Raw genomic sequence first — 126142 nt, forward strand, 5'->3', positions numbered from 1 at the left:
GCAAAAACACACAGGACAAATGCAAAAGCAAACAGCACAGCAGACAAATGTGCAGTAAAAAAGGTAACAATACACAGACAAATGCTCGGTACAAAAAGAAACAATACAAAGACAAATGTCAGATACACATGGTAACAATACACAGACAAATGTCAGATACACAAGGTAACAATACACAGACAAATGTCAGATACACAAGGTAACAATACACAGACAAATGCTCGGTACAAAAAGAAACAATACAAAGACAAATGTCAGATACACAAGGTAACAATACACAGACAAATGTCAGATACACAAGGTAACAATACACAGACAAATGTTAGATACACAAGGTAACAATACAAAGACAAATGTCAGATACACAAGGTAACAATACACAGAAAAATGTCAGATACACATGGTAACAATACACAGAAAAATGTCAGATACACAAGGTAACAATACACAGAAAAATGTCAGATACACAAGGTAACAATACACAGACAAATGCTCGGTACAAAAAGAAACAATACAAAGACAAATGTCAGATACAAAAAGAAACAGTAGTTGCTATCTATCTTCATTTCTACAACAATGTGTATCACATTAAATATTTTTACATTGATAACAGTATAGTGGAAAACACTACAGAAACAAAACATGTTAACAACAACAACAACACACTAACATCCTTTATAACAAATCAGAGAGCTAGCTTGTATAACATTGAAGCTAGTTTTCATTGTATCAAAGGAAACAAATATATTATGTTCATACTAAATTGTTTTTGTTTTATAAATGCTAGCTCATTGTTCTGCCTTACATCAGTTTTTATAACTTTTGGTAAGTGTTGACTCCTCTAGTTTAACATCACAAAGAAATCTGTTATCATCTGGAGGATATTTGGCAATACAGAAACTAGCCAGTGGTACAAGTTCTTATATGTCACCACAGAATAAGCCCTATTCAATGCGTATTACATACATATAAGCTAATCTAATATTCCAAACATATCATATACACCCTTTATTTTACAAATAAGCAATGTGAATGGATTCGTGTTACACAACATAAGCACTTGGGAGGTAGACGTTTCTGTTAGATCTAATATACAGAAATATAGAGCACTTCTTTAAACAAATATAAACAAAACAACATCACATTAAACATGTGAACTTTGTAAATGTTTACACAACATTTGCACATTAATATATTTTTCCTTTAACTAACTTCAGAAAATGAAATGCTGGTTAACATATTCATCTTTTCACATCAATATTTGCAAAATACACTGCAGATACCAAAATATTTAAATGAAAACAATACTGGGATAAACTATGTGTACAATCTGGTGTCAATCAACACCCTGTGTCTAGAATAAATACATCATAAATTTGTCCATGGTTAATACCTCTGTATATGTACATCATTCCGTAATAAAGCAACATTTCATCAAAGCTACAGTTTGCATCTATAGAGAGTACGGATAATCACTTTAGTATTCACCTCCACCAGAACTTCTTGAATACAACTGTAATCATTTCCTATAATTAAGCAGAAAAATGAAACCAGGTTTTGAAACACATATACTGTGGTTAAAGCTTCCATGTCACCAGAATGAGTTATCTGTTTATACAGAAGAGGGATGTCAAAATCCACCACAAACATAATTGAAATGAAGTTATCTACAAAAAACAACACCAAAACAAATCCATTTATCATCTTGTAGGAATGGATCTAGGTTAACATAAACACACACATGTATTGTCCTGTGCTGTTGTGTTTCTAATACTAGAGACCCATGGGGTCTTGCCTTGATGTCTTAGTTTTCACTTCAAAACACTTTAATTCACAATTATAATGTTATATTTTCCCTAAAAGATGAGGAATTTTAAAACTTCAAGCTAAATTTTGACAAATACTTTCATGCAAGCAGAATTTTTTTCAAAACTTTTACCTCTATTTCCCATAATGAGACCTGCCCTTCTGCAGACCTTTGATTTACATAAAATTGAGTCCCCTGTTGGGACAAAAGCCTAATTCTGCAGGGAGTTGTGACCAATAACTTATACAAATGTTTTTTCAGACTTGATCAATATCAATACAAAACTGAGTGACTTCACCCAAGGAAGCTTCATACCACATTTGGACAAAATGCTGTCATTCCTCAAGAAGAGGACTTTTAAAGAATTTGCTATAAATCTCATTTTTGGCTCCATCCCTCAGGTTCCATGGAGATTAGCCCTCCATTTGCACAACATTTTAATCTACTTTTTACCTGAAAGCTTCAAGCAAAATATGAGTGATATCTGGTGCATGGATCTTGAGTAAAACTCATTTAAAGCAAAGTTTTAAAGCTAAATTTCACAATTTTGGCACTTCCCCTCAGCCTCCTTGGGGGGTCAGATCCAACCATTTGTATAACTCTGAAAACCACCACCTAGATATGCTTCCAATCTAATATGTGTGATTAAAACCTATACCAAGCCTTTGATAAACTCTAGATAGTGTATACTTGCTAGTGATCACCAGATTTATTGCTATGATGAAGCTATTGTTAAAATATTCTGTGACTGTTTTGCTTTCTGTAAATCTTACAATGTGTGGAGTTCAAGCAGTATACCAAGCAGTTTGAAAATAAATGATAATTTTCCAATATATATTCATCGAATTGATGGCCAAGTTGTGTCCTCTTTTTAAATAACAAAAATAAACAAATGTACAAACTAGAAATTAACAGAATATGGAAACTCTCAGAAAGTAAAAGAAGATGTCTACAACATCATTATGGCAATGGCAAGTAGGACTTAACAGACAAAAATGTATACCTTCTAGACGAATTAAACATGAAAACAAAAAAAAAGTTAATATATACAACTCAAAGAATAAATCACAGATAGCAACAGGTATCTCAGGTATAACAGAAAACAGTCTTCATCAGCGGTAAGCAAACTTAACAATAATGTCCCAGGAAAAATGAATGACCATCAGGTATCTACAGGACAATACACAGGGTAACATTGAATCTCCTGGTATCTACAGGACAATACACAGGTAACATTGAATCCCCTGGTATCTACAGGACAATACACAGGGTAACATTGAATCCCCTGGTATCTACAGGACAATACACAGGGTAATTTGGATCCTTTGGTATCTACAGGACAATACACAGGGTAACATTGAATCCCTTGGTATCTACTGGACAATACACAGGGTAACATTGAATCCCCTGGTATCTACAGGACAATACACAGGGTAGCATTGAATCCCCTGGTATCTACAGGACAATCCACAGGGTAACATTGAATCCCCTGGTATGTACAGGACAATACACAGGGTAACATTGAATCCCCTGGTATCTACAGGACATTACACAGGGTAACATTGAATCCCTTGGTATGTACAGGACAATACACAGGGTAACATTGAATCCCCTGGTGTCTACAGGACAATACACAGGGTAACATTGAATCCCCTGGTATCTACAGGACAATACACAGGGTAACATTGAATCCCCTGGTATCTACAGGACAATACACAGGGTATCATTGAATTCTCTTGTATGTACAGGACAATACACAGGGTAACATTGAATCCCCTTGTATCTACAGGACAATACACTAGGTAATATTGGATCCTTTGGTATCTACAGGACAATACACAGGGTAACATTGAATCCCCTAGTATCTACAGGACAATACACAGGGTAATATTGGATCCTTTTGTATCTACAGGACAATACACAGGGTAACATTGAATCCCTTGGTATGTACAGGACAATATACAAAACCACATTGAATTTATATTTACCAGGTGACTGCTACCCTATACCTGTATCTAGTTATTGATACAAAGTTACCAGTTCCCTACACCAGTACCTAGGTACATATTCTTGTGCTTAGTTACCCTTAAAATATCATTACATAAAATATTGTTGACATTTACTTGTAAACCTGCAGTATATAGCTTACATAGCACTGTTTACTCTCCTCAATAAATATATACCTTAATATCTGAAATACATTATCGATGCACTATAAATATTTTACCGAGATACCTCATCACCAAATTTAAAAAGACTTGATTAACTGGAACAAAAATTCAATATGTTTTCTATACCACCAAATTGTAGTACATTGTCTTGATACAAATATACCTGTGATAATTCTTGTGTTTAACACAAAGAGACAAAAATTATGGTATCATACCCAATAAACAAGAGGCTTAATAGGCCTGAATCACTCACCTGTTCTGAAGCTTACATTGAAAACTGTCAGTTTGTTTAATGAATTTCTTTAAAATTGAAAGCATATTTCTCAAGCATGCATCTACACTTAAATACCATGACCCAGAACTTATTGCTTGTTGAAAAGAAGAAATTTGAAGACCTAAACACATTTAAGCCCGAACCTTAATGGGTCAAGGTCATTCATTTTCACAAACTTTGTAGCCCTTCATCCTAGCATGCAACATGGTCAATATCAGAACACCAGGTCTTTCAGTTATTGCGGAGTTACAAGATTTTTAAAATTTTTGATCAGTTTGGTCTTGAAAGATGGTTAAGGTTAGTTATTGGTAACCTTTCATCACAATATGCTACAGGCCCAATATCATTACCCAAGGCCTTTAAGTTATGGGAAGTTGTTTGAAGGGAAAAGGTTGATGTGAAACAGAAGGGCAGACAGCAAAAACTACTGAAGACAGACTCTATCACATGGTATAAGCTCACTTTAGTCGAAAAACAAAACAACGTGAAAAGTGTTTGATGCACCATTAAACCTTGAAGATGAAAATCTTATTTAAAATGATCACAAAAAGAGCTCCCAAAAAGTTCCCAGAAAGTTACCCGCACTGGTATCCATTTAGTTAGTTTTGATATAGTATGTTCCTACATTTATATAAAGTCCTTGTGTATATAATCAGTATAAGAATAAGAGTGTCACAGCAGCCATTTTCTGTCTGTTATCTCCTTTGTAAGACTTCCTTTACTTGGTAAAAAAAAAACAGTTTTTTTCAACTACCTAAATTATAAATATTTGTTGAAGATATAAGGCTTTATGTTCAAATATTGAGAATATTATTTAATTGTTTACTTCAGGGTTTTGTTTTTTTTTTGTTTTTGATTTTTTTTCAAGTTCATATTTGGAGGGAAAAGTTTACCATGTATGACTGTATAATTCTTTTGTGATACACTCATTCTATACCATTAAAAATTGGAATTCTTAAAAAATGATGATGATGATGTAAAATATTCAATTCAAATTAATGTTTGTCTTTTTATCAATTTGAATTTGTTTGAAATCATCTGTGTAGAAATTAGTACCAAGATCGTTAATTATTAACAAGTTGTTAGAAAAATGAACTATAAAAACCATGTAGCTATGTAAGGAATGTGACAAGATAATCTGCACCGCACAATAACTACTGACAACCAGTTATAACACTTAAACAATAACTAGTTGTCTGTAAGCAAATTAAAACAACAATGATGCACCAGAAGATTAACACAGTTAAATTATTGTATAAAGTTCTACCATAATCTGTTAAAACATTGATGTATCAAGAACATCATATCTCAACTGTGGAGGAAGAAAAGTGGACATATAAACAGTAAATTCCTTATTTGGAAGCAAAGTCAAATGGAAGCATTCATTTAAATGCATATAAACTGAGGGCTTTTTATCAAGGATTTCCTATATAAACGAGGGGCATAATGCACCTAGGTTTTCCTTTTAACATTGTGACCAGGGGCATGCATCAAGGATTTACTGTAAGTAAACTGTGGGGCATTACATATAAGTTTTAATGTATATAACCAGGGGCATTATGTCAAGATCTCACTGTATATAAACCAGGGGTATTATATCAAGGTTTTACTGTATATATATAACCAGGGGCATGTCAAGATCTCACTGTATATTAACCAGGGGCATTTGATCAATGTTTTACTGTACATAAATCAAGGTTTGACTGTAAACATAAACCAAGTATATTATTTCACCAACATTTTTACACATTTCAGAACAAATTCATACATATTATGTATCAATGCAAAACCATGTAAACACAAAATCATGAAACATTTTTCACATTGATGTGGTAACATATTTCAGAATAGGTATTTCATTTAAAGATGTACACAGCAACAACTACAGGTATCAGCATCCTTGTTAAAGCAAACCATTCCTAGTAATTCAGAGAGGATTACAGAAAAATTATATTGGAAATTCAGGATGAAAGGCAATGTAACACAAGAAATGAATTTGTGATGAATAGGGATCAAGGTCTCATTATATAATGTGAACAATATCCCTCATACATTGTACAAAAACCAGAGGGGTATTGATCAACCCTCATAAATTGTACAAAAACCAGAGGGGTATTGATCAACCCTCATAAATTGTACAAAAACCAGAGGGGTATTGATCAACCCTCATACATTGTACAAAAACCAGAGGGGTATTGATCAACCCTCATACATTGTACAAAAACCAGAGGGGTATTAATCAAGGTCTAAATATATAATATGAACAATAACCCTCATACATTGTACAAAAACCAGAGGGGTATTGATCAAGGTCTCAATATATGCTCACAATAGGATAGCGTCATCATTTCTATACTATATATATATATATATGTATAGTGAAACCACATTGATAAGGTCATCATTTTCGACACACATTTCACGGGACATTGATGATGACATGATGAATAGGTTTCACAACAACTTACAATTTGATACTGTATTTTTAAGCATCTGAGAAAAATAATCAAACATTGGTCTGTTCCATGGACAAAGATGTCACAACAAACCTAATGCTGATGGCAGCCAGTTTCTTGTACTCGGGTTGAGACATCCATATCCATGGAACAGACCCCTGTAAGATTCTATCAACCGATAAAAATCCCTTTGGAAAATCATTCACAATATCACAAAATGAAATGATTCTGAAGCTGCTCCAATCACCTTGCTAAAGCATGACAGTACATACAAGACATTTTTAACATGTTATCATAAATATTACAGACATATTAAATGTATTTACTTCTGATCAAGAATATTGTGATGAGGGTTAGGTTGCCAAATGCGTTGAGATCTGTCCTGTATAACTGTGACTAAAGCATGAATCCTCTGTGAACATATTACATGATGTGAAATAATCAGTCTGATTATTTGAATGTACAAAACAGGTTTATCAGTCCCGTCATATAAATCTATACCAATACAGACTACAATTTGTACTTTTGTCTTGGTCCTTGTAGAATTTTTAGTAAAGACATGACAAATGTATAATTTATATGAAATGAAAAAGTATATCATTGTACACATAATAAATAGAAATGGGTAATTTTTTTTGTGAAAATTAGCACATTGTATATTATATAAGTTATATTTAGTATATATCTATATAAATATCACCGATTTAAAACTTTAACACGAAGAGAACCCATGAAAATACAGGTAAACGTCTGGTATGAAAAATACATGATCAAGGCACATATACATTATCATACGATAGATAAAACTGGTTTCTCTACCAACAGGGTGAGGAGGCGATGTTAATGATACAGCTGCAATAACGAATTGTCTTTGTGTAAGACACCACATGTAGAAAGTGTGTGGGGATGTATATATACATCCAGTGCCTAGAAACTTCCAGTCTTTCAATCGTCCCAATACCTAGCATTTATAGTCATTGGAACCAAGAACTCCTAGTCTTTCTATTGCCAGAGATACCAAGTACTGTACCAGTCACTGCCTTGAAAGTTTCATCATTCTGGTACATTCATTTCTGCCGCCAGGCCACAATACATTGTTTACAAGTTCTCTTTCACAAAATGTTAAGATAATCTTTTGGACTTTTAACTTGCAAACATCTGGGCTGTGGTTCCAACTTTTTCTTTCAAATTTAGATGGAGGTGACATGTGCCCATAAATATTGTTTGTAGCAAGTTAAACCTGTCGCACACAATGGTGTAATGAATATCACTGGACCACACATGCTTGTGACATATCGCCATGTCTCCCTGCTGCTTTAGCAAAACATATTGCCTGCATCCACTCATTCTGAATGTTTTCATTATCAGCATGAATATAAAATGTTCGCTTGATATCTTTGGATTTTATTCGGAATGCATAGTTCTTCTTGTCTATATTGGTCTCCGAGATTTCTGAATTGGTCAATGGTATTCTTTTAGATGTTTGCTGAAAAGAAAAGAAAATGCTACATTATAATGCTGGTTTCTCTGCATCGTAAGAAGAGAGCGAATAAGAAAAAACAGATTTGAATGTTTCACAAGAGGGCATATGTAATATGTGTTGCTTTTCTGGGTTTACTGGTTACCTGGTCATATAATTTTTTTTTCTTTATTTGCAGTATGTCTATAGGTATAACACAATTTTGTAGAAGCATATGTAACAGAGGTCATTATTTCAATGTCTCTGCTAGGAATCGAACCCAGGACCCTGCCTTACTAGTCTTGAAACTCAACTGATTAAGTTAGAGAGTTCTCAAACAGAAGTGTCCAAGGGTTACAGTGATATTTATAAGACAATGCTAAGTATTATTCCCGATTCTCTACAAGGGCGTCATTGTAAAGGGGGTCATTATTTATTTTAATGCCTCCGCTAGGATTCAATTCCGGGACCTATGGCTTACTAATCTGATGTTTAATCCATCACGCTAAAGACAAGTTCTCTCTAGCAGAGCAATATATTGCAGCTGGTATTTTACCATAGTTACACATATTTCAGTTGTTGACATAATTGTTGTTGCTTGTTTTATCTAATTTACCAAACAATTGCATGATTATCAAAGAGATAAAATTATTGTTGACATGGTCATGTTTACGGTAGTGATGGGTGTTTTCTTTTAAAAGATATCTTTTATACTTAACATGGATCAATGATGTGTTTGTAATCATGAGTGTCCATCAACTGTAGCATGTTTGAAGGGCAAACTTTCAAACGACAATGTTTAACATGTCAAACAGGTAGACTAACTGAATATGTTCATGTACTTATCAAAGTGTGTGATATCCATACCAATAAAAATGATATTTTTAAATGAAGAAATTAATATCACGTTTACCAAAACATATGTTCCTAACCTACATATAGTTACACTTTAGCAGAAACATAGGTCTCAACTCAACAAGTAGTCCTAGATCAGCAGATGTTATTGCGAAACAAGCTGTCAAATCTAACCTCGGGTGTGTCCCCATAGGCAAGTTCGGTGTTCTTTAGCAAAAACCACTGTTTCTTCCATTTCTTCGACATCTTCGATCTTTTCATCAGCCATCCCTTCATTTCTATGTGCGTTACGCTGTCGTCGTTGTGACTACTGGTGGTATTTAGGCTGTTCGTCCGACTATCAGAGGACTCCGAGGAAGCCATTTCTACCGTCGTCAAATTTTGTTGTGCCGTAAACCGATCTAGGTGTTTGTCGCAACAATGCTTGATAAATTACATTTTACTGAAGTTTTACTCTACAACCATAATATTGACAAGACAATTATATATAATATGAATAAGTCATTGTATTTAACAATATGAGATAAAAGAAGAACAATTTGTACGACATCTATTATAGATCATGTCACGTGATTGACTAAGTGAGGCGATTTGGGAAAATAAAGTTGCGTTGACTTGTCAGAGTGACTGTGCGTGATATAGGTAGCACCTGCTGTCCACGTAATCTGTGGGACGGACAGTTACACATATAATCAACCTGCTCACAGACGAAACACGCCTCAGTGATGCTGACAAGTTGAATTCTACCAATATCAACCAAGTTGAATTATATTTCCGAGACAGCAGGTTCGTTTACCCCGGAAGCTAACAGGAGAATATTTTGATGTCATCTAGACGTGGTGACATCGCCTAGTCGGAGGGATCGAACACATGGCAAGATGGAAGACGGGAGGAAAAGTTTGACTTTCCAAATGCAAATAGGTCTTACTCGAGACCAAATAAATGTGGATGGGGAATTGACTTTAGCGAGCTTGAAAGACATCGCTTGTTCGTTTGTGGATAGAAAGGTGAGATGTGTATTGTATATTGTGATCTGTGTTAGTATGTTGGGGACAACGGAAGTGTATCATCTTGGGCTACCAAATCGTGAGACACACCCTCCACCTAAACAATGCCTCACGGTTCAAGTGTTGACTTAATCATTACACCCTTGCTATTTTTGAACTTCATTCAATGAGATCGTGAATTTATACTGTAATGCATCGTTGAATGATGATCCAAGTGAATACATTGTACCAGGTTTACATATTAAACAGAATGGCTTTCCAGTGTTGAGACATGTACCCTTTGAAACGTTAGGTTTACTCTATATATATATGACTGAATAATAAGATTACACACTTTACCTCTTAGTCCAGACTTGATAAACAGTAAACTACAGTTTGTATAGAAGTAGGTAAATTACCTAACCTACCTTTATCCAAACATTACTATTGATGTGTATGATGACCACGTTGAACGGCTATGATGGTATCATGCTTACATTCCTATCTCTTCTTTTCCTAAACGATAGGAAATAGCTAAAATATTTTTTATATAACATTAATTGGTAATATTTATTGTCGCCTTGGAAGAAATACCAAAATATTCACTGAAGGGACAGGATAGAGGTATGTGTTCCGCGCAATTTAAACACTCAGGGAAGTTCAATGAAACTATTGAAAGTCCATTGGAAAGATTTAAGAAAGAAAAGCTTCACCTTTAGAGTTGATGGCTAAATGGAACAGTCTGCCAGAACACGTAGAGGACCTGGTCGTGCAGGCAAAGGCAGCATCTGTAAACAGAAATCAACTTATCATATAATAACACAGAAATCAGTCATGAAATCACACACACATTTTATAAGAATTTCTTGAAATGGAATCATCACCAGGTACATTTACCTATGTTACAATTACACATAATGAATGAATGTCAATACTCCTATGAGTAAAATGGATGTTCTACTCAAGGCCCTGTGATGAGTTATTTAATCAGTTTTGAATTTCCAAATTTCTGGTATATTCATAATTATTCCAGGGTTTCCTGATATTTGATATCTTCTGATTGAAATTTAAGTACAGTCAAATTTTTATGATTTGGATTTCTTGATGTAGTAAAGTTTTTGTCTGGTCACAAATTTTATTCCTGTATATTAACAAAGTCTCACTTTTTAGTTTTAAGCATATAAGCATGAGAAACACAGTGATTTATCTGTCAGTCATACATGCTCCGATTGATCCAGAGCATAGGAAAACACTCTTGTAACATCTACGACCAAAGATGTATGATGTTAGTGCTATTGTTTCTGGACAGAATACATTATGATATTAATTTGCTTTCTTTTGAATTCATTAGTGCCTATGCCATTGATGTATCAGTCTTTAACTAATTACTGTAACATGTGAAGACCATGCACTTTCATGCTGCATGTCGTTTCATTTAAAAGCAACATGTACAAAGCATATACTGTGTGAAATGAAAGCTAAATGTCTTGTTGATTTCTATGTAAAGTAATATCTTTTTAAATGAATGAAAATGTTTTGTTTAAAGATATGAAATCATCTTTTCATTCAAACTTGTGTTTTGGTATTTGTCGTGGTTGTTAAGGTAGAAATATTGTGTCATCAACCATTACAGCTATGAATATGAAAATGTCGATTTAACCCACCATGCATGAATGAAAGTCTCCATGTATCAAAAGTTTTTGGTAGTCCCTTGAACTTTGAAACAGTGATATAAACCAAGAAAATCAAGAATATGGGCCTGAAAACTTAAACTTATCAGTGAAAGAAGATCAGGAGATTTCAAACTGTTAACCGAACAAGTGAAATTGTTTTTATATTTCTGATGGTAAGTTACTTCAGTAGAACCTTATCAACCAAGTTTTGTAGGCATACTGTTGTGCTATATGTTAATAATACGTGCATGTCTGTGTTAGACTATTTATATGCAGGTAAATGTCTGTGCATTTCCTACAAAGTATTTCAAAATAGGAATATATTTAAATCTGATTTATTTTACACATTGCTCTACTCATTAATTTTACATATAAATGCAGATGTATAGAGATGCACTTATTATCACCATTTAACATATATCTATTCATTCTTAAAGCACTAGAGGCAATTCTGGAATTTTTATTGAACAAAATTGATTGCTTATTCCATACAAAAACATACAGAAACAGGTGTAAGCTTTCTGTAATGACGTGGCAATAAATAAAAAGCTCGAAATAAACTACTTACAAATTACAAGATTAACATTTGCTTCTGAGACTTGTTAGTTACTTTCAGATTCAGAAGGTGTGTTTTCCCTGTTCCAACCCTTAAATTCCTTAAAATCTAATATGTTGGGACCTCCAGATATCAGGCCAAGTGGTTTGGGGTACTTTTCCATAAAAATCAACTGAGGTTCTTGGAGGCATTCTGTTTTTCTCCAAGGATTATTTTTTTCTGCACAATGCCATATAATTGTTTATTCTAATATTCTAAATCTGCATATTTCGTCACATTGATTGAAAATGTAGGGTTACAGAAAAGGTTACAGAAATGAGTAAAATCACAGTTTTACTATAGCACAAGAAAGTCGAATCAAAAACCAAAAAAACTACGTTAGTACCATCACTTGTTTTACAATAGCTCGACATATGCAAAAAAAATACAAAACAAAATGAAAACAAATCTGCTTTAATGTATAACGTCAGTATTAAGTTTTATAAAAGTGAACATAGCAGTATAAGGATTGAAGAGATAATCATTAGATTGATTTATTATCACCATTGCTTAAAAAGTTCTTTTCTGGTTCAAATTAAATTGGTATTGTTTGAATGCCATTATTGTAATCTGTTTATTTAGTCATGTTAATATCTAGATCATCACATAGCACTTTACTTTGTTGAGTTTTTAAGAAGCATTTATCTGAGTGACCTTATCTGCAGTAATTACATACAGCATACTGAAAGTTTACAATCATGATGTCCAGCTCGATATGATTATTGATGTATTAATCAGTTTATACAGAAAGTAAATGGCAATCCACTGACAAAAGTAGAGCTGTTCTCATATACTGACATCATGATATATTGTGATCGCAGAAGCAAAAGATATATATCATGAAAAGTTATTAAGATTGGCAATATTGCCACCAGCAAAAAATAAAACAATAATATATCTTGGTAAAAAAAATATTAAAGAAAAATTAAGCCACAGGGGCTGTATCAAAATACCATTAAATCAATTTATCACTAAAAACTGTCCTTTCATTTTATTAGATACTTAAATGTCTAAACACTAAGGCATAGTACAGTATTTCTAAAAATGGATTGAGAAATACTCTCAGCAACATGGTCATTAAAATGCTTGTTTAATGTTCAATAGCTGCAAAGCATCTTTATAGCCACACTTTAAAAATGAGGTTATGCTTCCACCAGTAAGATAAAAAGTTTTTGGTTACAGGAACATGTCTTCTAATATTATGTTTGACATTGTAATAGCCAGGGGGACAATTTATTTTATCACAAAATATATATTGCATATATTCTGGTAAAGAAATAACATTGTGATAACTTTTAGGTCATGTTGTGTGTCAGATTTTTTCATTGATAACGAAAAACAAATGGAACAAAGTTTTGTGTTCAGATTTTATTGGCAAAAATTAGGTTATTATTGCAACAATATCTGTACGTTTTGATGATATCCCGGTGGAGATTTTTATCACGATAACAGCTCTAGAAAAAAATCACGTTAATTTTAATCTCGTGTATAGAAATCATAGCACAACACTTTCTCATAAAAATCTCAATACCACTGCCAAGAGTGATCCAAGGGTTTCTTCAATTTATTCATATAACAAATTGACACACAAATCCGCAGATGTTCTGTATATGCATCTTTTGCTGAAACCCATGAGAGTACAATAGATACTCATTATCACTTTTCCTGATTTCGCGGTATTCCCAGACATATATATATAAAATCCAGATTATAAGAATTATCTCCCTTTAACACATCAATGTTCCTGAGGAGACAACCTTTGTTCTAATTAACTGGCTTTCAGCTAGAAAGAGAGAACAATAATTGATAACCCTTTGGTCCGGAAGTTTCCAATGAGCTGAAAATCTTGGAGAATTCAAAATTCCTTAATATCATTTTGAGATGGCAGTCTTGAAATCTTTTTCCGATTTCAGTTAACATTAGAAGTAGAAATTAGGTAGAAAGTGCAATTCATTCATGACGTGTGAATGTATTACATTTTGCAATTTTTCCAGACATTTTTAAAACGTCTTTCTTGTACTCTGGTCCTGAATTTGAAAACACTGATACTTTCTTTGATCTAATTACTGGGAAAACAAATTAATTATTTGCCTATGAACTTCACCAAAAGATATTTGAAAGTAACAATTGGGGAAAAGTTGATAAAAGAGCTTATTGTTATTGGAATTATTGGTGTATACTCAGAAAGATGATTACTATTCCTCCATTGTAACACAATATATCATACTTCATTTATCTTATTTGTGTAGTGTAGTTTTCGTTAACAAGGTCATTTATCCCTGGCCACAATCCCATAAGTAAAAATTACATGTAGCTCTCTGGGCAAATCTGACATAATAAGATATCCATGGAGGACAGTACTGGTATACCATCCCTGCTGATATCATCATATTTTCTTAGTATAGGGGACCAACATGTACATGTAGCTTGCTACAGGACCACATGTAATGGCCAAAATAAATACAGGAAAATGCACTATGTGTGTCAAAACTGTGAATATTTGGTTATAATTATACTGTGTCCTATATTAACCTCAGAATCTATATGTACATAATTATATGTGTCTATATAGTAATGTGGAGCTAGATGTTACCGTGTGCATGATGACAATTCCAACAGTGAGGTTGTATTGTTGTGGTATGGAATGTACAGTGAATGATCTTCATGTATTGTCCATTTTTTTTTTATATAAATATGAAATATGAGTCTGTCTGGCCACTGGTGTTGGGATTAGAATTTCCCAAACATTGTAAATGTCAGACATGACTGAGTGGGAGTAAGTTTGAGTCATATTAGGAAATGTTTGTGAGGAGGACGAGGGGGTGGCTAATGGAAATCATAGGTTTATAAATATGCATTTTTTTTTCAAAGGCAAAACATACAGAATAATTGACCTTTGTCATGGCATTTGGAAAATTATTTTGTGTATACGTATCACTGTACAATTTTTACCACATTTTCATGTTATACTGCTATCTGGCGCTTTTGCTATTAAATTCACAACAATTTATGCATGTCTGCTCTTAATCTTTTTATATAAAGTCAGTATTTTTCTTAATTATAGCAACATAGCATTAAGATACATATATTCCATAAACAGGTAATCACATTGTTTAATTTTACCAAATTCAGGGTTTTCCATAAGAGCCGGTCGCCGTCCAATTTGACCGGCTACTTTGATCATTTAGCCGCCTACACCAATCTAGTTCCGTAATAATGTTCCGTACATGACTACACGTACACGGCAGGACAGCCTCCTATTTTCAATACACATCCTACTATTGACAAAATTATGGAAAACCCTGAAATTAAAAGACAATTTAATCTACATGGCTTTCCTAATCAGCCAAGCCAAATTCACACATTTCCTATATCTGTTAATAGAACTGGGGACTATTAAAATGTAACTCACCTGATAAGAGTTGTATTGTTTCATGTTTAATACAGATGTTATTGGTACGTTAATTACAACATCAGGCCACCTAATGATCAGGACTGACATAATATTATCAAGTATTTTGTTACATGTTTAATTTGTATAAATTCATAATATCAAATATCACATTCTTCCCTACAAATTGACATCAAGAAGTGTCTTTATAAGCATACGTCTACTGATTTTTATATGTAGTTATAGAAGGTACAGTAGGATACAAATGTACTTGTATTTATGTTATATATGTATACTGTCTACAGAAACATCCATAAATATATCCATTTGTTTTCCTCTGAGTCCTCTGGCATGGGGTCAATGGGTTGTGTAAATCACCACACTCTATATATTTATACAACCTGGTCATCCTATGTAAGATAAATTAATTAGGGTTAATGTTAAAGTCTGTAGGAAGTATATGTAGTCCTTCAGGCTAACCTGATATCAAATATATAGGAGGGAAAAGGAGAAAACAATGTGCTATAATGTTGAAATAAAATTGCTACTTGAAAGGTAGTTATAAGACTTTTAAATTGAATTCTCCAAAAATTGTCTCCTGACTTTGATTTAAATGAATTGCATTAGAAATGTATATGATCTATCATAAGGACATAGTGGGTACCTCAGCATTGGTATCAATTGCCTGTTGTATATACTGACAGTTGTACCTCAACATCAGTATCCACAACCTGCTGTATAAACTTTTAGTTGTACCTCAGCATCAGTATCTATGACCTGCTGTATATACTGACAGCTGTACCTCAACATCAGTATCCATGACCTGTTGTATATACTGACAGTTGTACCTCAACATCAGTATCCATGACCTGCTGTTTATACTGACAGCTGTACCTCAACATCAGTATCTATGACCTGCTGTATATACTGACAGCTGTACCTCAACATCAGTATCCATGACCTGTTGTATATACTGACAGTTGTATCTCAACATCAGTAAACATGACCTGCTGTTTATACTGACAGCTGTACCTCAACATCAGTATCCATAAACTGCTGTTTATACTGACAGCTGTACCTCAACATCAGTATCCATGACCTATTGTATATACTGACAGTTGTACCTCAACATCAGTAAACATGACCTGCTGTTTATACTGACAGCTGTACCTCAACATCAGTATGCATGACCTATTGTATATACTGACAGCTGTACCTCAACATCAGTAAACATGACCTGTTGTCAATATACTGACAGTTGTATCTCAACATCAGTATACATGACCTGCTGTTTATACTGGCAGCTGTACCTCAGCATCGGTAAACATGACTTGTAAATATACTGAAAGCTGTACCTCAACATCAGTATCCATGACCTGTTGTAAATATACTAACAGTTGTATTATTCTACTTCTAAACACTGTAAGATATATACATGCATATGATCTATTAACATGGAATCTTGTATACCTCTTTCGTACTTCTCTCTCACACAAACCGAAATCTCAAACAACTTTTTTATCACAGAACAAATACATTCAAATATCTAAATATTTTGGCTCTGTTGTTGGCTGTGTCTGTAGGAAAAGCCACTTGAGATATAACTTCAGATTCTTGTATATCTATGGATCATCTCGCTACAACAGTATGAGAACTAGTTAACTGTTACCATAAACTAACCTAGATCAGGGACTGAAAGTCCCCTATGCTGGAACCAGAGGTTCCAAAGGGACTGGAGATTCCAGAGCCTAAGTGGAAATCGGTGGTCCAAGAGTCTATGTGGGGACTCGAGGTCCCAGAGCCTTAGTGGAAATTGGTGGTCCAAGAGTCTATGTGGGGACTCGAGGTCCCAGAGCCTAAGTGGAAATCGGTGGTCCAAGAGTCTATGTGGGGACTCGAGGTCCCAGAGCCTAAGTGGAAATCGGTGGTCCAAGAGTCTATGTGGGGACTCGAGGTCCCAGAGCCTAAGTGGAAATCGGTGGTCCAAGAGTCTATGTGGGGACTCGAGGTCCCAGAGCGTAAGTGGAAATCGGTTGTCCAAGAGTCTATGTGGGGACTCAAGGTCCCAGAGCGTAAGTGGAAATCGGTTGTCCAAGAGTCTATGTGGGGACTTGAGGTCCCAGAGCGTAAGTGGAAATCGGTGGTCCAAGAGTCTATGTGGGGATTCGAGGTCCCAGAGCGTAAGTGTGGACCAGAGGTCATAGAATTTATGTGGGGACCAAGAACCTATGTGGGGACCATCTGCAAATCTGTCCATCCATTCATCTATTGTCAGATGACCGTTAAGGGCCATGGTCCTCTTGTTATCTTAATATCAGTATCCAAGACCTAATGTATATACTGCCAGTTGTACCTCAGCCTTAGTTTTCACAATCTGCTGTATATATGTACTGATAGTTCTACCTAAGTAAAAATGTTTATATCAGCTGTGTATATACTCATGTCTTATTTTGACTGGTTTGGGATTGGGTATTTTGGTCTTATTTCAGGAGAAAATGTGTGAAGTGGGAAGGATGTTTTCAGGTGTGAATTTCAAATTTTTTGGAATTTCGTTAAAATATGAAATAATTTCAATTCAAATTCATGAAACCATTATTAGCTATAAAAATCCCCCCAAATGCTCTGATGCTGTCATTTGTATCTCAGCATTGATTTGTACGGCCTGCCAGTTAGGTAACATATCAGTGCTGAAACTAAGACAAAGTCTAGAAATATTGCGTCATAACTGAAATCTTATATTCCACATGGAAATACACTTTCACATTTGTGGCAATGTCATTGATTGTTAATGGTCATTTTTCTCTCTTTAAACCTATCAGAATGTGTGTCTTATTGCATATTACTTGTAATTCCCTCATGTGGAGTGTTACCTCATTACTTTCATGAAGGCTTACACAATATCTGTACCACTAAGACCCCAATTAATGTAAACTAGAAAAGTTTTACTTTTTTAAACAGCAAGATTCAAATTATAAAAGTTAATCATGCAAATTTTATATACTTATGCCAGTAAATCAATAAACCTACATATGTAAACAGAACTAATTATAACTGGCCACTTCCAGTATTTCTTTCTAGACTTTGTCACAATATCAAAATATGTATTGTACTTAAGGAATTATATTGCTTTACTGTGCAATTACATCTATAAATACTTTCATGCAAATCCTTAAGCTTATTTGCATATTAAACTGGATGCATAACTTTGTGGAATTTTTTTACATGTTGACATCTGACTTTGAGTAACCTTTGTCTTAGTTCCATTTTTAGCTCACCTAGCCCTAGGGCAAATCGAGCTAATTATGGCATATACTGCAGCATCTGTTGACTGTCCCTCTGCCCTTGGGGCCTGACGGATTGGTCTCAAAAGGAAAAATTTTGAAAATTCTTTAAAAAGTTTTTTTTATGTATGAATGTTTTGATTTTGACCAAATTTGGCCAGAAGCATTAGGTTAAGTCCTTCTTCCTCTGTAGCAAAGTCAAGATTTTGTCCCAGCTTGGTCTGAAACATCCCGGTGTGAAGGGGAATCAATTTCATATAAACTATGAGCTTGAGGAGCTCCACACCCTGAGGCAAAAGGTGCAGGGTGCAGTAAAGGAATGGAGATGAAGTAAATACAGCCAACTTCAAAATTCATCTTCTTCTCTAGAAGTGGCAGGTTTCTGTCCTAATTTGGTTTGAAAGATCCTTAGGTGAAGGGGAATTGATTTTAATTAAATGGTTTGACTCAGTCACCTTGAGAAGGAGGGTCAGGGCCCAGTTGAGGAAATAGAACAAAAAAAAAAATTCTGTAGGAATTTGGTGCCAATTTTGTCTGATTGAGCATGGATGGGTGAAGAGAAATCTATTTTGTATGCACAGTGGATCTAGGCCACATGGAATGGGAGGGGTGGGGCCTGATAGGGGTAATACACTTAATTATTGAAAATTAATCTCTTCTTTAAGAATTGCAGGATTCTGACCAAATATGGTCTGAAGCATGCTTTGGTGAAGCAGAACTGTGTATAAATGATTTACCTAACCTCTTGGAGGCAGAGGGTCAGGGCCCAATGGGATAGATAATAGATAAAACACTTGGAATTTCTTTTCCTTAAGTTTGGATGAAACAATTTCAGTCAAACAAAGAAAGGTAGATGATACAGGCCCAATAGGCATATTGTTATCAGTTAAAGCTGTTCTATTTTCAATAGATATTTTTTATTCTTGAAATATTGAGATAGTAATAATTGGTATTGTTTGTAATTACATCATACAGCAGCCCGTTTCCTTTCCTGATAATGTGAGTTTTAAGACTTTGATGTGCTTCACCAACTGTGCACTATATATATTGCCTGGTATACACGTACACAATATCTTACTAGTAACAACTTGTGATTTGCATTACCTGTTAAGTGAAAGTTGCATATAAATTGTATTCTAAGCTGTATTTTGCTGGATTATGAGAAACCGTACAAAATTCAGATGTGAAATTTCTTTGCAATACCTCAATTTTGTAGTTACAGCTGTATTGTGTAGTGATCAGATCAAATCAGAATTTAAATTTTACAGCAGTAAAATTGATGTAGAAAGATCAGGTGTATTGATGTACAACAGGTTCATTGATGTAGAAAGTTCAGGTATATTGATGTAGAACAGGTTCATTGATGTAGAAAGTTCAGGTATATATATACTGAAAAGATAAAGAAATGCAACTTCTTTTATTGTACAATATTTTGTATTGAATCTACATAGCTGTATAAAAAGTAAGAGGAATGATAGTAAATGATATATTAGGACACCTTTTTACCTAATCCTCCATTAAATGTTAAAAATCTGCCTCTGTGACAAAAAACTTACTCACATCCGGTGCACCTAAATTACCAATATACAGTGACTGTACAAATACCTGCGTTCTTTCCCATTCAAACTAACATCAGTTTCTGACTATCACTAAGATGTGTGATTACCAATACATTTGTAATCAATAAACATGCCACAGCTATCCCAACTTGATAGAGGACAGACTCCGGCAATGCTCATTGAAGGTAGCACTTGACAGCAGTTAAATACTCACTTCGGAGTTCACAAATTAACAAGTTGGTTAGTTTTTACGTCTCAATGCAATGGAAAGATGTGAAGACAGACCGAGATCCAGGCGTCCACGTATAATGTGGGGACGTCAAGATCAGTTCATTAGACTTGCCCACCTGCATGACAAGAGATTACTGGCGGCCAAAATGGCACAATATACCTTGGTAATCAAAACTGTCAAGTCTTCCCAAAAACTAAGAAACAGACAGCCTACTATGCCAGTATGTTGGTTTGCCTTTGACACCTCAACAAAGAACAGGTCTTATGCCATGGTTGACAGTATATGTATCCAGACATTTCCCTGAGACGTTGGAGGTTGAGACGTTTGAGGTTCATGCTCTTTAGGGATAAATAACACTTTGTGTTATTTCAATCAGATGGCAATCAACGTGTATACTGCTGTAGAGAAGATTGCCTTGCAGACGCTGGTGCTTTGGAGCACAACTGGTTTGGATGGATCAGTTATGGTTTGGAGGGAAATTTTGCATGATTTTAAGACACCTGTAGTGATCCTCAATGATAATTGAACAACTCTTTCTATTGAGATGAGATCCGAAGTCATCATGTTGTGCCTTTCATTGTTAAGCACCTTTTGGTCTTTCAGCATGGTAACTCTAGGCTAGGAGATGCAGGAGTTTTGTAAGGACTTTCTTGTTATCCAGAACATTATCCCTGTTGACTAGCCTCTACATAGTTCCAATTTTCCCCCTTTCGAACACTTGTGGGACAAATTGGACAGAAGAGCACGGAATCAACCAAACATCCCAAACAACCTCCACCAGTTGGCAAACGCTTACCACAGAATAGAATAACATTCCTCTATGGCCAGTCAATGTCCTTATGAACTCTGTGTCATGCAGAATAAGAAACGCTACTGCTTTTCAGGAAGGGCACTCATGATATTTGGGATCAGTTTGACAATATAACTGCCATTATATCAACTTTGTGTACCCTAATTCATGACGGCCTGACAAAGTCCTTTTTATTTAAAAATCCCAGAAAATTTGAAAATCAATTGTCCAATATTTGAAGTTAACTATCGCATTTCATATTTAGGCAAGTTAATCGTAATTAATATTTCAACACACCGTTAATTTTAAGTTGCATTTCTTTTTCCTCTTAGTATATATAGATGTATGGATGTAGCAAGTGATTATCAGTATCGTACTGACAATTTGCATTAGTAAGGTAGTTTCAGAATTTCAGAATAATGCAATTTGCATGCTATGCACCTACATCTTAGTTTTGGTATCCAGGTACTTGTGTTTAAAGTCAGAAGGCTACACATTGTTTATCACATGGATGTCTTGTTAATCTGTGAGTATAACCATGTCAGACATCTCTATATTCTATTTACATGTTTAGTACGACTTTTTGTGATGTCAGGTTTAGGTAGTGAAATGTTTTATATAGATATTTTCTGTGTAAATCTCTGGGTACTATAGTGTGGTCACTGATGCAGCCCTGTTAGCAATGCATATAAAAATTTTCTTGTAAAGTCAACCCAATGCATTTTTAGCTACTCCATGTATATTTATAGATACAAAATGCTAAAATTATAGATTTAACAATTGAAAAAGAGTAAAAGACATTCCTTAATGGAGAAATATATTGTTTAAAGGAAGAATTGTCTCTTGGAATCAGAGAAGAAAATTTTACATTAAAGGGCACATTTTAAACTTGTCAGTTTTCAACTGACTGGGCATGATATTTCTAGTTACCTATGAAAACTAAATCCTGTCAGCTTTTGGTGATCAGTTTGATATAAATTTTCATGTGGCATATATTGTGTCTGTTTATTTGATACATAGACATATCAAATGTTCAGTTTATGTACGTATATAATGGCATTGCTGTCATGAAATGTTGTTGTAGATCAAATAAACAAAATATATTATCGCTAATGGGATTGTTTATCTACAAATCTACAAATATATAACTTCAAGGAATATTTTATATTTATGTTTTTAAAAATAAAATTATCTATATTGGCTTTGTTTACTCATTCCCTTCCACGACTATTATAATAATGTACAGGATTTGGTTGAATTGTGTTAAATGTGCAAGGAATACTGCCTTGTGATTTTTCATTATATGTAGACTTGTGTGTAGGATGTCCGATTGTCAACAAAGTCATTCATGGTTTGTAATTCTTTGTAATTACAGTATAAAAGCTTTTAGTGTGATATTTCTTGTTATATATATCCTTAAGGCTATGGTTTATTTCTAGTTTCCAGAGCACGGATTTTATGGCCTAGTGGACAAGATTCTTCTATTCCGCCATGATGTCAGTAGTGCCAATGTTCTCCAAATGATCAACTCACCAGCCGACGTTAAGGAAGGATGTTTGGTGGAGGTTGTCTTATCTGGTATGTGTACAGGAAATACACACTTTTACTCAGTAAATATACACTATTACTCAGTAAATATACACTATTACCTAGTAAATAAACATTGTTACCCCAAAGATATATGCTGTTACCCAGTAAATATATATTGTTACCGATAGCAATAACTCAATACATTCACTGTTACTCAGTAAAAATCATACTTAACGTATTTTCATGAGTGGTCGGGCGGATGAAGAGTATAGTCTGAACATCGATTCTGGACCGTTACGTATTTAAGAATGGCCATTTTTTTGAGGCGTTTGATGTGCAATATCGACCTGCATGACCTTGTACCCTGATAATTTTGGTTGCTGTAACATGTTACACTACAAGAAAGAATGAAAAATATTTATTCAAATCAAGGACACAGTACGAGACTTCGGTGCCAAGTTATTTTACAAGTACCTGTCCATCAAGTGTTTGTGACTGAAACAGACAGTTTAGAACTGTCATTTGTAACCATATTCAGGATGGTTTCATTAATCATACCTTTTAATATGAATCGCTATATTATCTTCTGAACTTTCGTAATTGCTTTAGAAGCCATCGCAGAAGTTAACACTAGCCTAGCGCATCCTTGGATCGATAGGTCTTCAGGTCAAATTCTGGAATGACTGCCATGCTTGTTTACGATAAGAATGGCATCGTGTAACTTATAAGAAATCAAATTGGACTATAAGAATTATATTGGCATAAATTCTTGTTACCGCTATTTCTGAGAAAGTATTGGATGGATCTTCCTCAAATTTCATATGCAGTTTCCCCTTTGTCCCTAGTTGTGCATTGTACCTTTTTTGGACTGATTCAAATTCAAGATGGCAGACAGGCAGCCATCTTGGATTTTGGAAGTAAAAGTTTGTTACTGCTATTTCTTGGAAAGTACTGGATGGATCTTTCTCAAATTTCATATGCAGTTTCCCCTTAGTCCCTAGTTGTGCATTGTACCTTTTTTGGACTGATTCGAATTCAAGATGGCCGACAGGTGGCCATCTTGGATTTTGGATGTAAAAGTTTGTTACTGCTATTTCTTGGAAAGTACTGGATGGATCTTTCTCAAATTTCATATGCAGGTTCCCTTTGGTTCCAAGTTGTGCATTATACCTTTTTTGACTGATCCGAAATCAAGATGGCAGACAGGTGGCCATCTTGGATTTTGGATGTAAAAGTTTGTTACTGCTATTTCTTGGAAAGTACTGGATGGATCTTCCTCAAATTTCATATGCAGGTTCCCCTTGGTCCCTAGTTGTGCATTGTACCTTTTTTGGAGGAATTCAAGATGGCTGACAGGCAGCCATCTTGGATTTTGAGAGTAAAATCTTGTTACTGCTATATCTGAGGAAGTCCTGGATGGATCCTTCTAATATTTCATAGATATTGGTTTCCCTTGGTCCCTAGTTGTGCATTGTACCTTTTTTGGACTGATTTGAAATCAAGCTGGCCCACAGGCAGCCATCTTGGATGTCGACAGTAATACAGCACAAGCATATTGTCCATTATCCACCTGTAACTGACTGCTATCTAATAATACTTTGGGATCTTTTTCAAATGATATTTGCTAATAGGTGCTTAATAAAAATATCTTGTGCCATCATTGAGTACATTCAATGAAGACCACTTCATGAACATTTACAACACCTGTAACAAACAAAAAAAAAAAAAACAAATCTTCAAGAACTGAAAACAGATCCTCAAATGGTGGGCGCCAAGATCCCTCTGGGATCTCTTGTTAAGTAAACCATATGAAACGTCAGGCCTTATATCTGTGTGTATACAATCTTTGAAGACTGCCAATCTAAACCAGTTTGATAATCGCTATTTTATGTTTTTCAAATACATCAATAAAATAAAGAGTTATCTTTGTATCATTCATTTGCAAACTTATATTAAATGTTTCACTGATGATCTTGATAAAATGCCTTCCATTGTCTGTTATATCAACGAACTTTGGTCAACATAACGGTTACCACTTCGTAAGAAAGGATGCTGCTTAAATTCCTGTGCATCTTATATGTGGATCAAATAGAAAAAATTGCTAAAAACCAGCCCTGCGGCTTATACTCAGGTGCAGTTAATAGCTCGGATAATATGGTACACATTACAGAATATATCAATTGTTATCCAGTAAACAAGCACTTTTCCCAAACTAAATACACACACAGTGGCCGAGTGATGAAGGCATCAGACCATCTGTATCACTCGCCCTCAACCTCTGAGTTGCGGGTTCGGGGCCTACACAGGGCTGTTGCCTATGTAGAAGTATTTGCAGATGATGGCCTCTGACCAATATCTTTGGCCTCATGTCAGCTGTTTTTCTCTGAGAACTACTCGATTCTTCTACCATGCAAACCTGGCACATCCTTAAATGACCCTGGCTGTCCGTAGGATGTAAAGTAAGTGTTAACTAATACATACACAGCAACTCCATTAATATACATTAACCCTTAGCTTAATACATACACAGTAACCCAGTAAACATACACTCATCCTTAACTAAATACATACACAGTAACCCAGTAAACATACACTCATCCTTAACTAAATACATACACAGTAACCCAGTAAACATACACTCATCCTTAACTAAATACATACACAGTAACCCAGTAAACATACACTCATCCTTAACTAAATACATACACAGTAACCCAGTAAACATACACTCATCCTTAGCTTAATACATACACAATAACCCAGTAAACATACACTCACCCTTAACTAAATACATACACAGTAACCCAGTAAACATACACTCACCCTTAACTAAATACATACACAGTAACCCAGTAAACATACACTCACCCTTAACTAAATACATACACAGTAACCCAGTAAACATACACTCACCCTTAACTAAATACATACACAGTAACCCAGTAAACATACACTCACCCTTAACTAAATACATACACAGTAACCCAGTAAACATACACTCATCCTTAACTAAATACATACACAGTAACCCAGTAAACATACACTCATCCTTAACTAAATACATACACAGTAACCCAGTAAACATACACTCACCCTTAACTAAATACATACACAGTAACCCAGTAAACATACACTCACCCTTAACTAAATACATACACAGTAACCCAGTAAACATACACTCACCCTTAACTAAATACATACACAGTAACCCAGTAAACATACACTCATCCTTAACTAAATACATACACAGTAAACATACTCTTTTTTTTTACTCCTAACTAAATATATACAGTGTTGCCCACTAAACATGTACACACAGAATGTAATGTGTTTAATAATTCAGACAAAGATTAATAACTTATGTTTAATCACAGGTACTTGTTTGTATGTCTGACCTTCAACATTGGTATAGTTTCAAGAATATCCATACATACAGGTTCTATTTTTGGCTGAATTCCACTTTCTTGGGAGATTGGATTTACATTGAAATTGCATTCACTGATTCAGTCCAAGAAGCCTAATTTGTAAAGACTGTGGTAATTTCCCAGGCTGATGTCTTGACTGTAAATACATTTTACTACATCTACACAGATGCATTCCTCAAGGTTAAAGGCCGTACCAGAATGACATTAATAAAGAATCAAAGTCTGTATTTGAATTTCTAGAACAGTAATCAATTGTTTTAACTAAATTTGTAAATTAAATACTGGCAACATTGTAGTTGATAGAAGTGATTAATCAATAAATATTAAAGGAAAATTAATTAACATTCTCTCTGTAATACAGGAACAGCGTTGAACCCAATAACCGTATTACCTGTCACAACATAGATTAGTGACACGTAGTTGGACACAATGGGTTTAATATGTCAGAGTACAACTTCATCAAAAAAAGTTGTTTGTGTCAGACAAATAATTGGTACCAAGTTGTCAGCGGTAGATCACTCGAAACAAGAAGTTAGTGTCAGATCACAACTTGATTTTAAGTTCACAGTGTCAGATCACAACTTTTTAGCATGTGATCAGTGTCACATTACAACTTGTAAACAAGTTGTTAATATCAAATCACAACTTGGTAACAAGTAAATAGAGTGCTATGTAACAAATTGTTGGTGTCAGATCACAGCTTGGTAACAAGATTTTAAGTTCACAGTGTCAGATCACAACTTTTTAGCATGTGATCAGTGTCACATTACAACTTGTAAACAAGTTGTTAATATCAAATCACAACTTGGTAACAAGTTGTTAATATCAAATCACAGCTTGGTAACAAGTAAATAGAGTGCTATGTAACAAATTGTTGGTGTCAGATCACAGCTTGGTAACAAGTTGTTGATGTCAGATCTCAACTTAGTAACAAGTTGTTAGTATCAAATCACAACTTGGTAACAAGTTGCTAATATCAAATCACAGCTTGGTAACAAGTAAATAGAGTGCTATGTAACAAATTGTTGGTGTCAGATCACAGCTTGGTAACAAGTTGTTGATGTCAGTTCTCAACTTGGTAACAAGTAGATAGTGTCAGATCTCAGCTTGGTAACATTTCCTGGTATAATATTAACCGTTAAAGTCATTAACCATTTGATGGTTTGAAGGAAGGGGAGTTCTTATAGTGCCGTCCATTTGTTTTTGTGGTATTGTGGGCGCCGGGATATTCAGGTCTAACAGACATTTTCTATGATAAGACAACAAATAAAGGTGCCAGTAGTGTTTAAACTAATTGGAAGGAAGCTATTAATTAAAATGCCAAACTGGTTGAACTTTGTGCTTTACATGTAGGCTTATTTATGTAAGGGCACCAGGTACACTGTTGTCATTGAGCACACTAGGTATATTACATGCATGATATATTCTTTAGTTTAATTGTGCCTACTCTCTACATACACGTGCTTTGTGTGTATGACACATTGTTAGATTACTATTTTTAGATTATTATTTCTAATTTGTTATTTCGGTTGCATTTTCTCAATTTCTTCAGCTTCTCCTCAGTTTGGAATAATCTGTGTTTCTTTTTTTTAATAGTAAACACATGTAAAAAAAAATTTCATTGGTTCTAATAAAGAGTATACCTTCTTTGTAATACATTGTATCAACAGTATCTATATGTAGGTATCAATATAATGTTCTTATAAACATTGGTAACTGTATCATAAGTTGTTATACTATATATGAAATCTGTGGTAATACTAAAGTCAGGTCTAAATATACAAATATATCTATGTTATGTTATATAAAGGTAATTGACACAGCATATTTATGATAAATATTAAATTGCCAACTGTGCAGTAAATGCACATCACGTCATTTATGATATGACACTTTTGTATAATAAGAGGTAAGTAGAATTAATATACCTTGTCTCGATTAGGTGTAATATGAATAGGCATCAAGATGTTGCTATATAGATATAGGATCAGATCAGAAGGAGGAACTGAATTATTATGTATGTCATACTGATAAGGATTTATGAAATCATTCTTCACAATAATGGACAAAAGTACAGGTAGGTTATTATCTATAATGTTAATTAAGATCCAGTCACTATTAATGTTGATTTTAAGTACAGGTAGGTTATTATCTATAGTATTAATTAAGATCCAGTCACTATTAATGTTGATTTTAAGTACAGGTAGGTTATTATCTATAATATTAATATCCAGTCACTGTTAATGTTGATTTTAAGTAAGGTAGGTTATTATCTATAATATTAATATCCAGTCACTGTTAATGTTGATTTTAAGTACAGGAAGGCTATTATCTATAATATTAATTAAGATCCAGTCACTGTTAATGTTGGTTTTAAGTACAGGAGGTTATTATCTATAATATTAATATCCAGTCACTGTTAATGTTGATTTTAAGTACAGGAAGGCTATTATCTATAATATTAATTAAGATCCAGTCACAGTTAATGTTGATTTTAAGTACAGGTAGGTTATTATCTATAATATTAATATCCAGTCACTGTTAATGTTGATTTTAAGTACAGGAAGGCTATTATCTATAATATTAATTAAGATCCAGTCACTGTTAATGTTGATTTTAAGTACAGGTAGGTTATTATCTATAATATTAATATCCAGTCACTGTTATCATTGATTTTAAGTACAGGTAGGTTATTATCTATAATATTAATATCCAGTCACTGTTATTATTGATTTTAAGTACAGGTAGGTTATTATCTATAATATTAATTAAGATCCAGTCACTGGAGATCATTGGTGAGGAGTACAGTCTTAATGAAGTCTCAACTGGAAATTGTTGTATCACTTCCAGCATATTGTCCAACTTTTGACGCGCAGGCTTTAATGCTGTGAAATTATCACACAACCTTCAAAGTTTTTTGGAGCACATTATTTGTTGAATTTCTGCTGAAGTTTGTTGCCATTTTTCAAGGTCATTTGCTATATAATAACGAATAATCTGCCTATTTTAAGTGTAGTTAAGGCAACGGAGAAGCAACATAGCCCTAGGCCCAACATGATGCCTCCATATTCCAAACCAATTGGACTCTAGAGGCAGAAGGGAAGTCAATGGCTGACATATAACTGCTGTGATAGTGGATGCACGCACAGTGTTAACAAACACCACAGAGTGTGGTACCAGTCTTTATATCATTACTCAAAATTATCAAAACTGATGGTTATCAACCATGATATGTAAGCCACAGAGCCAATTTTTTAACAATTATTTCAATTTGATCCACATATTAGCGGCATCGAAATATAAGCCGCACCCATTCTTATGATGTGGTTAACCATTATGTCGATCAAATTTTGTTGACAGAAGACAATTAATCAAGATTGTCAGTGAAACTTTAACAAAGTTTGAAAATGAATTATACGCAGATCATCCTTTATTTTATTGATGTGTTTGAGAAATGTAAAATAGCAATTAGCGAACTGGTTTGATTTTGGAGCCTTCAAAGATTGTCTATACACAGATATAGGGCCTGACATTACATATGGTTTACTTATATCTTATTTGGTATCTGTACTGTTATATATTAGCCAAGGCTCTTGCATGCTGACAAAATTCTTATAGTTCCATATTATTTCTTATAAGTTACAAGAATTTGACCAGATGACCTATCGATTGATCGCAGGATGCAACAGGCTAGTGTTAACTTGCGCTATAGCTTCTGAAGCAACAACCTAAGTTCAGAAGATGTTCATTTTCCTCTAAATTCAAATTGTTTTAACTTGGGTCATTAACATCTGGTATCCGTCTTGAATTTTACAGTTTAGGACATTTCCATCTTGTTAGTGTCATTAATTTTACATTTTAGTTCATTTACACATGGTATCCATCTTTAAAATGTTACATTTTAGGACATTTACATTTGGTATACCTCTTTCATGTTGCATTTTGATTCTAACTGCAAAACATTGATTAAACAGTGTTGAAATAGTGTGAGCAGAAACACTGTTCTGTTATTGAAAATGTAATTTTTCATTTTGAGTAGAATGGGCTGTGTGCTCAGTAACTGATTATGGATCTCTTGTTTTGTTGTTGTAGCCCAGACCACTATGGAGGACCTACAGATCCGACCTCACCTACTGTTTGTGCACTCTTACAAGTCACCACACTTCTGTGACTTTTGTGGGGAGATGCTCTTTGGACTTGTTAAACAAGGCCTCAAATGTGAAGGTACGATTTGTATTGGTAGAGTACATCAGACTCCTCAGCTGGAACTTAGTAACTGTTTGGAGCCAAAAAGATTTAACTTTTATATAGATAAGGGGAATCGATCATAAGCATATCGTCATAGAAAAATCAATTTATTTAGAAGAAAAAATATATCTTGAGAATGATTGTAATAGTTATGTATGTATTTAGAATAAGTATAATATATTTTGATAGCTACATATACCACATATTTTAAAATACTTTTGAAAAGTTTTTTAAACCAGTTTTCTGATACTATGAGGATTAACTACAGAGCTGAAGGCCAGTAAGATTACTGCAACATAAGAGATCGGTGATATAAGTCACCTGTAAGTTAAAAAATACATCCAGAGCAGGAATCCACATTTCAGAGTACCATGAAGTTGGGTTATTGACTTGTTTGGGTTAAAATATCTTCACAACAGCCATGGTCATAGGAAGATGGTAGGGGTGTCGACAGCTGATAAAGTCAAAGACATATGCTTTTGTAGTATCATCACACTGAAATGTCATTACCTGTACACAACACCCCACCTTGTCACATTATATCTGACTACAGGGACACGTTTAAAGTGCCATCACACTGAAATGTTTACTGTTCAATGGTATACTTACAGGATATTATTAGTTCTGCTAGTGTTTATGTTTTCTTTGTTGTTTTTTTTTTTTGATAATTTTGAAGAGAAAAGCAGTGGATATTTTAAAGTTGTCACATTAGTATGTTGACATCGGGTTTTTTATATTGGATAGGATGTGGCTTGAACTTCCATAAACGTTGTGCCTTCAAGATTCCCAACAATTGCTCATATGATCGCCAGCGACGCCCATCAACTAGCAGCTTGTCATACTCTATGAGAGAAAAAGTTGACATGAACACAATGCCAGATGGAGGAAGTCAGGTAAGATTTAAAGATATATACCATCGCAAACCTAACTCCTGGTGTATACCATAACAAGACTGGTAACTGTGCAAACCTAACTTTTGGTATATACCACTACAAACTGATAATTCTGCAAACCTAATTCCTGGTATCACGATAACAAACCTGGTGAATGTGCAAACCTAACTCCTAGTACATACCATAACAAATCTAGACACCTCATATCTACCACAATAAGGCATAAAGACATATGATACTCATGAATGAATAATATTTTTTGTGGTCATGAATAATATTGTTATCTCAACTAAGAATATGGAGAAAACTGCCTATTAAAACTATTTTACTCACATGGTTTGTTCACAGACTCTAGCTGTACCAAATCAACAGTCACTCCCCCTGGTGGGAGAACCACGCAGCAGTCGCTCTAAGTCACTTGGTGGGCGACCAATCTGGATGGAACGAGAATTGTATGGGCGCATAAAACTCAAAGTGCCTCACACATTTAACGTTCACAACTACACGCGTCCCACCATCTGTCAGTGGTGTCGACGGTTACTAAAGGGACTATTCAGGCAGGGTCTACAGTGTAAAGGTGAGTAATACTGTATATATCTTTTAGTGTTGTCTACAACTACTGATTGTCTACAGCTACTGACAGGACTCTTAGGCAGGGACTGCAGTGTTATATATCTTTCAGTATTGGGGGCAGACACTGATAGGACTCTTCAAGCAAGACCTGCAGTGTAATTATATATCTGTCTGTATTGGCATCAGACACTGATGGGACACTTCAGGGAGGTTCTGCAGTGTAATTATATATCTGTCGATATTGGCATCAGACACTGATGGGACTCTTCAGGGAGGTTCTGTAGTGTTATTATATATCTGTCGATATTGGCATCAGACACTGATGGGACTCTTAAGGAAGGTTCTGCAGTGTTATTATATATCTGTCTGTATTGGCATCAGACACTGATGGGACTCTTCAGGCAGGGACTGCAATGTAATTATATATCTGTCTGTATTGGCATCAGACACTGATGGGACTCTTCAGGGAGGTTCTGCAGTGTAATTATATATCTGTCGATATTGGCATCAGACACTGATGGGACACTTCAGGCAGGGACTGCAATGTAATTATATATCTGTTGATATTGGCATAAGACACTGATGGGACACTTCAGGCAGGGACTGCAATGTAATTATATATCTGTCTGTATTGGCATCAGACACTGATGGGACTCTTCAGGGAGGTTCTGCAGTGTAATTATATATCTGTCTGTATTGGGGGCAGACACTGATGGGACTCTTCAAGCAAGACCTGCAGCGTAATTATATATCTGTCTGTATTGGCATCAGACACTGATGGGACTCTTCAGGGAGGTTCTGCAGTGTAATTATATATTTGTTGATATTGGCATCAGACACTGATGGGACACTTCAGGCAGGGACTGCAATGTAATTATATATCTGTTGATATTGGCATAAGACACTGATGGGACACTTCAGGCAGGGACTGCAATGTAATTATATATCTGTCTGTATTGGCATCAGACACTGATGGGACACTTCAGGCAGGGACTGCAATGTAATTATATATCTGTTGATATTGGCATCAGACACTGATGGGACACTTCAGGCAGGGACTGCAATGTAATTATATATTTGTTGATATTGGCATCAGACACTGATGGGACACTTCAGGCAGGGACTGCAATGTAATTATATATCTGTCAGTATTGGGGGCAGACACTGATGGGACACTTCAAGCAAGACCTGCAGCGTAATTATATATCTGTCTGTATTGGCATCAGACACTGATGGGACACTTCAGGCAGGGACTGCAATGTAATTATATATCTGTTGATATTGGCATCAGACACTGATGGGACACTTCAGGCAGGGACTGCAGTGTAATTATATATCTGTTGATATTGGCATCAGACACTGATGGGACACTTCAGGCAGGGACTGCAATGTAATTATATATCTGTTGATATTGGCATCAGACACTGATGGGACACTTCAGGCAGGGACTGCAGTGTAATTATATATCTGTTGATATTGGCATCAGACACTGATGGGACACTTCAGGCAGGGACTGCAATGTAATTATATATCTGTTGATATTGGCATAAGACACTGATGGGACACTTCAGGCAGGGACTGCAATGTAATTATATATCTGTCTGTATTGGCATCAGACACTGATGGGACACTTCAGGCAGGGACTGCAATGTAATTATATATCTGTTGATATTGGCATCAGACACTGATGGGACACTTCAGGCAGGGACTGCAGTGTAATTATATATCTGTTGATATTGGCATCAGACACTGATGGGACACTTCAGGCAGGGACTGCAATGTAATTATATATCTGTTGATATTGGCATCAGACACTGATGGGACACTTCAGGCAGGGACTGCAGTGTAATTATATATCTGTTGATATTGGCATCAGACACTGATGGGACACTTCAGGCAGGGACTGCAGTGTAATTATATATCTGTTGATATTGGCATCAGACACTGATGGGACACTTCAGGCAGGGACTGCAATGTAATTATATATCTGTTGATATTGGCATCAGACACTGATGGGACACTTCAGGCAGGGACTGCAGTGTAATTATATATCTGTCGATATTGACATCAGTTTAAAGATGAATAATACTCAGCTATATCACAATACATTGTAAAGGTAAGTATAAATATATAGATGTGATTTTACAGTGTAAATCAGCTTGAGGTGAGAATGCAAAAAGCAGTGTAATTCAGAGATTAGAGAAAAAGTGTTAATAAGGAGGAGATCTGAATATAAATTTGAGATGGTGATATAGTGTGAAAGTAAAAGTAAGTTAGATTGAGATGGTGATATAGTGTGAAAGTAAAAGTAAGTTAGATTGAGATGGTGATATAGTGTGAAAGTCAAAGTAAGTTAGATTGAGGTAGTTATACAAAGTGAAGGTCAAAGTAAATTAGTTAGAGATGGTGATACTGAGTAAAGGTCAAGGAAAAAAAGCTGGTGGTACAATATGAAGGTCAAGGTAAATAAACATGAGATAAGTTTGAGGTGGTAATACAGTGTTAAGGTCAATGTCAATAAGTTTTATGATGGTGATACAGTGTTAAGGTCAATGTCAATAAGTTTTGAGACTGTGATACAGTGTTAAGGTCAATGTCAATAAGTTTTGAGATGGTGATACAGTGTTAAGGTCAATGTCAATAAGTTTTGAGATGGTGATACAGTGTTAAGGTCAATGTCAATAAGTTTTGAGATGGTGATACAGTGTTAAGGTCAATGTCAATAAGTTTTGAGATGGTGATACAGTGTTAAGGTCAATGTCAATAAGTTTTGAGATGATACTGCAAAGTAGTGATGATGATGCAATATGAAAGTCAAAGTGAATAAATTTAAGATGATGATGCAGTGTGGAGGTTTTAATAAATTAGTTTTTAAGGTTAAATAAGTATCTTTTTGATGTTGATACGTTATAATACCTTCTGGTGATGAGTATAGTGTATGTAACCACCAGATAAAATGTTAGTTTTTATATAAGTTATTGATATTTTTGCCATGGAATTAATTAATGTTCAGTGTAGTAAGAACTCTTAGTTCTGGGAAATAACAGTTTATGTCGTAATGTAAGCAGCTGAGAGCAACTGTAAACAGGAAGGTCTTTGTAAATAATTTAGGTATCATTAATGACAGAATTATATTTATGTAGTCTGGTTAACCGGGGAGTAAGTGTTTATAAGGGCGTGGGCATCTGTGATCCTGACAGTGTTAAATCTGTACGAGTGATTTGACAATTAAAACCTGATACAGACAGGATTAGGAGGTTAGTGATCACAACAGTCACGGTAATGCTGCAATACCACGATACACAGGTGTGAATCAGGTCAGGTGACCTATAGGTCAATTAGATGTGTAGAGGATATCACTATGTGGCAAGTGAGGCAGCCAATGATCAGATGATGGAGTGCAGGGTCCTGTCTCATCTTACACTTCTGATAAATGAAAGTAATTAATTAGAAAATGTAGGAAAACATTGGGATGTTTGGTCTGCATATCAGCTAAGATGTCTGGTCTGCATATCAGACAAGATGTCTGGTCTGTATGTCAGTTTAGATGTATGGTGTATATGTAAGTTTAGATGTCTGGTCTGTATGTCAGTTAAGATGTCTGGTGTATATGTAAGTTTAGATGTCTGGTCTGTATGTCAGTTTAGATGTCTGGTCTGTATGTCAGTTAAGATGTCTGATCTGTATGTCAGTTAAGATGTCTGGTGTATATGTAAGTTTAGATGTCTGGTCTGTATGTCAGTTTAGATGTCTGGTCTGTATGTCAGTTAAGATGTCTGATCTGTATGTCAGTTAAGATGTCTGGTCTGTATGTCAGTTAAGATGTCAGGTCTGTATGTCAGTTAAGATGTCAGGTCTGTATGTCAGTTAAGATGTCAGGTCTGTATGTCAGTTAGGATGTCTGGTCTGTATGTAAGTTAAGATGTCTGATCTGAATGTCAGTTATGATGTCAGGTCTGTTTGTCAGTTATGATGTCAGGTCTATTTGTCAGTTATGATGTCAGGTCTATTTGTCAGTTATGATGTCAGGTCTGTATGTCAGTTAGGATGTCTGGTCTGTATGTCAGTTAGGATGTATGGTCAGACAAGATGTATGGTCTGTATGTCAGTTAAGATGTCTGGTCTGTATGTTAGTTTAGATGTATGGTCTGTATGTCAGACAAGATGTATGGTCTGTATGTAAGTTAAGATGTCTGATCTGAATATCAGTTATGATGTCAGGTCTGTTTGTCAGTTAAGATGTCTGGTCTGTATGTCAGTTAAGATGTCTGGTCTGTATGTCAGACAAGATGTCTGGTCTGTATGTCAGTTAAGATGTCTGGTCTGTTCAGTATGTCAAGTCTGCAAATCAGGGATATTTAAATAGTCACATGTCTGGTCTGTAGATCATTGATACGTGTAAAAACATGGAGATATCTGGCTTGTAGATCAGGAACATTAAACATTGAGATATTTTGTCTGTATATCAGGGATATGCAAACATTGTGATACCTAGGTCTATAGAACATCAATGATATGTAAACATTGTGATACCTGGTCTATAGAACACCAATGATATGTAAACATTGTGATACCTGGTCTATAGAACATCAATGATATGTAAACATTGTGATATCTGGTCTATAGAACATCAATGATATGTAAACATTGTGATACCTGGTCTATAGAACATCAATGATATGTAAACATTGTGATACCTGGTCTATAGAACATCAATGATATGTAAACATTGTGATACCTGGGTCTATAGAACATCAATGATATGTAAACATTGTGATACCTGGTCTATAGAACATCAATGATATGTAAACATTGTGATACCTGGTCTATAGAACACCAATGATATGTAAACATTGTGATACCTGGTCTATAGAACACCAATGATATGTAAACATTGAGATATCTGGTCTGTATATCAGGGATATGCAAGGATAGAGATGTATGGTCTATAGATTTGACCTTGAGATGTCTGGTCTACAGATTTGACCTTGAGATGTCTGGTCTATAGATTTGACGTTGAGATGTCTGGTCTATAGATTTGACATTGAGATGTATGGTCTATAGATTTGACCTTGAGATGTCTGGTCTATAGATTTGACATTGAGATATCTGGTCTATAGATTTGACATTGAGATGTCTGGTCTATAGATTTGACATTGAGATGTATGGTCCATAGATTTGACATTGAGATGTCTGGTCTATAGATTTGACATTGAGATGTCTGGTCTATAGATTTGACATTGAGATGTCTGGTCTATAGATTTGACATTGAGATGTCTGGTCTGTGTATCAGTAGTATGGAAACTTTGAGATGTCTAATATTTAGTCATGAGATATATTAACATTGAGATGTCTGGTCTGCAGATCATTGATATGTAATATTGAAGTGTCTTGTTTATATTGATATGTAAACAATGAGATATTTGGTCTCTATCAGGGATATGTAAACATGGAAATATCTGGTCTGTATTATTAAGATATATTAACATTGAGATGTCTGGTCTGTAGATCATTGGTATGTTAACATTTTGATATCTAGGCTGTAGATTTGATATACGTAAACATTGAAATTTCTGGTCTATAGTTTGGAATATATGTAAATTTAAACTGTATATTTGAAACAAATTTAACCTAATAATGTCTGGTGTATTATTACAACATCTCTTCCTAAGTTGAAATCAGCCAGTTTTGGCTATTTGACCATTCCAACTGATATAACATCCTGGTTTGGAAACAAGTATAAATGAAAGGTTGATAACAACTAGTTCATCCAGTAGATTTGGAACATGCATGTTGGGAAAGATGTAGGACAGGTGGAAAAAAACTCTGAATTCCTATGATTGTTGTTAAGAGCTCTTGATTACAGAGGAGTTACGTAAAGTTGTAGTACATGGAAGGTCATGGTAGCAGAGGCGAGGAATCAATCAGCAGGCTTGGCACGGTACTTATAGATCTAATAGTAAAGCAATTAGACTTGTTAGTGCCTAACACATTAATGTCGACTACAATAGCTCCACACAGGGAGCACCACATGTGTGAAAACAGATATAAAAGCATTAGATCAGGATTATTCTACATATCTACATGACCCAGGTGTGATTTCATGTAGATTTAAAAGAACCCTGTCATTGTTAATAAGTATTCCATATACTGTCCATATATTTCAGGTTTTCTGTACCATGCTTTAGGAGTTCTGAGATCATTTGACCTATTAAACAAATTAGCCAATGTTTTCCATGATAAAATTTGCAGATTCTATCTGTTACAAAAACTTCTACCTGTACAAAGTTCTGCTGATAAAAATTCTACTTGCATAAATTTTACTTGTACAAAACCTACCTGTGTAAATTCTACCTTACAAATTGTACCTGTCCAGATTTTACATGTACAAAATGTACCTGTCTAGGTTTTACATGTACAAATTGTACCTCTACAGATTCTACATGTACAAATTGTACCAGTTCAAATTCTGCTTGTAAAAATTCTACCTGTACAGATTTCTCATGTACCATTTCTACCTATACAAATTCTACCTGTACAAATTTCACCTGTCCATATTTTACATCTACAAATTGTACCTGTACAGATTTCACATGTACAAATTCTACCTCTACAGATTTCACATGTACAAGTTCTGCTTTTGTAAATTCTACTAATATAGTTTACCTGTATAGATTTGACAAATTCTAACGATACAATTTCTGCCTGTTCAATTTTATTTCAAGCTTTATGCTACAATTATCCTTAGATGGTTCCCTTTTGAAGATAATCTTCTTAAGTTCCCAAGACTATCATATGGAAAAAAGTCAATTTTCAACTTCCTTTTACATTCTGTCAGAGAGGTTTACCTAAAATCATTGCTTGTGTTGATGTTGTAAAGATATGTCTTCTAGTGTTTACACCGTTTGATGTGGTACATGTAGAATTGTTTTGATATTAAAAGCCAAATCCATTGACTATCCACAAGGGCATTGTAGAATATTGATTTTGAATATGCTTTATGTAAGGTGTGAAAGCAGAGTTGACAGGTTAGGATCAGTAATTGATAATGCCACTGATTTCAGGTAGTTCAGTCTGTGATCGATGCTGTCCAGAAATCACCATCACTGTACTCACCTTTAAGATATACCACACCTCACTGTAGTCAGCTCACAGACATACCACACCTCACTGTAGTCAGCTCACAGACATACCACACCTCACTGTAGTCAGCTCACAGACATACCACACCTCACTGTAGTCAGCTCACAGACATACCACACCTCACCATAGTCAGCTCACAGACATACCACACCTCACTGTAGTTCGCTCACAGACATACCACACCTCACTGTAGTCAGCTCACAGACATACCACACCTCACTGTAGTCAGCTCACAGACATACAACACCTCACTGTAGTCAGCTCACAGACTCTCAGAAATACCACACCTCACTGTAGTCAGCTCACAGACATACCACACCTCACTGTAGTCAGCTCACAGACATACCACACCTCACTGTAGTCAGCTCACAGACATACCACACCTCACTGTAGTCAGCTCACAGACATACCACACCTCACTGTAGTCAGCTCACAGACATACCACACCTCACTGTAGTCAGCTCACAGACATACCACACCTCACTGTAGTCAGCTCACAGACATACCACACCTCACTGTAGTCAGCTCACAGACATACCACACCTCACTGTAGTCAGCTCACAGACATACAACACCTCACTGTAGTCAGCTCACAGACATACCACACCTCACTGTAGTCAGCTCACAGACATACCACACCTCACTGTAGTCAGCTCACAGACATACCACACCTCACTGTAGTCAGCTCACAGACAAACCACACCTCACTGTAGTCAGCTCACAGACATACCACACAGACATACCACACCTCACTGTAGTCAGATCCCAGCCTTACCACACCTCACTGTAGTCAGCTCTCATTCTCACCACAACTTAACGCATATATCTAGTCAGCTCACAGACATACCACACCTCACTGTAGTCAGCTCACAGACATACCACACCTCACTGTAGTCAGCTCACAGACATACAACACCTCACTGTAGTCAGCTCACAGACATACCACACCTCACTGTAGTCAGAGACATACCACACCTACTGTAGTCACACAGACATACCACACCTCACTGGAGTCAGCTCACAGACATACCACACCTCACTGTAGTCATATCATAGACAGCTCACAGACATACCACACCTCACTGTAGTCAGCTCACAGACATACCACACCTCACTGTAGTCAGCTCACAGACATACCACACCTCACTGTAGTCAGCTCACAGACATACCACACCTCACTGTAGTCAGCTCACAGACATACCACATCTCACTGTAGTCAGCTCACAGACATACAACACCTCACTGTAGTCAGCTCACAGACATACCACACCTCACTGTAGTCAGCTCACAGACATACCACACCTCACTGTAGTCAGCTCACAGACATACCACACCTCACTGTAGTCAGCTCACAGACATACCACACCTTAATGTATATATATAGTCAGCTCACAGACATACCACACCTCACTGTAGTCAGCTCACAGACATACCACACCTCACTGTAGTCAGCTCACAGACATACCACACCTCACTGTAGTCAGCTCACAGACATACCACACCTCACTGTAGTCAGCTCACAGACATACCACACCTCACTGTAGTCAGCTCACAGACACTGTAGTCAGCTCACAGACATACCACACCTCACTGTAGTCAGCTCACAGACATACCACACCTCACTGTAGTCAGCTCACAGACATACCACACTTAATGTATATATGTAGTCAGCTCACAGACATACCACACCTCACTGTAGTCAGCTCACAGACATACCACACCTCACTGTAGTCAGCTCACAGACATACCACACGTCACCACAGTTAGTTCCCAGATATACCAAATAGACTATCCACAGCACTGTAGCTGTCAATACTGAGCAGCTGTCTTCAAAGATAATGAAATCCTTTTTTTCTTTCAAATCTGTCTTGTCATTGCTTTGTGATAGGGGTTACCAAACCCTGTAGCTTAGAGCCTACAAGGAATCACATCATGACTCAGCTTACACAAGTCTCTTTTTCCTCGTATTACACCTTGTAGGATTCTATACAAAATCAAAAGAAACAAGTGTCAGGAGTACAGTTATAGAAATCTAAAAGCATTATTTAAATCTGTAAAGGATATCATTGCTGGTTAGTCACCTTCATTATTGTGTTTTGATTGTTCCCCAAAGTACATAATGTTTTGAAACTAAACCAGAGCTCTTATCTCTTTTATGATTAAATGACAGGAAATGTTCACAATGGCAATAAAATTGGAATTATTTTTTGTTACCAATTTTGTAAATTTCTATGTTGCGTGCTGGTTTGGGACTGCAGTGTCACCTTTGTCATCACAGGGAGCATGGTCACACAGGACCAAACTGTAAGCTGGTGTATTAACATCAAACTATCATTTAACAACAGGCACTTGTTTTGATTCTTCTACTACAGCATTGCTATGAAGTACTTTTTGTCAAACCACCAGCAGCTCAACTTGCATAGCTATTCAGCACAGTTGTATCAATACCTTGAATGTCAGTGTGTCACAGCTGTGTCAATAATTTGGGTGTCACAGTTGTGTTAGTACTTAGTGTGTCACATCTGTGTCTGTACTCAGGTCATTGTGTCACATTTGTGTCTGTACTCAGGTCAATGTGTCACATCTGTGTCTGTACTCAGATCAATGTGTCACATCTGTGTCTGTACTCAGGTCAGTGTGTCACATCTGTTTCAGTTTATAGTAAGTCGGTGTGTCACATCTGTGTCTGTATTTAAGGTCAATGTGTCACATCTGTGTCTGTACTCAGGTCAATGTGTCACATCTGTGTCTGTACTCAGGTCAATGTGTCACATCTGTGTCTGTAATCAGGTCAATGTGTCACATCTGTGTCTGTAATCAGGTCAATGTGTCACATCTGTGTCTGTACTCAGGTCAATGTGTCACATCTGTTTCAGTTTATAGTAAGTCTGTATGTCACATCTGTGTCTGTATTTAAGGTCAATGTGTCACATCTGTGTCTGTACTCAGGTCAATGTGTCACATCTGTTTCAGTTTATAGTAAGTTGGTGTGTCACATCTGTGTCTGTATTTAAGGTCATTGTGTCACATCTGTGTCTGTACTCAGGTCAATGTGTCACATCTGTTTCAATTTATAGTAAGTCTGTATGTCACATCTGTGTCTGTATTTAAGGTCAAAGTGTCACATCTGTTTCAGTTTATAGTAAATCGGTGTGTCACTTCAGTCTGTATTTAAGGTCAATGTGTCACATCTGTGTCTTTACTCAGGTCAATGTGTCACATCTGTTTCAGTTTATAGTAAGTCTGTGTCACATCTGTGTCTGTATTTAAGGTCATTGTGTCACATCTGTGTCTGTATTTAAGGTCATTGTGTCACATCTGTGTCTGTACTCAGGTCAATGTGTCACATCTGTTTCAGTTTAAAGTAAGTCGGTGTGTCACATCTGTGTCTGTATTTAAGGTCATTGTGTCACATCTGTGTCTGTACTCAGGTCAATGTGTCACATCTGTTTTAGTTTAAAGTAAGTCGGTGTGTCACATCTGTGTCTGTATTTAAGGTCATTGTGTCACATCTGTGTCTGTACTTAGGTCAATGTGTCACATCTGTTTCAGTTTATAGTAAGTCTGTGTCACATCTGTGTCTGTATTTAAGGTCATTGTGTCACATCTGTGTCAATACTTGTATGTCTGTGTGTCATGTTTGTGTCAGTACTTAGTGTGTCACATGTGTGTCTGTACATTGTATGTCAGTGTGTCACCTGTGTGTCTGTACATTGTATGTCAGTGTGTCACGTGTGTCTGTACATTGTATGTCAGTGTGTCACATGTGTGTCCGTACATTGTATGTCAGTGTGTCACATGTGTTTCATTACTTAGAGCATCAGTGTCACATGTGTTTTGTTACTTTGAGCGTCAGTGTGTCACATGTGTGTCCGTACATTGTATGTCAGTGTGTCACATGTGTGTCTGTACATTGTATGTCAGTGTGTCACATGTGTGTCCGTACATTGTATGTCAGTGTGTCACATGTGTGTCATTGCTTAGAGCATCAGTGTGTCACATGTGTTTCGTTACTTTGAGCGTCAGTGTGTCACATGTGTGTCACATCTTACTTTGTCACAACTGTACTGCATTAGTAATTATTGTGTAACAGCTGTATCAATAATTGATATTTGGATCAGTGTCTCACAGCTTCATCAATACTTGTTGTCACAGCTGTGTCCTGTTTCATTACTTGATGTGTCACAGCTGTATTACATTTCGTATTCCATTATGTCACAGCTGTGTTACATTTGGTATTCCATTATGTCACAGCTGTGTTACATTGGGTATTCCATTATGTCACAGCTGTGTTACATTTGGTATTCCATTGTGTCACAGCTGTGTTACATTGGGTATTCCATTATGTCACAGCTGTGTTACATTTGGTATTCCATTGTGTCACAGCTGTGTTACATTTGGTATTCCATTATGTCACAGCTGTGTTACATTTGGTATTCCATTATGTCACAGCTGTGTTACATTTGATATTCCATTATGTCACAGCTGTGTTACATTTGGTATTCCATTATGTCACAGCTGTGTTACATTGGGTATTCCATTATGTCACAGCTGTGTTACATTTGGTATTCCATTATGTCACAGCTGTGTTACATTTGGTATTCCATTATGTCACAGCTGTGTTACATTTGGTATTCCATTGTGTCACAGCTGTTTAAATACTTATTCTGAAATAGCAAAGGTTTCTTTGGCAAAACATCAAAGTATTTTGAGATTGTTTTTTGTAAACTTAGCACTCAGGATTATATGATATCGAATGGAATTTACCTGCTTGTAATTATGATGATATCATGTGATATTTTTGTGTTAGAAACAAAGTTTATAATGTGAAATCAGTTAGGTTGGAGTTGTTTACTCCAGTGCTGAAAATTGTCCAGCCAGTTTAATGTTAGATTGGACTTTCTCATTCCAGTGCTGTAAGATGTCCAGCCAGTTTAATGTTAGGTCAGAGTTTCTCACTCCAGTGCTGTAAGATGTCCAGCCAGTTTAATGTTAGGTCAGAGTTTCTCACTCCAGTGCTGTAAGATGTCCAGCCAGTTTAATGTTAGGTCGGAGTTTCTCACTCCAGTGCTGTAAGATGTCCAGCCAGTTTAATGTTAGGTTGGAGTTGTTTACTCCAGTGCTGTAAGATGTCCAGCCAGTTTAATGTTAGGTCAGAGTTTCTCACTCCAGTGCTGTAAGATGTCCAGCCAGTTTAATGTTAGGTCGGAGTTTCTCACTCCAGTGCTGTAAGATGTCCAGCCAGTTTAATGTTAGGTCAGAGTTTCTCACTCCAGTGCTGTAAGATGTCCAGCCAGTTTAATGTTAGGTCGGAGTTTCTCACTCCAGTGCTGTAAGATGTCCAGCCAGTTTAATGTTAGGTCGGAGTTTCTCACTCCAGTGCTGTAAGATGTCCAGCCAGTTTAATGTTAGGTCAGAGTTTCTCACTCCAGTGCTGTAAGATGTCCAGCCAGTTTAATGTTAGGTCGGAGTTTCTCACTCCAGTGCTGTAAGATGTCCAGCCAGTTTAATGTTAGGTCGGAGTTTCTCACTCCAGTGCTGTAAGATGTCCAGCCAGTTTAATGTTAGGTTGGAGTTGTTTACTCCAGTGCTGTAAGATGTCCAGCCAGTTTAATGTTAGGTCAGAGTTTCTCACTCCAGTGCTGTAAGATGTCCAGCCAGTTTAATGTTAGGTCAGAGTTTCTCACTCCAGGTCAAGGGCGGTAAAATTTCATTTACAGTGTATTACAATTGCTGACTTCATCCAGCATCTAGATTTGTGATTGTGAGCAGAGGTTTTTACTTCTCAGTGGGAACTTGAAATCAATTGTCTCTAAATCCAGAGTGATACTCTGAGGAAAACACACGGTATTGATTACTGGGTCAGTGGCTTAAAGGCCCACAGCTTATTGGAAGTCTTCCTTGTGTTCTCTTTGTTAAGGGTTAGTATCAGAGTGAATATAAGATATATCAGCTCCTTTTAACTCCTGAGAATCCTTCTGGGAAATACTTCCGGTAGATATTGATAATTGAGCAAGTTAGATACCTGTCAGTAATTAAAAAGTATAAAGTGTGATAGTAATTAAGACCCCGCACGAAAGTGTGGATGGCCTATAGTAATCATGATGTCCTTCCGTCTGTCTGTCCTTGCATCTGTCTGTTAGCACTTTTGATTCCGTGTGACATTTTGAGTTTGTTTGTGCCGATCAAACTCAAACAAAGCAGTACTTTCTTATTGAACATGGTTGCATGGGATTGCTTCACAGTTTTGAAGGTCAAAGGTCAAGGTCACTGTTACTATAAATAGAAAACTATAAATAGAAAAATCAGTTTCCCTGTGATAACTCAAGTTTGCTTTGGCAAACTCAAACCACATACAGTACTTCCTTACAAAAATGGGTTGCTTTTCAGGTCCCAGGGTCAATGATCCAGATTACTGCTACTCTTGGTAGAAAATTGGTTTCAGTGATATAACTTTAGTTTCCTTGGGCCAATCAAACTCAAACTTGATGCAATGTTTTCTTACAGAAAGTGCTTGTTAGGGATTACTTTTCAGACTAAGAAGTCAAGGTTAGAGATTATTGTTGCAATAATGGAAAATCCATTTTGTTGAATTTGCTGTAGCCAATCTAAGTTAATGTTGATGCAATGCTTCTTAACCAAAAGAGCTTGTTTGAAATAGATTACCATTCAGGTCCAATGGTTGAAGGTCACTGTTTACTTTCTATAAGGTAGAATAAGTTTTGTGTGATAACTCAAGTTTGCTTTGCCCAATCTAAATCAAACTTCATGGCCGCCATCTTGAAAACATCTTTTAAACTTCTTCTCAAGTTCCAATGGTGCCATTGGTGAGAATATCACGGACAGGTAGCCAATAAAGTGTTGTTATTTTCAACCTTGTCAAAACTTCAACACGGCAGCCAGGGTGGCCATTTTGTAACATGGTTGTGCTATCATGGTTTCCCTGTGCAACACTTCTTTCAAACTTCTTCTCAAGTTTTACCAGTTGGTATGAGTTCCAACTTGTCAAAAATAGGTATCACTTGTTATAGTTACCTACTCCTCACCAAAAGTACCATCTGCATCATGGAAAACACGGTTGGGTTGGTGGGTTGGTGAGAGGGGAGGAATTTCCAGCCACATAGCTTGGCCCTTGCTCACCTTTCAGTGTTCTAGTTAACAGGTGTTAAGTCTGACAGTAATTAACAAGTGTGAAGTCTGAATGTAATTAACAAGTGTTAAGTCTGACAGTAATTAACAAGTGTTAAGTCTGACAGTAATTAACAAGTGTTAAGTCTGACAGTAATTAACAAGTGTGAAGTCTGACAGTAATTAACAAGTGTTAAGTCTGACAGTAATTAACAAGTGTGAAGTCTGACAGTAATTAACAAGTGTGAAGTCTGACAGTAATTAACAAGTGTTAAGTCTGACAGTAATTAACAAGTGTGAAGTCTGACAGTAATTAACAAGTGTTAAGTCTGACAGTAATTAACAAGTGTGAAGTCTGAATGTAATTAACAGGTGTTAAGTCTGACAGTAATTAACAAGTGTTAAGTCTGACAGTAATTAACAAGTGTGAAGTCTGACAGTAATTAACAGGTTAAGTCTGACAGTAATTAACAAGTGTTAAGTCTGACAGTAATTAACAAGTGTTAAGGCTGACAGTAATTAACAGGTTAAGTCTGACAGTAATTAACAAGTGTGAAGTCTGACAGTAATTAACAAGTGTTAAGTCTGACAGTAATTAACAAGTGTTAAGTCTGACAGTAATTAACAAGTGTTAAGTCTGACAGTAATTAACAAGTGTGAAGTCTGACAGTAATTAACAAGTGTTAAGTCTGACAGTAATTAACAAGTGTGAAGTCTGACAGTAATTAACAAGTGTTAAGGCTGACAGTAATTAACAGGTTAAGTCTGACAGTAATTAACAAGTGTTAAGTCTGACAGTAATTTTAACAGGTGCTACAAATTTTAACTAGTTTGAAGTGTAGTTAGGTTTGGAAGCAATTTTTCATGCTATTTTAATGTTGTTTGACATGAAAGAGAATCCCAGATGGAACAAACTTTATCTCAATATATCGTTGTACCTAGCATTCAAAAAGAGAGGTTTATAGACTTCCAGATGTGTTGCAGACGAATCAACAGCCAACTTACACATTAAAAGCAAGGTGTAAAATAGACACAATTAGATTTTCTGGTGTATTTAAAAAGGCATCTAGCATATAGAAAGTGAGCTGTTTAGTGTACAACACTGTACCATGTTCTGTGGAAAATCATAAATTGATTTATTTGGGCTGATAATCATCCACACACTAACAAATTTACTCCACTATACATATTTTGGGACTTATTAAGTTATATGGACTTCTATTCTCATTGGCCTTTGTTTAGTAATGAGGATTTCTACTGTTATTTTGGACTTATTGTGATAGCAACCTATAATATTATTGGGACTTAGAAAGTAATAGGGACTTCTGCTGTTATTTGCACTTATTTAGTAAAAAATATTTCTAATGTTATTGAGGCTTATCCAGTGAAATTGAAACAGAATGAAGACTGAAAGGACGAACAAGAAAAATATTATACTTGTACAAAAAGACAAAATAAATGTACAGTGACTTAAAATCAAGGGTTACTTACATCCTGAAAGTGAAATTACAATTTTTATGAAAAAAGAGAACCATTTTCAGAATAGATTTTCTTGACTTTTGCAGATTGTAAGTTTAACTGTCACAAGAAGTGTGCCCAGTATGTCCCTAAAGATTGCACTGGAGAGATGTTACAGTATGATGGGGGTAAGTTTAAGCATCTGGTGTGTGTTACTGTTACAACAATGAAAGTGATAAGACCTAGAGTCACAAACTTTTTAGGCTACCTAAGTCCGAGTGTCCATCGTGTAATAAGCGTCTTAAGAAGTTTTACCATATTTGACTTCTTTTTCTAAGGGGTTTTGTCGACTTCTGCAGTGGTCAAGTGGTTTAGGCATGTAAACATCTTTATCACTAGCTCTCCACCGCTGGGTCGCAGGTTCAGCTTCTACATGTGGTATTTACCAGGTACTGGCCACAGGTCAGTGGTTTTTCTCGAGGAAATCAGGTTTTGCTTCACCACCCAAATATGGCACATCCTTAAATGACCCTGGCAGTTCATAGGACGTACAGCAATAATGAACTAATGCTTGTGCTCAGTGATATAAATAGATTTATATAGAAAATTGATAATGATGTGTCATGTTTTGTCAGCCCCGGAACCCAGTGAGATGGGAGACACAAATAGCACTATTGATACAGACAACACAGATGCCCTATCATTCTCATATGAGGAAGGATCACCACCAGAGGAGGAAGAGGAATCAGACCCAAAACCTCCGCTCAGGTGAGTTGAACTTAAGTTATCGCTTAGATGAGCAGAACTCAAAGTCAAACTAGCACTCCTATAAGTGGAATGCAATCTACCACTCAGATGAGGAGAACTCAAAGTACCAATCATATGAGTAGAACTCAAACTAACACTCAGGTGAGTATAACTCAGTCTACTGCTCAGATGAGTAGAACTCAAACTCAGTATACTGCTCAATTGAGTATAGAATTAAAATTACTACCCAGTTGAGTAGACCTCAAATTACCAATCATATGAGTAGAACTCAAACTCAGTCTACTGCTCAGATGAGTTTAGAATTCAAAATACTACCCTGTTGAGTAGACCTCAGAGTACCAATCATATGAGTGGAACTCAGACTTATCTTTGGTAGAACTCCAACGATTTCCTAGCTGAGTAGAAACCTTATTATTGCTTGATCTTAATTAAAGCTCAAGTTCCAAATCTTCTTGGTATAGAGTGAGATCAGATGATAAATTAGTCATCCTGCTACCAAGTCCAGACTCAATATATATTTTGTATTTCATATGATTAGTGATTTCTGTACAAAAATCCTCTCGTTTCAGCCCAACTGGTAGTAACATTCCACTTCAGAGAATTGTGCAATCAATTAAACACACAAAAAGGACTGGGTCCAAAATCATCAAGGAAGGATGGATGGTCCATTACTCCGACAGAAACCCCCAGGTACACAGATAATCTTACATGCAGTGTTTGGATGATGACGTCCATATGAAGTATTTAGAAACACAGCTAAGTCATTATGATGATTTTATACCACTTAAAAAATCCTGTGGTAGATCCTTCAGATTTCTGTCCTTCTGTTGAGATACAGGGGATGGTACCTGTATAGAATGTACAAGGACATTGGACTTTAACAGATGTTATCTGTACCTGTTATATAATTAATGCATACAAAGTCAGTATTGTCTGGGTATAGGTCAATACACACTGATATTTTTAGTTAATGTTGGGTGACAGCCGATCATTAAAAAAACCTAAACAAAGCATATCTGATTATACATATGTAGGTAGAACTTCATAAGCTGAAGATATTACTTATTAGCTCTTGAAGAAAAGCAGGTTTATGATTTAGTATACGTTTGCTGCAGATATTGAAATACATGAATATTTTATTAAATATGGGTATTGTCATATCTGGTAATTATGAAGTTTTTTAGTGTAAAATTCACTAAGCAGAGTTGAAATGGATTTTTTTCAATTGCAAATTTTACATATTTTTAGACTTCAAGTTTTGTTTGGTTAAAGTTTACTTGTGTAACAGAACAGGAAGAAAACATATACCAATCAAGCACCCCACCAGGAATCAAATCCATATCGAAACCAACTGAGCCAAAGAAGTATGCTCTGTGGCTGAGTGACAGAGAATTTATTTATTACTGTACAAACCACACTGACTTACTTCTTTTACACTTGCAAGTATTAAAACATGCTAGTTTCAAGAAGTATTGTGTCACTACAGTGAAGTTTTTAGCTAGTTTTTAGTTAGGTACTTAATCACAACATACCCTCAAATAGAGATAAAGTACCCCAGGTATTTACCAGCCACAACATACCCTCAAATAGAGATAAAGTAACCCAGGTATATACCAGCCACAACATACCCTCAAATAGAGATAAAGTAACCCAGGTATTTACCAGCCACAACATACCACATGGCTAGAGATAAAGTAACCCAGGTATATACCATCCACAACATACCACATGGCTAGAGATAAAGTAACCCAGGTATATACCAGCCACAACATACCACATGGCTAGAGATAAAGTAACCCAGGTATATACCAGCCACAACATACCACAAGGCTAGAGATAAAGTAACCCAGGTATATACCAGCCACAACATACCACATGGCTAGAGATAAAGTAACCCAGGTATAAACCAGCCACAACATACCACATGGCTAGAGATAAAGTAACCGAGGTATATACCAGCCACAACATACCACATGGCTAGAGATAAAGTAACCCAGGTATATACCAGCCACAACATACCACATGGCTAGAGATAAAGTAACCCAGGTATATACCAGCCACAACATACCACATGGCTAGAGATAAAGTAACCCAGGTATATACCAGCCACAACATACCACATGGCTAGAGATAAAGTAACCCAGGTATATACCAGCCACAACATACCACATGGCTAGAGATAAAGTAACCCAGGTATATACCAGCCACAACATACCACATGGCTAGAGATAAAGTAACCCAGGTATATACCAGCCACAAAATACCACATGGCTAGAGATAAAGTAACCGAGGTATATACCAGCCACAACATTCCACAAGGCTAGAGATAAAGTAACCCAGGTATATACCAGCCACAACATACCACATGGCTAGAGATAAAGTAACCCAGGTATATACCAGCCACAACATACCACATGGCTAGAGATAAAGTAACCCAGGTATATACCAGCCACAACATACCACATGGCTAGAGATAAAGTAACCCAGGTATATACCAGCCACAACATACCACATGGCTAGAGATAAAGTAACCCAGGTATATACCAGCCACAACATACCACATGGCTAGAGATAAAGTAACCCAGGTATATACCAGCCACAACATACCACATGGCTAGAGATAAAGTAACCCAGGTATATACCAGCCACAACATACCACATGGCTAGAGATAAAGTAACCCAGGTATATACCAGCCACAACATACCACATGGCTAGAGATAAAGTAACCCAGGTATATACCAGCCACAACATACCACATGGCTAGAGATAAAGTAACCCAGGTATATACCAGCCACAACATACCACATGGCTAGAGATAAAGTAACCCAGGTATATACCAGCCACAACATACCACATGGCTAGAGATAAAGTAACCCAGGTATATACCAGCCACAACATACCACATGGCTAGAGATAAAGTAACCCAGGTATATACCAGCCACAACATACCACATGGCTAGAGATAAAGTAACCCAGGTATATACCAGCCACAACATACCACATGGCTAGAGATAAAGTAACCCAGGTATATACCAGCCACAACATACCACATGGCTAGAGATAAAGTAACCCAGGTATATACCAGCCACAACATACCACAAGGCTAGAGATAAAGTAACCCAGGTATATACCAGCCACAACATACCAGCCAGCCACAACATACCACATGGCTAGAGATAAAGTAACCCAGGTATATACCAGCCACAACATACCACATGGCTAGAGATAAAGTAACCCAGGTATATACCAGCCACAACATACCACATGGCTAGAGATAAAGTAACCCAGGTATATACCAGCCACAACATACCACATGGCTAGAGATAAAGTAACCCAGGTATATACCAGCCACAACATACCACATGGCTAGAGATAAAGTAACCCAGGTATATACCAGCCACAACATACCACATGGCTAGAGATAAAGTAACCCAGGTATATACCAGCCACAACATACCACATGGCTAGAGATAAAGTAACCCAGGTATATACCAGCCACAACATACCACATGGCTAGAGATAAAGTAACCCAGGTATATACCAGCCACAACATACCACATGGCTAGAGATAAAGTAACCCAGGTATATACCAGCCACAACATACCACATGGCTAGAGATAAAGTAATATAAAGTAACCCAGGTATATACCAGCCACAACATACCACATGGCTAGATAAAGTAACCCAGGTATATACCAGCCACAACATACCACATGGCTAGAGCATTTAAAGTAAAGTATATACCAGCCACAACATACCACATATATACCAGCCACAACATACCACATGGCTAGAGATAAAGTAACCCAGGTATATACCAGCCACAACATACCACAAGGCTAGAGATAAAGTAACCCAGGTATATACCAGCCACAACATACCACAAGGCTAGAGATAAAGTAACCCAGGTATATACCAGCCACAACATACCACAAGGCTAGAGATAAAGTAACCCAGGTATATACCAGCCACAACATACCACATGGCTAGAGATAAAGTAACCCAGGTATATACCAGCGACAACATACTACTTTGCTAGAGAGAACTTTTCTGGGATCCTCTGACTGTAGAATAGCAAGAGCCAGAGGCTTAATGTTAGGTCCCTGGTAGAGGGAGGCATTAAAATTAATCATGACCTTTGTTAGATTGAGAAATGTTCAAACTATAGTTTTAACGCATTTCAAGTATGAACACCAAACCTTCGATATATTGAGATGAAAACAATCATTGTATGGACTGTACAACAATACCTATTTATTTACAGAGAAAAAGGCATTATTGGAAGTTAGACTCCAAGTCAATCACTCTTTACCAGTCAGAAAATACCAGTAAATACTACAAGGTATGTGTACCCTGAGTCAATCACTCTTTACCAGTCAGAAAATACCAGTAAATACTACAAGGTATGTGTACCCTGAGTCAATCACTCTTTACCAGTCAGAAAATACCAGTAAATACTACAAGGTATGTGTACCCTGAGTCAATCACTCTTTACCAGTCAGAAAATACCAGTAAATACTACAAGGTATGTGTATCCTGAGTCAATCACTCTTTACCAGTCAGAAAATACCAGTAAATACTACAAGGTATGTGTACCCTGAGTCAATCACTCTTTAGCAATCAGGCCGGTATATACCACAAGGTATGTAGACTCTGAGTCAATCACTCTTTACCAGTCAGAAAATACCGGTAAATACTACAAGGTATGTAGACTCTGAGTCAATCATTCTTTACCAGTCAGAAAATACCGGTAAATACTACAAGGTGGGGGTCACTGGGATTGATTGATCTGCAGGGGTTTAGGATATTTGTATCCTCAGGATGACAGGTCTAGTTTTGATTTATCAAATTGAATTTATCTGTGTATAAAAGAACACTTATACAGGTGACTTAGATTTTGTTATTGAAATGTTAGGATGGATACAATCAGTGTTTGATAGAAAAATTTGAGGGGTTCTGTTTTATTTCTGCTCAGATTGATTTGTAGCCAGGTGTTAATTTTTTCTGCTGTCTGATTTTTCCTTTCCTGTTTTGAATCGGATGTATAGTACAAATCACATTCTTACACGATATCCTCACAATTGCTTTGATTCTAGGAAATACAATTAGCTGACATATTATGCATAGAGCAAGCCAAGGTGAAACAACAGGTGGACATGTCCAGGGCACCCAATGTGTTTGAGATTCGTCTTCAGTCTGCCACCTATTTTGTTGGGGAGGATCCCACTTTCAATGGACGGGAGGGTAATATTGTTGTGTCGTCTGAAAGTGGAAGTGGACTGGAGCAGGCCCGTTATTGGGAACACGCCATTCGTCAGGCCCTCATGCCAGTTACTCCAACAACCAGTGTGGTAGGAGGTGAGTTTAATATATCTGTGTTGTATTGTCCCGTGTCATTCCTACAACCACTGTGGTCCCTAGGGGGTGAGTGTGATCTAACAGTTTTGTGTCGTCCCTAAGTCATTCCTACAACCACTGTGGTCCCTAGGGAGTGAGTGTGATCTAACAGTTTTGTGTCATCCCTAAGTCATTCCTACATCCAGTGTGGTCCCTAGGGGGTGAGTGTGATCTAACAGTTTTGTGTCGTCCCTAAGTCATTCCTACAACCACTGTGGTCCCTAGGGGGTGAGGGCGATATAACAGTTTTGTGTCATCCCTAAGTCATTCATACAACCACTGTGGTCCCGAGGGGGTGAGTGTGATCTAACAGTTTTGTGTTGTCCCAAAGTCATTCCTACAACCACTGTGGTCCCTAGGAAGTGAGAGTGATCTAACAGTTTTGTGTCGTCTCTAAGTCATTCCTACATCTAGTGTGGTAGAAGTTGAGTTTGATCTATATAGAGATTGACAGCTTGTGACCAGCCCATTAGTGATGACTCTTCATTTGTAGAATGTCTTCAATATCAATTGTAGTAATTTTCAATAAGGAAAGGTATGACTAAAATTTATTCTCTTATATTACAGAGAAACAAGGTCAGCAGGGTTCAGGAACTGATGAACAACAGGTAAGCATACTGACTGGTGACAAGTAGGCTAACTGACCAACAACAGGTAAACATGACTGGTGACAGGTAGACAAACTGACCAACAACAGGTAAACATGACTGGTGACAGGTAGGCAAACTGACCAACAACAGGTAAACATGACTGGTGACAGGTAGGCAAACTGACCAACAACAGGTAAACATGACTGGTGACAGGTAGGCAAACTGACCATCAACAGGTAGACATGCTGACTGGTGACAGGTAGACAAACTGACCAACAACAGGTAAACATGACTGGTGACAGGTAGACAAACTGACCAACAACAGGTAAACATGACTGGTGACAGGAAGGCAAACTGACCAACAACAGGTAAACGTGATGACTGGTGACAGGTAGGCTAACTGTCAACAACAGGTAAACATGCTGACTGGTGACAGGTAGACAAACTGGCCAACAACAGGTAAACATGCTGACTGGTGACAGGTAGACAAACTGACCAACAACAGGTAGACATGCTGACTGGTGACAGGTAGGCTAACTGTCAACAACAGGTAAACATGCTGACTGGTGACAGGTAGACAAACTGACCAACAACAGGTAAACATGCTGACTGGTGACAGGTAGACAAACTGACAAACAACAGGTAAACATGCTGACTGGTGACAGGTAGACAAACTGACCAACAACAGGTAAACATACTGACTGGTGACAGGTAGGCTAACTGTCAACAACAGGTAAACATGCTGACTGGTGACAGGTAGACAAACTGACAAACAACAGGTAAACATGATGACTGGTGACAGGTAGACAAACTGACCAACAACAGGTCAACATACTGACTGATGACTTTGTTTTCAACTCATGCCTGAGAACACTGTGTTTTGAAGTGTTTTTTTTTTTTGCAAACAAGTGCCTACAACAGCCACAATTTTCTGATTGGTAGAGGAAATAAAGCTAAAAATAAAAACCTTTGACAATTTATTAAAGAAATGTTGAATCTCTGTAATTCATAGTTTGAAGTGGTTTGTCCATTCCATTGCTAACTAAATCATGTGAGCCTGTGTCCAGAATTTGAATGCAGTCATTTGTAGATTTGTGTATTTATTGTGTTGCTGCAAGTTATTTGTAAGAATAATGTATGTAGGAGATATATATTGTGTGCAGTATTTTGTTGTTCAGGATATTAGCCAGCTGTACCAGATCTATCCGGATGATGTACTAGGATCAGGACAGTTTGGTATTGTTTATGGAGGTAGGTTCTGCGTATATAAATTAGCTGCAGAAAGTTTCACCAGAAATAGTACTCCAAGTGTCCCTAAACATTTCAATTGATTTGGCACAGTTCTTGTTCTTAATATCAAATTTAAACCTAAAATTATTCACAATGCCAAATACCCTTCAGGCATTATTTCATTTGCTCATTAGTATCTTTAAGTAAGTATTCTATAGTTCAATCATTTTGAAACCAAAACTGATTACAAAAGCATTTGTTTTCCCAAGAACAAGGTGCTTTGACTCAAATAAGTGTAATGTTGATAGTCATTCATTAGACTGTACAATTTTCTTTACACAGGGAAACATAGGAAAACAAACAGAGAAGTGGCAATCAAAGTGATAGATAAATTAAGATTTCCCACGAAACAGGAGGCTCAACTCAAAAATGAAGTATCAATTTTACAGGTAAGACCCAAGGCAGGCCTCTAATTTGTACAGGTAAGAAACAAGGCAGGCCTCTAATTCCTACAGATAGCAAGACACAAGGCAGGCCTCTAATTCCTACAGGTAGTAAACAAGGCAGGCCTCTAATTCCTACAGGTAGTAAACAAGGCAGGCCTCTAATTCCTACAGATAGCAAGACACAAGGCAGGCCTCTAATTTCTACAGATAGCAAGACACAAGGCAGGCCTCTAATTCCTACAGATAGCAAGACACAAGGCAGGCCCCTAATTTCTACAGATAGCAAGACACAAGGCAGGCCTCTAATTCCTACAGATAGCAAGACACAAGGCAGGCCCCTAATTTCTACAGATAGCAAGACACATGGCAGGCCCCCAATTTCTACAGATAGCAAGACACAAGGCAGGCCTCTAATTTCTACAGATAGCAAGACACATGGCAGGCCCCTAATTTCTACAGATAGCAAGACACATGGCAGGCCCCCAATTTCTACAGATAGCAAGACACAAGGCAGGCCTCTAATTTCTACAGATAGCAAGACACATGGCAGGCCCCTAATTTCTACAGATAGCAAGACACAAGGCAGGCCTCTAATTTCTACAGATAGCAAGACACATGGCAGGCCCCTAATTTCTACAGATAGCAAGACACATGGCAGGCCCCTAATTTCTACAGATAGCAAGACACAAGGCAGGCCTCTAATTCCTACAGATAGCAAGACACAAGGCGGGCCTCTAATTCCTACAGTTAGTAAGAGACTAGACTGGCCTCTAATTTCTACAGATAGCAAGACCCAAGGCAGGCCTCTAATTTCTGCAGATAGCAAGACCCAAGGCAGGCCTCTAATTTCTACAGATAGCAAGACACAAGGCAGGCCTCTAAATTCTACAGATAGCAAGACACAAGGCAGGCCTCTAATTTCTACAGATAGCAAGACACAAGGCGGGCCTCTAATTCCTACAGGTAGTAAACAAGGCGGGCCTCTAATTTCTACAGATAGCAAGACACAAGGCGGGCCTCTAATTCCTACAGGTAGTAAACAAGGCAGGCCTCTAATTCCTACAGGTAGTAAGAGACTAGTCTGGCCTCTAATTCCTACAGGTAGTAAACAAGGCAGGCCTCTAATTCCTGCAGTTAGTAAGAGACTAGGCTGGCCTCTAATTCCTGCAGGTAATAAACAAGACAGGCCTCTAATTTCTACAGAGAGACTAGGCTGGCCTCTAATTCCTACAGGTAGTAAACAAGGCAGGTCTCTAATTACTACAGGTAGTAAACAAGTCTGGTCTCTAATTACTACGGGCAGTAAACAAGTCTGGTCTCTAATTACTACAGGTAGGAAACAAGTCTGGTCTCTAATTACTACAGGTAGTAAACAAGTCTGGTCTCTAATTACTACAGGTAGTAAACAAGTCTGGTCTCTAATAACTACGGGCAGTAAACAAGTCTGGTCTCTAATTACTACAGGTAGGAAACAAGTCTGGTCTCTAATTACTACAGGTAGTAAACAAGTCTGGTCTCTAATTACTACAGGTAGTAAACAAGTCTGGTCTCTAATTACTACAGATCCTGAACAAGGCTGGCCTCTAATTCCTACAGATCCTGAACAAGGCTGGCCTCTAATTCCTACAGATCCTGAACAAGGCTGGCATACATTTTATTTAGGAACTCTTGATAGTAGTCATGATTTTCTGTGAACACTGCTTATGCAATAATTTGGTCTCGGTCTGGGCAAGGATCTATTCACAAATACAACTAAAAAAGATTATCAGAACATATTAGATCAGAGAGTTCAGGTGTTAAATGTCTAATAAAATCTTTAGTAGCTCTTCTGCCCTGTTCATGTCTTGTGATTGATTTAGTCTACAAGTCATTATATTACTTTTTGTATTTTAGAACTTACATCATCCAGGAGTTGTAAACTTAGAGAAGATGTTTGAAACTCCTGAACGGGTAAGTGTGACAGTACATATGTATACATCCATCAGATACACATGTTGTACTTAATCTCTTTAATATGTCTACTATATGACTACCTTGTTATCAGTGTATTAAAATTCATTATACAACTACCCTGTTATCAGTACAATAACACACATGGTATAACTACCCTGTTATCAGTACAATAACACCCATTATATAACTACCCTGTTGTCAGTGTGATAACACCCATTATATAACTACCCAGTTATCAGTGTGATAACACCCATTATACAACTACCCTGTTATCAGTGCAATAACACACATGATATAACTACCCTGTTATCAGTGTAATAAGTTTCACTACCTAAAATGCATTTAACCACACATCTGATAACACCTAGCTGAGTTGTGATTGGATAAAGGTTTTATTATGGTTGTAGTGACATCATATTTTCATGGCATCACATGCATTTTGATGGCACCAAAGAGACAAAGAGTGAGAACATCATTAATCTGGATTTTTATTAATCTGATTAAATGTTGTTTTGACAAATGCTTGTTAAAGTTTTTAAGTTAGGTGTTAAAAACAATCTCACATTTCATAGAAGATTTAGGGTCCTGAATTCAAGAAATCTCTAACACCAAAGTTGACAAAATCAGTATAGATGCTACCTTATCATCAGAAGCTGATACCATTTGTAAACCATATTTATAATGGTGTGAAATCAGTTGTAATAAAACATGACATGGTGTTTTTTTCTCCCCAGATATTTGTTGTGATGGAAAAGCAGAAGGGTGATATGTTAGAAATGATTCTATCTAGTCCAAAAGGTCGACTCAGTGAAAGGGTGACCAAATACCTTATATCTCAGGTAAGTAAACATACACATTAAGGTATGGCCATCTTTTCCACTTGCACGACACTTTTCCTCATTAACATCTGACTCAGTAGTGCTATACAAAAATCCACACTAACATGTGGCACACAATTGTATCTTGACATAATTTTCATTATATCTTCTATTTCAGATTCTGGTTGCTCTTAAGCATCTACACTCTAAACATATAGTACACTGTGATCTGAAGCCTGAGAATGTTCTGTTATCATCAGAGACAGCCTTCCCTCAGGTAAGTAACCACACCTGTCTGTTGTCATGGAAAGCTGCCATATCCCAGGTGATTAACCACACCTGTTTATTGTCGTCTGAGACTGCTCTATCTCAGGTATACAGTATTGTTATATGTTTTAATGCATTCAATTGTTCATTAGCAATTGCATACGTGATATTATTGTATGAAAATATTATAATGAAACATGAACATAGATATAACAGGTTGCAGTAGGCAACATTGTTTGTTTTAGAAGTAAAGGTGATTCCTGATAAAATTGAAATAAATTAGTTCTAACTTTTTACAACTTTAAGTAGTGGTAGGGTTATCAAAAACATTGATTTTGATTGATTTTCAGGTGAAATTATGTGATTTTGGTTTTGCACGTATCATTGGTGAAAAGTCTTTCCGTAGATCTGTGGTAGGCACCCCAGCTTACCTTGGTAAGTATAGTAATATCTACATACCTTTTTAAGACAAGAGTCTATTGCATGAAGGTCAGAATGTAGAATGTATTAGTTCTATGATAATGGTAGGAAAATTGATTGACCTGCTAGAAATCAATTTTAAATAAGTAACTGCTTGATATTTTTTTTTGTTACAAATAGACACTTTCAGTTATATCTTATCCTTGCATACAGTTTTACATCTGTTACAAAATATATGTCACGGTCCAAAGCACTTTTTTTTTTTTTTTTTGAGAACAGCTCCAGAGGTGCTCAAGAGTAAAGGCTACAATCGGTCTCTAGATATGTGGTCAGTAGGAGTGGTCATCTATGTTAGGTAAGGCTGTAATCTAATTCTAAATACAACTGCAACCAGTATCAGAACAGGATTGTTAGAAGGGAGATAACTGTGAGCATTTTCAGAAAATAATTTTAGAAGGGAGATATTAAATTCAAAATATATTGTAAGAAGGGAGATAACTGAGAATTTTATCCAAAAAATGTTTTTTTACAGTTCACAGGACAGTGTCATGTCTTTTATTACAGTATTAGTGGAACATTCCCTTTTAATGAGGATGAGGAAGTCAGTGATCAGATACAGAATGCCTCCTTCATGTATCCTCCTAACCCCTGGAAGGACATATCGCAAGAAGGTAACCTCCTCTAATACATTTAAAACTGTTATGTTCTAGAGATTTTTTATACATTCATACATTTCAAAAATTGATAATGATAAAAAGAATAGCTTCCTTAGTTATGGAAGTCAAATATTAAAACGTATTGTATCCAGTTATTAGACAATTGGTTATATCTTTATGTTGTTTGGTGTTTTAATTGATATACTATAATAGATTAACCAGACAAGAAAATTTCATAATAGTGGACAATATTTCAATTGTTTAAAACTATAGACTGGTTTGGTTTTCACTTTGTTTCATACACAAGCTGTTGCGTTACCTGCTGCCAATGTATTACTAGCATGTCGTTTATTTTTGGGACACTTAATTACAAAAGGGGCAGTAACTCTTGCATGACTACACATTGGAGTATGTTATGTTGTATAGTTCATAATGAAGTGTGTTTAGTACCTTGTTCTCCCACTGAAGTAAATGCTGAAAGTTCAGTATGTTAAAAAAAGTGGCATGACTGCATTTTGCTTGCTTATTCAAAGAGTGTTACTTTCTAGTTACTGTCAGCATCAGTGCCAGCACTGATTGAAGGCTTGAAATGTATGCTGAGGATGTGATTGTGGAACCTAGGATGTTGTAGTGAACTCAATAGTGATTTTTTTTATATTTTATACTCTTATTAATATTATTTACAAATTTTGAACAACTTGTGCCTTCATTTCCTGCCAAAATCCTAATGCTTATATGTAAAGTTTGCTATAAATATTGAAATTCAGTATAAATTGGAAGTCAAATTAATACTGTATTATTATTTGTAAATTCTTTAAATAGGCAAGCTATGCTGTCCTCCATCACCTTTGTTATGTGATGAATCTGTTCCCATCTTGTATGTTAGAAGTTTTCCGCTTAAATATTGTATCGTGATCACTTTTCGGGATAAAATTGTATACCTGAATTATAATCGATGTATAGGAAAAGCATTTAGTTAATAGTAGAAAGAAAACTATCAATATTCAATTTAAAATATTCTTTGAAATAACATATTGTGAGATGTTAGTGTAATGGGTTAATAGAATAAGGAAGTTTTACAAGTTAGTAGATTAAGGACTTTTAACAGGTTATTAGAATAAGAAAGTGTAATAGGTTAGAAGAATAAGGACGTTTTAACACCCTGGTTAGTAGAATAAGGAAGTTTAAAGGTGAACAGAATACAGGTGTGGTAATTTTCTGTTTTCCCTTTACCTGGCAAATTTCCATTTGTTCTGCTCAAACTTTCCCATTGATGGAAATTGAGCGAAATAAAATATGTGACCAAAGTTACTGAATTAGAAAGAAAAAAGTTGTATGCAAAGTGTAGATAGGTTTGATAACAAGCTCCACCCACCCCTTGTGTCATTAGATAGGTTTGATAACAAGCTCCACCCACCCCTTGTGTCAGATGGTCGAATCATTCCTTTACAAGCTCTGCCCACCTGTCTCCAGATTGGCTAGGTGCATCCTCTTTGAGCACAGGCATGTTTTAGTTCTTAAACTAAAATTCAAGACTATCATGGGACTATGAAGTAAAATAGGAAAACATGATAGGGTGTAATTTTGTATACAGCAAATAGAAAATATAGATAGATTAACCTTGATTGTGGTCTATCGTAATTCTGTATTTATCAGATGGTACGATACTTACATAGTGTTTATTTTACTCTCATGTTTATTTTTCAGCTAAAAGTTTTATCAAGCAAATATTTGTTACAAACTTGCAAAAGCGGCCTCCAGTTTACCAGATAATGACCCATCCGTGGCTTGTACAGGTTCAATTGCTGTTATCTTGTGTTTCTGCTGTGTAGTCTCACCGTATGTTGTTATAAATACAAATCATTGTAAACAAAATAATGAGAAATACAAAGTGTAAACAAATTTCTGACACAAGTTGTCTCTGTTACAGAGTGATGTAACCTTATTAGCTCCAAAACTTGTTTTTATAATCAAAACGACCTGCAGAATAAATGATTTGTATTTTTGCAGTTGGTGTTAGTTGTTCAAACTTTCATAGGCTGTTTGGGTTTATTTTTACCCTACATTTTCTAATTGAATATGTCTCACTTTGAAGATAGTTACTTTGAAATCTTTCCAAATCAGAATACTGGTTGTGAAAGTTATTAAATATTCAAAATGTTGGCAGCCTTGTGTGACTTTGAACAACTGTGCCAGTATGTAGGTTTTGATAGTATCATCATGCGATAGTCTCATAACGTCACAAGATGATATTGTATGTAGCTTTCATTCACGCTTCACTAACTTTTCTTTTGCAGCTCTTTACACACAGAAACAACACATAGTTAACACACATTTAAAGGCCAATACCAGATGCCCTTTATACATTGTTGGCTTGTAAAAGATACTTCAGTATTATTAATCATCATTTGTTAGATAGGTATAGATGGGTTTTTTTGTTAGTTTTTTTCCTCTCTCTCTCTTTTTCTCTCTTTAGTCATTAAAAAACGTTTCTTCAATTTGAATGATATATTGCAGAGAAGCATTAAAATGTAACATAAATTGGCCTTGTGTTTATTGGTGAATCATTACTAGCTCTCCATCATGCCATTAGATTGCCTTTGTGTAATAGATGTGATAGGTTGAAAACTAATTGATGTGGTGTGTATGGAGTGCACTCCTGACTTAAACTCAGCCTTGGTTAGCTAGTACTTAACAAAACGCTTTATCTATAAATATATTGTTTCCTCAATCCCTCGTAACAAAATATTATTCAGTATTGAAAAAAAGAAATAAGTATAAGATTCCATGAATTAAAATGTAAGATATTCCTTTTCTATAAGAAAACCAGGCCTTTTTGATAGGAATCCAGGTAAACGAAGAAAGAATTTTAACATGTACCAGACGTCCAGTCATTGGGTAGAATCAAGCTCTTCCTTTGTGGATCTACTGGCTGTGGTTGTAAGCTGGAGACAGTGTGTGACCGTTTTTGACCTTTTGACCTTAGTTGACCTTTAATAATCTTCCTCCTTGTGTTACAGCTATAGACCTCATCACAAACCTCCTCCAGGTCAAAATGAGAAAACGATTCAGTGTGGAAAAATCTCTCGTTCATCTCTGGCTCCAGGTGATCCTATTTTCTTACTATACAACGATGATATCCTGCCTACAAGCCATTTATATTTATTTGATTTTTTTTGTTTTTTTGTTTTTTGTTTTATTTATAAGTAGGTTGCAATGTATGTAAACCAATAATTGTTTTATCATTTTGTGGCAATGATTTGGCCTTATTAGGCATTAGACACATTCAGGATCGTAAACTTGAAGTCATTTATTACACTTACAATAACCTTTTGGTAAATGTCTCTTATTAGTCTCTGCCCATATTTGGTAAATGTTTCTTATCTGTCTTTGCCCATGTTCGTTAAACGATTTGATCAGTCTATGTCTATATTTGGTAAATGTGTTTTATGAATGACAATGCGTAAATAGGTGGTACTGATGACTATTTCTTCAGGTCTGTCACCTCTGAAACTTAACTACATAACTGTAGCTAGAAACTTACACAAACTCTCTGTTGTGAACACTATTGATGAAGTAGAGCACATGAGTCTTTTCTAGGTTCTGATACATACATATTAGGTAGGTAGTACTTGGAGATTCACAAACTCTACAAACACCCAGTACTTTGTTTAGATGTGGATTTCTTTTTAATATTATCAAACCTTTTGCTGGATTTTCACTAAACCTGCCTGTAGTTTCACACATCAATATGACAGCTTCTTTTTATATTTTAACTGTGTGTTTTCTGTTTTCTGGATAATCATTTTATATTTGATCAGAAGAATTTATGGAGATTATTATATCTACTTATTAATTAATAGTATGTGACAGATAACACTAAATGTATAGGTGTATAATGGAACAGTTATATAGAACTAACCATGTGTAATCTAAAGTAAAACCTTGTTATACTGACCAGACAGTAACAGGTTGGCATTGTAATTGTAATAGAGTATGGGGGGGGCGAGGGCAGTGAATATCTTAATATAATCTTATATGTTGTTATTGAGAAAAGAAAACATTGATATACATTAATGTAGAGGTTTCAAACAAGAGGGATCGTATCAAGGTTTAATGGTATGTAAAAAAGAGGCATTATATCAAAGTCTTATTGTATATAAACATGGGACATTATATCAAGGTTTTACTCTACATAAACAAAGGGCTTTATATCTAGGTTTTTAGCCAGCCGTCAGTTAAATAATTCTAAAATTTCATGTATAAGGACCCCTTGGTCCCAATTTGTGCATTATCCAATTTTTGGACTGATCCAAAAAAACAACATGGCCAACATTCTGATATCATTATTTGTTGAAAAATACTAGATAGATCTGTCTCATTATATCGCTTTCCCTTGGTCTGTAGTTAAGCCCATTTGATTTTGGGATGATCAAGACACAAAATAGCTGACAGGCAGCCATCTTGGAATTTTGACAATGAAAGTTTGTTATCGCTATTTCTTGAGAAGTACTTGATTGATCTTTGTAGGTTTCCATGATTTCTGATTGTGCCCATTTGAAACTGATCAAAAATATGCCTGACAGGCAGCCATCTTGGAGTTTGTTATTTCACAGAAAAAAATGGATGGATCTTTCTAGAAATTTCTTATGTTGGTTTTGATTTTGTTGAATGATCACTGAAACAAAATTCTAACTGGTAACCATCTTGGATTTTGACAATGACAGATTGTAAATCCTTGTATCACCTTGTTGATCAGACATTGGTGTGTGCTAAAGATCCCTCAGGAATCTCTGACTTCTGTATACATTGTATAAGTTACGAGCATTATATCATAGTTGATAAATGAGGGATATATCCAGATTTTCCTGTAGGTAAACAGGGGCCATGTTATTTAGAATTTCGCTATACAATGTACATGGACAATAGGTATTATATTCATGACTTTGTTTTTTTGCTGTATGTAAACAAGAAGCTTCAATTATCAATGGCTTTCTGTATAAGAGCACACATCAGCATATTATTATCATGGTTTACTCGTATAGACTTCTGATTTAGGAAATTACAAAGTTTATTAAGTTACTTTCATTTCAAAATTTATATTGTAATATTTCATAGCAATTATAATTGAATTCAAAATTCATGAATATCATTACAACACATTTTGATCGTAGCAACTGATGTGGTGAAGAAACTGAGAGATCTGTTTAAACTATGATACATGGTAGCAAACCATTGAATGAAATCAATATCTGATTCTGTATTTACTCTATATTTAGTCTGTGTACATGGTTTGTGTACATAGTCTGTGTACATGGTCTGTGTACATGGTCTGTGTACATAGTCTGTGTACATGGTTTGTGTACATAGTCTGTGTACATTGTCAGTATACATGATCTGTGTACATGGTCTATGTACATGGTCTGTGTACATAGTCTGTGTACATGGTCTGTGTACATAGTCTGTGTACATGGTTTGTGTACATTGTCAGTATACATAATCTGTGTACATGGTCTGTGTACATGGTTTGTGTACATAGTCAGTGTACATGGTTTGTGTACATGGTCAGTATACATGGTTTGTGTACATTGTCAGTATACATGGTCTGTGTACATGGTTTGTGTACATGGTCAGTATACATGGTTTGTGTACAATACTCTACATTGACTCTGCCTTGATGTATGACACATATATGTTGTATATTTAATACCCCTATTGTTGTAATGCAGGATTACCAGACTTGGTGTGACCTACGCAAGTTGGAGGAAATGGTCGGCCAGCGATACCTCACACATGAGTCTGACGACGACAGATGGGAACAGTACAGAAAGGAGCGCTCCCTAAAATCTTGGAAAGACATTGGGATGAAAGGTGTGAATGAGACGTATAATCTGAGTAAATCTCGCAGTGAACGTGTCAGTACTGGTGGTGCCTCCTGATGTGTCGTCACTTTGATATTGTAATCCCACTCCTTCCAGCCCCCACTGGGCCATGCCCACTCGGTTACTCGTCTGACCACGCCCACTTGGCCAAGCCTATGACCACGACAACCACAGCATTTACTCCATCCAGAAACCTTGTCCTGTTTTCTAAATTCATTTGTGATGCTATTTTTTCTCCTTTGTACGGAATTTGTCTTTCTATTTGCATGCACATGCAATGAAATACCCACCGAAGATTATGTAATCAAAAGTCAATCTGTTACTGTTGTTCTTTCACTATGTAAATGTAATGGCAATTTGAATGTTTCGTCTTCTATACAGATATATGGACAATGACATATTTCCTTTGACTATTATTTTAGGACTTAATAAATCAAAATTTATTTAAGATATTGAAAGTATGGTGAATATTTGTTCACAGAAGTTGACAACAAACTTGTTTACAGAAGTGAACAGCAAGCCCTGTTGACAACAAACTCTGTTATTAAATGTTGACAACAAGCCTCAATAGCCATGATACTGACATTATGACTGCCATGATGTGCAGTCTTGCATGAGCTTCAGACCACTTTCTTTTAGAATGTGGGTCCAAGACACACTGATGGCAGGGGATAATGTGATTTTTCCATGTGTTTTTTTTTCCAACACTGAAAACATTTGCTCCCATAGTGGCATGATAATGAATGCTCTACAGAGCTTATGTTGATTGTTGAACAATGCAAAATAAGGGTTCATTTCCTTTCCAAGCTCTGTTAGTAGATATGGACAACAAGCTCCGTTATAGGATGTTGGTAACAACCAACTCTGTGTACAGAAGTTAGAAGTAAACTCTGTTTGCAGTTGTTAATAACTTTCTTTGTTTACCAAAGTTGGTGTTAAGCTCTGTTTACGGAGTTTGTAGTCAGCTCTGTTTACAGAAGGTTGTAGTAAGTTCTGTGCCCTGAAGGAGTGAACAACTTAAAATTTGGATAAGTTAATAAATATAAAAGAATGTAATTACGTTTTTGAGGTAAAATTTTACTTTTCAATTTCATTGTTATTTGCATGATTGTCTTTTGGCATGCTTTTTGGATAAGAATACCTCAATTGTCTCAGATTTCTAAATGAATATTGTGTTGATGAAATCTTAAGCATGTCTTTCTTATACAAAAAACGTTCTACATTTCTCCTGTCACTTGCAATGCAAAACTGAAACTACAGTGATTGTTGACTCAAGACTATAGTAATGGCAAAGATATGAAGGCCTGGGCCGATCATGCCTGTGTTTACTTAATTCACTGAGCCTCAAAACATTTTTTAACCCAGTTAATGAAACCTTGCAATTGTCCTTTGTTCACAGTTTGTTCCACTTGTCATCTTTACATGTAAAACACTATTGTCCTCAAATTCTTAAAATATGGGTGCTATGTTTAGACTCTTAGGTTTTGCTGCAAGACTCATCCCTGGTTAATAAGGGAGGTAAGACACATCCCTGATCAATAAGGGAAGTTTTGCTGTAAGACACTTCCCTGATAAATAAGGGAGGTTTTGCTGTAAGACACATCCTTGATAAATAAGGAAGGTTTTGCTGCAAGACACATTCCTGATAAACAAGGAAGGTTTTGCTGTAAGACACATCCCTGATCAATAAGGGGGTTTCGCTGTAAAACTCATTCCTGATAAATAAGGGAGGTTTTGCTGTAAGACACTTCCCTGATAAATAAGGGAGGTTTTGCTGTAAGACACTTCCCTGATCATTAAGGGAGGTTTTGCTGATAAAGGGGAGGTTTTGCTGTAAGACACTTTCCTGATAAATAAGGAAAGTTTTGCTTTAAGACACTTCCCTGATAAATAAGGGAGGTTTTGCTGTAAGACACTTCCCTGATCAATAAGGAAGATGTAAGATTTTGCCTTTTTATTAGATTTTAGTTTCTGTAGGAAGCAGGATACTTCAGCAGTAACTTATTCAATAATCTCAGAATAGTGAAAGCCTTTGGCTGTAAGAGTTCCTATCTTCTTCACATAGAATGGCATTTCTGGTAAGCAGAGTTTGCCTTGTCATGGTAATTCTTCTGGTTAGGAGAAATCTCCAGCACTACAGTGTGTGTTAGGGAGTCACAGAGCTCCTGATTATTTATAAAGCAGGACAGGACAATAAAGGCCTTTACTGTATTGGCTAGGCCGTGAAACTTAATCAGTGGCCTACATGCAATTCATATTTTGTACTGTTTTTACCGTATTTTGTCAATCAGTGTTATAAATATATGTTTTGTGGTATATAATTTATTTGTATTTTTAAGGGAAGGGGGACAATTATTTTAAGTATGTGTTTATTAACTCTCAGTACTTTTTATACAGTTTTACAGATTCTCTTACTAAATGTACTATTTGATATCTTTTTAAAATTACCCTCAACTCACAGAGAGTTAGCAAACAAAAAATAGGGCCCAAAATCTCAATTGTTAGTCTCTGTGACCAACATGTCAGATCGTCCCTTTTCTGATGTTAGGATACCCCTGTACACGTTAACGAGGCCTTTAGCATGTTTCATTTACATACAAGTCCATTATTACAGTGTTTGTTCTCCACCAAATCTGTTTCCATGATTTATCTCAGTATTAAATTGTTTTGAAAGCTGACAGATATACTGTTTTATTATAATCTTCTCAGCTTTTAATTAATTATAGTAATAATTGATGTTATTCAAGTATTCTCATAATGTTACAAAGTATAGCCTTCCTGTGTTAGGGAGTTATACAATTTACCAGTCTAGGGAAGTAAAGTGCTACCTATGTTTTCTACAGTAGAAGTTAGGTACAGATCTGATTCATTGCATAATTATGAACAATTAACCGCAAAATCTTGATCCTCATTCCAGAGCATATGTATGACATTAAGAGTCATCATGACAGAGAAAAAGTGCTAGTGTCTTATTATGCTTCTCTGATTAGTACCAAGTATATCTAGGAACAGGAGTTATCTCCCTTCGCAAATTTTAGAACAGATCTGTTGGTACATTTCTCTCCTGTTTCTATGTTGAAGTGCAGTCACTCTTCTGTTCTTACAAAAGTCTATTCAGAGGCAGTGACTTTTCTCTGTTCCTACATTCAAAGGCGGTACTGGGGTAAATCTCTTCTGTTTGCACTACTAGGGACATCAACTCTTCTCCTTTGGAGCAGTATTTGAGAGTGAAAGTTCTCAATAGTCCATTTCCCCATCAGATATTTCTGTGGGATCATATTAATATTAAAAGTACCAGCAGCCAAATTTTTATGTTTTATGTATAATTATCTGTGGTTTTTTAACTTATCTTTGTCACTGTTACTGTTTAATGACAGAGAAAATGAGTTTAAATGATGACAAAAGTGTTATCTTTTGATGTTTGTGTCTTCTAAACTGTATCAGATTATTTACAAGGATCAAGTTTCAACATAAAATGATAATGTTTAGGTCCCCCACAGTAGCCTGAAGGAAAGTTACATTAGTGGAGGATTTGTAATATAAAAAAGAACTATGAAATGTCTCTGATAATGCAATATACAAACAATTTTTATTTAAACTTTTGATATTTTCTCCCAATTTATTTATATAATAGTCTGGTACTCTGGCCTTGTTTTATGATGTAAGTGTATCAGTCAGTCTCTGAAGATGCTATTTTATGATGTTTTGACTGATATCATTGTAATGTCGAAGCTGTCGTCCATGAAAGACAAGTCACTGTTTCAGCATTTACATGTCTGAGGTCAAACACACACCATTTCAAATACCATGTCCATAACATCATCTAACTGGCCCCACCATTTCTAGTTCTGGTTATATATGATATGCAACACTGTGAAACAGATAGTATAGCCAATAGCTGCCTTATATTTATGGTTAGACCAAGATCTCTATGTCATGCATGTTGTACAGAATATTTATATATTAGGCTATCAGGTTCTGCAGAATAACATGCCCTAGCTAGAAGTTGCAGGGCACACCACTTCAGACAGCTTGAGGTTTCATGTCTGAAAAAAATAAAGGGTACATTAGATGGAGGAATGGGTAAAGGGTCTGCAAAATGTAGAAGAGGGTGTTAAAAGGAAGCGGGGAGTGAGCAGAGGGCAGGGCTCTATTTTGCCAGAATACAGAGGCGTTTTTTTAGGAAAGTTTCATAGGTTGAGGATAAGGGTCTGTAATATTATGGGGTTGTGGCCATGGGTCTGTAAACTTCAGGGGTTTTGATTATGGATCTGTAAATTTCTGAGAGATTAGGCTAAGGGTCCGTTAACATTTGTGGTTGAGGCTTGAGTGTTATCAACATTTCTGGGATTATGGCTGTGTCTAATGTCTAATGATGTCCCTAGTGTCTAATGGTTAGGGCAATGAATCTGTAAACTTCGAGGATTAAGGCAATGATATAAAAACTTTTAGGGTTTGGGCTATGAATATGTACATTTTGGGGATTTCGGCTATGAATATGTACATTTTGGGGATTTCAGCTATGAATATGTACATTTTGGGGATTTCGGCTATGAATATGTACATTTTGGGGATTTCAGCTATGAATATGTACATTTTGGGGATTTCGGCTATGAATATGTACATTTTGGGGATTTCGGCTATGAATATATAAATTTTGGGGTCAGGACTTTGGATTTAGCGTTTATGCTATGGATCTGAATATTGAGGTTGGGGACACATTTGATTGTAATGGATGGGTTGCAGAAGAAACCTTTTTACTTCATAGGGCATGGTTAAGGATGTAAACTTCAGAATAGAAGACAATGAAATACTTTAGGAAAACTTTGTGGTTTGTAGTGGGCTTGCTATTCTGTGGACTGATGGCCTGTAATGACTGTAGATTAATATGTGGATCATTTAATATTGTAAGCCATGTTACTGTGTACATACATTGTAAATGTCGGAGGTAGATTCACAACAAACAGCCTGTCCATGTCCAGTTTGTTGTCTACATATTGAGATGGGAGATTAACTATTACAGGTATAATGTGTTTAAATACTTCTCATTATGCAAGGAAACACAAGACATGTATAGTTCTTAAGTCCTGGCAACACTGACTCAATGTGATAGGTCCAAACCACAACACCACACTCAGGAGTCACACTACCTCAGTCAGGTAAAACAATACACAAGTCAGGTAACAAAACACCTCAGGCAGGTAACACAACACCTCACTTGGGTAACACAGCACCTCACTCGGGTAACACAACACCACACTCAGGTAACGCAGTACCTCAGGCAGGTAACACAACACCTTACTCAGGTAACACAGTACCTCACTCCGGTAACACAACACCACACTCAGGTAACACAACACCTCAGGCAGGTAACACAACACCACACTCAGGTAGCACAACACCTCAGGCAGGTAACACAACACCTTACTCAGGTAACACAGCATCTCACTCTGGTAACACAACACCACACTCAGGTAACACAACACCTCAGGCAGGTAACACAACAACTTACTCAGGTAACACAGTTCCTCACTCAGGTAACACAACACCACACTTGAGTAACACAACACCTCAGTCACATAAGACATCACCTAAGGTAACTAAACACCTCAGTGAAGAAATACATCACTTCATTCAAGTAATACATTGCCTCAGGTAACAAAACAGCATTCAGGTAACAATACTTCAATCAGGTAACACATCACCTCAGTCAAATAACAATTCAAGTCAGATAACACAACATCTCCATCAGGTAACACATCACCTCAGTCTGGTAACCCAATATCCCGTCACGTAACGCATCATCTCAATAAGGTAACACAACATCTCACTCGGGTAACACAACACCTCAATCGGGTAACACAACATCTCACTCAGGTTACACAACACCTCACTCGGGTAACACAACACCTCACTCGGGAAACACAACACCTCACTCGGGTTACACAACACCACACTCTGGTAACACAACACCTCACTCGGGTAACACAACACCACACGCTGGTAACACAACACCTCACTCGGGTAACACAACACCTCACTTGGGTTACACAACACCACAGTTTATAAACCTCTTCAGAAAAAGCAATAGAACCTATAACTTGCAGTGTTACCTGTAGTACACACAAGACTGAAGACGGTGTGAAGTCAGTTGAGAAGAATGACCTAGAACTTGGTGATAGGTTCTAAAGACATTATAGAAGTGTCACGTATATGTTGGTATGAATAAAGATGGTTTCAGGCAAATTTATCCTTGTATTCATTTGTTTGTATCCAGCCAGTGTCCTGTTCCTCACTTTTTAGCCCACCATCATCAGATGCTGAGCAATTCAAATCGCTATTCATCTATTGTCAGTCCATCGTCAATCCTTCCTTGAGCAGTTCTTTTTATCCCTGTTTCTGGACAAGCTCTGTCCTTGATTTGGCTACACCATGTTTGGTTTTAGATGCTACTGTCTCTTCAGCATAGCTAGATGACCTTGATCAGCCGCCTTTCTGTCGTTGTGTAAAACTTTTTAAAGCCTATTATAGTGCAGCCGTAACAACTCTAACCAACTCGTACACTAAAACATCAGTGCTTGTATGCTTCACACTAATTTGTCTGATGAAGTAGACTGTGCAGTTATGGGAATGTCACTCTCAAATCTTCTACTGGTTGTGTTATAAGATAAAGGTGACAGTGTAGTCATCGAATCGTCACACTCTAATCATCTACTGGTTGTGTTATAAGATAAAGGTGACCGTGTAGCCATTGAAACGTCACACTCTAATCATCTACTGGTTGTGTTATAAGATAAAGGTGACAGTGTAGTCATCGAATCGTCACACTCTAATCATCTACTGGTTGTGTTATAAGATAAAGATGACCGTGTAGCCATTGAAACGTCACACTCTAATCTACTGGTTGTGTTATAAGATAAAGGTGACCGTGTAGCCATTGAAACGTCACACTCTAATCTTCTACTGGTTGTGTTATAAGATAAAGGTGACCGTGTAGCCATTGAAACGTCACACTCTAATCTTCTACTGGTTGTGTTATAAGATAAAGGTGACCGTGTAGCCATTGAAACGTCACAATCTAATCTTCTACTGGTTGTGTTTTCACGTCACACTCTAATCTTCTACTGGTTGTGTTCTCACGTCACACTCTAATCTTCTACTGGTTGTTATAAGAACTTCTGTTCTATTGACATTACCAACTTGAAGATTATATCAACCAACAATGTCTTCTTGCAGCCCTGAAAATTGCAAAAAAAAAAAAAAAAAAGACAAAACTGAAACAGATCTGTTTATAGAAATTTAGAACTAGACGAGTTTAGTAATGAATTTAACAGCATCACACCACTGTTTCTTCTCTTCAAGACTCGTTAGTGATATTAAGTGCCCAAATTTTGAAACTTGGAGGGGATTTCATAGTTCAAATTCAAAATTCTAGAAGATTAAGTACAAATATGTTCTGAACATCATTATTTGCTGGATTTACCCCCAGTTTTCTTAAAAAGGTTCCCTTTGATCCTTAGTTTAGTCATTTCGTTTATGGAATTGATCAGAAAAACAAAATGGCAGAGAGGCGGCTATCTTGGATTTTTCCTATGAAAGTTTTGTTATTTCTATTTTTGAGAAGTACTGGATGGATCTTTCTCAAATTTCTTATGATAATTCCGCTTGGTCCCCAGTTGTGCTAATTTGATTTTGAGGTGGATCAGAAAAGCAAAAGGGTCTGTAGACGGATGTCATAGACTTTCACAACAGGAGATTATCGCTTTTTGTTCAAAAGTGCTAAACGGTTCTTTCAAATTTCATACAGAAGTTACTAGTATCCTTACTCCCTAGTTTTGCCCGTTCGGTCTTTGAACTTGTCAGTAAAACAAATTGGGCAACCGGTTTGACAGTTTAAAGATTATTGTCACTATTTGTTGAACGAATACCATCAAATGAGTCTTGGGCGTCGGTGGAGTGTGTTCCAATCTGACACATGTAACAATCAGATAAAATCAGATAATCTTCAGATTTATTCAGGAAGATGACTAGATGGAGCCTCACGACATGGTTGGTAAAAATGGCGGCATTCATGTTGATCTCTAAACACGTGCTTTGAGCGTCATTTCAATATAGAGCCGAAAAGGCGGACTAATAATACGGAAATATGAGGAACTGTATATCCGGAATTCACATATCATTATATAATTAAAAGTTAAAACAGATTAAAGAAAGTGAAAGATCCAACGTTGAAGATTAAAATATTGTGTGCGCCTCTGGTTCACATAAACCCGTTTTATTCTCCTTGTTATTGTTTACATATATTTGTGTGCTTTATGTAATATGTTGTTTACCTGTGTAGCTCCCATTACCTCTCTCCATCTTCTGCTAAACTTAAGTCTGGCTTTCGTGTCCTTTACCTTTACAAAATTAAATATCAGGAATTCTTCTTTTCTAAATTAGCATTTCATTTCCTCAAAACAACTGCACTCCGTCCCATCTACTTTTGCCCTACCAGATAAATCAGATTAGCACATGTTAACACACTCTAAAAATCCAAGAAATACCTAAACATCAAAGGAATCAGAATTGAACGTTAAATCTAATCAAACTAGGACGAATTGTGAATTGGAAAATTCACACAGCTACCACTGAAAAGGTAGAGAGAATACGTCCAGATGTTCCGTAAAGGTAAGCGTCTGCTGCTTCATAGACTGCACCCGTCACGTAAATCTTGTTCAATCCACGTAAGTAATGTCACGTTCCAAAATGAGAACAAGGTAAACAAAGGAACCAACGAGCATCTAACACGCACAGCTTCATATCACCATTATCATGATTTTCGTACAAACTCGTAACACAGGATTTCAAACTATGCAAGTTGATGAAAATTATGGAAAGTTTTACAGTCATAATTCTTTTTGCGCTATGAAAATGAACGTGTTTGATACTTGTTAGTTCGGTTGTTGTATACCTTGTTCTCATTTCAGAACATGACATCACTTTCTTGGATTTACATGACAAATGTCGTCGCTGAAGCAGAAGAAGCTTACTCTTCCGGAACCCATGATCTTATTTTCCTTATACGTTTAATATTTTTTAATATTTTCCCTCAGTTTTATTGAATTTGAGTTTTGACAATGATTATACTTACATGATGGTATTTTCTTGTATTTCTTTCAACTGCGACATATAAACACCATAGGTAGGTGAAGCGGTGGTTTCCTTTTAAAGATGAAAAAATCGCAATGGGAAAATTGAAATCGTCATACTTATCATATAATACGGTTTGCAGGAAAGCTGTACCTGTTGATTTCATTGTAGGAAAAAATAAAGGTAAGTAGCTGATACATCAATGTCTGCAGTGTCCTTGTTCCCAATTCTGGTGTACGATGGACATGACAAGGAATAAACTCGTTTGTTAAAGACATCTTCAATTTTTCCGAAAGTGAAATTGAAGGACCTCTCAATTTCTGTGTGCCCTGTTTTGATAAGACCAGTCTCTTATGAGAACAAAAAATCAACCGAGAGAAAGCACATTTTGTTGAAAAATCTTGCCCAAATTTCGACGAATATATTTTCAGTCAGAAATTCGATCATTTTTCCTATTTTGTTCCAGTAGTTATCACGTCATACAGCTGAGACCCACAGAAAGAAAGCTCTCATAACTAGACATTGAAGGTATTCCTTATATTTGAATGATAATGGTAGTGTACAAAGTGGAAAAGCTAAATGCCATATAAATTATCATTATAATTAGCAGATCCTTTATGTATATTTATATGCAATAAAATGTGTTTAAATAAAAAAAATTAGCAGATGTTCAAGATTGTTCATAAGCTCTTTGGAGTTCTAGAAATAATTCCCCTGGGGTACACTGGCATCACAATAAGACTAGCACTAATTTGATAGTACGAATGACAGTAAAAATCCTGAATAAAGGATTGGTTAAAGTATGGGTCGACGATGCGATATCAAAACCTGTTTTTATGAATAGCTACAATACTCTAGCAACTCCAACAATTTATGAAAAGCTGACATTTCAAACAACAGTTCTACACTGGAAGTCCTTTGAAGCTGACACCCAACAACACATTCAATTCAGAATTTGAGTTGTCACCGATTCCATGCTTTTCAGTAACGAGAAAACACTATAACAGCTGGGTTTAAATGACCAAAGACCTACTCTTCCTTCAATATCGTCTACCTGTTGTTTCATTACCAAGTATACCCTACTTAAACATTATTATTATCGAGACAAAATGCTGCTTGTGACGTAGTACTTTGGTATTTCAACGTTTTATTGCTGTCTCTTCCTGTTCAATAATTAATAATGAGCACTACTAAATTATATTAGGCTTATTACGATACTGTATACGGCAGACGGCCCATCAATGAATTTTTAAAAACCTCGACAATGTTTTGATAAATCTTGAATAATCTTATTTCCACAGTGTACACTATCATACCTCATGCCTTACTAATGGAGCGCTCTCATTCTCTTGTCTACAGAAGATTTGTTTTGTTTTATTATAATTATTATTATTATTAAAATTCAGACGGATGATGATATCGTTGTGATCCGTACGTATTTCAAGAAAGCATGTTTTTTCGTCAAACATACTTTTTTCGGACGAAAATAGCAAAATGTCACTTAAATATGTTTTGAAATATCAACAGTCTAAATTCTAGACTGATTTCAAAAAACTTTTCGATTGAATATTTACTTCGTAATTTGATAATCCAACCCATAGAGTAGGCCCAGACTACAACCTTCCTATTTGGTAAATTTATTTCTTTTCCTTTAAAAATCCTGACCCAATCAAAAATGATAAAACCGATTAATTACAGTAAGTTATCTAAAAAGGTAACAGCTGTTAAAACAATGCTTACATTCTGTTATTATTAACAAGGCATATCTTATAGTAACATGACATACCCTATAGTAACATGACATATCTTATAGTAACATGACATGCCTTATAGTAACATGACATACCCTATAGTAACATGACATATCTTATTGTAACAGGACATACCCTATAGTAACATGACATATCTTATAGTAACATGACATGCCTTATAGTAACATGACATACCCTATAGTAACATGACATATCTTATTGTAACATGACATATCTTATAGTAACATTACATATCTTATAGTAACATGACATACCCTATAGTAACATGACATATATTATAGTAACATGACATATCTTATAGTAACAGGACATACCCTATAGTTACCGGGCATATCCTTTAGTAACAGGACATGACCTATAGTAACAGGACATACCCTATAGTAACATGACATATCATATAGTAACATGACATACCCTATAGTAACAGGACATATCTTATAGATACAGGACATATTTTATAGTTACCGGGCATACCATATAGTTACAGGGCATACCTGAAAGTGACATGGCATACTCTATAGTAATAGGAAATACCTTATAGTAACATGACACACCCTATAGTAACAGGGTATACTTGATAGTAACAGAACGTACCCTATATAAACAGGAAATACCTGATAGTAACAGGACATACCTGATAGTAACAGAACATACCTGACAGTAACAGGGCAAACCCTATAATAACAGAACATACCCTATAGTAACAGGGCATACCTTATAGTAACAGAACATGCCTTATAGTAACAGGGCAAACCCTATAGTAACAGGGCATTCCTGATAGTAATAGGGCATACCTTGAGTTACAGAGCATACCCATGAGTGTCCTTTATATAGTGTGATTCTGGCACTCCTGTATACTAGAACTAGTACTTACACATTGGTGTCTACCTGTATCAGGTAAATAGTTAAACAATTAACAGGTCCTACTGTGTAAAAAGTCGTCGTATTTATATGTTTTCTGTTTAAGTGTAATAAATTACTCAACCTGTGGATAATTAAGACACATGACAAAGTAATCAGGGGTTATTAATGTGGCTTGATAATTCAATAACTATTGCTGTTAATCCAACAGATCATTAACCTCAACGTTTGATTATCTAACTTAGATTTCTTTTAAGGATAAACGTAACGCACTGAAGTTTCAGCCTATAATACCAATCCTAGCTTTCTGATTGGTTGAACAATTCCAATTAGTTCACCACGGTACCTATATGCAGTCGTAGGTTTAAACGACACCACGTCCCCAGAACACTGACGTTCGTTGGTGAGACGATAACCGGACACGTGAGGAGTCACGTTGACGGGAAATCCGTAAACCAACCAATAAACAATGCCGTGTCATACATACATACAATCGCTACGAGACACGCATACTAAAAACATAAGGAATGACGGTCATATTGATATTTGTAAAATTTTGTAATTATAAGTTAAAAACAAACGATTCATATGACGTTTTGAAGAAATTTCGCTCCTATACGACATTTTTGACGGCGTAGTTGATGAGTGACGGCGTGATTCGGTTAAAAGCGTCAGCAATTTCAGCGTTTTCTGGTTGCTAAGGTACTTCTCTTGGGTATAGCTCTGGAAGTCTTGGGCAGATTTCAACTAAATTTTGCATGCATTATTAATACAAATCACGCTGCTTTTAAATTCGTGATTTCCGACTTGGTGACCACTTTCCCGGCTATTTAAGACCCAAAAATAGATATGTTAATCGGTTTCTAGATCTTGGAAAAACTGGGTATTTGGGTGAAAATTGCAAAAAAAAAAAAAATCACAGAAACCACTTCTTAAATCATGAAAAGTATCCTCGAAAACTTCTCTATCAAAACTAAGAATCTTAAAAAGTATAATACAAGAAGATGGTAAAACGATTTTCCTTTTTTGGTTGCTATGCAGTTTAAAGCTCGTTAAGTCAAATGAAAACTTACCATTTCACATGATTTTTTTTTCTAAATATCGAAGTACCATCATAACCTTACTTAGTAATGAAAGACAAAAATTATTTCAAATAAGGTTGTCTCGATAATAACACAGAACTCTTTCCTGTTATACATATTCTGACGCCTGTATAGGAAAAAGTAGTGCAGCAACATGTGGAATTTTTGCTTTTAATTTACTTTCTAAAATTAAACCTTTAAAAATCGTCATAAGAAAAAAAAGTTTAATACTGGATTTATTTACTGCTCGGAACAGTCTTAATATTATTTAGTGTAATAAACTAAAATGGGAAGTTCCGACCCAGTTAAAACGATTGTACTCCAGCAAGGACAGCTTGGTACTGTAGCTTAGCCTATCATGAAGGTTTTCGTACACTATTGCCTAAAATACTTAGAAGATCGCGACAAGAGATACATTTTAATATGGTCATAAAACATCCTTGTACCAAGTTTCATATCAGTATTTAAAGATTTGTCTCAGTTACGAAGAAATCGATTTTCCTCGATCGCCGACGATGCAAGTGTGTACTGTTTATTGAGAACGGTGCCATCTTGTTGTTACATGAAGTTGATTTAATGGGGAATGAATTTAAAAATTAATTAGCAAAACGGGTTCATTCTAATATCGTTAGATATCAGGGGCGTTTATACTCCCACGTCACATAATATTATGTATATATCCATATATATCATTTAGGGAGTAATTTATGAACCGCTAACAATAAATAATCTAGGCATGTTGAGGATTGGTAAACAAGCTAAAACTAGTAACATCTTATATTGATTGCAAACTCAAGCATTGCCTATCGAGTGTTTATCACTGTTTATTAATGCATTTGCTTTAGACTTTTTAGTTGTTATCGTTATTCTAAAAATAAATGAAATAGAAAACCGTTATTGGAGTACGTGGTACAATCGGTAACATACGATTTCACCCATGATGTGATGCAACAACTGAAATATAATTCAGGCTAGAAAATAATCCAAAACAACCAGTCAAAAGACAGAAAACATTGCTAGAAATTGATTCTGCTTTGAATTAACTCTAACGAACTGAAATTACATTTTCTCCAGACACTTATAATTGATTTAGGATTGAAGACTAAACTTTTCATAGCTCACCTGTTCGTTTAACGTGTGTTCAGTTGTCACGTACAGGTGACACTAAGTTTCCGTGCTTGTATAATATTTTTTGTAGGAATCTGACATATATGAATATAAATGTCATCAGATTCCTGTGGTAATGGGGGCATAATATACATAACATCTTCTCACTGAATACACAAGGTCAGTACAATCTATAAAATCTATCAACAGTAGCGTCTTGATATTAAGGCTTAGGTCTCGGGTAGAAGTTAGCTATCCAGTTTGTGGAATAAATTGTATATGCCACTGCAAAAACAGAAGAACGGGTGTCATAAAGTTATATATATGCCTTTACATACATCGCATGTAGTGTACAATGAGACAATGTCACAGGGAACAGGAACAATATCACTAACAGTACCTGGACTGGAATTTGTGTCATCACGTGACATGTTGTAATTAAACAAACTCTATATAATCTGTTGTAATGTTTTAATGTTGTTCTAGGTCCAATAACCAATACAGTGCACCATTGCCTAAGACAATATTTTATTTTGGAACTTGATGTTTCAAAAATTATAAGCATTATAATCGAAACTCAAATTCAACAAAACTAATGACAAAATATGAGCAATAATAAGATAATAAGTACAGGTGTTCCGAAAGAGAAAGCGTCGTTCGCTTCTTAGTCAATTCATGTAAGTAAAGTCGCGTTCTTAAATGAATATACGGTAAAACCTAACAACAGAACCAGCAGTAATCAAACGAGCATGAAACATGTCCAACTATTTTTTTATCAACCTGCACCTCTAGAAATCTTGTGTTGTGAGTTTGTGTTTCAGTTGCCGCGATGTCTTAAAGAAAACCATGGTATTGAATAATATGATCTATAACCTTCTTCTAACAGGAGGTATAACCCATAACCTTGCGACAGGGAATATAATGGAAAGCCTTCTTCCGTCAGGGGGTATAACCCGTAACCTTCCTCTGTCAGGGGGTATAATCAGTTGCCTTTCTCTGTCAGAGGGTGTAACCCGTAACTTTCCTCATTCAGGGGGTTTAATAAGTTGCCTTCCTCTGTCAGGGTGTTTGATAAGTTGCCTTCCTCTGTCAGGGGGTTTGATAAGTTGCCTTCCCCTGGCAGAGGGTGAAACCCGTAACCTTCCTCACTTTTAACAACACACAGAATTTGTCTAAAACGAGGTGTTAGCAAGGAAAACAATGAGAGAGAAATTACGAGCGGTCACATAACTTTATGTTTGAATTTGCATTCATCTACTCATAGACTTCCATATTACTAAATTATTTTCAGAATACATTGAAATAGAAAACCAAGATGAACAAAAAATACTTATTCTAATTTATGGTAGATATAGTAATTTGTTACTATGACTACGACATGCCGTCGGTAATTTCTTATTTGCATATGAAGCCGGGATAGCAATTATTAATGATGTCGCTGACCTCGAGGATATGAACGATGGAATGACCCCGAAAGGTCAATGAAACCTGTTCGTCACACGAATCTCCGCCGAAATTCTCAGCCATACCTTACACCAAAAGAGCATACCTAAGTCTGCTCGAGTATTTCCCTATCGTAAAACAAGTTCTGAAGACCCGTTATAGTTCATGACAGCAAACATATATTGCCGCTCACATTTCTTGAATTAAAAAAAAACAACCGAAGGCATTCCTGTATTTTGTAATATGGCATAGAACAAAGGGCAGTGTCCGGATCAGGAACATTGTAAGTTAGTTATTTAACCTTATTAAAGATAATTGGAGATCTTCAAAATCTACCTTCCATTAATTTCACTCCTGGATTACACGGTGTCACAGCTATAATTTGCTATACTGCCAAGAATGCAAGTTAGAAGTGTGTAATTTGCTTAGCAACTAGTTCTTGTATCATAGTGTATATCAGGCTGGAGTAGGCGTAGTTCTTTAATCCTGCAAACAATTGATCTTAATTAAAGCGACGAACTCCGACTCATTCTAAGCATTGCAGCTGCTGTAACAATATCTCCAGCTGAAAATCTTTAAAATGAAAGCAGTTTATAAACAAAGGAATTATTAACACCAATACCCCGACATTTTTTTTTTCAGAGAGTCCGCTCAGGTATTCCGCAGTGTAAACAAATCTGTTATATCGGCGCATATGATTTGTTTTATTTTGACTTAGCCTTACAAGACAGGTGTTTGCTATAATCTGTCTTTTTGATGGAGGAATTTCGGACACGTATTTCCATCAGAAGCCCAACTTTCATTGATAAACAGTTTATGTATTTAGTGTTTGACCTCTGGTTGACTAGACCGTTCACAGTTAGTAATACCAGAGTATGACCAATTGTAAACAGTAATCTGATGGTACATCTATGTGTCTGAAATTCTTATAGTCAAAAACGTCCATGATTGTACTGTCCAACATTACCTACTTCAGGGGAGATCAAACAGGTGCAAACAAGTCATGTGTAAATTTCCCAGCTCAACGTATCTGAAGGGATTTTTTTTGTCTCGCACGTTAGCTTTTTTTGTCTCGCACGTTAGCTATCATTTTTCTTATTTCCTTGTTCTTCATGTATTTCAAAAATGCATACAATTTGCAGACAGAACAAGAACCCAAGAAATTGTTCTCCCCATGAACTATAGTTACCATATTTAATCACTTTGTAATATTTTGGTAAGAAAACAGAGGGTTTTGTTAACCGGAGATACAGTTAGTAATCTTTAGGTTTTACTCGAGTTTGAAAACAAAGAGGTTGTTTAGTCAGAATTATTACGACTACCCTGCACTCTGCGTCCGTCCGTCCGTCCGTCCGTCTAACCTTTATTCTTAGACTGATTTCACTAAATTTCATACCAAAATAGCTCGAACGAGTTCGCGTAACATAATTTTGCGGTTATTTTTTCAATGAGAAAATATGGGCATTGTGTAGAAAAGGCACCGAACCTCTGGATTCTCTATTCAATTCCTTTTCAAATTTGATATGGCGATACTGGAAGCGAAAGGAATTGGCACATATTGTTTTTGGTTCTTTTTTATATGGTCCAGTATATTCAGAATTACACCCTTTTTGTCTCCAAATATTGGCATCATGTACAAATTCAAGAAATCTTCAATTCTTTATTTAATTCCTTACGAATTCCTTTAATTTCTTTTGGCACGACGATACAGCAAGCAATAGTTTTGATGTAAGATATTGGTTCTTAAGGCATTCTTTTATATACCGACTGATAGCATACGACTATAGCTGAGTTCCGAGTCACAACTTTGGTTTTACATTAGACACCCCCGGTAAACCTCTCATATTTTTAGTTATAGACCTATTTTAATAAAATTGCTGCAAAACTTCCATACCAGAATATTTCAAGCTTGTTCGCGATGAGCAATGACCTATACACTATAAATACGAGAATCAGTGATAAACACAATATAAGTTAAACATCTGTGCTTTTTGCAACGAAAAATAATCAACGTCATAACAGTTGATAAAACTTTCGTGCATTTCCAACACGTGTTCTCTATATCGCTACATTTAGGCGGGTTTGACGTATCACGCTCCCGCTTGCGATGCTCTTTTTTGTTTTGTTTTTATTGTTGTTTCATATTGTTGTTGTTGTTTTGTTATACAATATATATATATATATTATCCACACGTGTTTACGACTAAATATAATGGTGTGTGTATGTAATGTTGCATTCAAATAATGAATATATGCTTTATTAACCAAACATTCTTCTTTTACCAGCTGAATATTGATGTCTCTGTGGCCGATCTGAAACCAGGCGGTGATTCAACATTTTGGTGTCAGTTATCTCTGGCATTATTCCTAGCTCTCGACCAGATGACCAGTGGCTAGGACTATATGCCGTGTTCAGATATTTATAAGTACTGGTGGACAGAAGTAAAAACTACAGCAGCGTTGAACGAGTTCTACCAATAGCTATACAGTCTAGATTATACAGCCCGGCGCTGCAAAACATAATACAATAACGCGCTAATCAACCGAGATCATAAACAGCGACACACTCTACACATAGATCACACAATCAGGCGCTACACAGCCCGGGTCTATAACACATGCAGTCAGGCGCTAATCAACCCGGACCATAAACAGCGACACACTCTACACATAGATCACACAATCAGGCGCTACACAACTCGGATCACACATGCAGCAAGGCGCTAATCAACCCGGACCATAAACAGCGAGGCACTCTACACATAGATCACACAATCAGGCGCTACACAGCTCGGATCACACATGCAGCAAGGCGCTAATCAACCCGGACCATAAACAGCGACACACTCTACACATAGATCACACAATCAGGCGCTACACAGCTCGGATCACACATGCAGCAAGGCGCTAATCAACCCGGACCATAAACAGCGAGGCACTCTACACATAGATCACACAATCAGGCGCTACACAGCTCGGATCACACATGCAGCCAGGCGCTAATCAACCCGGACCATAAACAGCGACACACTCTACACATAGATCACACAATCAGGCGCTACACAGCTCGGATCACACATGCAGCCAAGCGCTAATCAACCCGGACCATAAACAGCGACACACTCTACACATAGATCACACAATCAGGCGCTACACAGCCAGGATCACACATGCAGCCAGGCGCTAATCAACCCGGACCATAAACAGCGACACACTCTACACATAGATCACACAATCAGGCGCTACACAGCTCGGATCACACATGCAGCCAGGCGCTAATCAACCCGGACCATAAACAGCGAGGCACTCTACACATAGATCACACAATCAGGCGCTACACAGCTCGGATCACACATGCAGCCAGGCGCTAATCAACCCGGACCATAAACAGCGACACACTCTACACATAGATCACACAATCAGGCGCTACACAGCCTGGATCTATAACACATGCAGCCAGGCGCTAATCAACCCGGACCATAAACAGCGACACACTCTACACATAGATCACACAATCAGGCGCTACACAGCTCGGATCACACATGCAGCAAGGCGCTAATCAACCCGGACCATAAACAGCGAGGCACTCTACACATAGATCACACAATCAGGCGCTACACAGCTCGGATCACACATGCAGCCAGGCGCTAATCAACCCGGACCATAAACAGCGAGGCACTCTACACATAGATCACACAATCAGGCGCTACACAGCTCGGATCACACATGCAGCCAGGCGCTAATCAACCCGGACCATAAACAGCGAGACACTCTACACATAGATCACACAATCAGGCGCTACACAGCCTGGATCACACATGCAGCCAGGCGCTAATCAACCCGGACCATAAACAGCGAGGCACTCTACACATAGATCACACAATCAGGCGCTACACAGCTCGGATCACACATGCAGCAAGGCGCTAATCAACCCGGACCATAAACAGCGAGGCACTCTACACATAGATCACACAATCAGGCGCGACACAGCCTGGATCTATAACACATGTAGCCAGGCGCTAATCGACCCGGACCATAAACAGCGACACACTCTACACATAGATCACACAATCAGGCGCTACACATAGATCACACAATCAGGCGCTCACACATGCAGCCAGGCGCTAATCAACCCGGACCATAAACAGCGAGGCACTCTACACATAGATCACACAATCAGGCGCTACACAGCTCGGATCACACATGCAGCCAGGCGCTAATCAACCCGGACCATAAACAGCGACACACTCTACACATAGATCACACAATCAGGCGCTACACAGCCTGGATCACACATGCAGCCAGGCGCTAATCAACCCGGACCATAAACAGCGAGGCACTCTACACATAGATCACACAATCAGGCGCTACACAGCCTGGATCACACATGCAGCCAGGCGCTAATCAAAATAGTTACAACACACATAGATCACACAACTAGACATCAAAATTATATAAACAGGTAGTTACTACACACATAGATCACACCACTAGACATCAAAATTATATACACAAATAGTTACAACACACATAGATCACACCACTAGACATCAAAATTATATACACATATAGTTAAAACACACATAGATCACACAACTAGACATCAAAATATATAAACAGGTAGATACTACACACATAATTCACACAACTAGACATCAAAATGATATAATCAGGTAGTTACTACACACATAGATCACACCACTAGACATCAAAATTATATACACAGGTAGTTACTACACACATAGATCACACCACTAGACATCAAAATTATATACACAAATAGTTACAACACACATAGATCACACCACTAGACATCAAAATTATATACACAAATAGTTACAACACACATAGATCACACAACTAGACATCAAAATTATATACACAAGTAGTTACTACACACATAGATCACACCACTAGACATCAAAATTATATACACAAATAGTTACAACACACATAGATCACACAACTAGACATCAAAATTATATACACAAATAGTTACAACACACATAGATCACACAACTAGACATCAAAATTATATACACAAATAGTTACAACACACATAGATCACACCACTAGACATCAAAATTATATACACAGGTAGTTACTACACACATAGATCACACCACTAGACATCAAAATTATATACACAAATAGTTACTACACACATAGATCACACCACTAGACATCAAAATTATATACACAAATAGTTACAACACACATAGATCACACCACTAGACATCAAAATTATATACACAAATAGTTACAACACACATAGATCACACAACTAGACATCAAAAACATATAAACAGGTAGTTACTACACACATAGATCACACAACTAGACACATTAACCATTACTTTTTATCATCACCTCTGATGACCAATGTCTTTATTGTACAGTGTGTAAAATCATTGTTTGCAGATAACCATCATGTAAAAATTAATGTTAAAATTGTTTTAATTAATGATCACATTTTCTTCATTTGATGTACATCCTTCATTACATGTATACCTAATGTTATTGATTATTTTAATAAATTGATCCTTAAATTGTGCTGCTATATTTTCAGCAAGTCAAACGATGCTGTTTTCAGTATCGCTGTTTTTCCTTAAGTCGAATTTTCATGTTGTATAGATATACTGTGGTTATTTAAATAAATGTAAGGTAAGATGGACTTTGATATGATTGAGGTGAAATTCTACACCTCGTCTTATACCTTTCACATTCCTGTAGTGTGTCAGTTAATGTTGAATGTCCCACAATTAAACTTTGTACCTCCAGCCTATAGATCCAAGTACCTACAGACTAACATTACGATAGTTACCGTAACACTGAGGGTATCTTACATAGGTCAATGTTTATGCAAACTTATTCTCATAAGAGGGAAGTATCCTACAAACTCTCATATAGTTTTTATATTAGTCTGATGTGACTGATTTAGGGTGTTATCTACTTAGGTAAATAGTTCCTAAAAAAAAAAAAAAAAAAATTCTCATCAATGTATCTAAAAATCATTTCTATGAATGTAAATGGGTTGAATAACAATGCAAAACGGAGAAATATTTTTTTCTGGTTAACAACCCAAAAAATGGATATTGCTTTTTTACAAGAAACACACTGTGAGGATAATAAAGTACAATTTAAGTGGGACAAAGAGTGGAATGGAAAAACCTATTGGGCAAATGGTAATTCATCATCACGGGGAGTTGCTATTTTCATAAGGAAAGGGTTAAATATTAAGACTATGGAAAGCCTTACAGATGTGAATGGAAGATTTATTTGTCTAAAGATTAAAATTGAAACTGAAGTTTTCTGGTTGACAAATGTGTACACACCCAATGAAGAACAGGATAAAATAGACTTTTTCAAAAATATGAGTGAAAAACTTAGTGATGTACCTTTCAGTAATACCAAACATATAGTAGGTGGGGATTTTAATTGCGTACAAAATATAAAATCAGACAGGAAAAATTGCACCTCAATGACTGAGACAGGTCAGGATGAATTGAAAGAGCTGATCAAATCTATAGATGTTGAAGATATTTGGAGACGTAGGAACCCAGGAATTAAATCATACACTTTCAAAAGAGGCAGGAAACAATCCAGAATTGATTATTTTTTAACTAGTAAATCAATAGATTATTTAGTAACATATTCTAATATAGAGTTATGTCCCTTTACTGAGAATGACCATTATGGCTCACCGGTAATAATTTTTAACTTCAGTGAAGTAGAAATAGGAAAAGGATATTGGAAAATGAATTCAGAAATAATTAAATCTGAAATATTCAAAGATTTGTTTAAGAACTTTTGGGAAAAATGGAAAGATAATATAAATGAGTATGAGAGTAAAATTCAATGGTGGGAATTAACTAAAATCAAAGTACAGGAATTAAGTATAATGAGCAGTCATATCATAAATAAACCCAAAAATCATATAAAAAAGTTAGAATCAAAATTAGTAGATATACACAGAAGAAAAGACACAGATAAGGAGTTTGATGAAACAGAATTGTTTAATATCTCAGCAGAAATTCAATCTTATTACAATAGTCTCGCAGAAGCAGCTAGAGTTCGATCAAGAGTGCAATGGTATGAGGAAGGTGAAAGATCTACTAATTACTTTTTTAATTTAGAAAAATCTTGGGCTCAAAATAAACAATGGACTACAGTGAAATGTGAAAACGGTCTCTACAGTTCAGATATAGAAAAAATTCTGGAGGAACAAGTTAAATTTTATCAGAAACTGTTTACTTCAGAGGGATGGAATGAACAGGAAGCAGAGAAGCTTTTAATGAATGTAGATGCAAGATTAACAGAAGCAGAAAAACTAGATTGTGATAAAATTCCTACTGAAGAAGAAATTTTAAAAGTCATTAAAACTCTGAAAAAAAGTAAGGCACCGGGGAGTGATGGGATAATTTCTGAATTCTATCAACTCTTTTGGCATATGATCAAAAAGCAACTGACTGAAGTAATAGTGGAAATTTTTAATTCTAAAGTTTTGTCTTCTTCCCAGTACAGAGGAATAATTAGATTAATGTATAAGCAAGGGGAGAGGGAAGATATATCAAACTGGCGACCGATCACCCTTCTTAACACTGATTATAAAATTATAGCCAAGTTAATAGCAGAAAGAATATTATACATAGCGATCAGAGAGGGTTTATTAAAGGCAGGAATATAGAAGAATCAATACGATTATTAACTGATATTGTCGATTACACAGATATGGAGCAGAAGGGAGGTATTATTATCTTCTTAGATCAACAAAAAGCGTTTGATAGAGTGGAATGGGGTTGGTTAGAAAAATGTCTAGAGAAGTTCAATTTTGGAAAATCAATGAGAGAATATATAAATATGACCTATAAATTTTCAAAAAGTTGTATTCTAACAAATGGACACTTGTCTAAATTCTTCAAAATATCTCGTTCAGTAAAACAAGGGTGCCCTTTAGCACCAATATTATATATTATTCAGGCAGAGGCAATGGCATGTTCAATAAGGAAAGATAATAATATAACTGGAATCGATCTACCAATAGTCAATGATGTAAAGTTACAAACTAAAATTAGCATGTTCGCGGACGACTCTCAACTATTTTTAAGTAAAGAAAATTGCATTAAATATCTTTTCAAAGTACTTGAATACTACGAGAATGCTTCAGGCGCACGTATCAATAAGAAGAAAACAAAAGGTATGTATATTGGTAGTTGGAAGCAACGACCTCCAAACTACATGGAGATATCATGGGTGACAGACAACATTAAAGTTCTAGGAATTTATATGGGGTACAATATAGATAAAAAACGGGTATGGGAAAATAAAATAAAAAAAATAGAAAGCATAATTAAAACATGGAGACCAAGACATTTGACACTAGAAGGAAAAACCCTTATAATTAAGTCACTGTTGTGTTCACAGTTGACATATGAATTAGCACAAAACACAATACCAAATGAATATAAGCGTAGAATAAATATATTAATCTATGAATTTCTGTGGGGAAGTAAAATAAACAAAGTTTCAAAAGAAGCTGTTTATCTAGAAAAGAAAGATGGAGGCTTGAACATGGTAGACCTAGATGTCATTATTGCAATAAACAGAATTAAATTAATATACCGTCTTATTCACTGTGATATCCAATCTTGGAACATAATTGGGAAAAATATGTTGCAAAAATATGATGCAGTATATCATGCAAATTATTTTTCATGCAGATGTAGTAACATTAAGAATTTAGAAATTAGCAAAATCTCAGAAATATATTTAGAAGGGCTGTTCTATTGGCAAAAGTTGCTGAGAACCACTTCTATTTCCACTTCAGATGATGTACTCAACCAGAACTTATTTGGAAACCACAATCTACTATTTAAAAACAGTCCTATATTTTATAAAGGGTGGGCAAGTAGTGGGATTACCAAGGTTCAAGATATTTGGGATACGGAACAGCATGACTTTATTACATCAGGAGAATTACTTAGAAAATTAAGATTAAAGAATAATTGGATATCAGAGTATACAACTATAAGAAAAGCCTTCTCTTTGGAATGGAAAAATATGCTACAAAATAACAATGGAAACAATAGAGCTAAATTCAAAATTACAGAAGATTTATATTTCATTTATGGTAAAAATTTGCTGGCACTAAATAAACTATTTAATAAAGCTATTAAAAATGTATTGTTTCAAACAGCAAATCAGATAAAATCTATTCAGAAATGGGATACAGACTACAATCTAGAGTGGAAAGCAGTTTGGCATTCATTAAACAGCAGTAGACTAGAAAAAAAAGTAAAAGATTTTCAGTGGAGAAGTATACACAGAATTATAACTACTGAACACAAATTGAAAGAAATGAAGAAATCAAATGGTCTTTGTAATTTTTGTAAGGAAGAACAAGAAACACAACAACATCTTTTTAGTGAGTGCAGATTGAGTGAAGAGGTATGGCTACAAATTGAAAGGTTATTGAATGAGTGTCTCTTTAATGTTTCAGTAGATTATCAGTATATTGTTTTTACTGATAAAGAAAGGATTTTTGGTATATCAGAATATCCAGAGAACATCAACAAACTCTGTAACATTGTAATTTTTCATTCTAAGTGGTTAATCTGGAAGGCCAGAAATTCAAAGAAATTTGAAAATGAAATACAAAATCCACTATCTCTAATTGGTAAGATAAGAAATGAGTTGAGAGACAGAATAGATATGATAATAAGGACAAATAGAGAAGATTTCAGATTCTATCAGTTGTTACATGCATTAAAAATACAGTTATAAATGTTTGTCAACTATGTTTTATCCTAGGTGCTGATTCTGTTTCAGAGCAAATTAAATGTGTTTTTACACATGTGCCCTGAAGTAATGATATATGAAAATATATATATATATATATAAATCATATTTCTGTACCAGGTACTGAAATATTATGTGTAATAGGTATTATGATAAAGACAAGTGTTGTGAATGGGAAATACAAATATCTGTAATACATTGTACTGTATGAATTGCTAATGGAAATAAAAATTAGAGAGAAAAAAATGTTTATGCAAACTTATTCAATGTTGGGTTCTATGCATCAGAGTCAATCTAGTCAGATGGTTGGAAGATTTTCTATGTAGAAAGTACAGCATCATTCTTCTTATTAGTGTAGATGTTTAACATTTTAGTGATATTGTCATGTTATTTATATTATCAGTAACTGTGACATGTACAGAAGATTTAGTCACATTGCTACTAATGTCACATTGGTCTTATCTTTAGTACTGTTATCACATGGATCTGTTTAATTGGTGACCCGCAGTTCAGAACAAAATTTTGACAAGATTTGTTTTTTCTACCGACCTTTAAATGTATTATTGTTATTGCTACAATGATTAATGATATAGAATTGTTTACTAAATGTGTGTTTGTGTCGTTGTTGTGATGTTGATAGATATATCAATCCTTAAATGTGTTTTGATATCAATAATGTCTAGTTATTATCATTATGTATGTGTCGTTGAAGTAAAGCTATTTGAGACTCCTAATAATACTTCTGTTCTGTTTATCATAAAAACAGCAGATATACAGACAACACTCTACATTAAATATATCTATAACAACATACACAGCGCCATCTGTCTTTATATGCCTATATGAAACAGATATACAGAAACCTGTCTATCAACAACCTGTCTATATGTAACAGATGTACAGACACCTGTCTATAAAGAACCTGTCTATAGGTAACAGATGTACAGACACCTGTCTATATACAACCTGTCTGTATGTAACAGATGTACAAACACCTGTCTATAGGTAACAGATATACAAACACCTGTTTATATACAACCTGTCTATAGGTAACATATATACAGACACCTGTCTATAAAGAACCTGTCTGTATGTAACAGATGTACATACACCTGTCTATAGGTAACAGATATACAGACACCTGTTTATATACAACCTGTCTATAGGTAACAGATATACAGACACCTGTCTATATACAACCTGTCTGTATGTAACAGATGTACATACACCTGTCTATAGGTAACAGATATACAGACACCTGTCTATATACAACCTGTCTGTATGTAACAGATATACAGACACCTGTCTATATACAACCTGTCTGTATGTAGCAGATGTACATACACCTGTCTATAGGTAACAGATATACAGACACCTGTCTATAAAGAACCTGTCTGTATGCAACAGATGTACATACACCTGTCTATAGGTAACAGATATACAGACACCTGTCTATATACAACCTGTCTGTATATAGGTAACAGATATACAGACACCTGTCTATATACAACCTGTCTGTATGTAACAGATGTACAGACATCTGTCTATAGGTAACAGATATACAGATACCTGTTTATAAAGAACCTGTCTGTATGTAGCAGATGTGCATACACCTGTCTATATACAATCTGTCTGTATGTATACAGACACCTGTCTATATACAACCTGTCTGTCATACACCTATAGGGATAACAGTCTATATACAACCTGTCTGTATGTATGTACATACACCTGTAACAGATATACACCTGTCATACACCTGTCTATAGGTAACAGATGTATGTAACAGATGTACAGACATCTGTCTATAGGTAACAGATATACAGATACCTGTTTATAAAGAACCTGTCTGTATGTAGCAGATGTGCATACACCTGTCTATATACAATCTGTCTGTATGTATCAGATGTACATACACCTGTCTATAGGTAACAGATATACAGACACCTGTCTATATACAACCTGTCTGTATGTAACAGATATACAGACACCTGTCTATATACAACCTGTCTGTATGCAACAGATGTACATACACCTGTCTATAGGTAACAGATATACAGACACCTGTCTATAAAGAACCTGTCTGTATGTATCAGATGTACATACACCTGTCTATAGGTAACAGATATACAGACACCTGTCTATAAAGAACCTGTCTGTATGCAACAGATGTACATACACCTGTCTATAGGTAACAGATATACAGACACCTGTCTATAAAGAACCTGTCTGTATGTAGCAGATGTACAGACACATGTCTATAGGTAACAGATATACAAACAACTGTCTCTATACAACCTGTCTATATGTAACAGATATGTATGTCTGTCTATATTAAACTTGTTTGTATTAAATAGTGGTCCTATGTGTCATTGGTCAGTATTACATTGTGGTCCTATGTAACATTGGTCAGTATTACATAGTGGTCCTATGTGTCATTGGTCAGTATTACATAGTGGTCCTATGTGGCATTGGTCAGTATTACATAGTGGTCCTATGTGTCATTGGTCAGTATTACATAGTGGTCCTATGTGGCATTGGTCAGTATTACATAGTGGTCCTATGTGTCACAGGTCAGTATTACATAGTGGTCCTATGTGTCATTGGTCAGTATTACATAGTGGTCCTATGTAACATTGGTCAGTATCACATAGTGGTCCTATGTGTCATTGGATAGTATTACATAGTGGTCCTATGTGTCATTGGTCAGTATTACATAGTGGTCCTATGTAACATTGGTCAGTATTACATAGTGGTCCTATGTGTCATTGGTCAGTATTACATAGTGGTCCTATGTGTCATTGGATAGTATTACAGAGTGGTCCTATGTGTCATTGGTCAATAATACATAGTGGTCAATGTGGCATTGGTCAGTATTACATAGTAGTCCTATGTGTCATTGGTCAGTATTACATAGTGGTCCTATGTGTCATTGGTCAGTATTACATAGTGGTCCTATGTAACACTACATTTTGCTGTGCACAAGAAAATGTGTCGGAGTATATTTATTTTTATACATGAATATAACTTTCTACTAGTCACTATGCATACAAAATATTTCAAAAGGCTGACAAAGATTTATTTTAATCAAAGATTTTAATGGCAGTACTAATTATTTCAGTTATGAAATCAAAATATTCAGTGATAAGGTACAATTGAGTCAGATATTATGACATGTGTACAATTTTTAAAGTATTCCTTGATCAATTTCAAAGCAGACTATCATTGTTATTCTTAAATATGATTGATCATATACTGTTATTTCCTGTATAAACCTTGCTATATAATTTCATACATCATAACATGCTATTTACCTGGGTTTTTATATATATAAGTGAGAAAACAAAAATTAAAGGCGGCTTGTTTTTTAATTTGTAGATAAAAAAATAATTGAGTTTTTTAGACACATCTAAAAAAATAAATATTCACCAAATTATTCCATCAGTATTAGCAGAGGTGATTGTTTACAGTTTTACATGCCAAGGAAAATCTCCTTGTTCATTTTGACCAGATTGTGATTGGTGCATAATGTATACCCTTTATGTATACTCCTATAACATGAGTGGTATAGGCAATCACAATCTGACAATGCTGGTTGTATCGATTTATTTCTTTATCAGGCTGAACAAGTATCTATTTTAGATATGCAGGCTTTCCCCTGTTGTAGGTAAGACCCAGGAAGTTACAGTCATTAAAACCATGTGTGATATTTTACATAAAATCTACTCTGATTTTTCTTTAAAACAAGGCCGAACCTGCTGTTTCGATGTAGTATTACAATCAAGTAAGATGTGCTTATTTAACATTGGTGTCCTGCAGTTAAAGTTCTCAAGATTGGTGTCTTTTACATAAAAATTGTAGAGAGAATACTGCAGTTAAACTTGGTACCAACTTTTTACCATAAAGTATGTCAGATTTTTAAAATGCAAGTTCCATACATATAAATAACACTTAACACAAAAAAAAATCCTCTGATTAAATTATTATCCATTGATATCAAAGGCATAAACACCAAAGAAGCATAGAATAAATACAAAACAGTCAAACAGAGGTCCTTTAAGACAGTAGATTACAGCTACATTCAAGATCTTATTTTCATTTTCTGTGTTTTCCTTTTAGTTTAAATATCAAATTTCAACTGATTTCTAAATGTGAAAACAAAATCCATTTCTATAAAGAAATTATCAGTTATTCATAATTCCAGAAAATTCAGTTTTCAAAAAATGTTGTCCAATCCTTGCGTTTAATGTTGGTTTAATACATGTACCTTAAGAGGCTCAGGTTCAATATTTACTTATGGAAATTACACCCAGCTTTTAAAGTTAAAATGGAAAGACTATTTACATATATAAAAAAAAAAAATCCTATCATTTTATAGAACAATCATACAATAACTATATTGGTAATAATTACCATACACATGGTTTTTTTATCAAAGGGGAAAAAAAACACTGTTCTATGACTGTTCAAAGGAAGTTTTTCAGTTTCCTAAATCCAATAAAACTACTTGTAGTAAAATCTAACGTGTGCTCCTTTATTGAGTTTGTAAAATGCGAAACAGTTCAACCAATTTTGGAGTTAAGCTGGTCTGCTTTAGCAAATAAATCAAATAAAACAGCTTTAATTGCCAAGTACATTGCATTCCATTGTAAGATTTTCTTCTAGTGCAAGCTTGATAAAACAAGACAAGTGTTTTTCAATGTCAACATTTCACGACTGAACCTGTGATTGACATGGTCTGCAAGAATTACTAAAAAAATAATAATGAAAGATATATAACAGAATGACAGAGTACCATATCACCTCTAAAAAACTGTGTTAAACACTAATACATGCAAAGCTTGAAATCCTGATCACAACTTGTATCTCTCCAACAAAAATGTAACATTTTATAAATAACTTCTTCCTCCTGAAATTAAACAGCCCAAAAACACAATGGGCTATCTTCAACCTCCTGAGTGACAGCAATGCTGACCTTCACTGACTTTGTGAAGCTAACTGTGACATTGGGACCTGTACAAGCAGTAGTAATGGGTGTGATTTATATGTACAGCTGTACATATCTACCAACCAATCAATGAGGGGTGTCCATACCATGACAGGTGCAAAACATCGCCAAGACAACTGAATGGAAATGGCCAATCAAAAATCATGGATTCGAACATGCATCGTTATCCCCTGGATTGGTGCTGTGTATGCTATCTCACAGACATTAGTTATTTACAGACATTGAAGGATGAAAAAGTTCAACTATCATGTCCGACATGCTCCTCAAATCCCTCACTCTCTGTGACAAGAGCACGTTCCAGAATGACCCGACCTTCTTTGTAGCGTTGGTTGTCCTCTGTGGCAAATTCATAAACCCATCCCAGCTTGGCATCACAGTTCTTGCAGGATACGTCACGGACCATGTGTCTTCCGGTTAGCATCACCCGGTCCTGTACCTCACTATAGTTGAGATTCACTACCTTGTTAAACAGAAAGGCTCTTCCAGTAGCACCTGTAGAGGAGAAAAAAATTATAAAAGTTTTGTCCCATATCACCTACAGAGGAGAAAGTATGTTATACAGAAAGGCTCATCTTGTAATGCATGTTGAGGAGCAAGAAACATAACCGGAATACAAAAAATTTGGTCCTGTGTCACATGTATACTTTTTACCTGTAAGTGCTTGCGAACTGCATAGTTTTAAGTTTAGTCCTGTTGTTGTTGACAGGTGTGGCAGTATATACTTTTACCTGTACCTACCTGTAAACTGAGTAGATGTTAGTTTGGCCCTGTTGTTGTTGCCAAGAGTGTTAGTGTTTACTTTTTACCTGTACCTACCTGTAAACTGAGTAGATATTAGTTTGGCCCTGTTGTTGTTGCCAAGAGTGTTAGTGTTTACTTTTTACCTGTACCTACCTGTAAACTGAGTAGATATTAGTTTGGCCCTGTTGTTGTTGCCAAGAGTGTTAGTGTTTACTTTTTACCTGTTCCTACCTGTAAACTGAGTAGATATTAGTTTGGCCCTGTTGTTGTTGCCAAGAGTGTTAGTGTTTACTTTTTACCTGTTCCTACCTGTAAACTGTGTAAATACAAGTTCTGGCCCGTTTTTTTTTTTTTGTTGATAGGTGTGTCAGTGGATGCATTTAACCTATACCTACCTGTAAACCGTGTGGATATCAGTTCGGCCCTGTTGGTAAGGGATGTGTCACAGCTAGCACAAGAAAATAGGCGTGTTCCTCCTATGTGTCTCAGGAAGATACGCCCCATTTTCTCTTTTCTCTGAATAAGGAAAATAAAATCAATGCAATTTTTACAAGAATAAGCTATATTTATACTTAATGATGATATTTGTGTATCAGTAAGAAGCCAATGCTTGGTAACAAGGCCTCTCACAAATCCATCATCACAAACAAATGCTATTCCATCCTCTTGCATTCAGTCCAACCCGTAATTTAAATCAGAATTTGTATTTTTGCCACTTGGCTTATAGCAGTATAAAATACAGCTTGACCAGTGTTTGAATATCTGTATCCACATCCCAAGACCTTTAGAGTGTATATGTATATTGCCATATACCTCCACTAGGAATTCAAACCTGGCTATACATGTATGTACCAATGATCAATCCTCTACTGGCAAGAAATCCCATAAAGCTAGTTGTTAATCATTAGCTAGTAACAAGTCAACTGATAAACGCATCCTCAATGACGATCACTTCTCAAATTAGAGTTTAACTCATTCTATGTTTGTTAAAACAATGAAAGCAAAAGATGTTCTTTAACACAGTTATCATCTTGTCTCTCGGAGAGAAAAATTCTATGTGCTAACATGCTTGTGTTAGAGATCCTGTAAAGCTTATTTCATTTTTGATAAAATACATCTAACGGAAAATCTAATGTTTTATTTACTCTTGTGATCAAGTGATTGAGTTTAACTAAAATTCCTTCTGTTAAGATCATGTCAGCAATACACAATGTCATGAGCACATTAGTGTCATACATTTTCACATCTATATTACATTTCATCACAAGTAAATTATTTAATTTACCATTAAATTTCTTTTTTCCTGTCGAAAAGGTGACAAAAAGAAAACAGTTAATATATGTAATTGAAAATTTTTAATTCAATAGGGAAAATGTCATTTCACTAATATTTTGAGGCCTACAGTCATTTTCAGGCAATTAACAATAGTGAAGCTCTTGTGGTGCCAATGCACCCCCTCAAAGCTCCATACCGGTTACATGTGTAAGACCTCATTTCGTTCACATCTAGGACAATGGTCCCAGGACTAGATCCACACACGAAAAATTCTTTCGGAAGTGAAAGTCATGCAGCATAGGTGTTCTTGACTCATAGCTAACTTTATAGTGTTAAACAAAATCTTATGACAGCATTTTCATTTTCCTGGATTTGTTTGACTTACCATTAATTATTACTAAACATAAAGATGATTTTACACAAATGAAATTGGCATGAATGAAAATTCTTCATTTGTATTCGGCATATAACACAAGCTAATATCATGACAACATATAAACAAGCACACAAATTGTCAATGCCATAATTATATAATTGCATGATTAATTATTCTGTGCAGTGCGCCAAATTTTCTTCATTTATTGAAGCACTAATCAGTTAAGCAAAATTTACAGGTGTTTTATTTTCTTGCTTCTTTCAGCAGAGAATGTCATTGTTGCGTGTAAACTTCGCTCTTTCCAGGACTACCAAACTCATTATATATACACATGCTCATAATCAATAGTTACATGAACAATATGTACATGTAGCTGTGATTTAACAACTGACACTACCAGGGGTAATCTATAAGTTGAAAAGACATTTCACATAATCAATATAAAACAATATAATCAGATGAAGAAAGAGCGCTATCGCCGTCACATGACTCTCACATGTATATCTAATTATAACACGTGCATGTACATGTATGGTCATGATATCTAGTCACAGTTGCCACGCAAGGGTTGTCATATCAAAATATGAACACAACATGTCACGTGAATGTAGCGTGTTACGCTGTAGTATGTACAATTTATGTTGTGGAAATACAAACAAAGGTAAACATACACATGATCTCATACATTAGCATAAGTATGTTATTGTGTATGGTGAGTAATAGGCAGCCTGGGTGAACCACACCAAGTAATGACCTCATCATACAGCATTGCCCACCTCAATGAATCCCTGTCTAATCTGACGACTTCGTCAAGTATTTTTCAATCAACGGTGTAGCAGGAATATCAAAGAATGTGACGAAGTTCGTCCTTTTCATGCAAACTGCTCAGAAATCTAGGATCCAAATCTTTTTCTTCAATGTTCCAGTTTCCTGGGTGTCAGCTGGCAGGAACCAAAACATACCGTGACGTTTATGTCACGTGGGGAAATAAATATTTCTCAGATTTTGCCCTACATTTGGAACGGAAGAAATCAGAGAGTTTCCGAAATTCCGCGGGAAATGAATTCTACTTCCTATTTGTAAAATACATGCGCATTGTGCGATACTCGTGCGACCTTCCGGCCAACCCAACGGTGTGTCAGTGTCAGGAAGGGTGGTGATGCTAGTACATTTAACTTTATACGACAAGACGAACAAATCAAGATGAAGCGGTGGCTTTCAGGAGATGATAAGAGGTGCAAGGAACCAGAAGTTTATGAAACCGTAACTGAGGGTTTAAAGAAATTATATCGACAAAAACTACTACCACTTGAAGAACATTATAAATTCCATGATTTTCACTCCCCACAGCTGGATGACCCCGATTTTGATGCTAAACCGATGGTTCTCCTCATCGGTCAGTATTCCACAGGTAAAACCACTTTCATCAGGTACCTTCTGGAACAAGACTTCCCCGGAATTCGGATCGGCCCCGAACCAACAACAGACCGGTTTATTACTGTTATGCACGGATCCCAAGATGGGATAATTCCAGGAAATGCCCTTGTTGTCGACCCGAAGAAACAATTCCGACCGCTGTCAAAGTTCGGAAATGCATTTCTTAACAGATTTCAATGTTCTTCGTTAAATAACCCAGTAGTGAAGAGCATCACAATCGTTGATTCACCTGGTATACTCTCGGGAGAGAAACATAGAGTAGATAGAGGTTACGACTTCGCTGGTGTACTGGAATGGTTTGCAGAGCGAGTTGACAGGATAATTTTATTGTTCGACGCACACAAACTTGACATTTCTGATGAATTTCGACGTGCTATTGATGCAATTAAAGGGTACGATGATAAGATACGCATTGTTCTGAACAAAGCTGACATGATAGACCATCAACAGCTGATGAGAGTGTATGGAGCACTAATGTGGTCCCTGGGTAAAGTCCTTGGCACCCCAGAAGTTGCACGAGTGTACATTGGTTCATTCTGGGATCAGCCTCTTCATTTTGACATGAATCGTAAATTGTTTGAGTTAGAAGAACTAGACCTTTTCAATGATATCCAAAGCCTGCCAAGATATGCTGCCTTAAGAAAACTGAACGATCTCATCAAGAGAGCCAGATTGGCAAAGGTATATAATCTATTCTATCTAAATGTTAAGTAAATGATTATTTTGGGGGCAAAACTGAAAAAGCATGATCTAAATTTTTAAAATGTATTAGCCTTATGACAGATCGAAACAAAATATAAAGGTAAGGAAGCTTGGTTAACTATATATGTACATGCACATGTCTGCTGATAACCATGCAAGTACAGTATATGAGAGCCTCCAGTCTGCCTCTAGACTTTGCATTTTAATCTTTCCTTGACTACTTCCTCTCTTGCCAAAGTTGCAAAGTCGCAGGTGTCAATTGTGACTTTATATAATCAGATACGGTCATGATCTGCTATGTTTCTTGATTGACAACATTCTTTAATTGGCTTTTTTGGTTGAGTCACACGCATCTTTTGAATTAAGAGACCCAACATTCAATCAGTTGCTTGATTTGGATGGGTATCCAAATGTTTCTGTCACACATTGGCACCTGTGAACAAATCTTAATTAAACTATAAATTAATTTGTATGCTTGGCAAGGGAAATACCCTTACCTTGGTTCTAATAAGTGTTAATACTGTATTTGTCTTATAGAAATATTTTCCCTGTCCCATTTTAAATGTTAACTTTATAATGAAAACTTTGATGATGTGGCCACAGATATAAATCTGTAATTTTACAAGAAAAGAGAATTAATCATTGAAGAGTTTTTATGCCAAGTCCATGAAAACAACAATTCCAAAGTTTTGCTGAATCACAACACTAAGAGATATAGTGGGATTTCAGAATTTAAGTCCCACAAGGAAAAGTACTAGTTCAGGACATAAATGTCTGAGTCCCAAAAATCACTGAATCTCGGACAAAAAGAGAGATCTATTTGGAATTCCTTCTTGTCAGTGAAGAGGAGTCCTCATCTCTGTTCACTGTTCAGGAAACTCCATTTGGACTTGCATGAATTGGTTATAATTCAGAATAGGACATATATAATATTGTCTATTTATATATTATATTGTCAATTTGAATTAATCTTTTGAGTTTTGTGATATAGAACTTAATCATATTCTTAATTCAATGACAGTCATTTTAACACATTTTTAACAAAGATTAAGTTAGAAGTTTTTTCTATCAAGGAGTGGTCTTAAGCTAGGCAACTTAATATTCTGAGTTATCAGAATAATTCCAGAACTCTGCCAGTAACAGTTATTGGATTCATTTCCAGCATTGATTTATTTTCTGTGATTGCCATCGTTTGGCCAATGCTATATACACAAAACTGAGATAAAAAAAATTAAAAAAATTGCAGATATCAAGTAAACAACTTGAGTCATAGACAACATATATAATAGAACTCCACCTAGACAAAAAAATTACAGAAAACATGTATGATATACCCTGAAATGTGTTTTAATTCTAGAAAATAAGCTGCTAAGACATCTTGAGAAATGCCATATGATCATGATATCAAGAAAATCAGCTTCCATTACTTGAAAGACCATATATACAATCTTGTATATTTCAGGCATACGTACTGTCAGGTATAATACACTATGGTGTCAGATACTGTACTGAACCAAGTTCTGACTGGAAAAAACTAGAACAAATTTGTTTATGTAGGGAAGTTAACTTATTATTATTAGGGAAGAGGATAACACTTCTGCACATAATAACAATTAACTAACATTTACAGTTATATAGTATTTATATAATTACTTCCTCATTTTCATGAACTATGATCAGACATTTGATATTTTATTAAATAATGCATAGTCCTCTTTACATCTTGTCATGTACATTTGTATGATAAACAAATTTGTCTTGTATACACTTGTTTAAGTGAGTACCGTGAAAACAACATTTTTACATGTACTTGTGTTTTGCCAAGCTGATAAAAAGCAAATGTCTGCTAAAAGATGCCCTGCCCTGTATCAGATTACTGTGAAAACTTGCACTCATGTGCTACACAAGCTGTTGTAGTACACTTCAGCTGTCTGAGATTCAGAAAGTATACATGTGATGATGTAGACTAAATAAATATTCCTGGAATCTTATATATGTGTCGTGAAGCCCAGGAATTTATATATAACTGATGGTAATGAAAAAGGTTTAGTTTATTAAATATGATTTAATTTTTGTGTATGTAGTGCCTGTGTAAGTTAGCTCCTTTCCTGTTGCTATCCTTATATCCAAACTACCATCTACATCAATGATTTTTGAAACTCAGATATATGTGTCCTGGACTCGTGCTTTTCTTTTGGGATTTGCACAGATTTTGGGAACCAACTATACATTACCGTATTTTTTAGAATTCTGACTCATCAAGAGTTTTGAATTAGTGTTTTGGACTTGCCTAAAAAATCCTAAAAAAATCGGTATACATTGTTTTCCATGTCATTATCTTTACCTTGCAACCTCACTATCAGTTTCCCTCATTTTCAGTCTTTCATCTATACCCATAGGGCCATACTGTAGTATGGAAGAACAGTGATAACACTCCAACATCCAAGGGAGATAATCACCTACATGTATTTTACAATTCATTTACACAAAATACACACCAATAAACAGATCTTGTAGACTTACACTACATACTTTTAATGTAAGAACACTAATGATTATATACAATGAATCTAGATAATTTGTATATTATATCCAAGGTTTCCATTTTTGCGAAAAACACTGTATAAAATTATTTACTATTACAAACTGTAGGTACACGACTTTAGGAATACATATTATATATACACAAAATTTCTAAGGTGTTCATGAAATGTACACATAAACATGATAGGCATGATTAAAGTGTACCTGTACCTAGCCTAGTCTACCTGTACAATGTATGAACACTGTAAACAGCAAAAACCAAAAGAAATACAGAAATATGGAGTATATATGTAAAAGAACAAAATACACAGAAAAAGCATGAGAATGAATACTCACCCGGTTTTTTATGCAATATTTGGCACCAAACCATGCAGAAAATGTTAAAATACTAACCCGTGACAAAACTTATTATCTATGTGTACATGAGTCTCAACCTATCACTCTGATGGACACTAATCTCCACTTTGTCACCACTCTGATGGACACTAATCTCCGCTCTGTCACCACTCTGATGGACCCCAATCTCCACTCTGTCATCACTCTGATGGACACTAATCTCCACTTTGTCACCACTCTGATGGACACTAATCTCCGCTCTGTCACCACTCTGATGGACACTAATCTCCACTTTGTCACCACTCTGATGGACACTAATCTCCACTCTGTCACCACTCTGATGGATGCTAATCTCCACTCTGTCACCACTCTGATGGACCCCAATCTCAACTGTGTCACAACTTTGGTGGACCCCAATCTCCGCTCTGTCACCACTCTGATGGACCCCAATCTCCACTCTGTCACCACTCTGATGGACCCCAATCTCCACTCTGTCACCACTCTGATGGACCCCAATCTCCACTCTGTCACCACTCTGATGGACTCCAATCTCCACTCTGTCATCACTCTGATGGACCCCAATCTCCGCTCTGTCACCACTCTGATGGACCCCAATCTCCGCTCTGTCACCACTCTGATGGACCCCAATCTCCGCCCTGTCACCACTTTGTCACCACTTTGTCACCACTCTGATTAACCCTTGGAACCTTTACATTTAGTTTACAGCAATGACAAACTCAGGAATTTTCAAGTGAAATATATCTGACACATGCCTATTCATGATTTCCCATGTCCACACTGATGTATATTAATCTTGGGCACCTGTTATTATCACTGTTTTTTCTCTATTACTGGGTTTAACACCCTTTATGTAACCCATGTCTTTTTGATGTGGGGTCTCTTTGCAGTACCTAGTGATTACTTCACTGAACAGCATGCTGGAGGCCTTATGTATTCTATATAGGCAAACAGGATAAATTGTTTTGATTAAGGTCACAACTGCAACAAAGCAGTATGGGATGTTGGTTTTCTTTGCAATGCAAATCCCCCTCAGGAAGGAATCGAATCACACACTTTAGATCTTCACTCGAGATTGTACAGTCAGATGCTCTGCATGCAGCCTTATTTGATTTGGCCCCTCCAACTGACAAATCACATTCTCCATGCTTTACCCACACAACAGTGACAAACATCCAAATCTCAACACTATATTCATCTATATTTGTAAATATATGCACCCTTTAGCTTCAGGTTTATTTCATCTACACCAAACATAACATCCTTAAGTAGACACAATGGGTAACCTAATCCTAATTTCAAGCTTTACTGATTGTCACCACTGGTGTTTACTTAGAAAAAGCTGAAAAGCTACTACAGTACACTTACTCTATTCACAAATTTGACTCACACATAGAAAATTTGATACCTAGATTTGTAAGTTGTAAGTGCAATAGCTGACATGTTACGATGGTCCTGTTATGTGTCCTAATGTATCTGTCAACTTGTAAGGCGAGAGGATCATAAGGGTATAATGTGTGTACACCTGTCCACTTACACCTTCATTGGTGTCCAGGTAAAACTCCCACAGCAATCACAGGTGTGTCATTACATATAGTGGTTTACTTGTGTAATGATCATTATCTGCCAAGGGCCAACATTACAATGATTTATGCTTGGGGTGAGGGGTGCGGCGGGGCAGGGTAGAGCAATCATTTGTATCTATAGGAACAAGCCTGTGTTGCTTATCTGTTAGCAATCATACTCAACTTGAAGAAGTTATACGTAAATTAGGACTATTACAGCAACAGCTTTGGTCAGTAATACTGTAATCCTAACATTGTGGGGACCTGTCTGATGTGTCAGTAATACTGTAATCCTAACATTGTGGGGACCTTTCTGATGTGTCAGTAGTACTGTAATCCTAACATTGTGGGGACCTGTCTGATGTGTCAGTAATACTGTAATCCTAACATTGTAGGGACCTTTCTGATGTGTCAGTAGTACTGTAATCCTAACATTGTGGGGACCAGTCTGATGTGTCAGTAATACTGTAATCCTAACATTGTGGGGACCTTTCTGATGTGTCAGTAGTACTGTAATCCTAACATTGTGGGGACCTGTCTGATGTGTCAGTAATACTGTAATCCTAACATTGTGGGGACCTGTCTGATGTGTCAGTGGTACTTTAATCCTAACATTGTGGGGACCTGTCTGATGTGTCAGTAATACTGTAATCCTAACATTGTGGGGACCTGTCTGATGTGTCAGTGGTACTTTAATCCTAACATTGTGGGGACCTGTCTGATGTGTCAGTAATACTGTAATCCTAACATTGTGGGGACCTTTCTGGTGTCTCAGTAGTACTGTAATCCTAACATTGTGGGGACCTTTCTGATGTGTCAGTAGTACTGTAATCCTAACATTGTGGGGACCTTTCTGATGTGTCAGTAGTACTGTAATCCTAACATTGTGGGGACCTGTCTGATGTGTCAGTAGTACTTTAATCCTAACATTGTGGGGACCTGTCTGATGTGTCAGTAGTACTTTAATCCTAACATTGTGGGGACCTGTCTGATGTGTCAGTGGTACTTTAATCCTAACATTGTGGGGACTTTTCTGATGTGTCAGTAGTACTGTAATCCTAACATTGTGGGGACCTTTCTGATGTGTCAGTAGTACTTATCTTCTAAGAGAATAACTTATTTGATTTGCTGTAATGAAGTTCTGAAGAAAATGAGTTTTATCCTAAATCTGAGATTGCTTATGTTGGAGATCTGAAGTTCCGTTTTGATAGAGGTGGGAAGTTGTAACTGCAGTAGCCCATTACCAGACTGTTATATATATGCTTGTTATTTGGTATACTACATGTAACATTTTACACTTGAAGTAGCTAGTTTGTGTAGTGTATTGGATTCCTAAAACATCACATGTAACATTACAGTGGTAACCATGGATACTATATTTGTATAATCTAAAAGTCTAGAGACATTGATTAGTGTTTCAGTGACCTTAAACTACTACCAGATACTGTGTATGATAGTCTGGAGACATTGGTTAATGTTTTCAGTGGGTTCAGAGACTGTTTTACCTAAAACAACTGCCCAGATACTGTGTATGGTAGCCTGGAGACATTGGTTAATGTTTTCAGTGGGTTCAGAGACTGTTTTACCTAAAACAACTGCCCAGATACTGTGTATGGTAGTCTGGAGACATTGGTTAATGTTTTCAGTGGGTTCAGAGACTGTTTTACCTAAAACAACTGCCCAGATACTGTGTATGGTAGTCTGGAGACATTGGTTAATGTTTTCAGTGGGTTCAGAGACTGTTTTACCTAAAACAACTGCCCAGATACTGTATATGGTAGTCTGAAGACATTGGGTAGTGTTTCCAGGGAGCTCTGAGATAGTTTTTCCTAAAACTACTGATCTGATTCTGAGGTAACCATGGTGATACTTATAGTGTTTAGTGTTTGTGGTAGTCTAGATATATTGTACATAAAGAGGAGTTGAGGTTGGTTCGGAGATAGACATTAGTGTTTATACCACTGGTCGAATAACTTTGTCAGCTAACTACATTATTACAGCTCACCTGTTCTAAAGCTAGAATCTTTTTAATTGTGGTGTTGGATTAATGAAAAAATTATGATAATTCAAACCGAATTAACAAACAAATCAATGCTAATTAATTAAGTCTACATTTATATACAAACTGTGTTAGGTATACATCTGAAACAGTATCACTGCTTACTGCCCTACACCGTGTACTGAAACAGTATCTCCACTTACTGCCCTACACCGTGTACTGAAACAGTATCTCCACTTACTGTCCTACACAGTGTACTGAAACAGTATCTCCACTTACTGTCCTACACAGTGTACTGAAACAGTATCACTGCTTACTGTCCTACACCGTGTACTGAAACAGTATCACTGCTTACTACCCTACACAGTGTACTGAAACAGTATCTCCACTTACTGTCCTACACAGTGTACTGAAACAGTATCTCCACTAACTGTCCTACACCGTGTACTGAAACAGTATCACTGCTTACTGTCCTACACCGTGTACTGAAACAGTATCACTGCTTACTGCCCTACACAGTGTACTGAAACAGTATCTCCACTTACTGTCCTACACAGTGTACTGAAACAGTATCTCCACTTACTGTCCTACACAGTGTACTGAAACAGTATCTCCACTTACTGTCCTACACAGTGTACTGAAACAGTATCTCCACTTACTACCCTACACCGTGTACTGAAACAGTATCTCCACTTACTGAAACAGTATCTCCACTTACTGTCCTACACAGTGTACTGAAACAGTATCTCCACTTACTGTCCTACACAGTGTACTGAAACAGTATCTCCACTTACTGTCCTACACAGTGTACTGAAACAGTATCTCCACTTACTGTCCTACACAGTGTACTGAAACAGTATCTCCACTTACTGCCCTACACAGTGTACTGAAACAGTATCTCCACTTACTGTCCTACACCGTGTACTGAAACAGTATCTCCACTTACTGTCCTACACAGTGTACTGAAACAGTATCTCCACTTACTGTCCTACACAGTGTACTGAAACAGTATCTCCACTTACTGTCCTACACAGTGTACTGAAACAGTATCTCCACTTACTGTCCTACACAGTGTACTGAAACAGTATCTCCACTTACTGCCCTACACAGTGTACTGAAACAGTATCTCCACTTACTGTCCTACACCGTGTACTGAAACAGTATCTCCACTTACTGCCCTACACCGTGTACTGAAACAGTATCTCCACTTACTGTCCTACACAGTGTACTGAAACAGTATCTCCACTTACTGTCCTACACAGTGTACTGAAACAGTATCTCCACATACTGTCCTACACCGTGTACTGAAACAGTATCTCTGCTTAATGCCCTACACAGTGTACTGAAACAGTATCTCCACTTACTACCCTACACAGTGTACTGAAACAGTATCTCCACTTACTGTCCTACACAGTGTACTGAAACAGTATCACTGCTTACTGTCCTACACAGTGTACTGAAACAGTATCTCCACTTACTGTCCTACACAGTGTACTGAAACAGTATCTCCACATACTGTCCTACACCGTGTACTGAAACAGTATCACTGCTTACTGCCCTACACAGTGTACTGAAACAGTATCTCCACTTACTACCCTACACAGTGTACTGAAACAGTTACTCAGCTTAATTACTTCCCTACATAGTGTCTCTGAAACATTATCTCTGTCTACTTCCCTACACAATGTACTGAAACTGTATTCCTGGTTACTGCCCTACACAATGTACTGAAACTGTATTCCTGGTTACTGTCCTACACAGTAAATTTATGAAACAGTATATTGTCTTAATTACTGCTCTACACAGTGTACTGAACAATACTTCAGCTTAATTATAGCCCTACACATTTTGACTGAAACAACCTGATTGCTGTATAAAATGCTATTGGGTCCTAAATTTATCAAGACAATTCTACAACTTACTGCACTCATATTCTTGTCCATTCTTTGAATGGTGGACTGTTATCAGAACATTGCCATTTGCACTCATTGTTAAATAAAGGCAACAGATGTTTTGAGAAGCTCGCAAAATACAGTTTTCAAGTCTATTTGTGTTTAAGATAAACAGCTTCTGATATGTATCTGTACTGAACTGATATCTCATTCTGATCATGCCTAAATGTAAATATTTGATATTGATTATTCATTTTTTAAATTTGTCATCTAAAACGGGGTATTTAACATTCATTGAAATTCAGGAAATAACTTGGTATATGCAGCAGTTATTTTTCTAGACAACTATACTGGACTTTTGATTGCTATTTGTATATACATATGTACAAGTGATTGATTGCCTATCGACTTGTCTATGTAATTACATAAGCATATACATAAACGTACATGTATAAGTCATGATATCATCCAAGATTCTCGTTTTCATTGAAGACAGTATTCATTAATGTTTTTTATGTATTTGACAGGTACACGCTTATATCATCAGTCACCTGAAGAAGGAGATGCCCTCCATGTTTGGGAAGGACACCAAAAAGAAGGACTTGATTAAGGGTTTAGGAGAGACCTACGCAGCGCTACAGAGGGAGCACCAAATCTCGCCTGGAGACTTCCCCAGTCTGACAAGGATGCAGGAGCAGCTTCAACATCATGATTTTACCAAGTTCCATGTCATTAAACCAAAACTTCTCGAAGTAGTCGATCAGATGCTCGCCCAAGACATTGCTCGTCTCATGCAAATGATTCCCATGGAGGAGGCAGCCAGTGCCCAGCAAGGTCCTGGGGTACAGGGTGGAGCCTTCGAGACCATGAGCGAGAGCGTGTTTGGATATGGACGGGGAGAGGGTATTGACGAGGGTCGCGGTGATCATGAATGGGTTGTCAACCAGGAGAAATACAAATATGATGAAGTGTTTGAAAAGCTCAATCCTGTAGATGGTAAGATCAGTGGTGCTTCTGCCAAATCAGAGTTGGTGAAATCCAAGCTGCCAAATTCAGTGTTGGGGAAGATCTGGAAGTTGTCAGACATTGACAAGGATGGGATGTTAGATATGGATGAATGGGCTTTAGCTAATCACTTAGTAAAGGTAAAATTAGATGGAAGTGATTTACCTGCAACACTTCCGAAACATTTGATTCCACCATCCAAAATGAATCTTGTGTGAAATGATGCCAACTAGAAAATAGAAACTATTCAGAAATTGTTACGAGGATAGATAAACATGAAGTTTCTAGATGTCATGGTATAATTACCTCATTGGATGGAAAGAACGTGGGAAAAAATAATTCACAGAAGAACGACAAAGAAAAGAAAAATAAGGTCAAAGGAGGTAACATGTATTTATGGAAACTCAGATGTGGTCGTTTGGTACCATGTGTAATGTGTGGCTACTGTATGTTGTGTAGTCCAAACATGTTATAAATTGTACACATCTTTTCTTCCAAAGCTGATTCCCTAAGTTAAGATCATTTTGACTGCATTACTATGCATCCATATATACTTGTTTCTGTTCAGAACCATCTATAAAAAGTCAGATATATAAGTATGTTTTGTAAAACCTTAATATTAAGTCTTCAAAATGTTTTTATTGTGGAGCAAGTTTGTTTACAGTATTGTACATACAAATGTATGTGTGCATTTCAGAGTCAACATTATTTTTCTTTGCAAAATTTATTTTTAATGAAGAATTTGTAACAATTAGGAATGTGATAATTATTTTGTAAGGACATACAGATCAATTTTGTGTCTGTATTCCACACCAGCTTTAGGAAAATAGCACATGTGCACTGACTTCAAAGTTTAGTACAAAGAAATATTTTCATTGAGATTATACATTTTTGATATATGTATGGAGATTGCAGGAGGATGTCAACTTCCATACATTACCTATATCATCTCAGTGTCCCAGTTGGTAATTATAATCACCTCAATGTACTATCCCAGTGTTGCTGTTGGTAATAATAATCACCATACTGTACTATCCCAGTGTTGCTGTTGGTATTTATAATCACCTCACTGTACTATCCCAGTGTCCCTGTTGGTAATTATAATCACCATACTGTACTATCCCAGTGTCCCTGTTGGTAATTATAATCACCATACTGTACTATCCCAGTGTCCCTGTTGGTAATTACAATCACCTAACTCTATCATCCCAATAGCTGTTTATTATAAATGCATGGTGATTAATCTGTTCCCAATTTTGTGTCCCTCTCATTAGCATAGCCTCATTGTTAAAACAGCACGGAAATCAAGTTTACTTTGTTAAATTAATAATCATACTTGTAGGCAACAAAAGTGAACCCTAAAGGTGTTACGTGTGAACAAAAAAGATTGATTCACTCAGTTAAAAAGTTGTGACACCAAAAGGGAAAGTCCCAAAAGTGCTTTGTGTGAACTGTGGATAGAGTAACCTGTCATTCAGAACCTCTCTCCCCAGTTACAGGAACAACACAATTCACAACTGCCTTTTAGTTCCTATTTTTTTTCACCTATGAAAAGGGTTGTAATATGCTTATCAGATAATACTAGACTCACTTCACATGGCTTTGCCATCATTCATATTTAAGTACCAGGACATCCAACAACATTATTTCTAGTACAACCAAACATTTGTGGACTGATATGTATGTAGTAAGAACAGTATAAAAAGGATGGTAGAGATGATGTCTGTGAGTAGACTTGTAAGGGATGGAGGTACCAACAGAAGTAAGCTTTTGAGACCATAGAGGTACAGGAGTAGGCTGGTGATATGATAAAGGTACTAACAGGAGTAGGCTGGTGAGATGATAAAGGTACTAACAGGGGTAGGCTGGTGAGATGATAAAGGTACTAACAGGAGTAGGCTGGTGATATGATAAAGGTACTAACAGGAGTAGGCTGGTGAAATGATAAAGGTACTAACAGGAGTAGACTTGTGAGATGATAAAGGTACTAACAGGAGTAGGCTGGTGAGATGATAAAGGTACTAACAGGAGTAGGCTGGTGAGATGATAAAGGTACTAACAGGAGTAGGCTGGTGAGATGATAAAGGTACTAACAGGAGTAGACTTGTTAGCTGATAAAGGTAATAACAGGAGTAGACTTGTGAGATGATAAAGGTACTAACAGGAGTAGGCTGGTGAGATGATAAAGGTACTAACAGGAGTAGGCTGGTGAGATGATAAAGGTACTAACAGTAGATTGTGAGATGATGGAGTAAGTATACTTGTGATTTTATTCCTGACTTTAGTATGAGATTTTTACACAGTAATGACATTATATTACAAATGTTACAATGATGTACAGTTTTAATAGTTGAGTATTGTTTGTGGTAATGTTTGCTCGGATGTAGATATATTGGCTCAGAATTGTCCAACCATCATATGACATTGTAATGAGATTTCACCTTGGAGTTCATGATCATAGCATTGTATTCATTATATCATTGGAAGTCTCCACAAGTGTCATTGCTTGTATAGAACATAGCAGGCAGAGATTTGTAGTATTGCTGGGACGTTAGATTCAAAACAAGGTGTTCCACTGGTGATTGTGGTCATCAGTGGTCAATGATTGTGGTCATCAGTGGTCAATGATTGTGTTTATCAGTGGTCAGTGATTGTGGTCATCAGTGGTCAATGATTGTGGTCATCAGTGGTCAGTGATTGTGGTTATCAGTGGTCAGTGATTGTGGTCATCAGTGGTCAGTGATTGTGGTTATCAGTGGTCATCAGTGGTCAGTGATTGTGGTCATCAGTGGTCATTGATGTTTGGAGCCTCATAGAGACGTTAGAACCTGTGGTTGTGGTGGTCAGTGAGGGTTGGAGCCTCACTTGGAAATTGTCTCGGCTGTGACTGAGGTCGTCAGAAACTGGGCAATTTAATCAGTAGTAGTTATTTACAATCAGGCGCAGTGTGACGTCACTGTCTGTGACTGTAACTAGATTAGTTCTGTATGATGGCTTTGGATGTTGTTTTTACTGTTAAATGTTAATATACAGATAGATATCTAATCGCTGATTATGATAGGCTATCTACAGATATAATACTGAACCCATGCTCTACAGTAGATAAAAAGGCAAAAACAATTCAATTGTAAATAAGAAGTAGTAATCCTGTGTTATTGAACCATTTATTGTGTAGATGATAAACCTGTTATATTTTGATGATTTTGACAATAATCCATTCTGTAATAACTGATGTGTGTTCCTGTATTGTAAGTGTAAATGTACTTAATTCTACAGTGTAAAACTATTCTAAAGGAGAGGCCATATTTATATCTCTAGACAGTAATTGTCACACTTAGTCTGATAAAATCTCCTGTATATTGATATATGTATGTAGCATGTATGTATTATATAAAGTTATTCAATGATTTATTAAAAGTAATAAAACAACGTAATACAATTAAGTTTTTATCACTTACACAAAGTTTTTTTTAGATAGGAAAGGGTTCTTTTATCATTCAATTTGGGACATTTGGTATGTAGAGAGTTCAACAAATTAAAGAAACATAATTGTTTATGCTCTGTGGCTTTTAAGGATATGTGCTACCATCAATAATTTTTGTTCTGTGAAGAGTTCCATTTGAAAATGTGTATTTTTATAGATGTCTATTTTTGTTCACTGTACAGTGAGTTTGACTTGATAGTGCTAGAAATCCTCACCATAGTTTTGGTGAAGCTGGTGTCAACATGGGACTGATGTACAGTGTTCACATTTCAAAACTGAAATGACAATAAGATAATGAAAAATTCTACAACTCTTATGTAATGTAGACTAGGATATTGGCACAAATTGTTTAAATACCCAGCATTTGAAAGTGTTCTGTCCAGACCTCAGCATGCTTACATTTGAAGGTGTGACATCTAGGCCTCGGCATGCTAACATTTGAAGGTGTGACATCTAGGCCTCGGCATGCTAACATTTGAAGGTGTGACATCTAGGCCTCGGCATGCTTACATTTGAAGGTGTGACATCTAGGCCTCGGCATGCTAACATTTGAAGGTGTGACATCTAGGCCTCGGCATGCTAACATTTGAAGGTGTGACATCTAGGCCTCGGCATGCTTACATTTGAAGGTGTGACATCTAGGTCTCGGCATGCTTACATTTGAAGGTGTGACATCTAGGCCTCGGCATGCTAACATTTGAAGGTGTGACATCTAGGTCTCGGCATGCTAACATTTGAAGGTGTGACATCTAGGTCTCGGCATGCTAACATTTGAAGGTGTGACATCTAGGTCTCGGCATGCTAACATTTGAAGGTGTGACATCTAGGTCTCGGCATGCTAACATTTGAAGGTGTGGCATCTAGGTCTCGGCATGCTAATATTTGAAGGTGTGACATCTAGGTCTCGGCATGCTAATATTTGAAGGTGTGACATCTAGGTCTCGGCATGCTAATATTTGAAGGTGTGACATCTAGGTCTCGGCATGCTAATATTTGAAGGTGTGACATCTAGGTCTCGGCATGCTAACATTTGAAGGTGTGACATCTAGGTCTCGGCATGCTAATATTTGAAGGTGTGACATCTAGGTCTCGGCATGCTAACATTTGAAGGTGTGACATCTAGGTCTCGGCATGCTAACATTTGAAGGTGTGACATCTAGGTCTCGGCATGCTAACATTTGAAGGTGTGACATGTCTCGGCATGCTAACATTTGAAGGTGTGACATCTAGGCTAATATTTGAAGGTGTGACATCTAGGTCGGCATGCTAACATTTGAAGGTGTGACATGCTAATATTTGAAGGTGTGACATCTAGGTCTCGGCATGCTAATATTTGAAGGTGTGACATCTAGGCCTGGTCACGCTTATGTTTAAGGTGTGCTTCAGGTGCTGTGCCCTTGGTAGCTTATACTGTGGTTTCTGTGTTATGACGATGTTTGTGTTGTGCTTATATATTTATGAATATATATATAATCGTATATTGTACATGTTTAAGGTTTGTTTCATTTAACCCTTCTTCATTACCTTTTTATTAAGATTTTGTTTAATGAGAATTCAATACTTCTTGTGGTTAATTTATGTTTTACCGTAATTCCATAGTAACACATTTTTATTGTAAAGAATGGTAATGTTAAAATGTTATTAAAAAATTAGAAATATATTTCAAGTCCTCAGATGCAGAAAATGATCTCACTGGACAAATTTCAGGCTTAAAGAACATACAAAGAGAGGATGGATCAGGATGTTTACCATTGCAGCTACTGAGGGGTACATCAAATGTCTATTGTTTGTGTTACAAAATTGTACTGATGAGTTTGGACTTGTTATGCTGGAGCCTGATGTAAAATTTAGTGTTTTATACAGCATCAATTACCCAGCATTAGTACAATGGATGGATTAGACTTTAGATAACTGACATGTTATAAACAAACTCCCCATCCAGTGATCTTTTCATGTATTTATTTACATCATCCTGAAATGTTTTGTTGTACCGTTATTTACTGCTGGGATTTGTTCTAGTCATATTTCACCAGACAGCTAGTGTACATGCCATACCTACTTTAGAACACCTACTGAATATACGAGCTCAGTACTTAACAGCTCTGTGTACATTTGTGACTAATATTCGTGGAAATCAGATATGTTGTTTGTAGAGATGTTTAGAATCCTCTATACTAACTGGTTTATGGTTGACTGTCCTACTTCATGATCTAACATCACAAGATGATGGTCATTATTAACATTGTATAAGTTTATTAGAATTAATCACACTGTCCCTCTGAGAGTTACGTTTATACTGCTATTCCCTCAAGGGAAATTAAGAAATGGATGTTTATCATTGAGACTGTTTGTGTACAAGGACCTTTTGCATCATCAGAGGCCATATATATACATTATACAATGGTGAAGATAGAGTCACTTTTCTATCAGTAAGAATAGCTGTATACTGTTGTACACAATCCCGTTGCTCATCAGGAGTTCTGACCAAACAACACCTATTTTCTCATACCTGTTTATTCTATATTACAAGCCATCTTATGTGCAATAATAAACATATTCTACATATAATACATTATGTTTATGTATATTTTATTTCAATTTGTAACTATTTATGTTCATGTATTCGTGGATATTGTGTTCCTTGTTCATGGTTCTTATTCATGGCCAGGTAACCAACGTCACTCTGATGGCTGACCTTGGTTCCTTTACACGAACTGGTAACCCAAGTTACTCTATTACTTGATCTTGATTCATTTGCACAGTATGGTTACTAAGGCTGCTCTGTTACCCAACATTGGTTGCTAGTCACAACCTGGTAAAAAAGTCTCTCAGTTGCCTGACCATGGTTTCTTTGCATGGACTGGTAACCAAGGTTACTCTGTTACCTGACTATAAATCCTTTGTATGTACTTGTAACAAAGGTTACTCTGTTACATGACCTAGTTTTCTTTGCACAGCTTGGTCGCTATTCAAGATCTGGTAATAGAGGTTTCTCTGTTGCCTGACCTTAGTTGATTTACACAGCATGGTAACCAAAAAAGGTCGCTGTGTTACCTGACATTGGTTGCTATGTACTACCTAGTAACCAACTTACTCTGTTTCCTGACATTGGTTCATTTGCACTGTTTCATAATCAAGGTTACTCTGTTGTCTTACATGGGTTGCTATGCATGGCCTTGTAACCAACTTTACCCTGTTACCTGTCATTGGATGCATGGCCTGGTAATCAAGGTTACTTTGTCACCTGACCAATAGTTCCTTTGTATGGAAATGTTAACAAGGCTACTCTGTTTGTGTACCTGAGGTTGGTTCGTTTGCAATGCCAGGTAATCCAGGTTATTCTGTTGTCTAACATTGGTTGCTATGCATGACCTTGTAACAAAGATTATTTTGTCGTCTGACCTTGGTTTCTTTGCACGGCATGGTAACCAATGTTTCTCTATTATCTGACATAGGTTGCTATGTATGACCTGGTAACCAAGGTTACTTACACCTGACCTTGGTTCCATTGCACAGCTTAGTAACCAAACGTTCTCTATGGCCTGTTCTACGATACATTTGTGAAATGTTATCGATATTACACTGCTTACAATGTTCAAACATCTGAATAAACCAATTACCAAACAATACTGTGTTGTGTTTATTGAACGCGTGGCGCCGACAACATCTGTTCCAGTTCTTTCCAGTGTATGTGTTAACCAGTCATTCATTTTCTTTCGATGGATGGATTTTTTTTAAGTTTTGTAACAAAGTACACAATTGATGTTTCGAAACAATAATTGATCATTTGAAATTTGAAGTTTTCTTGGCTGAACAAAATAGGAAATGTTCATTTACTTGACATTTTGCCTGGTTGATTTGGAGTGCTGTATATAAAGTCTTGACCGCTTTGACCTAATATTTGTTATCTTTGGCTATCTCATTGGTTAACCAAAATTACTGTGGTCACACGGGGTCATCATAAGGTCACATCCATCAACAATCACCCTTATAGCTGAAAACTTGTCCTGTATATTTTGTGAATTGTAAATTATGTATAGAACTACGGCATATGTCTACATAACCATGGGACGATGAAATGGAGGATTCAGCTACACGGATATAACATGGATACCATTTCAGGCGTCTGAATAGATGTTTCCTTGAACTGAAGATATGTAAATACACAAACTTACTTATGGAGACTAATCTTAATGTATTCGTGTTCACGACAAACACAAGTGAATATTAAAGCTGAATGATCGTACCTCTGCGTCATCGTTAATGCGTTCTAGACGTTCTCACGGATGTGACTATCGATGTAAGATCTAGAGAGTTGAATACTAGTAATAAATGGTCCTTTATTATCGGCTTCCAATACCGTGAAACCGACCGGTTTGATATGTTTTTAATGAACTTTCCGATAGGAAACTAACTGTTCCTACTTGTGAAATATATTTGTGCGTTCTTAATATAAAATTTTAAATATAGGAGGTATGAGGATTTTGATATGAGTCAGTTGTCGCATACCATGTTTGGGGTCACACTATTTATCTATAATGTAATATGTAGTCACGGAATAACTCCGATTTATCGGAAGTATGAGGGTCAAAAAATTGATCTGGTTACACCAATTTATAATGATGCAGGGTTTCCAGAATTCATATAGGATATATAGTTGTATAATGAGACAAGGTAACACAACTGATCTGGTTACACCGATTTATATTGATGCGGGGTAACCTCTAGATATGTAAAAAAAAAAAATTACATACTTATACGAGCAGTGTCTATGTTGCCACTTAGAGATGTTGTATAAGCGACTTTAATTACAATACAAATCGTAAGAGTATAGACACATGTATGTGTTAATCACTGGGGTTCATAATACAATATTTTATATCAATTTCTTTTCAGTAATTCCATACAGTAGTCAACAGGATGATAAAAAGTACTATATACACCTGTACCTATTATTGAAGGGGACATCAGATTTAAGAATGTCTCCCTTTAAATTCTGCATTAACAGATGTAGTACAGATACTTATTAGGAAAATGTGATCGAAATTTGTTAAGAAATTAACTAAATATTTTTCAGTCAGTTACTAAACAGGTTTTTACCCAGAAGTCCCTTCAAAATCGCCTAGAAAATTAAACTCATATTCTGTATTGCTTTGCAAAGTCTCGGCGTGGGATTAATAGTTAATATTGGATAAAAGGTAAGGTGTTGTTCTTCATCAACCCAAGAATCTGCCTACTGTAGATGTTGGTGGTTCGGGAAAACCTCTTCGAGTGTGCGAGTTATCTCGCTTAGATTATAAAATATCAACCCTACGAAATATTGGAGTTGCACCCCTTCCAACATGAACCAGTCTTCAGCTTAGGCATATCGGTATGCATTCAAATGACAATAGATGTGTAATCTTGTGTCGTGTTCTGAACTGAAATTCAAACCCCGGCCATCGAAAACAACGAATTCCGACACAAACAAGGAAATAAAAGATAAAACATTTATAAATTAAGGAGCTTATTCAGAATATACACGTGTAATTAACCTTTATATTCTTAAATATAATATCAATCGTGGGGTTATTGTTCTCAACGTATCAATTCAATATAGATATTAGGTGTGTGTTAATTCTCCAACATTTTAGGGAATGAGATATCTTTGTAAGTGATTAATAAGGATAATCTGACAAGGGGATTGGTTAATAAGGATCATCTGACAAGGGAGGTTGGTTAATAAGGATCATCTGACAAGGGGATTGGTTAATAAGGACTATCTGACAGGGGGGTTGGTTAATAAGGATCATCTGACAAGGAGGTTGGTTAATAAGGATCATCTGACAGGGAGGTTGGTTAATAAGGATCATCTGACAGGGGATTGGTTAATAAGGATCATCTGACAGGGGGATTGGTTAATAAGGATCATCTGACAGAGGATTGGTTAATAAGGATCATCTGACAAGGGGATTGGTTAATAAGGATCATCTGACAAGGGGATTGGTTAATAAGGATCATCTGACAGGGGGTTGGTTAATAAGGATCATCTGACAAGGAGGTTGGTTAATAAGGATCATCTGACAAGGGGATTGGTTAATAAGGACCATCTGATAGGGGATTGGTTAATAAGGATCATCTGACAGGGAGGTTGGTTAATAAGGATCATCTGACAAGGGGATTGGTTAATAAGGACCATCTGACAAGGGGGTTGGTTAATAAGGATCATCTGACAAGGGGATTGGTTAATAAGGATCATCTGACAGGGGATTGGTTAATAAGGATCATCTGACAGGGGATTGGTTAATAAGGATCATCTGACAGGGGATTGGTTAATAAGGATCATCTGACAAGGGAGGTTGGTTAATAAGGATCATCTGACAGGGGATTGGTTAATAAGGATCATCTGACAAGGGGATTGGTTAATAAGGATCATCTGACAGGGGATTGGTTAATAAGGATCATCTGACAGGGGATTGGTTAATAAGGATCATCTGACAGGGGGTTGGTTAATAAGGATCATCTGACAAGGGGGTTGGTTAATAAGGATCATCTGACAAGGGGGTTGGTTAATAAGGATCATCTGACAGGGGTTTGGTTAATAATGATCATCTGACAAGGGGATTGGTTAATAAGGATCATCTGACAAGGGGATTGGTTAATAAGGATCATCTGACAGGGGATTGGTTAATAAGGATCATCTGACAAGGGGATTGGTTAATAAGGATCATCTGACAAGGGGGGTTGGTTAAGGATCATCTGACAAGGGGGTTGGTTAATAAGGACCATCTGACAAGGGGATTGGTTAATAAGGATCATCTGACAAAGGGGATTGGTTAATAAGGATCATCTGACAGGGAGGTTGGTTAATAAGGATCATCTGACAGGGGGATTGGTTAATAAGGATCATCTGACAAGGGGATTGGTTAATAAGGATCATCTGACAGGGGATTGGTTAATAAGGATCATCTGACAGGGAGGTTGGTTAATAAGGATCATCTGACAAGGGGATTGGTTAATAAGGATCATCTGACAAGGGGATTGGTTAATAAGGATCATCTGACAGGGGATTGGTTAATAAGGATCATCTGACAAGGGGATTGGTTAATAAGGACCATCTGACAGGGGATTGGTTAATAAGGATCATCTGACAAGGGGATTGGTTAATAAGGATCATCTGACAGGGGATTGGTTAATAAGGATCATCTGACAGGGGGATTGGTTAATAAGGATCATCTGACAAGGGGATTGGTTAATAAGGATCATCTGACAAGGGGGTTGGTTAATAAGGATCATCTGACAGGGGATTGGTTAATAAGGATCATCTGACAGGGGATTGGTTAATAAGGATCATCTGACAAGGAGGTTGGTTAATAAGGATCATCTGACAAGGGGATTGGTTAATAAGGATCATCTGACAAGGGGATTGGTTAATAAGGATCATCTGACAAGGGAGGTTGGTTAATAAGGATCATCTGACAAGGGGATTGGTTAATAAGGATCATCTGACAAGGGGATTGGTTAATAAGGATCATCTGACAAGGGGATTGGTTAATAAGGATCATCTGACAGGGGGTTGGTTAATAAGGATCATCTGACAAGGGGGTTGGTTAATAAGGATCATCTGACAGGGGGTTGGTTAATAAGGATCATCTGACAGGGAGGTTGGTTAATAAGGATCATCTGACAAGGGGGTTGGTTAATAAGGATCATCTGACAGGGAGGTTGGTTAATAAGGATCATCTGACAAGGGGGTTGGTTAATAAGGATCATCTGACAAGGGGATTGGTTAATAAGGATCATCTGACAGGGAGGTTGGTTAATAAGGATCATCTGACAAGGGGATTGGTTAATAAGGATCATCTGACAGGGAGGTTGGTTAATAAGGATCATCTGACAAGGGAGGTTCGTTAATAAGGATCATCTGACAGGGAGGTTGGTAAATAAGGATCATCTGACAGGGAGGTTGGTTAATAAGGATCATCTGACAGGGAGGATGGTTAATATGGATCATCTGACAGGGAGGTTGGTTAATAAGGATCATCTGACAAGGGAGGTTGGTTAATAAGGATCATCTGACAGGGAGGTTGGTTAATAAGGATCATCTGACAGGGAGGTTGGTTAATAAGGATCATCTGACAAGGGAGGTTGGTTAATAAGGATCATCTGACAAGGGAGGTTGGTTAATAAGGATCATCTGACAGGGGATTGGTTAATAAGGATCATCTGACAAGGGAGGTTGGTTAATAAGGATCATCTGACAGGGAGGTTGGTTAATAAGGATCATCTGACATAAGGATCATCTGACAGGGAGGTTGGTTAATAAGGATCATCTGGTTAATAAGGATCATCTGACAAGGGAGGATTGGTTAATAAGGATCATCTGACAGGGAGGTTGGTTAATAAGGATCATCTGACAGGGAGGTTGGTTAATAAGGATCATCTGACAAGGAGGTTGGTTAATAAGGATCATCTGACAGAGGATTGGTTAATAAGGATCATCTGACAGGGAGGTTGGTTAATAAGGATCATCTGACAAGGAGGTTGGTTAATAACGATCATCTGACAAGGAGGTTGGTTAATAAGGATCATCTGACAGGGAGGTTGGTTAATAAGGAGCATCTGACAGGGGATTGGTTAATAAGGATCATCTGACAGGGAGGTTGGTTAATAAGGATCATCTGACAAGGGGATTGGTTAATAAGGATCATCTGACAGGGAGGTTGGTTAATAAGGATCATCTGACAGGGAGGTTGGTTAATAAGGATCATCTGACAGGGAGGTTGGTTAATAAGGATCATCTGAAAGGGGAATGGTTAATAAGGATCATCTGACAAGGGAGGTTGGTTAATAAGGATCATCTGACAGGGGGATTGGTTAATAAGGATCATCTGACAGGGAGGTTGGTTGATAAGGATCATCTGACAGGGAGGTTGGTTAATAAGGATCATCTGACAAGGAGGTTGGTTAATAAGGATCATCTGACAAGGGGATTGGTTAATAAGGATCATCTGACAAGGGGATTGGTTCATAAGGATCATCTGACAGGGGGATTGGTTAATAAGGACCATCTGACAAGGGGATTGGTTAATAAGGACCATCTGATAGGTGGATAAACCATGGTATTTCACTTTGAAAAGAAAGCATAATAACTTTTTGTTTCAGATGTTTCCATTGTGGACATCCGCTGGTATTCCTTTACAAATGTGAAACAGTGTTACAGTGTAAAAGGCATCGGGATCGATGTATTATAGGAAATCATGCACACACACACAAAAATAAGGAAACAACAAGTATTTCAGTGAATCATTTCAGATAACTTCTGAAGACAAGCTGTTCGAACTTGAACTAAAGAAAGGACCAGTAACCGGACATGATAATACCGAATGTTATTTACAATGTTGTTTACTAAACAGTACTAATCGTTAATTAATTAGAAATGTATAGCCCTGGTTGTTGGGCCTATATGTGTTGTCTCACATTTTCGCGTGAAATCAAACTGACTGCTACATGATCATACGATGTGACGATAGTTACATATAATCGTCATCACCTGCATCTCTGTGACATGATACCTTGGTGAAAGAAGCAGAAAGGGTACTACATGAGATGGAAATCTCTCTAATACATCACTTTTAGTTACACAATATTTAAATAAAAAGGCGAGAGCACGTGTTTTCCACAGAGGGATTACAATGAAGGAAATCTACGGACGCCATCTTGAATTTTTGTGTTTGTTTCAGCGGTGTCAAATCGTTTGTGCAATACAGACTGGATAGTACACGTGTTACAGCGACGCACGCTCCGGGTCACCTCGCTGGGACAGACGTGTTACAGCAATACAGACTGGATGGTACACGTGTTACAGCGACGCACGCTCCGGGTCACCTCGCGGGGACAGACAGGTTACAGCGACGCACGCTCCGGGTCACCTTGCGGGGACAGACGGGTTACAGCAATACAGACTGGATGGTACGCGTGTTACAGCGACGCACGCTCCGGGTCATCTCGCTGGAACAGACGTGTTACAGCAATACAGACTGGATGGTACACGTGTTACAGCGACGCACGCTCCGGGTCACCTCGCGGGGACAGACAGGTTACAGCGACGCACGCTCCGGGTCACCTCGCGGGGACAGACGTGTTACAGCAATACAGACTGGATAGTGCACGTGTTACAGCGACGCACGCTCTGGGTCACCTCGCGGGGACAGACGGGTTACAGTGACGCACGCTCCGGGTCACCTCGCGGGGACAGACGGGTTACAGCAAAACAGACTGTATAGTACACGTGTTACAGCGACGCACGCTCCGGGTCACCTCGCGGGGACAGACGGGTTACAGCGACGCACGCTCCGGGTCACATCGCGGGGACAGACGGGTTACAGCAATACAGACTGGATAGTACACGTGTTTCAGCGACGCATGCTCCGGGTCACCTCGCAGGGACAGACGGGTTACAGCAATACAGACTGGATAGTACACGTGTTACAGCGACGCACGCTCCGGGTCACCTCGCTGGGACAGACGGGTTACAGCAATACAGACTGGATAGAACACGTGTTACAGCGACGCACGTTCCGGGTCACCTCGCGGGGACAGACGGGTTACAGCGACGCACGCTCCGGGTCACCTCGCGGGGACAGACGGGTTACAGCAATACAGACTGGATAGTACACGTGTTACAGCGACGCACGCTCCGGGTCACCTCGCGGGGACAGACGGGTTACAGTGACGCACGCTCCGGGTCACCTCGCGGGGACAGACGGGTTACAGCAAAACAGACTGATATACGTGTTACACGTGTTACAGCGACGCACGCTCCGGGTCACCTCGCGGGGACAGACGGGTTACAGCGACGCACGCTCCGGGTCACATCGCGGGGACAGACGGGTTACAGCAATACAGACTGGATAGTACACGTGTTTCAGCGACGCATGCTCCGGGTCACCTCGCAGGGACAGACGGGTTACAGCAATACAGACTGGATAGTACACGTGTTACAGCGACGCACGCTCCGGGTCACCTCGCGGGGACAGACGGGTTACAGCAATACAGACTGGATAGAACACGTGTTACAGCGACGCACGTTCCGGGTCACCTCGCGGGGACAGACGGGTTACAGCGACGCACGCTCCGGGTCACCTCGCGGGGACAGACGGGTTACAGCAATACAGACTGGATAGTACACGTGTTACAGCGACGCACGCTCCGGGTCACCTCGCGGGGACAGACGGGTTACAGTAATACAGGCTCTTGGTTCACTGGTAGGGGGCACATGTGATACAGCAATACAGACTCTTGGTTCACTGGTGGTGGGGGCACATGTGATACAGCAATACAGATTCTTGGTCCACTGGTGGGGGCACATCTGATACAGCAATACAGGCTCTTGGTCCACTGGTGGGGGCACGTGTGATACAGCAATACAGGCTCTTGGTTCACTGGTGGGGGCACGTGTGGTACAGCAATACAGGCTCTTGGTTCACTGGTGGGGGCACGTGTGATACAGCAATACAGGCTCTTGGATCACTGGTAGGGGGCACGTGTGTTACAGCAATACAGACTCTTGGTCCACTGGTTGGGGGCACATGTGATACAGCAACACAGGCTCTTGGTTCACTGGTAGGGATACATGTGATACAGCAATACAGGCTCTTGGTTCAATGGTGGGGATACATGTGATACAGCAATACAGGCTACTGTTCCCCTGGTGGGGGCACGTGTGTTACTTTAAAAACACATTATTTTTTGCAATTTAAGATTGATTTTGCACCTAATTCCTTTTGTTTTGATATCCCCCGAGTTTATATTGACATCAAATTCAAGATTCCAGTTTTGTCCTAGTATTTACAAAAAAATCTCATCTTTAAGATACTTTGAAATAGAATTAATCTAATCCTTCATTCAAGAAACTTGGATTTGTTTTTCAATTGTACCAACAATCAATGGATCTGGTAGGTTAGTAGCGTGTGTCTGTGGGTTCGATGATGGATGGGATCACTACCATGGGAGTCTTATTGTCTCACGTATGATGACTTTGGAATCTCGGCGTACCATTATGGCCAAAAAAGCCTTGTTGTCTATAGTATGATGACCTGCCAATATGGTCGAATGATCATTGTTGTCTTCTATGCCAATATGGTCAATTGACCCTTGTTGGCAGCTGTATGAAGACATAGTGGTTTCGACCTTCCATTACGACCGAGGGACCATGTTGTCTGTAGTATG

The 126142-nt window shown here is 36.8% G+C and overlaps 4 protein-coding genes across 5 annotated transcripts; 2 read left to right on the forward strand and 2 right to left on the reverse strand.

Annotated features, from left to right (window-relative positions):
* Positions 1-7975: 7975 nt before the first annotated feature.
* LOC132558902 (PH domain-containing protein DDB_G0274775-like) lies at positions 7976-9385 on the reverse strand. Its single transcript, XM_060223519.1, has 2 exons — positions 9197-9385; positions 7976-8194 (listed from the first exon to the last, which is right to left on the reverse strand). The coding sequence occupies exons 1-2, from the start codon at positions 9383-9385 to the stop codon at positions 7976-7978; spliced, it is 408 nt and encodes a 135-aa protein (XP_060079502.1).
* Positions 9386-9689: 304 nt separating this feature from the next.
* On the forward strand, positions 9690-67176 carry LOC132558948 (serine/threonine-protein kinase D3-like). Of its 2 annotated transcripts, none has more exons than XM_060223571.1 (21): positions 9690-10029; positions 22969-23107; positions 30577-30708; positions 31477-31625; positions 31974-32202; positions 48035-48115; positions 48563-48695; positions 49265-49385; positions 52961-53038; positions 53793-54054; positions 54661-54701; positions 55847-55934; positions 56256-56362; positions 58253-58309; positions 59047-59151; positions 59309-59407; positions 59748-59832; positions 60097-60172; positions 60382-60488; positions 63494-63579; positions 66203-67176. In XM_060223571.1, exons 1-21 carry the CDS (start codon positions 9901-9903, stop codon positions 66410-66412), a joined length of 2514 nt encoding a protein of 837 aa, XP_060079554.1. In that variant the 5' UTR covers positions 9690-9900; the 3' UTR covers positions 66413-67176. The 2 variants fall into 2 exon arrangements, with proteins under 2 accessions (XP_060079554.1, XP_060079555.1); XM_060223572.1 differs by having other exon boundaries at positions 55862-55934.
* A 27457-nt stretch (positions 67177-94633) lies between these two features.
* Positions 94634-99891, reverse strand: LOC132558943 (protein yippee-like 5). The gene is made up of 3 exons (XM_060223563.1): positions 99727-99891; positions 97695-97815; positions 94634-97050 (listed from the first exon to the last, which is right to left on the reverse strand). The coding sequence occupies exons 2-3, from the start codon at positions 97801-97803 to the stop codon at positions 96797-96799; spliced, it is 363 nt and encodes a 120-aa protein (XP_060079546.1). The 5' UTR covers positions 97804-97815; positions 99727-99891; the 3' UTR covers positions 94634-96796.
* Positions 99892-100082: 191 nt separating this feature from the next.
* LOC132558964 (EH domain-containing protein 3-like) lies at positions 100083-117559 on the forward strand. Its single transcript, XM_060223590.1, has 3 exons — positions 100083-101068; positions 109971-115116; positions 115235-117559. Exons 1-2 carry the CDS (start codon positions 100154-100156, stop codon positions 110664-110666), a joined length of 1611 nt encoding a protein of 536 aa, XP_060079573.1. The 5' UTR covers positions 100083-100153; the 3' UTR covers positions 110667-115116; positions 115235-117559.
* The last annotated feature ends 8583 nt before the right edge of the window (positions 117560-126142 follow it).

The sequence above is a fragment of the Ylistrum balloti genome, unplaced genomic scaffold, assembly GCF_031769215.1.
Source record: "Ylistrum balloti isolate Yb309-2 unplaced genomic scaffold, AGI_CSIRO_Ybal_v1 Utg370840, whole genome shotgun sequence".
Lineage (NCBI taxonomy): Eukaryota > Metazoa > Mollusca > Bivalvia > Pectinida > Pectinidae > Ylistrum > Ylistrum balloti.

Coding starts and splice junctions, on each gene's coding strand:
- LOC132558902 (XM_060223519.1), bottom strand. CDS start 9,385: ATGGCTTCCTCGGAGTCCTCTGATAGTCGGACGAACAGCCTAAATACC. Junction 8,195..9,196: donor CCTATGGGGACACACCCGAG/GTTAGATTTGAC, acceptor TTTTCTTTTCAG/CAAACATCTAAAAGAATACC.
- LOC132558948 (XM_060223571.1), top strand. CDS start 9,901: ATGGAAGACGGGAGGAAAAGTTTGACTTTCCAAATGCAAATAGGTCTT. Junction 55,935..56,255: donor GTTTGGTATTGTTTATGGAG/GTAGGTTCTGCG, acceptor TTCTTTACACAG/GGAAACATAGGAAAACAAAC. Junction 60,173..60,381: donor GGAGTGGTCATCTATGTTAG/GTAAGGCTGTAA, acceptor CTTTTATTACAG/TATTAGTGGAACATTCCCTT.
- LOC132558943 (XM_060223563.1), bottom strand. CDS start 97,803: ATGGGGCGTATCTTCCTGAGACACATAGGAGGAACACGCCTATTTTCT. Junction 97,051..97,694: donor GATATCCACACGGTTTACAG/GTAGGTATAGGT, acceptor TCTCCTCTACAG/GTGCTACTGGAAGAGCCTTT.
- LOC132558964 (XM_060223590.1), top strand. CDS start 100,154: ATGAAGCGGTGGCTTTCAGGAGATGATAAGAGGTGCAAGGAACCAGAA. Junction 101,069..109,970: donor AGAGAGCCAGATTGGCAAAG/GTATATAATCTA, acceptor TGTATTTGACAG/GTACACGCTTATATCATCAG.